This window comes from Calonectris borealis, chromosome Z, assembly GCF_964195595.1.
Source record: "Calonectris borealis chromosome Z, bCalBor7.hap1.2, whole genome shotgun sequence".
In the NCBI taxonomy this organism is placed as follows: domain Eukaryota; kingdom Metazoa; phylum Chordata; class Aves; order Procellariiformes; family Procellariidae; genus Calonectris; species Calonectris borealis.
The window spans coordinates 11,645,175-11,789,353 of record NC_134352.1 but is presented as its reverse complement, the minus strand read 5'-3'; the positions used below and the strand labels follow the sequence as shown (position 1 = coordinate 11,789,353).

Below are 144,179 nucleotides of genomic sequence, written 5' to 3'. Positions count from 1 at the left end.
GCTGAGCCCATCAGCCATGCTGGTGGTGCCTCTGTGAAAACATATTTAAGAAAAGGTAAAAAATGCAGCAGGGCAGCTGTGAAAGGAGTGAGAAAAACATGAGAGAAACAGCCCTGAAGGTCAGAGAAGAAGGAGGGCGAGGAGGTGCTCCAGACTCCAAAGCAGAGATTCCCCTGCAGCCCCCAGAAAAGACCATGGTGAGGCAGGCTGTCCCCCTGCAGCCCATGGAAGACCACAGTGGAGCAGATATCCACACTGCAGCCTGTGGAAGACCCCACATTGGACCAGGTGGAGATGCCCTGAAGGAAGCTACAGCCCACGGAGACCTCACACAGGAGCAGGCTCCTGGCAGGAGCTGCAGCCTGTGTTTAGAAGCCCATGCAGGAGCAGGTTTTCGGACAGGACCTGTGACCCTGGGGGGGTCCCATGCTGGAGCAGTCTGTTCCTGAAGGACTCCACCCTGTAGAAAGGACCCATGCTAGAGCAGAGGAACAATGTAAGGAGGAAGGAGCAGCAGAGACAGAGTGTTATGGACTGACCACAACCCCCATTCCCCATCCCCCTGCACTGCTGCGGAAGAGGAGGTAGAAGAGTCAGGAATGAAGGAGTGAAGTTGAACCTGAGAAGAAGGGAGGGGAAGATGGGTTTAGTTTTGTCTTTGTTTCTCATCATCCTACTCAATTTTTAATTGGCAATAAATGAAATTAAATGTCCCTGAGTGTATTTGGCTTGCGACAGTAATCGTTAAGTGATCTCCCTGTCCTTATCTCAACCCACGAGCTTTCCCATCTTATTTTCTTCTCCATCATGTGAAGGAGGGGAAGTGACAGAGCAGCTTGGTGGGTATCTGGCAGGCAACCAGCCAAGGTCAAACCCACCACTCCTGGAGGCACTAATACAGGAGAGGCAGAAGGCAACTTCCTGGTTCAGCCCTGAGAGCTACTCCTATGCACACAGAGAAGGCCCAAACCTGGAGAACAAGACCCTGCCTGAGCCCTGTGCCTTGCACATACATGCAGCAGGACATCTAGGGTGAGCTGAACTGGGTGAATGTTGCCTAAAGCAAGGAGGTCAGGAGGAGCTGCTCTATTGCCAAGGCTACAGACAAGATGGATGTCTTCAAGTATGTAGTGATAAGGCAGCAGAGGAAAACAAGCTCCTTGAGAGTTGCACAGCAATAGGATGCAAGGTAGAGGACACAGACTGCAACAATGGAAATACAAAGAAGAAATTTGGAAAAAAAAGGTTTCCCATGGGAATACTCAAATGTTAGAAGAGGTAGCTTGGGGAATATTCAAAACTGAACAAATCCTGAGCAATCCGATCAAAGTTGTTCCTGCTTTCAGTGAAGGCTGGAGTACTCCTGACAGCATGAACATCCAATGGTCTGTACTGGTAAGACACTCAAACCCAAAAGATAAATGTTCTGTTTGCAAAGTACACAGTCCACGCATTTAAATTCATTTAAAAAAAAAAAAAAGTCTTATTGCTTTACTCAGATTTTGACATAGCTTACTTTTACATTACTGGAAGTCCTGTTGACGATCTATATAGAAATCGCTGACTACTTTTCAGCAGAGATCAGCTTAAACTAAATAGATTAAAATTATGGTAGAATTCAGTCTGAACAATTTCTTACGAACTAAACAATTTTTCCTTTGTCTAAGAAGAGCAATCCTCACAAAATGCATTTTGTGGCTTTTGGTTTCGGCTCCTTTTTTGTTGTTTGTTTTAAACAAAACTTTGAAATACTCTGTGGATATATTTTACATACTACAAGAATACAGGATGGCTTTATGAAATTACAACTTCCAAACAGTCTTCTGAGAAACTTTAAAAGTTTTGTACTAGCAATATTCTATCTTCTTTGACTTAAAAGTGCATACACATTTGAAGGTTTCACACATTTCCCAGACATCTTTTAATATACACAGATCACATCGGGTGTTTTTGTTCTCAAGGGGAAAAAAGTAGTTAAAACAAATTCACAATTTTAAGAAGTGTTCCATGGAAACTGTGCTACATTTTTTCTTCTGTGAAATCAAACCAAGAGGATCTGTTGACAAGTCTCTTTGGCAGTCTTAGTATCAATGGTTGTCTCTCTGGACACTCTAGGAAGGAAATCCTGGGGGAAGGCAGTTGACTGGAAGGCGCTGCTGGTGCTTCTTGAACATAGCTGGTTACAGTTTCTCTGTGAGGGGTGTTAGTACTGGTATCCGCTATGATAAGACTCTGATCAGCTGCTGTTTCTCGAAGTCCGACATCAGCATTTCTAATGTCACCATCTAAGTCTCCCCTTCTGGTAGGAATATTGTACTTTTTGGCTGCTCTTCCAGTTTCCTCACCAACTCTGTAAACATCTTCACATCCTGTCCTTCCCAGAAAAGAAGATGGAGACTCATTTTCCCTCTCATTTATCTGAGTTGTGCCTGTCCAAGTAATACTGCTGTCACATTCTGTACTTTCTGGCTCCTTGCTACTATCACTATCAATTGTAATCACCACTGGAGAAGAATGTGCTGAGTTACTCATGTGATGTTTCCGGTGTTTCTTCTTATGCTTTTTCTTCTTCTTTTTAAGATGCCTTGTTGTGTCTGTTGCTTTTCCTTCATAGACTATCTCCACACTTGGACTCCTCATCTTTTTTTTCTTTTTCTTACGCTTTGTCTCGCTGCTTGCTCGATTGTCTGAAAGACTATCTTCATTTTTGTAGCAGTCGCTGAATTTTGAGGAATTTTTCTTGGGGTCATTTTCTCTTTCTAGACTTGTGCTCTCCATGAATGCGTTCTCCAAGTGGCGAGTTTTGTACTTCCTTTTTCCACCAGGCTTTTCACTTTTCATTCTGTCAGTTCCTCCAGAAGGGGTCCTTGACCTGTTGCTTGATCGACTCCTTGACCTGCATCTTTCATAACAGTAATAGTGTCTCTCATGCACTCCCCTCTGGCTATGCGGATCTGTCCTTTCAACAAATGATCGCATCCTGTATTCTGGACTAGCAGATGGCCTTGAGTAGAGAGCATTAGACTGAGTCCTCCTCCTGCTGGAGGATTCATAGCCATCTCCGAACACCTTTCGACTACAGTAAGCATAACTCCACTGGTATCTACTTTGATAATTGTCTCTTACATAATAACGATCACTGTCTCTACTTCTTGATCTCCTTTTGCTGTGGCCTTTGCTACGTGATCGTGATCTGCTTACTTCTCTGGATGGAGTGCTCTCACGACTTAGAGAGCCCCTCTGGCTTTTTAGAGAGCCTCTGGTGTCATGAGCCCTGGACCTCCTGCTGCTTCTTTTGCTTCTATGTTTGCTACTATCTCTGCTTCTCGATCGTCTCCTTTTAAGTTGGCTTTTGCTACGATGCTCCCTCCTAGACCGATGGCCATGACTGCCTCCACTGTTCCGTGAACAGGATTGTGGGCTCCTGGACTTTCCCTTTCTAGACAATCTGTGATTCCAAGGGGAGCATACTGTGTCACTCCCTAGAAAGGGACTCCAGCTCAAGTCCTGTGGAGACAGATCTTTTACCTTACATTTGTTCACCTCATCATCTTTTGACTCTGTCTTCTCAACTGCAGGAGATAAGCAGCTTCTACAACTACCTATATCCTCCTTGTATGTGGGGGAATGTGGCGAGAAACTCCTGCTTGGTTCACTATCACTCCAGCTGCGACATTGGATTGGCTGCTGTTTCTTCACATCTTCCCTTTTCTCTTCCCTGATGGACTCCTCAGAGTCTGAGGACAGCTCAACCACTTCTGGTGTCCTCTCAGCTAATGGCTTAACATACCCAACAATAACACAATTGTCTGAGGAAGAGTCACTGTCATTTGAGTCAGCATTAGCCTGTAACTGAGTTTGCAGTTTGGATCTTCGACTCTTTGTAGCAGAGTCCTCATCAGAACTTTCTGATGTCTCCAGAGAAGAAGCTATGGTTGCACGAACCTCTTCTGAAATGGAATAGGAAGGCCCCGGAGTTTCATCATCCCAGGGGGCCTGACCAAGACCAGTCACAGACAAACTGTTATCTGCCCCTTGAGAATATGCCATATCTGGAGATATTGTAATAATTGATGAGTCTGAGTGGCTTCCTTCATCATATGATGGCGCAGGACAGTCATAATTGGCGTGTTGATCATATGCTTCTAAGTTAAAAGGACAACGGGCAAAACTGATGAATTCATGTAAGAAGTGTTCAGTCCGATTCAGCAAAAATGGCTTTAAATCGTCAGCAAAGGCTTGACTTTCCAGATCATACCTAGTCACATTACTCATGATAATGTGCTGTACAATATTAACCAAAGATCCATGGGCACCAAAGAGGACTGTAAGTTCTCGCTTCAACCAAGGAACCAATCTGTGAAGACAAGCAGGGTTGCGGCGAAAAAACTCTGCTGAAATGTCACGATAGCGGCCACCATCCTGAATACTACGAATACGCACACCAGTACGGTACAGAGCTCTGCGGAAGTTGATCATGTCCTCCTCCTGAATCTGCCGCAGAGATCTGCCCTCTGCGCTAGCCTGCCTCCTTGAGGCCAGCCTCCTTATCATCTGCTGAATCTCTCCGTCTCTCTGCCGCACTGGTTCCCTCGACAACCCTTCAAACAATATCCCGTTATCCGGAGGGGACAGCGTCCTTCGAGAAGGGGAACTGCCTTGCCTGCGGCGTTCCCCTGTTAAGGTGGTACGGTAACGAAATCTCTGGCCATCAGGGCTGGCAAAAGAGCTATTTTCTGAAGGGCTGAGTATGTACTCCTTAAAGTCATCTTCAGCACGAATTGTATGGAAAATGGAAAAAAAGGGTTGCTTGCAGAGGGGGCATTCTGCTTTGTTTTTTGACCACTCCTGGACACAGCGGAAACAGAACCTATGCAAGCAGCGATCTAGATACGCAACATTGTCAAATCTATCCAAGCAGATGGGGCATTTGGAGTCAGGAGACGCATCTGTTGGCAGCTTGCTGGTGCTAGCTTTTGGCGAAAAGTTGCTATCTTCTGAAAACTGCTTATCTGCTGAAGTCATGTTCTACAAAAAAAAGAGACAAAAGATCATTGCTATCTCAGAGAGGCAAAAATGTTAAAGTCTAGGCACAGAAACGCATAACAGTCGCCTTTAAGGTTGCAAAACCAAGCATTAGCATTGAAAGAATACCAAAAAAAGAGGCAGCACAACCTGACTACTTTGGTTGGCTTCTCTTCACAGTGAGATCTGGCTCTTCAGTGTTGCAAGTTTTAAACAGAGCTTGAATCATGCTGGCATATGTGAAGGTAACAGGCAAGTCTCTGTCTTCCTTGCCACTCATAAATAACTGCTTTGACGTGGTCAGTAAGTTTATGATTAACGCGGTATTCTCCAAAACATGCTTCCAAAAGAGACCAGCATTTACATTTGAAAAATATGAGGACAGTTAGTTGTTCTTTAAGAAAAAAAGTCAAAACAAGCAATTGCACTCAAACTAAACTAGCAGTATCCAAGTTCTGCTGCACCTCTCCTGTTCCTGCACTCTCTGCCCATGTTTTGCTGGGCACTTATGCTGGACCACACACAGACAACCTTCAGGGATGTGTTCCAGCCTAAATTAGTCTTTGTTTTTATGACTGAAGCAGAAACAGCCAGGTGCCATTCCTACACCCATCCTCAGGAACACGCTGCCTCCGTATCCAGTCAGGCTGTCAAGCATGGTTAGCAATAAATCCATCTATTTTAAAGTTATTTTGGGTATCAGCATTATCTTAAGGCATTACAATTCTGTGGAAATAAGTTACCGTGCTACTTCAAAACTCATTAGCCCACCTTTTGCAGCTAGCCCAGGAGCAGGTCGTAACCGCCTGCGGGACACCGGGCATGAAGCGAGACAGGCACACGGACACGCACGCACGGGGGGGACGCACAGACGCAGTCCGCACAGGCAGGCGCTTGTGTCACAAGCGCACACGCACGGCGGGAAGGGCATCGCGCCCCCCCGGTGCGACACCACCCGCCCGCTGCGGGACGCCTCCCCGCCCAGCCCCCTCCCCCGCGCCTCCCGCCCCCCTCGCCTCGCGCCGCCGGCCCGGCAGCCACCGCCAGCCCACCGGGAGGGCCCGGCGCCGCTCCGGGCCCCACGCCCGCACTCACCGCTGCCAGGCCCTCGCTCCCCGTGCGGGCTGGGGCCGCGGCCGCCTTCAGCCGGTGGCGCGTCCGGCAGCCGGGAGCCTCCCGCCGCTCCTCCCCCGGCGGGCGGCGGCGGCGGCGGGCGCCCTCCGCCAGGCGCCGTAACGGTTCCGCCATCGGCGGCGGCGGCGGAAGCAGCGTTGCCACGGGAACGGTTGCCCCCCGCCACCAGCGGGGCAGCGCCAGGCCGCCGCGCTGCCTGCCGGGAGCGAAACGCGGGCGCCGTTGTCAGGCGTCACTTCCGCTCCCGCGGCGACATCTTGCCGGCGGGCGGAGGCGCTGCTGGGCGGAGGCCGAGGAGGGGGCTGGGCCGGCATGGCTCCGTCGGGGCGGCGGGACCCGCGCCCGCTCTGCCGCCTGGTGCGTGCTGGGGCTGGGTGCGCGGCCTGGGGGTCGGGGGGGCAGGCCCGGAGCGGCGGGGGGGCAGGCCCAGGTGTGCCGCCTGGGGCGGGGGGGGTAGGCCCGAGGCCGCCCGGCCTGGAGGGCCGATTTGCCGCCCGGGGGCGGGGCGGAGCAGGGCTGGGTGTACCTCTTGGTGGAGGCAGCGGACACCGGGAGCTGGGGGATAACGGGGGGGTCCCGGTGCTGCCGCCACCAACGCGCAATGCACTTTGTCCCGCAGGCGCTGGCTGCCGTGGTGCTGCTTTCCTGGGGCTTCGTCCTCTACGGGGCACGGGTGACCGCGCAGCGGCAGCTGGAGAGCGGCCTCCTGGCCCAGGGGCTGCCCTAGGCAATGGCAGAGCCCGTGGGACACCACCGGGAGCTTGGCGTTATGTCGAGGGTATGGAGGAATCCATCGGAAGGCTGGAGCAGCCCTGTGGTCGGTTGGGCAAATAAACCATAAATAGCTCTTAGAAAAGGGAAGGTAAATAAAGCATAAACAGTTACTAGGAAAAAGAAAAAGATCTCTCCTTACTGATTTGCACTAGCACATATGTGCGAGAGACACACATACCCATATGAGCAACAAAAAGATGCTGACATGGCCAGCTCTACAGGCTGCCATTGACAAGGCGCTGCCTTCCACAGCAGCTGCATGTAGTATTACCAGGACTTGCATAAAACATGAGTACAGCCAACCGTGTCCCTTTTCTCCCCTACAGCCAGTAAGGATTGAAGTTCACTAGTGAGAGTACACATGGGTTCACAGATCCCCCAAGCACCAGCATAGCTCTTCTGTCCATCTGATAGCCCTGCCCCATATCCTGAGCCCTCTCACTCACTCATGTACCAGCTGGTCCAGCTTCCTGCTCACAAGCGAACACGCATGCACTCATACGCCTATCCCACAGATGCTCCACAGCTGCAGATCTCCCCAGATACCAGCATGGGCCTATGCCTGATACCGTGCCTGGACCTAAGGCCTCCCTACTTGCCAGCTAGCCCAGCTTGAAGTTCATTAAGGAGTTGCATCCCCACCCCCAACACTTTTCCCTGGTATTTGGGGGAGATGCAACCGCTTTGGCTCACCACAAGCAGCACCAGGCACATGGGCTGTGACCTGCAGTTCCACTTCGTGTGCTGGGGCCATGACTCACTTGCTTTACTCACCCCAGTTCCCCCAGTAGCTGCAGCTGGGGCACACATACCAGTCCCATTCCAGCGGCTGGAGCTGAGACCCCCATTGGCACCAAGACCCTTACCCACTCACATCGCTGGCACGACAGGGGGGATCCATATCCAGAATGGTCCTACTCAGTTGACTTCCTAAATGCTGTGTGAATGCCATCAGCTCTTAGGGGAGGTGGGATCCGCTTGGAGAGTCGCTGGAACTCCCCGAATCACCGACATGGGAAGATGGAAGGTGCCTCAGGCTCTTCACAAGGGGATTTGCATTTATGAGCTGAAAAGAAGCAATTCTGGAAGTTAAATGGATCTGTTTCGGGGTGCTGGTTTTCTACACAGCTGGGAAGAGCAGCTGTGGCTCCTGTCCCACAGCCTGCACAGACTGGCAGCACCTCATCCCACCCACGGACCTCCTGAAGCCAGGGAAAAGCCTTCCCCTGGGGAGGCCTGGCCCTGCTTCTGGGCCGTTGGGTCCCCTGGGGTCCCTTGGTCAGCAGCAGGGGTTTTCCCCACCGGCAGCTTTGTGGGAGTGAGAGCATGGAGGGTCCTTGGTCTCGTGTCCTCCTGAGCAGCAGCCACAGCACCAGTAGTGCCCAAGCTGTTGACAGTGGGACCCACAGTCCCTGGGAGGGGGACAACCCCCAGCCCTCGCCCTGGCTTGCCCTGGCACCAGAGGTGATGCCCTCTCGGGCATGGCAGCAACAGCTCCTCTGGGAAGGAGGTCAGCAAGAGGTTCAGGCTATTCGATTCCTGGGGTTTTTTAGCATCTGCCATGTTAGCTGCATCGCCCCGCGAATACATGAAAGTTGTCATAGACCCCGGCAATGTCCTTACAAAGGTCTGTGTGCTGACAGAGAGGCGCTCCACCTCTCCACTGACTTTTTCTCTGAGCCAAAGCCGAGTGGCCGGATCCTTCTTCACTGTCCACGCAGTAAGAGCTCAGCTTTCTCCTCACCGTGGTGGTCAAGCAGTCGCCAGGCGCAGCTACCTTCTCCTTCCTCCGGGCAGCTGGGCGCTTCCAGCAGCAATGCGCCAAGAGCAGGAGTGACAGGCGCGGGGCTGGCCGGCCGTGTTAGAAACACCCTCTGACCACCAGCCTGCCCCAGGCTGCGGTCTCTCACTGTTAGCTTCTCCGTCTCCGTTTCAGGTGCCACCACTGGCATGCACTTGTGGCTGCAGGTGGGCACGTATGGGTCACTGCAGGGTTTCGGGTTGCTCCACTCTGCCGCAAACCTTCTAAGTGCCATTTTGCAGCCACCGCGACGGAAGTCGCCCATTCTGGCTTTGTTCCTTCTGGGTAGCGAGTGTTCGTGATCACACAGAGCTGGCTTACCTGCGAGCTGCCACGAGATGGCAAAATACTCCCCAGCGTGGCTCCCAAGCCTGCTTGCCAGGACCGTAGGCGGGAGCTCTGCAGGGCTGCAGGGAAGCAGCGGCACCGGCTGAACTTCTTTCCCCTCGGGTTAGCTGCTGCTCGGCGTGTTCAGGGGTGCCTCTCCACCACCCTCCGGAGGACCAAGACCTGCCCGTTGTCTCTGGTCCCTGGAAGTCCAAAGCAGAGCCTATGAATGCTCACAACAGAGATGAAATGCCCAAAAATGTCCCTGCTGCTGACTAGGACCTTGCACAGTGACAGCAAGGAGGCAGAAAGAGAACTTGCTCTTTTTATGGCATGGTCCTTGGCTAACTGAGAAAACCGTGTCACGTTTCTGCAGATATTAAGAGAAGTAAGACTCTCAAGAACTTTTTATTCTCTGCCCTGCCCTGACCATTCTCCATCTTGTCTCTCCTGTGCTGCTATCACAGCACCATGCCTCAGTCAGCGTCAAGGGTCTAAGAAACATCCTCAGCTCCACATCCTGACGTTTGCCTGAAGCTATGTTAGGATGATGGCAGCAGCAAGAAGCAACTTTTTTCTCCCAGGTAACATGGGAGTGGGATCAAAGCCCCCATAGAGGTTGGGGAATACCTCCTTCAAGTCCAATGGGGAGGACACAGCTTGCAGTTTCTGCCTCTGCAGCTCACCTGTCTGCTTGCCTCTTTCAGGAAAGCAAGAATTAAAATCATGTGCATCCCAAGGATTTGAAATGCCACCTCAGCAAGAAAAGTCTCTGTGTTGTGCCAGTAAAATCATCATAAAACATACGCTGGAGAGCGCCAGGTAACCAGAGAAATCCCAGAAACTTGCAAGTTTAGATTCAGCTCAGTTCCCCACATTGGAGTAAATCTTCACTCTGATTCTTCTGCCCAGATGTTATGCATTTTCTTGAAGACAAGGCCATAAGGATTGTCCAGGATGAAGCTCCTGAGACATGGATTGAAAGTAATTTAAGGAGATCTCTAGTAGATTACTAGTCATTAGAAATAAGAGAATATAAGTTCAGCGTATCATCAATAGCAGTATTAAAAATTTACTTCCTATGCAGTTTTGATGCCAGTTGTCTCATTTCTTAATACACTGAGCTACATCTCTCTGAAGACGCTGTCTCTGAAGCTGCTTACTTACAGTGTTACCACCTATACCCCTTCCCTTTCAAAGTCTCTGCTCAGCTTGTGCTCATGTGCTTGCTCATGAAAGTCAAGAAGCACACGCAAACCCCCTCAAACCTCCCTTGCTTCTGGGATGTTGCGAGAAAGGCTTGGACCCAGTGCTCAACATCCATCATCCTCCCGTCGCCCACAAAGATGCAGTGCAGAGCAGAAAGCATGCGTTTCCTGTCACATTCAAAATGGTACAGCAAATAACTACGTTTAGGCAGCATTAACCATTCAGATGAGATCACCAGAGATGGCCATTTTGCCAATGCTATCATCCCCAAAGGATTCATAATGCTGATGAAATCCCTCTTAGATCTTTCTTTTCTTTTTAATCTTTTTAAATAAAGCATAGCTTATTTATCAGAGCAAGGCTGGTTTATTAGTCTTGAAGTGTTTTGTTTGTTTGTTTAGGTTTCAGAGAGTTGTTTGGAAAAATTGTGACCAGTGTGCTTTTGATGCGCATAGCTAAGAGGACTTTTGTTTAATGAAATGATTAATTGATTCAGCCAGGTATGCAGCCACATTAACAGCTGCTTCAACAGATACAAAAGATGCTCCTTCAGATACGACCTTGCCTGACTAATATGAGGCAGTACCCATGGATACATGTTAATTATAAGGTTGATAAGAATATGTAACGATAGCTAATGTTGTTATTTAACGAAGGCTATTGAAAACAGTCAAAACCAGAAACAAAATCATTAGCCAGGCAACTGTGGGCTAAATTCGGCTTTAATTCACTTTAACATACTGATGATAATCAATTTCTCCCAAATTATCACCAGCAAGAAAGCTGGAACACAATTGCTTCATTCCTGCATTACACGCTCTTTGAAAATGGAGGAATTACGCAAGTTCAAACTAGAGTTTAATAGAGCCCTCTGCCTGCTTAATAATAATTATATGCCTTCATTATCCTCTCTATTATTTATGCAATACCACTGGTAACCTAAAAGCTGTATAAATACAGATTTTGGTAAATACACATAAGTTCATGGTAAATTGCGACCTAACAATCTTTTAAAATCCCAATGGTGACCAGACATAAAATGCGTATAAACCTAAAGACAATACTTCAGACTACAAGTAGCTCCCAGGTCACCGCAGACCAAGAAGCAAAAGCTACAAATTTTGTTTTGAAAGAGGAAAAAAGATGTATGCATGGTATGAGACACAGAAGGATAAGGGTAAGGGAGAGACGCAGGAAAGCAGAAGACAACACTGAGCCAAAAGCAAGGTGACATGTCAGAGGACATGTCCACGGACATTACCAGTGTTTTGTGATTAGAAACACTGCGCAGACCTAGGACCAGTTTGTCTGAGTTGTGGTGCTGCCAAAAATCCCCTAAGAGTTTGGACAGAAAGGTTTCAGTTCCCTATCTGCAAATACAGGCTGGGAGCTTTCTTGCTGCATTGCCACTTAAGGTCTCCTCTACTGCTTGCTACAGCCATCTGCCATCACTCATCCCGTGCTGCGACCACTTCAAATGTTTCTGTGGAAAGGACCACATGGATCTGAACGAAGTCAATGCTACAGGACCTTGACTTGCCATCGGAGGCTCGACAAAGCTGTGTAACACATGAAAGCAAGCAACTAAAGCGAAGCAAAACCATGCAAAACCTTTGCAGAAGCTAGACGGCAGTGTTGGCACATGCTCTAAGGCACAGGCAAGCTACTGCTCGTATTTTGCACAGTGGGCTCTAATTGTGGGTCTTCCATTCACAGGAATCGGTTTTGCACCTCCTTTTTTGCGAATAAATTTTTATTGTGAATAAAAAATGGTTTAGTATCTCTGAAACTTCAGCCTCAAGACAAACAACCACAAAAGAGATACTCAGACTTCACAGGGGAAAGCAACAGCCAAAAAGACTGAAGCAGAATTCCCAAAACAGAAAGAACGTCCGTTTTCTATAATAGTAAAAAGGCGGTTCCCCCCCCCAAATTCATGTTTCTGCATGTCAGTAGATCGTACAATTTAACAGTAACACACCACCAAATAAGCTTGTCACTAAAAGGAAGCTGCAGTGTTTGCAATGGCTATTTACATTCAAATGAGATAAAAAGAGAGGTGGAGGGCTCTGTCACAGATACTGGAAGAGACGAATGGTTAAAAAGATAAAGACCCTCAAAGACCGTTATGTTGTCCCAGGCAGCCTTTAATTAATTTTATTGTGGTTCAGTGAGTCTGGTTTGCTTTTAACTGTTCACTTGGCAAGTTGTTGCTGCAGCAATTTCTAATAATAATAATGTCACAATAATCTTTTAACCAGGTACAGCTTTGTGACTATATAGGATTGCTCTGAAAGTGATTTCTGGACTTGGTAAGATGGAAAAACATATGCACGAAGTTCCTTTAGTTCTTTCCTCCGTGGCACACATCACACTGAAGAACAGGAGGACAACAGTCACTCCGAGGAAAAGCAGAAGGAATTCTCTTCCACTCAGATGAAGATTATTTTGAAATGATAACAGCAGCTGAGAGCACAACATTGCCAGCAGATAGGGACAGCGTTTACTTCCTTCACACTTTGGGTGTTACTGATTACAGTCAATATGACAATATATTTTTACTCAACATTTTGGTAGAGTTATTTTCCTAGTCCTCTATTCCAAATAATATTTTGACTCTCTCCCTGTGCTGATTCAAGTAGCAAAGTAAACAAAATTACTAAAATAAGGAAGTGATGAACTGTTTTTGAGACTAAAGATATATTGTTTTTTATCATGAACCAAAAGCTCAGTGCCAGCAATAGAGACCAAAAGGAAAAAAAGATCTAAATCCAAACTATTGAAATAATTTGCTAGCTATGCAGCTTGATAACCGTACCTTATCTTTTTTCATCAGCTGCAGTCACTCCTGCAGCTCCTGCTGTCACTCCACATTTCTACAAAGGCTCTCAAGCACAGGATAACACACTCTGTCTTCTCTATTGTCAATTTTCAGATGTAACTGTGGGTGGACAAATACATTTCACAGCAGGTAGAATGCCTAATGCAAGAAGGAGAAATTTGTAGTGCAGGAAAAGGGGAAGGAATTGAAAAGGAGACTTCCTCTGGGAGATTAAATCCCAGATTCATACAAACAACTCACCATGACTTGGGGCAAATAATCCTGTCAAAGTCAATGAAAGCATGCAATTTAAAAAATCGTGCTCTGTGTAAACATCTGCAGTAGGCTTCAGATCAGTGGCAGACATGAAGCTTGCTATGACCTTGATAGTTGTTCCTCGTGACTTCAAGGGGACTATTCACATACAAAAGTGCATGCTGAACTTCCAAAATTGGAATGTAAAGCCAATTAATTCAGTCTAGCTACAAACAAGCTCCAGACTAAAATCCTCGCGGGGCTGCTATTTATTAATCAGTATTTGTGTACCACTTTGTGGTACCTTCTAATCGGGTATCTTAAATTTGCATACCATATCCTGTTTGCAGGATCAGACCGTAGGGATGAGATTTACCCAAGTACTGTATGTCTCCAAGAAGGGCTAGTACTCTTAACCGCACGTAGCAGTGGGCCCGGAGGTTCTGACGGCGTGCAAAGTTCAGCTGCTCTCAGCTTGCAGCAAAACCGATTCAAACTGGATTTTTACAGTATTTGTATTCCAAAGGCTTGTGGAGCACATATATTGTGTGAAATTGCAGCTGAATGCATTTGTCCATTATCGTCCCATCACTGATTAAAAGAAGGAGGTCCATGACTTCAAATCACCCACCCCTGCCTTAGTAATCCTGAGCTCTGTTCTCCATAATCTGTTTGGGTATTTCACTTTGACAGAACTAAACCAAGCAGTGTTAACATTTCAGTCCTTGTTTCCACTTCTATGCTGACAGATGGCACCTATTAGGAGTTATGTACCAATTCCAAAGGTAGTCAATTAAACTACTGTGCTTTGCATCAGACATGCAGCATCCAGCCACTGCCTACAGATTTTATTGACTGCAGCCAGGAGGGTTTTGCCTCAGTAAAGAACCAAGGGATTTGGTCTAGTGATAAAGGTGTCAGCTTAATAATAAACTCCTCCTCAAATAACTGCAGTTCGTTAGGCCTTGATCCAAAGCGCGGCGCAGGTGATGGCTTCAAGGAGGTCTGTCAGCACTCTTGTGGGGGGGGCACGTGTAATCATAACGCTGGGATAGCCAAGTTTTTGTGAGAGTGTAAAAGATAGCATACGTCCCGTGGAGTTTGCAGTCCTACGTAGAACTGCTGCAAAAAGATCAAGTGAAGGGAAATACAGTCGTGCCCGTTTCTCCGAGTAAGAGCTGAGGAGAGAAGAGCTGGTAAGAAAGTTGCCTGTGCTCACAAGCTGAGAGCCAGCAACCGACCGCAGTCCTCCTAAGGCCCCCGTGCCAGAGCATCTCTCCAGGCCAGATAGGGTTTTAAAGAGCCTTTAAAAAACAGCTAACGTATACTTTTTACTAAAGCCTTCTGAAACTCTAGTAAAACAGCCACAGCTGTGATGGGAATGGTGGGCTACAAATGGACAACAGTGGAGGAATGTAGCGATTAACAGAAAAAAACCCTGTAGTGTCACAGTGGACTGCCCCAGATTGAAACTCTGATGTTTAAAAACCTGAGGCAATAGTTATTTGATGGCTACCACTGCAATAAACTGGAAGAGCAAAGAAATAAATTTGTTCCCTTGAAATCTGCAGTCACCTGCCTCCTTCAGCAGAAGAACGCTTTGCATTACATGTGTCCAGGAGACAACTGCTCACGCCATCCAGCCCACAGGAGTGGGCCCAGCAGAAGTGGAGCAGGATCCGCTTATCACGGCTTACATAGGTTTTGCTCCTGAACCAGCAGTCTGTAGCGGAGGAGTCGTCCTGCTGTCCCAAGACCAGCCTGACCATTTCCTCAAACCAACTGACAAATTTTTCCTTTTCATCAAGAACTTCTGCAGATTTTTTTTACCAGCTCACCTGCACTTCACAGAGAAAGGAGCAAATTTAATCTTTTGCAAATAATTGTTCTGCATTCCATTTAAGTAGCCCGTGAATCCTAGGTGGTTATTACAGCCACTGACATTTCTGTCAGTCCCTCTGCCCTTGGTGAGTCTTTTCCTCGAACATTTCCCTTGCCTTTCATTCTGAGCCTGGAGTATGCTGGAGAGCAAGACAGACAGAGGGACAATCCTGGTCTGAGGGGTGGGATAGCAGGGGAGACAACTCCACCCGGCAGGCAATGGCAAACTGCCTTCCCCAGGACGAAGCAGGTCGGCAGAGAGGGGTGTTCTTCCATCCCCTGCAGGCTGCCCAGCATGAGTGACTGCGCGGGGACATCAGCCGCTCACAGATGATTGATTTGCATCTTTCCCCGCAGAGGTTGTTTCCTTCTGAATGGTCCATTAATTCTTCCTTCCAGGGGGAAAAAAAAAAAAGAAAAAAAAAGGAAAAAAAAAACTGCACAGGGAATTTTTTTTCTGGGTAAAAAGAAAGGTTTTACAACAAATGTTAGCACAGAGTTAAGAATTCAGAAACAACTATTTCATTACTTTTCCAGATAAAACAGGGTCTATTAATATGTGTTAGCACAAAGTCTATGTACAAATATGTAATTTAATATGCTTTATAAAGTGGTCATATCTGAGATCACTAACTCTTCATTTGAATGGATAATAAATACAATTCTCAATTTTGCCAAATAGTAAAAGCTCATAAAAACACAATTCCTTAATGCAGATCTCAGTAGGCTTTGATATAAACTCCTGGTTGTGTTTTCTGTGCAGGATTCACCCACAGTTAGTCTGTGAATAAGTATATTGCTTGCTCTGTCATTTTTTCTTTAGATAAATTCAGATTAGGAAGAAAGATACATAACTACATCTCAAAACTACTTCGCTCATACTGCAATCTGTCATTGGCCAACACATCTCTCTCAGCCACATTAATGTTGATAATAAATACTGTCCCCTTCTGGGAAAAGAGTACCCAATACTCATTTGAAGAATGCATATTCTAATCTGGGAAGCAATTTTAGAAATAGCTTAGTAGGATTCCTCTATTATTGCTTAATAAACAGATGTTCTTTTATTGCTTCTTTTGAGTTAAACATAGCTCACCTTTTTTTTTTTTTGCTGTTGAAGTCAGATAATGAAACTGTAAGTGACGCTTTAGAAACCTGTATAAAACTTCAGTGCTGAATTAAATGGACAATGTCAAGTGCTAAATAAAAGTGAGTTACAATTAATTTTAGAAGAGAGCAAGCTATGCCTGCAGCCCGCTGATAATTTATGTTTTCACAATCACATTTTTCATTAAAAAAAATGCTTCTTTCCCTACTAGTGTTGTGTGAAAGGCCCAAATGAAGAAAGAGTAAGACTGATGTTATGCATATGAGTGTAGAGAACTGTCAGCATTAAATCAGCACGTCTTCCCGTCCCTGCCAGGGGACAAAGTGCACCAGTAGAGACTTCTGAAACCACTTACCCCTGAGAAAATGAGGCCACCTCCACAGCTGAAGTTTGACTCTTTCCTGACGTGATCAGCTCAGCACACATAAAGTCATGCCTTTAAAAAGAATTAGAAAAAAAAATGGTTCCCTACTTTGCTGCATTTATAGTAAGTTTAAGCACATCTTGCCACAAATTTAAATTTAAAAACTCAAAGTCAGGTTTTTGCTAACTTCACACAATGTTCCTTTGAAAATAGTAAAGTAAAAATTTTGAAGTGCAAGTGAGAAGGACAGAGGCCACAAACTCTTACTCCACAGTGTAGCAGCAGAGTTAGAGATATTTAGCCTCACTCTTAACAGAGGTGATGATGTCTTTCACTGCTATTAGAAGTCTTGAATGAAGCATTCAAGCAGCCCACAGAACTAACACGGCAATTAAAAGCAATGAGATAGCAACTATTTTATACTTCATGTTTACAAATCTTTAACCATTTAAAGACCTCATTCTCCTCTCACACCTGCATGGATAAGTTGAATTACTCTGGTATGGAACTGGTTAGGCAAACAGATGAGAACGCATCATGTCTCATAACATAAGCCATCCAAGAGTTAGGTATCTAGCTTAAATTAAGCAGCTAGGTGTCCCACCACATCCCAGGCCATCTAATTTTTACTGGATGATCTGGTGTCTTGTTTTTCACCCATGGGCCAGCCTTAGCTGGCTTATGGCAGGCAGCCCAATGAATTATTGCTTTCTTCTCTACTTTCTTCGGAGTGCTCTAAAAATGTGAATCAGGCATAAATCATCAGTGCATTTATGCCTGCATGAGAGTACAGACACCAAGGGCAAGAGCTGTAAGGGGATTTTGCTACATGAGAGCAATGCTAACTCCAAAATCCATCAGTGATTTCAGCTTAAGCAGTGGTGGGAAAATATGTGTTGTGTTGGTGGGAAAATATGTGTTCCCACTGTCTGAGTTTGGGACATCATCTGTACTTTTTCTCCCTGAAACTGCCCAGCATTGCATGTAGAGAAGCTGCAAGGCAAGAGGGTTATATTGTGACAGGCAAATATCATGGACTTCTCACACAGGCTTCGTGCAGAGGTTTTATGTCGTCTGAGACAAAAGCTTTTACCAAAAAAGTGATCTGAATTAATGAATTTTTCAGAAGGAACATAAGGCAGAGAGATGCCACTGGGATGGGGCAACCTCAAAGCCAGAAATAGAAAGTGAGGTTCTCCAGAGCATCTCATCTGTTTACTGTTCTTCATCTTTCCATGGTTTCCAAGATGTGTGAAACTGATCTAATTAACCATAAACAATGGCCTTTATTAAACAGAATATGTGAAGAGGAAGAGACCAACATAGAACATAACCTGTGCATAGTGTGAGAGTACAGACATTTTTCCTGTTCATATCTAATGCCTTTTGTTTTTGAGAAGAACATTTAACATATCAGCAACTTAGCTCTGCAGTTTGCCTTCTTGACTTGCTTCTGGTGCCTCACTTTAAGAGTTATGCATCAGTCAGTGTACTTCATATCCTCCTATTGACCTTGAAAAAAGGCAACCAGCAACAAAGCTGTCTAAATGCTGCAAAATTGTCAGGTGAGCTTCATTGTTCAAAGACAAACTCATCAATTATTTCCTAATGAGAACAAAGGTCACAAAGAATCAAGAAGGTATTTGTTAGCACTAACCAAGCCCAACATATTCCAACATGCTTCAGTACCTACACAGGCATATTTTATAAAATATGTTCAGTTTCCTGAAGAGAGTCTGAACTGACAGTGCAAAAATCAACCCCCTTGCTTTTTTTTACTTTTTCACCAGGGTCTGCTGATGCTATAGTAGGACTGTAAGTTGAACAAAAAGGCATGTCCTTAGCTTCTTGGTCTCATCCCACACCGCTGCTTCCCAACACTGACTGCGGATCCCTCCACTCCCAAATCCTCCTGTGCACACGAGAGGTGCCATGTTTGGCTTTTCCCCTGTGAGGACAGAGCTAGCATAAGACGGAAATATCAGGAGTGCTTATCCGGGGTGAGTTGCATTTGCCACTAACCATCCACAAGGGACAGCTGGCATGTGAATTGTGTATCTCTAAATAAAACTTGTGAGGACACAGGAGTGAGGAGATGGGCAAACTCCATGTGAGGTGGGTTTTTCTGCTCTGTTTTTTCACCCAGAGGAGACCAACACTGTAACAAACTCTGATTTTGTTTGTCTCTGAAGACTGGGCAGCATCCCCTAACACCCTCATGAATTAGAGAAAGAATGAATAGATTAGTACTTAAGCAGCAGGTAGAACCACATCTCCGCCTAAGAAAAGAAGCTTTCCAATGGCTTAGCATTGCTTGCTGAGCTGATCTTTTAGGCTGCACCACCTGCCAGACCAGGCAACCTGACTTCTAACAATGAGATCCAGTCATGTAGAGAAGAGATTAATTCACATCAGTTATAATATGTATTGAAGGAACTCATTAAATCAGCCAGGTTGTGCCATCCAGCACACCTGATGGGTTTAATCTAATGTCTCAGCCTGGCCCTGGGGTTATCAGTGGGCAGCTGTAACTACAAGTGATTGAAAAGACATTTTCCCGGGGAAGTTTCTGTTTCCTGGAACTCAGGCATCACTGATTATTTTCCCTGTGTTGCCCATTCCAATCTTCCCAATCTTCTTATCTCCAGGGCCTATGCAGGTTTTTAGTAACTTGAAATCAAGGTATGAAACCAGCAATATTCTGATTACAGGCAAGCTCTGAAGGCAACGCGTGGGCTTATAATGGCACCACGTTAGCACTGTATTGATCTGCAAATCCAGTAGTACCTCTGCAAAGGTAGGAGCTGATTCATCTAAGAGGTCAAATTTTGTTTCCTTATTCTTGCAAAGCCTTGAAGTGTGTTACACTTGGAAGACGTAAGGGGTTTCAGGAATGCCAAAGTAATGGCATGCATTTTTGCGGAAATTACAGACTTCTTTAAACATGCTTCTTCTAAAAGAAAATTGAGCCGCCAGGTACACATCTCTCAGCTAACAGAAAGCACCTAGCACCCACATTTTAAGATTACCATTTGGCTAGTTGGGTCATCCCTGCTGAGAAGCACCTTGGAAGATGAGTCACATCCTGACCTGTGAAAGAGGGGGTGAGTTTACTCCTCGAGATAAGGAGGCTTTCCAGGTAGCGAACGCCACGTGTGAATCTCCCATCTCTCTTCCTCGCGCTCGGCCAAGAGTGCCCACAGGGTCCCAACTTGCAGGAGAAATTAGAGGGGCTTATTTTTTTTGCTTTCCTTCGGTTTCCTTTCAGCCTCGAGGACTGCACTTGAACCACCATCTCATTTTGACGTGAGCTGTAGGCAGCTGTCAGATGGCAACATTGCTCACTAATATGTGAATGGGAATTGAGTCAGCAACTTGGAAAGTAAAGGTTTAGCTTCCGTAAGTGCTCCTTTAAGCTGCCCAGTCCCTAGAATCTAGTGAGCTATTTTACCTTTAAAAATAATCATGTTCTGGGGGGAAAAGGATAAAATTAAATGGATTTAAAAATAGAATTATTCTTTAACTTTAAAAATTATTATTCTCTATCAAAACCACACAGATTCAGTCTCCGGGACATGAAAGCACATACACAGTCTAAACCAGCATCATAATCGAAAAGACAAGATGTGTACAGCATGCAGTCACTTACAGAAGGGATTGAATGTTTGCAAAATTATACGCTGGCCTTGAGGAGTTCTCTGGGAAACAACTGGAAGGGAAGATACAGACAAATACCTTTCAGCATGATAGTGTCTGCAGAGTTTTATTTCTGGACATGGAGTAATATTTAATATTCCCTGGCACAGGCCCTCCTATGCAAAGCCTTCAGGTTTGAGATCAGTTGCCTTCTACCAGCAAGCTGTACATCCTCCCATCATTCCTCATGCTGCAGGGATGCAGAACAGTGCCCGCATCAGCAGCCCGCTGCCTTAAACACATTCAACACCTGATCGCAAAGAAGCAAGAGGAACTGGAAAGGTCAAGTGGAAATCACCGAACAGAGCGAGCCATACAGCAGACACCAAGTAAAGCAGGCAATGAGTTCTCAAGCCCTGGAAAAACTGGGTCAAAAGGGTCTGAAACAGAAGCTGTTAAGCAGAGTGAGAAACCAAGGTGGTTATTTCAAAGCTGCTCCGTGAGGCAATATTGCTCTGTGGCCATGATGTGCTTTGCTTTTGGTTGTGCTCTGCTCAAGACTAAAGGCAGTTTTGAATTGCAAGACAGCAGGGGTTGTATAAAGTAGACACAAGCCACATCGGGAGCAGCAGCCATATACAAAAGCAGAAAGTGAGGAGGAAAAAGCAAGAGCCACTGTCCTGATAAGGGGAAGAAATTAAATCACATGCTTTCAAAAATAGGCAAGGACAGCAGTGAAAACCTTCCACGCTCACTAATAGGTAAAACCACGCATACAGAACTTCTCACTTTCCAAGAATTTCATTTCAGATTGTCCTTTTAGGTCGCAACATCTCAGCTTCCAGCCTACCCACACAACGACTGTGCCTAATGCCTCAAAAGGAGAGGAATAAAAGCAGCAATGACTCCATCCTCCTCAGAGAAGGATGCTAGCAGGACGGTACTTAGAAGGCTCCTTGCAGTACCCTTTGGAAGGGCATCTCAAAACTTACAAGGCATCACTTTGTGTGATCCTGGGTAGCGTCAGGTGCTTGAATGCAACATGTTCAGAGTGCACGTTTGCCTAAGTGCAAGAAACACAGGGCCTTGGAATACGAACTGCATGGCAGGCGTGAACACCGCTGAGACACCCATGCTTTCCCTGGCGGGGTGAAGTCAGGAAAAGCATCCCATCCCTGGGACTGCAGGAACTGGAGTAAGATCCTGAGGCAAGAGCAGAACCCTGCACTGAAGAATTTACCTGGAAATTTGTACAGAAATACGAAAGGCACAATGATTTTACCAGAAGCCTTAGCCAGAGTCATCCTAAAATTATGTATGTCCTTATGTCTTGGTTATCTCATGGTGAAAAATCCCAACCAACAACTGTGAAATAACACCTGTAAACAGAGACTGAAGTGACACCCTACTGTAACAGCAGCTCCTTATAAAGAGGATGCTCCAGGTCCAGCAGAGACCACAAGAGAGAGAATAACAAAGGTGTGTGGTCACTCGCACCCTGTCGTCCTTCCACAACAGCTGAGCCCTGTGCACAGCAAGACTTTTGCGGCTCCCTCCCTGCTCCTTGAATGCACTGGAAATTCTGGTGTGTGTCACCTCATTACGTTGCAACTGGAGAAAGAAAAAAAGAAGTCCTTTTCTCACCTATCTGTGAATGGTTAGGTCATGACAGAAATCAATCGCAATAAATTATAAGGTCCCACTCCAACTGCAGCTCTCTAACAGCATAGAGTATTTCCAGGTAAGCAGCAGAGATCTGCCATCTGCCCAATTAATTCTTTTTTTTTTTTTTTTTTTTTTAAAGGAAATATACTTTAGACATCTAAACAGACAATTTGGAACAACACGGTTGTGGAAGCCAGAATGCTCTGCAACCGTGGCGAGTTCTCAGTGTCAGGCTGATGCTGCAAGGCATGAACTGCATTTATTATATACGTTTAAGTTATGTAAGCGATTTTCACTGGCGAATATATTAAACACCCAAATCTGGTTCTATGATGTCTTATGTTCCTCTGCTTCAGAGTTCGATCACCCAAGTGAAAAACTGCTATAAAAAAATGAGTTTTTCAGTCACACCAGTACAATTCACATGCTTTGAGCTTTAGACGTTTGAGAAGCTAAAGCGGCCTTTCAAGGTGAAACTTAGGAACTTAGGAAGGTTTCAAAGTTTGATTTTTATTTCACTTCAAATTTTAATTTTAGAATTCCTGGAGTTTGGAAAGTTAGGTGTCCAGCTGGATCCCACAGTGTCAGACTTTTTTTTAATTCTCAGGCAAAATAACTTATTTTGACATTCACAACAATGCAGGTTACAAAGAGCTTCGAAGCCCCATGTGCTTCCCATTGGAAGTGCTGGACCTTCAGTGCCTACAATGGACGTGATCAAAGTGGCTGCCAGCACAATGGCTGGTAAATGCTGAGAAGGTTTGCAATCAGCCTGCAAGGTAAAACAAACTACATCCCGCCACCCCAAATTTATATGCCAAAGTACTACATAAAAGGGTATCATTATCATTGAGCAGAAAGGCAACCACATGAAATAAATATTTGCTTATCCAGTCATTAAATAAGGAAAATAAAACCTAGTTGAGGGAAACAAAAATGGAGAGTCCTTTTTTTCCTTATGATACAAACTACTATCAGACTCTCGCTTAAAAAAGCCATGTGAACAAGACAAACTTACAATAGGAGGGGAGCACAAGCACGCTTGTGTTGTACCACATCGAATTCATAGTGTCATAAGGCAGGTGATCTCACTTCTTGAAGCACTTGTGAAAGCAAAAGGAGAAAAAATAGATGAGGGTGGGGGAAAAAGGGAATTTGAAATACAGAAACAGAACAAAACCCCATACTCTTTACATTTCCCGGGATCCTCATTTGCATATGCATATCTGAAAACACAGGTTTCCTCCTACCCTTTTTAGACGCAGTATTGTTACAAATTTGTAACAGGGCCACAGCCTGAACAGACACAACCTGGAGTCCAAGCCATCTCTGAAGCACAGGCAGGATAAGACTTGGGCAAGGAGACAGCAGCCGAGATCAGAACGCAGCAGCAGGTCAGACCTCCTCAGCTTGGTCCTGTAGTTCAGAGAGGGTAAAAATAGAAAGTGGCATGTTTTTAAGCAAGCATCAGCCTTCTGTAGTGCTGCAGGTTAATGATACTCTGTTAACGCCATATGGCTCTGTGTCACGCAGATGCGAAGGAGAAAGGAGAAGAGGACAGGGAGATGAAGAAAACCGAGACAACAGAGTGGGAAAGCTGAGGAAGAGGACGAGGGGAGCTGCATCTCCACGGGACTCTTGTGACTATTGCACAGAGGCAGGAGGTCATCCTGAAAATGGCAATTTAATGTCCCCACACCCTTGGCCCAGGGGAAAGACTGGGTCCAGTGTCTGCTCCCCACAGGGATTCCCTATCTGGCACAAGGTAAAGAGCAAATTAAGCTCTGGCTGAAGCAGCCTGTAACCCAAAACTAAGCCCTCAGCAGCTCCTCTGGGCACCAGCCACCTTCTGGGGCCTGAGAGCTGCCAGCCCCTGGCATCAACCCCAAGCACCGGCGTACTGCAGCATCAGCTCCTGACACCCCTTCTCCTTTGCAGAGGAAGACCCCGGCTGCTACCCCTTTAATGAGATGCACACCCGTACGGAGGCACTAGGTGAGACCTCAGCTCAGGTAAGCACCCCCTCTAAAAAGGTTTGAGGTTATGTGCAAAACTTTGTCATCATTTATGCAGGCATCTAACAGCGAGGACAGCTAGTGTGCTGGTTTTTACTGGGATGGAGTTAATTTTCTCCATAGTAGCTGCTATGGGGCTGTGTTTTGGATTTGTGCTGAAAACAGTGTTGATAACACAGGGATGTTTTCATTACTGCTGAGCAGTGCTTACACACAGTCAAGGCCTTTTCTGCTCCTCACCCCACCCCACCAGCGAGGAGGCTGGGGGTGCACAAGGAGTTGGGAGGGGACACAGCCGGGACAGCTGACCCCAGCTGACCAAAGGGATATCCCACACCATATGACATCATGCTCAGCATATAAAGCTGGGGAAGAAGAAGGAAAGGAGGACGTTCGGAGTGATGGCATTTGTCTTCCCAAGTAACCGTTATGCGTGATGGAGCCCTGCTTTCCTGGGGATGGCTGAACGCCTGCCTGCCGATGGGAAGTAGGGAATGATTCCTTGTTCTGCTCTGCTTGTGTGTGTGGCTTTTGCTTTACCCGTTAAACTGTCTTTATCTCGACCCACGAGTTTTCTCACTTTTAGCCTTCCGATTCTCCCCCCATCCCACCAGGGAGGAGTGGGTGAGCAGCTGTGTGGGGCTCAGTTGCCGGCTGGGGTTAAACCACAACAGTGTGTCATAGAGAGACACCCAGTAAAAGTCTCAGGATGCTGAGGGGTCACCGGGTTACCCCCACAGGGACAGACTTCCATGAGGCTCTGGGAGTCTGCATGGACAGAAATCAAACCTATGGATCAGGTGGGGAAGAAAGAGGAGTCGGGGAGCAGCGAGGGTCAGCTTCCCTGCAAAGTGGGGTGAGCCCGGAGCAGGGTGCAATAGCAGGGCAGGCGCAAGCAGGGACCTCACTAGCAGGCACCGGGATGCAGAGTGGCAAGTGTGGGTCAGGGTTGGGGTCAGAGGCAGGGGTCAGGGTTAGAATCAGGATCAAGGAGGTATGAGACTGGGCAGAGATGTCTCTGCCTGCAGCTGCAATGCAGTGCGGTGGCGGGCCAGCAGTAGAGCTCAGCTTCAAAGCATCTCACCAGGGAAAGGAGGGGCAGGTCTTTGCTTCCAGCTTCCTTCACAACCACTGCTATCAGCAAAGGACCTGGCCAGGACCTGACCATGGGTGCAGCCAGCCAAACTTCAGCTTGGCCAACTTGCCTCCTGGCAGGGAAATGTGCTCCTGGCCCTAGAAGTGCTGGTCTCACACCTCTTGGGTGCTGAGGCAAAGCTCTCCAAGAGCAAACAGACCACATTCCTAGTGCCAAGAAATCAGAAATGTTTTGACTTTGCAACATCATGGTACCCAAGCACCATGCAGGTGTGTTTATGAAGACAGGCAGATGAAGAAAAAGTTGGTATGATTCCACTTTTATGCGTGAGGAACTCTGGAGAGAGTTAATTTGCCCAGTTACCCATGTGAAATGGAACCTGTTTTCCTAATGGCTTCAACTAGGTCTCCACCCTTGGATCAGTTGCTCCACGTCACGCCTTGGAAGTCAGTGGGCTTGGAGGAAGCAAAGTCTCAGCACCGACAGCCTTTCCCCAGGAAGGATGTGTGCTGAATGTGTCCACCTCCAGACTGAGCTCGGATGAAGCAGGAGCTGGCTGACGCTGGCAGCACATGCAGGAAAGGCAGGCTCTCCCGTGGCCGGGCACACGCCACCTCCGTGGCTGCAGCCCATGCCCAGCACTTCGTGCGGTGGCCAGAGGATGTCGGTGTCACCATCAGAAGAGGGGTCCGGTAGGATGACGGCTACCCCTGCCAGCCATGCAGGAAGGAAGCTGTAAACCGGCACCGAGGCCCCGACGGACATCAGAGACAGACCGACGCAGGACACCCTGCACTGAACCATCTTCCCCAGAGCTGTTCCGCCTGCCGAAGCCAGCCTGACCCAGAAGCTGCCAGCTGAAATCCTATCCCTCGAGCAATGCAAGAGGTGAACTGAGTCCCTCGTGGGCTGAAAGATAAATGCATCCACAGGCGCAGAGAAGACAGAAGTGTGGATTATCCTGGCCTACTGCAGCTCCACAAAACAAACTGTCCCCACTGATTCTTGCAGACCTGGGTGCAGATGCTGGGGGTTGACACACACAGCTGGAAATCCTACAGCACGTCCAAAAGGATCCCTGAAGCACAGCTCATGGTAGAGCAACTTTCCTCCTCTGATCCCTCTCATACTTCTCATCCCCCCTCTGATCCCTCTCATACTTCTCATGCCCTCTCTCTGATCCTTCTTTATTTTCTTGAGACCCTCTCTCGTTGCAGCCCTGCTGCGGTGAGCTGCTGCCCAGCGCCCACAGGTCCCACCAGGCAGCCGGTGCAGCCTGGGGGTTACCTTTGGGCAGCACATTGCTTTCCAGCTGTTCAAAGTACAAAAGCAAGAGGCCGTGCCTTCCAACCCTGATGCTGAAACAGCCTCGCTACCACAGTGGTTATGACAGGGGCAAGGTTTCCAAAGCTGGACAAGGCCTGGAAAGCTCTGAGCCCCTGATGGGACAGCTGGCTCCGGTCTGCCAACAAGGGTCAGGCATGAGCAGCTGACTTTACAAACCATGGGAGTCACACCCGGTCATTAGAGTTGGGAACCAGTGGGCACCAAAGCAGCGCGTTCCTGCTGCAACAATCACACCGAGACCTGGCCAAAAAAGCAGAGGTAAAAACGCTTTCAAAAGAAAAAGCAGAAGAGGCACTACTGCAGCTGTAGGCTTCTCATCTCCACTAACTCTCTGGGTTTTTAAAACCCTCTTTCACTGGAGGTGGACAACAGCTAACACATCGGTGTCACGGGTCTGTTAAGCAACCCGGACGTAACTAATTACTTCAGTAGCGGGTGCCCTCTCAGCTATTCAGAACAACATGTGCCATGTAAGTGAAGCCTCCCAGCGCGCCCGGCACCTCTGGCAACATGCCACCCTTTGCTCTGAGACCTTCCCCACCATGGTGGTTCAAGATCCAGAAGCGAATATAACCAGCAGGACTTCTTGCCTCTCCCCATCTTCTCTTCTGAATGAGAAAGCCAGTGAAGAAGGACAAGCAAGACTATCAGGACTAGGAAGACCGTGATAAAACTATGTGTAACCAATGTGCCTTTTCTTGGAGGACTGTGAGCACTGAAATCATTTGGGTACACTACAGCAGAGTGATGTAAGGGAATCAGTTCACGCACCACTGAGATGTATTCGTCGTTGGGGGGAAGTACAACAGCTGTTTAGCCATGTACAGTAGCAGCATGTAACAATTTTATGCTAAGAATGCCTGAATTAATTGGACCTTTGGGGGAATTGAGGAATGCAGAGTGTAATTACTTGAGCTGGAATTTATCCAGCCTGAAAAAAACAGCTTATTCCTGGAAAAAAATTATTATGGGAACTTCCATAATGAAACCCATTCTCCAAAAGCACCCAGAATGCTGGGTTGACATTTCCTGTTAAAAGCTACCCAGTGCTGCAAAGAAATAGGCCAAATTCACTTTTCAAAGACAAGATAATTTCAAGGGATTAATCTCATGCGGGCAGGTCTGATCAGTGGAAGATGCAAATCAAAATACACCAATTGACTTTATCAGAAGAACAAAGCTGCTTATACTGATTTATAAATGCTGCACGTTAGGCTAAGGTATGTTTATTAGTTTGATTACAACATGAGACAGTTATTTAAAATAAAATAAATAAGCATTAATTTTTTCATTCTTTTGGCTACCCTGAAGGCACCTGTCATGTTGTGGATGCACAGAAGCCTATTGAGAAGTGACCTAGAGCTAATCTCAGACCTTGAGCTACTGAGCAGGCCCACATCTCAATCACTCAGCAAATTTTGCACCAGACATGGTTGGTTTCTTATTTAAATTGAGTCAATTAAAGAAATATTAAGGTAATGGATGAAGTTAAGCCACTATTAGGCTGAAAGAAGAATATTGTACAAAAATTTAACTAGTACAAATCAGGTAAGTGAAGCAAGCTGAATTGATCATGCTTTTCGGTTTAGACAAAGAGCAGTATGCCCAAACTCAGTCTTTAGACTTTCTTTTCAGTAGCAGGGTCTCTGCAGATGACTCACCTGAAGCACGTGGTGTTTCTGTTATCTAGCTGTCTATGCAAACCCATGTAAATCATGAGCTATCTGAGCTCCGCATACTGTTTGGCAGCCTGGCACGTGCAAACAAGACTGGCTGATGCTGATCCTCCTAGCAGAAGCCACCTGGGATCTGATGCAGCTTGTGTGGTGCTGACCTACCAGCCCTGGGTTCTTGTCGCCTTGTTCGGAAGTGAATTCAATTGCAAAGAGCAATTTAGGGCATGCCCTCACTGGAGGACGCTCTGCTGTTAGGGAACAAGAGGCCATCTTCCAGGACACAGCGTCCCACATCTAAGACGAGTGAGACATTTTTATTATTAGAAAGCTACGATATACCTTTGCAAGCTTCCACCAGGCCTTTTTACACTTGCTCCGTCGAACTGAAACCCTGATATTATTCATACTGGTCTTTTTGTGATGTGCTTTTCACAAGCACAAACCTGACAATTACAAGCTTTATTAAAAAACAAAGCAAAATTTGCAAAGAGATTACTAAAATTTTTCTTGCTCATTCACACACGTTCGTATACAGACTGGGGTGAGCATGGGGCAATCTTTCAGAGACCACATACCTGTGGATAGCTGGAACTCATGGAAACTTCCGTCTTACATCAATGAATTACAGTTTTGTTTGGTTAATGAAAGTTTGGTGTCCCATTCGTCACTTCAGATCTTGGATGTACATTTAAGAATTTGATCCAGTTAATGTGTGCTTAAGCTTTGATCCAGTAAAAATCTCCCTGGGACATATGGATTGACAAAGCTGATGACACTGTCCCAAAATTGGCTCTGTAGTGACAGTGGGCAGCTGTTACACAACTCAACGCTGAAAGCTGATCTCGTTTCATCTGCAGGCAGCCAGGGAATTGCCTGCCCTCCAAACATTTCAGCAGAAAGAAAGAGGGATCGCAGCCAAAGGAAATGAGAAGGTGATAGGCATATAAAGAGGAATAAGCTCAAATGCCACAGAAGGTGATGGAATGAGTCTAAACACAGGCACAGCTTTGCTCTCATAAGAGGCTTAGTGCTTTCTTCCCAAAGCTAACTTTCACACAAGGGACCATCTCGCCTCACTCTAAAGAAGAAATGAAGTGTTTAAAGGCATTTCAGGAATACCAGAACAAATTCAGTGCTAACATGAAGGGGGAAAGAGCTACCATCAGCAAAACATTTGCTCTGCTAGCGCAGTCATACTGCTGAATTTCATTCCTTTTCCCTAAGTACATTTGAGACATATTCCAGAAATATAAATCTCGGGGGAAGACAGAGAAATCATCTCGACACCCCTTCCTCTACCAAGTCTGCTAGGAAAGAATAAAAAGAAGTCCAAAGCCGGTTCTGCAGCACCAGCGCTTGCATGGACTAGAAATGCACAGCCACGATCATGGAGGTAACCCTAGCTCTAGTGTGAGCCCAGACTGAGGGCTAAATATATGATGATGAGAGAAATTGCCACAGCACGCTCCTTTGACACATGCTACACCAGCTACTGCCTCAGATAATTGCCAGTTGTGAGAACAGGCGTCATCCAAAGAGGAAGCGTGATACATGCCTCTTCCCCCCACCCAAAGAGGAAGGGAAAGGATTTAATTTCTCCCAAAGCTAATGGTCTTGTGCCCACAAACCAGGCAGAGACAGATCCTGGTCTCCTGGGGTTATTAGCAAAATGTCCATTAAATTCAATGGGATCAGGACAGGGCCTTTGATCACAGTGGATGCATCTGTCAAATAAACGTTGCTGCGAATTTTTTTATCCAGTCTTTGTCCCGCTGCCTGATTACATGTGCTGCAGCTAGCACCTGCGTAGGAACTGTGGAAAAGACCCTGCCAGCGACACAGCGTCTGAATGAATGCTAAAACACCATTAGAAACTTGCTTTGTTGAAGACAGCGACCCTGCAACAAGCCATGGGATAACAGGGCAGCGGGGCAGAATAGGGTGGCATTCAGGACAGGGATTTACAATAGGAACCAGTACCCTTAGTAGAGAAATAGGATCATATTCTCAGTTCAAGCCCAAGGACTACATGCCTCATGGCCTGTTTCCAATGTGTTTAGCAGAAGACTGCACTCTCCGAGACAGCCTTGCTCCTGAAGGGAGCCGGGAGTACGGAACAAACGGAATGCAACTGTCTGGGACCCGGAGGCAAGACAGTACCTAGCAATCAAAGATGCATATTTGGGGAGAGTCTGAAAATGGCAAAGCTGCATAACTAGGTACAATGCACTGTTCAGTGTTTCTGCTGGGGCTGAGAAGCCTGCACAGAAAAATATGTAGCACAGTGGGTTGTGGTCACTTGGAGTTTAGACCTAGCTCACGCACAAGACCTTGCCTAGACACATGGTCCCATGAAGATTTTCTGCTCTGGAAAATCAGCAGCAGACATCAGGTCAGCTTCAGAGGCCAGACACTCTCAGGCACTGCAACATGCCCATGTACCCCATCTGTTAGCCCACCAAAGCACAAAGGACGTGTGAGTTTACATCCTGGGGGGGTCCTACACACACAGCATCCTTAGAAATCACCCCATATTCTTGGAAACAGCTATTTAAAGTTGAAAAAAGAAAACCAACCAGCTGATGGTTTTGAAAGGAGTGACAACTGCAGCTCCGCCAGTTGCACCCAGCAGTTGACATGAGTGCCCCTGGTAGACAAATTTACTATTCTGGCAGGCTGAGCTCAGCCGAGGAGGAGCATGCCAGGTAGGAGGTAGCACAGCAGCACCAGTGACCTCAGGAGGCCACAATGAAATGCTCAGAGGATCGGCCAGAATATTGCATCAATGCGGCACAGGCCACTTATATAAAGCTACTCCTCAGAAAAAAGGTCTAGAAGCCCCCCGCTTAATAGGGTCCTCAGAGGCTTTTGGCAGAGACCGCAGCGACAGCTCCTTGCCAGGGAGAAATTGAAGCTGGTAGCGCTGAGCCAGTTTACACCTGCGAGGAGTCTGGCCTCGTGAGTTGAGAGCACATTTTGTCACACAGCGATGGCAGAAGCATCTGCTGGGGAGAAGTGCGCAGCGTGCATTTCAGAAGCAATTGTGTTCAACCCTTGCAGCCTCCCGGCTGTCAGCACTCAGCTTCAACAGAGCTGCTGGGCGCTGCAGCTACCCTATGCTCCGCGATGCCTTCAGACTTGGGAAGTGGGTCACCAGCATCCCAGCATCCAGCCACAGAGGAAATCATCAACAGCCTTAAGGATTAGGAAGGGGAGGGGGGAAGGCAGATAGCTACAGCAAATGAAGTCACGTTTGATATTCGCTGTAGCTGCTTGCATCCAAAAAGGGTCAGAGAGGACTGGGAAGGAAAAGCTTACATACCGGCAGCCTGCAACAGGGGATAAAAATCGTAATGCGTGTGGCCTTGTGGAGCCTCCACTGCACAGCTCTGTTGCCATGAAACAGGGGAAATGTTCCCATTTCTGCTCATGTAGAATTGCTGGGGGTGGGGGGGAGTGAGGCAGTGAGTTGATAATCCTACTAATGTTCTGAGCTTTCACTGCCTGTGAGTTAACCTAGACAAGAATCTAGGGATTCTAGTTTGGGACAGCGTTTTAGGAAGAAAAGCATGAAAACGCTCCTCTTCATCAACAAGCAAAGATGATCTGTACACCTCTGAGCAGGTGGCTCTGAACAGATGACTTGTAGTGAGGCTTCCCTAGCTTTAGCAATTTCTCCAGCGAAATTGTTCTGTATGCAAAATCCACAACCCAATTTCAACCAAATGTGGAAGAAAAATTAATGTCTGAGGCTTTAACCTAAGTTTCTACTGGTGTTTGAAAACAGGGAACTGGCTAGTATCCCCACAGAGGAAAACGAAAAGATATTAGATGCTCAAACATCCATTTCAAAGAGACCTTCCCAATTAATTCTAGTGCTGACAGAAGTACCTGATCTCAGTCACCTGGAGAACTGCACCCTGCTGAAAACCACACAGAGAATTTTGTTGCTGCTGCGGTGCAGCCCTATTCCCCCAGCAAGACCTTCCAGCTCATGTTCTTCGCTCTCCTCTCCTGTCCAAAGCCCCAATTCCCTTCCCAAGCTGCGTGATCCCTTGCTACATAAGGTCCAATCTGCTGTCTTTGCTGTCATCCACTCACTCTTGATTTGGGGTCAGACTTAAATATTTCACCCTCACAACTATACTTTGTAAACATGAGGCACTGCAGAGTAATGGAAGGTAATGGACAGTAATGGAAGGCAAAATCCTCCTGCACATGTTTTCCCATTAGGACAGATCCTGGAGCAGAGATAACCAGGTTGCTTCTGGGTTCACTGTCGACCCCTGTCCCCACTCTGGTCCAGGCTACATCCGAGACTCCTGCAGCATCCTAAAGACAAACTGTGTTTGTGCAGTTGTTAAGGAGGGTCAAGCTTAACATTTGAAAGCTAATGTGGAAAGGAAGGACACTCCTGCCTGCCATTTGAGGGACGAGGGCCCTCTTGTGATTCTTTTAGGTTTTGTGGGGGATCCTGCAAAACCCCTGGAGTTCCACATGCACCAGTGCTTCCCATGGTCACAGATGCAGGAATCATAGGGATAGCATGAGGTTTGGTTCCTCAACCCCCACTGAGATGCCAAAACAGACGATGCTGATAACTCAGCACTCACGGTGCTCGGTCTGCAAGCACCCCAAATGACTCTGCTGGACAACTCATGTACGAGACTGCTGGGACATTAATCTGTTCCGAAGAACCAGCAGTTACAAGGTCACTTTCAGTTTTCAAAGCCTCTAGACTTGGGCTAAGGTAACATCTGAGAACAAATGACATGACACACAAAATCAGAAGGAAGCAAGTGTTTTGCCTTGATAAAATTAGAGCACTCTTCAGCAAAATTGTCTGGGCTTTTGGTGGCTAGGAACTCAAAATGTCTGTTCAATTTCCTGCTATTTGCCCCATAAATTGATCTAATGAGTCACCCGTAAAATAAATCATTAGAAAAGCCTTTGTTAATTTGTACCAAAGTAAATGGTTATCTAAAATAGACACCACAGGGAGGTTCTTAATTAGTCTGTTGTCAGCTGGGACTGGAAATGCTTGTGGCAGCATGAGGCTAATTAATTACTCGTCTTGCCAATTGCAGCTTCCTGTCAAAGCACAAGGTACTTCTCAGCACGCACCGATGGCTGGTTGCTCCTTTTCAGAGACCATGAGAGCAGCAGACGAGGGTCCCGGACTGAGGGGGTGTCCAAGCCAAGCGTCAGTGCCGGGGACGAGCCGTCTGTCTAGACGAGGAGTCTTTGCTGCCCACATCCCGCCGCTTCAACTGCAGGTTGCTTCCTGAATGGAAAATGAAAACGAGTCTTGGGAGGTGGGCATCTGGGATTGACTGGAAGCCCAAGGATGTGCTTACCTAAAGGTCCTTACTCTGGGTCAGAGCTGCGCCCGTCTGCTTGCGGCGTGGCAGTCGGGGAAGTGGGGAGCACACCAGCTCCTCCTTTAGCAGTGCCTTCACCCGCAGGTCTTGGGGCCAGACCTCTGATAGCTGTCCTGTTCTAACAGGGCTTCGGAGAGTGGGGATGTGAAAGCCCACCCGAAGAGACAGTGCTCACACGTGCAGTACATTGGGGACCCAAAATGCCACCAGAGTCTGCAGAAAAGGCCTTTCTGCGCTTTGCAGGAAGCAGAAAAAAGCCTGTTATAAAACTTCTGCTACCGCGCCTTCCCTACCACCACGCCAGTGAAAGATGTATTCTTTGGCGGAAGTGAATTAAAAAATTTTGCACATATGTATTGCACAATACCTCACAGCAGCCTGCAGACCGAGAAAGGAGCCTGCCATGTGGCCCACGCACCTTCTTTGTAAGCTGAAGATCTCTCGATGGAGGACATATGGCACCTCACGCGTGATGCTGCAGGTAGAGATGGGGCCTCACCAGTGGGTGGCTTGTGATGGGCTGGTAAGGGCCAGCAATAGTAAACGCACTGGGTAAATATTCACTGGAGCCCTCCAAACCCCGCGGCAAGGCTAAGCCCCTCTGTGAGGGACAGTAAGCAACATCCCTGGCCGAAGGGAGCTGCCCCGGGTGGCCCGGGCTGCCTCCGCGCCAGGCAGAGTGCAGGGGAGGCGAGGGTGGGCAGGGGGCCAGGTCTGGCCGCTTTGAGCCTGTGCTCAGAGGCTTGGTTTGCACCAACCCCTCACTCCCAGAGGCTGGCTGGAGACCTTCCTGTGCTCTGCTCCTCCTCCGCAACATATGGAGCTGTTTTTAGAGCATCCTTCCCTGTTTCTTCAGAGACATAGGTCTGTTCTACAGAAAAGGAGTGAATTAGCCATGTATTTACACCCACGCTTGCAATCAGGAGCCATTTGATATCCGCTGATATTAGCATCCAAGGTTTTTACCAGCTCTAAGTGTTGCAATCAGTCCAAGCAATAAAAACTTTTACACCCCCCGCTGCACTGAATGCCTTTGAAACGTAAGAACAGCCTATTACACTGAAAGGTGTGTAACACTGGCAAAGTCCTCCCTCCTCGCCATCCTTCACCCTTGGTGGTTACACATCTCCTCATCTAGAAAACACTGTAATGTATTTTATGCCTGAAGGAGGCTGTGTGCTCCCAGCACAATGAACACATAACCCTACCTTTAAATACTGCTGCCTGGCACAGGGCAGTACCGTAACTGGCTCATGGTCGTCATCACCTCACCATCTGTGATGTCCTAGTTAGTTAATGGATACTGTGGGTGCAGCTTCAGGAAAAGGCAGTGAGTCCATAGAAAGGAAATATTAAAATCTGTGAAGCTGCCCCCAGAACTGCCCAATTAGTCGGTAGGGCACTAAGGTCAATCAGGTACACATTTAGTGACTATTGAGCCAACAAGGGCTCTTATGAGTGGTACCTGTACAAGTCAGCCCGGTGGCACGCAAGGGCCATGGTGATGCGCAGGCATTTTCCTTTGGACAACTCCTGGTTTTTCCCCACTCCACCACAGACACCTTACAGCTACTACTCCTTCCCAGCCCTTCGGTGCACTATCCATGGAGGAAAACGGCAACATCTTCCTAACAACCATTTCCTCCCCTCCCTCCCCCAAAACTCCTCAAGAAGGGGAATTGCACAGCGCGCACACGCTGTTGGTTTGATCCCCGGCTGCCCCGACTGCCAGCTCTGGGCATCGCTCACCAGGACAGCGGAGCTGACTGATACCTGTCTCGCAGCACATCACTCTCCCCTGGGACTTCAGAAAAGGCCTGAAAGCTCTTCACGGTGGCCACCGCCAGCAGCTAGCTGGGCTGAGGCGAGACGTGTCCTCTGAGCAGCCTCCGTGGCCCCGCAGCTGCTGGAGGGCATGGCCGGAGGAAACCCCTCTGAGACACTTGGCTGGCGGGGCTGCGGCGGGTGGAGCGGTGGCTGAAGCGGCAGGTGAAGTGGCAGCCATCCCCCAAAGGCAGCGGGAAGGGGAGCTGCCAGGGAAGTGCCCGAGAGCTGTGGAGCCACGGTGGGACTGTAGCAAGCAGCTCCGGTGCCTCCAGCCACGTGATGGCAGGTCCCAGTGGAGCAGACGGGGGAGGGAAACCGTCAGCATTTGACGGGGATCAGACAGGCTGCCTCCTGAAAAAAACAGCTTTCACGTTATTCAGGGGCACAGCTGCCCTGTGCCTTGTGTCACGCTGTACTCCTCCCCCCAGACAGCTCCTGATGCACCAAGCAGAGAGCTGCTTGCACCCCGTTCTCCAGCAAAACATGCCTTGCCCTTCTCCATCCAGTGCCCCTGCACACAGTGACAAGGGGCTGCTCAGCCCATGCGCACACACGCGCACACACTCATCTGTCATTTTCTCTGCCATTGCAGAATCACGGAGTGGAACATGTTGCAAGGGACCTCTGGAGGTCATCTGGTCCAACCCCCCTGCTCAAGCAGGGTCACCTACAGCAGGTTGCCCAGGACCATGTTCAGACACCTTTTGAATATCTCTAAGGATGGAGACTACACCACGTCTCTGGGCAACCTGTGCCAATGCTTGGTCACCCTCACAGTGAAAAAGTGTTTCCTGAAGTTCAGAGGGAACCTCCTGTGTTTCAGTTTGTGCCCATTGCCTCTGGTCCTGTCACTGGGCACCACTGGAAAGAGCCTTGCTCTGTCCTCTTTGCACCCTCCGTGCAGGTATTTATATACATTAATGAGATCGCCCTGAGCCTTCAGCTCTTCAGGCTGAACAGTCCCAGCTCTCTCAGCCTCTCCTCATGGGAGAGGTGCTCCAGGCCCTGAATCATCTTAATGACCCTTCAATGGACTCTCTCCAGTATGTCCATTCTCGGCTGTACTGAGGAGTCCAGCACTGGACATAGGTATGGCCTCACCAGCTATAAGCAGACAGGAAGGATGACCTCCCTCAGCCAGCTGGCAACACTCCTCCTAATGCAGTCCAGGATACCATTCGCCTTCTTTGCCATAAGGGCACACTGCTGGCTTATGTTCAACTTGGTGTCCATCAGGACCCTCAGGTCCTATTCTGCCAAGCTACTCTCCAGCTGGACAGCCCCCAGCATATATATTAGAGTCTGGGGTTATTCTGTCCCAGGTGCAGGGCTTCGCACTTCCCCCTGTTGAATTTCATCAGGTTCCTGTCAGCCCATTTCTCCAGCCTGTCCAGGTCCCTCTGGATGGCAACATGACTCTCCGTTATCAGCCACTCCTCCCAGTTTTGTGTCATCTGCAAAATTCTTGAGGGTGTGCTCTGCCTTATCATCCAGATCATTAATGAAGATGCTGAAGGACCCGATATTGACCCCTGGGGTACACTGCTAGTCACTGATGCCCAACTAGATGTGTTTGGGTCTGCCCATTCAGCCAGTTTTCAATCCTGTCTGCTCATACATCAACAGCTTGCCTATGAGGATCTTATAGGAGACAGTGTCAAAGGCCTTACTGAAGTCCAGGCAGACAATATCCACTGCTCTCCCCTCACCTACCAGGCCAGTCATTTCATTGTAGAAGGTCATCAGGTTGGTCAAGCATGACTTCCCCTTCGTGCATCCATGCTGACTGCTGATTATTTTCTTGTCATTCATATGTCTGGAAATGGTTTCCAGGATTAGCTGCTATATCTTGGCAAAGATGCAGATGTGGCACAAAGTAATCAGAGGGCAGGCAATCACAACAAAGATTTCACTGTTTTTTTCACATCCACAGCATGGGATGATGTTTTAAAAAGAGATATTTGCATTGTTTAAATGAGCTATAGACTAGGGATTTGATGATATCCATCTCCTTTTTCAATTGCTTCAAGTTTAGTTGGCTTGGGAAGTTCTTCCAGAGCCTCCAAGGAACATGAATTGCTGGTATCCTTTTGATCAGTTCCCTTAGTTTTTTACTAATTTTTCCTAAACAGAAAAGTATCAGCAAGCTTCCCAGAAAGAATTAGTCATTTCAAGTGCCCTAATATGCGGTCATTTCTACATGATTATGCTTTAAACTGTTTTAAAGGTGTTTCAGCACATCCAACATCATTAGCTTCTTCTGTAGAGTTAGGTCAAGACAACCTGATATGGGTTATTTTCCCTCCCTCTCTTTACACAGACAAGAGACTCCAATTAGAGACCCCTTTTAAGAAGTGTGGGCTTCAGTTTGCTGTTTCTTTGGGACAAAGCAAGATACCTATTGCTCACCATTATGCATAACTCAGAGTACTTGTGGGTGACTCCCCTGAGATTATTGCATCTTTTGTCTGAGTACTTCTAGATAGAAGAAATAAAGTATATTTAATCAGAAGTATCCTAAAGGGAAAAAGCACACCAGGCAGAATAATGCAGATAGACAAAGTTCCCGTTGAATTATATGGGGAGGGTTTTGCTCCAATGGTGCAAATTTACTATCTGATGCTGTGACTCATACAACGGCCTACACCTGTTCAACAGCAACCCTGCTGAAGTCCCTGAGGTCACCTCAAGACTGATGCATGACTCATTACCAGGGTTTCTGAATCCTGCTTCTGATGTGATAGCTCAGTGGCAAAGCACAAGCCCTTCAGGCATCTGCTACTTCCCTTTTGCCACTTGCTTCTTGATAGGACTCTCTCATCAGCATCACATTTGACCTACGGCCAATCAGCCAGAAAGCAGCAGTGAAGCACAAATGATTGCCTGTAAAGATCAAGACCGTTAGTGAACAGCCAGTGTCCAAAAATCCTCCCTCAGGTGAACTTCTTGTGCTTGAGGACATGAAGAGACAGAGAACTGCCTGGGGCTTTGAGAGCAGTTAGGAGGGATGGAAGAGCCACAGGGTCTGGCTAGACAGACCCACTAAAAAATATAAATGAGGTAATTTTTTATGTGGAGCTGGGTGAACAACAAGTTTTTTCAAATGGGGGGAAAAAAAAATCCGTAAATTGAGGCTTATGAGGATCACAGTACACATTTGCCTAGCACAACAAAATTAGCAAGTATTTTCTTTTGTGGATGTGGCCAAGAAAACACAACGTTAAAGAAGACTTGGAGATGGATGTGGCATTCAGCACCACCTTCAGCAAGGAGTACTTGCCATAGATAGCAAACTGGAAGGAGTTTGTGAAGCAGCTCTTGAGCAGGTTTGAAGTGCCAGTGGCCTCAGCAGAATGACTGTAGTCCACTCAAGCTAATGGGGTGGCTCGAATGTGTGCGCAAGAGCATTGCTGTAAAAGCTTGAAACTTGAGCACCCCAACCCACACAGAACTTGTCAGCAAAACAAGTCCTGTGTTTCATATCCAAATTATAGGTAGGACTCAACATGATCCCACACTCTGAAGCAGTATCAAGTTGTGTCAAGTTTTAGCATTGCCATAGAGCTTGGAAGGTGGAAAGGAGAGACTAATTTTACCTGTGATGTTACTAATGGCTGAGATGTAATAGATACACCAGCTGTCAGTTGTAACGTATTAATTCGAAACTCCACCTCCCAGATCTGTCTCTTTTTAGGATGCTAAAAAATATGCCACACACACTTTTCCATAGGTTTTACAGTACCGCCTAGTCAGAGAAAGGCTTTGCTTTTACACAAAGCCACTGACTGCAGTGGGCAATCAGATCTGCAAAACAAAAGATTCAGAGAAGGGTTTAAGAAAGAAGTGCCAGGAAAATTTATCTAAGTGTCACTCGGCTGGTACCCTTTTCACCACGCCCATCTCGGTCCATTCTTTTCTGATCTGTACCATCAAGCCTACATAAAAACAGAAATGATGTAGCATGTGTAAAGCTGTTTGTCTAGATAGCTCTTTTGGTTGCACCATGGTAATTAAGAAATAGCCTGCCACTGTTTCAAGTTGAAACAGTAACAACCCAGATTGGCTGATTCTTGATATTTTAGAATCAGTACAACTGGCCAGCAAATGCAGGCTAGAGGACATTCGCATCGTTGAGGTGGCAAGTGCTAAAAGTAGTGGAGATAGATAAAAAAGAAGATGGGGTCATCCCTATCTGAGGAATCCAACCCTTTTGGAAGGACGAGTTATTCCTATATAGATGCACTGGGCTCAGACCACTGCACAAGACCAGGGCTGCCAAAGACTTTCAGATCTTTGACATGTTGAAATTCCCACCTTCCTAGCTAATGTTCAACAGTGTTTTACTCATTTGGGGCCATTCAGATTGATACATTTTACATTTGATGGATCAAGATGATAAAGAAGGGGGTTGAGCATTTTTGGGCACCCGTGATATTTCACACGACTAACGCTACAATAGTCACTGCACTTTGAATTAGCTCTTTATTTTAAATTTTTATTATCAATTTGAAGTCAGCTCTAATTTGCAGTTTTCTAGCTTCCACACCACGGCCATAAGGAGCTGGGGTAGGTGACACCTCTGTAGCGGTTTTCAACCTGAGTAATGCTTACATATTTTACCAACAGCGGCCACTACATTCAGTTATGAATTTCAAACAGCGAGAGGATGCCATACACTACCTGATTATCAGTTACACTAAGTGTTATGTGGGACAGGAAAAGGGTTTTGTATCTAACTGACTATACAAGGGAAATGCATGGTGAGCAAGCTGAAATTAGTGTCCCAGTTCAGAACACACCAGCTTACCATTTAATATCCCTATTTACGCATGACACATGACCCGTGTCCATATCTGCACTCTGCCTGCCCTGGTAAGGGATGTCCGTTCACAGCCTAGATCTTCCCAAAAGTCTCTTTCAGAGATTAATCCAATTAGATCAGTCCTAAAAGAATTGACAAAATCACAGTGTAGAACAAGAACACATTTTTTTCCCTAAATTCAGGTCCAATTTTTATTTGAGTGAACAGTCTAAGTTATGGGTAATAGCAATAGAAGATCGTTAATCACCATCATCAGCTGTTCAATTAATACTTTGGATTTTCAGTCATTGCACTAGCTAACCCAAACCTTTTGTGTAAAGGTCTACAACGGAAACATGCTCAAAGGAGTAATTTTTTTTCTGTAGTTATGAATAGGATAGAAAATTCAACCATTTGCATTGTTGCTCAATTGTGTAAGTGGATACTTGCTGATCTCTTGATTTCTAGCTTGGAAAGACAATTTTAACAATTGTAGCATATTTTCCAGGAATGGAGTGGTTGGTTTCCCTTTTCTATCCCCCCAGGAAGCATACAATCTTCACACTGTTAGTCTTGGAAACCACTGACAAAGGGACAAATTGGAGGCATTGAGTTCCACCTTTGTCCTGACATTTTCTGTAAGTATTTTTGTGCCCACTAACAGCTTTCTGTTCTGAAGTAGATGTTCTCTCTTCCATCTCAGTAACCCCGTCGCTTAAATTTGAAGGGCCATTTTTATTCTTGTTAGATCTTTTGACATGTACTGCAGTTCTTACAGTATTTTTTCCCCTCCACTGATGCCACTAATGATATTTACATTTCTGTTTCATCTACTGATGCAGTTTTCCTTTCTCTGAAGGACTGTTGATGAACACAGCTACCGCTAATTGCTATTCCAAAGCAACATAGTTTGTTTTTCAGCAAAAGACCAATTTCCAACCCAACAGGAAATCTTAAGACTATTCAAATGTATGAGGTGAAGGAAGGTCAGGGAGCAGGAATGGTGAGTTTCACGGCATTATTTACCAACATAACCCTGCTCATAACATAACCTTTCCAACATGTTAGTATGTGGGACTGACTGGTTGAAAGTTAATCATTTCCCTTCATCCAGAATTTAGCAGAGGGGTAAAAAAGGCATTATTCATTCTAATGTGAGGACATAAAAGCTGTGTATCTGAATAACAGCAGATGGAAACAAGCAACAAATTCTCACTCCAGAGAATACAAGCCGAGAAGCTACAGTTGTTGCCCACCCTGCTAAATCCCGCACAGTGACAAAAGTAGAAGTTAATTTGTGCTGAATTATAACTGGAAGGTTTTGGTTCTTAAGTCTTTCAGTCAAGATGGAGGGTATTCCTAACAGAGTCCAAATTATTCCTGCTTCAGCCCACTCAGCAACAGGAGAGAGGCTCAATGTGGATTTTACTGGACAACATTCTGGAGGACAAGTTCAAACGATGATCATGGTGCATCACAAACTTCTAATCTCAAAATCCGGCCATTGCCACCGACTCAAACACCTCTTCCCAGTGTGTGTACTTCTGCTCCCACACTCTGCCTTCAAACTAAGACAGCAAACTAAGTGATAGCAAAAGTTATCACTTGACACCCCATTTATGAAGCAAGTGTCCTATAAGGCAGGAGTTGTGCCCATTAATGAGAGGATATTCTCGAGCTTGCCCTCTGCAAGGCAACTTGGAAACCTACAAAATAAGAGGTGCTTTGTTCATGTTGCACTTTAGGGAGGATGAATAAAATCCAGGCCTTTTCATGGCTGAAAGATGAGGGGTGCTTGGGTGTTTTCTAAAATGGCTTCTCTGGGCTTTCCAAACTTTTAGTATGAGGAAAAGGAATCATGTTAATGGGAAAACTTACAGAAACCACAGTTTCATGATTTAGTTCAGAATGTCCTTTTTTATTCTCTTAATTCTCTTGGACACTTTCTAGTATCACTCCTTTTTATCTCCCAGTATCTCTGCCCCAGGTGAAAGCATTTACTCCTTTATGTCACTGGCACATTAAACGTTGCAGCAACCTGCCCGAAAATGCTGCTGCTCATAAGGCTCCTCCTGCCTTTCCACATTCCCACACATGTCAGATCCACTTCTACACTCATTCAGATGATGGGGCTTACTTCGAATTACCATCACCAGTGTGCATCAAAACACAGAGACTGGACATCACCATCACAGCCGATTTACGGCGGGCTTTAGACATCAAGGGAAACCCTGCAAGATGCATCCCAACTGCTAGATTCATTCTTGGGGGCTTGGGGAGGGGATAACACCGGGAGAGGCCTTACGTCTAAGGTTTCCCCCGGGATGAAATGCAGCGGCAGCACAGCATCCCCGAAAGCCTTGTTCTCCGCCTGCACCTAACTGGGGAAAGCAGAGTTTGGGGCAGGACCGCTCTCTGCCCGGAGGAGGACGCGCTCCGCAAATCCCGGCCCCGCACGGGCAGGGGCTTTGAGGGCGGGGGGCACCGTGCAGAAGGAAGGGGGGGCCGGTGCACCCCGGGGAAGGAGGCCCGGCGGGGGGGCCGGCGGGGGCTTCCCAGACCCGGTCCCCTCCGCCGGGGAGGGGAAGCCTGCCCGGGGTGGCGGCAGCTGCCAGCGGAGCCGTGGTGGCCATCAGGTGGGGGGAACCACCCCGAGCCCCCTCGGCCCGCCCTCGTAAAAGCTCCCCCACTACCGACCCCCGCAGCCCCCCGCGCCGCGGCACCCGTGGGCGGTACACGTACTCACGGCTGCTGCGGGGCTCCAGCGGGGCTGGGCGAGGAAGAGGAGGAAGGGCAGGTGTCCCTTGCGGCCGCTTGCTCCCCGTCCGCCGGCTGCTAGAAACCGCCTGGGTCTCTCTTCCCGCCCCCCCGCCCCATTTTTGCAGGGTTTTAGCCCCCCACCCCCCTGCCCACGGCCGTGCCCACGCGTGCCCGCCGTCACGCGTGGGAGGGCGCGGCGGGGCTGCCGGCGGGGGGGGCCGCTCCCGCCTTAGCGTTGCGGTCGGCGGAGCGCGGCTCAGAGCGGCTCGGGGGAGGGAGGAGGCAGGACGGCTCCCGCCCGCCGGCCCGGCCCGGCCCCTGCCCCGGCCCCGTCCCGCCCTCCGGCTGCGGCCCCGCCGAGGGGAAGCCGAGCGGTGCCGGCCGTCGGGGGCCTCCGCGCTTCGCCGTCCGGGAAACTTGAGGCACTTGCCGGGGAGCATCCACCCCCTGCCCCGAAGGGCCGCTTCGGTGAAGGAAAGCGGTCCCTTGCACACCAGCAGGATGGTGCGGACCATGAGACCCGACGACATCAACCCCCGGACGGGGCTGGTGGTGGCTCTGGTCAGCGTCTTCCTGGTGTTCGGCTTCATGTTCACCGTGTCCGGCATCAAGGGAGAGACCCTGGGGGACATCCCGCTGCTGGCCATCGGGCCGGCCATCTGCCTGCCGGGCATTGCCGCCATCGCCCTCACCAGAAAGACTGACGGCTGCACCAAATGGCCCAAGAACAAGTGTCCGTGCTGCAAGCAAGTCAAGGACCGGGATGTCATGGAGCTGCTGAGGACCCCCTCGGACCTGGAGTCTGGCAAGGGCAGTTGCGACGAGCTGGCCGAGAAAGCATACCAGAAGGACAGGAGAGTGCTGCGGGGCGAGGACTCCGTGTCCATCTGCACCACCACCACCACCACCACCATGGGAGAGTGCAAGAGCCTCATCAGAAAGGTGGAGCAGGAGGAGATGCTGAGATACCTGGAGACCTGTTACCCAGAGATGCCGGGGAATGTGTTCGTGGGAGATGGCTCCACGTACAGTGCCTTGGAGAAGAGCTCTTCTCCCACCAGGGACAGTGCTCCTTGCCCTGACATTGAAGACAACATTTTTGTTGCTCCTAAAGACAGTATCATTGTCTGCTCTTACAAGGAGAACAGCCCTTATGACAGATACTGTTGTTACATAAACCCTACTGGAGTCAACTCAGACCAGGAGACCATAGTGTGAAAGATGCATACTTTATATAAATGTATGTATACAAAAACTACAACTTCAACTTCTTGATAGGGGATAATATAGCTGACTGCACTGCATGGGACAATCCTGATACTATTACAATTTAACCTGGTATGTGACTGATACTCAAACCTTTTGTGCCTGAAATACTCTTTCTGTAAGTAAACAAGCATGTTTAAAGGTTAAAGAATTCAATTCTTCATTTTGGAAAAAAAAAATCACATTTTAATTTTATTTTCTCCTTTTCCCTCCCTTTCGTTTTCCTGCTGCCTATTGAACCCAAGCCCGTAGACACACTGGCAGGAGGGCAGCAGTGGCTCTCATCTGAGATCAAGAGCTGAATCAAAACTCTGGAGCTGTCTGTAGGAAAGAATGCGGTGCTCTATGGCTGAATGGGTCTTAGCAGCAGTGTCACTTTGTTTTGGGAGGGCTTGAGAGATGTCAGCATGCACTCCAATAGCTGGCTGATGTTAGGGAGTGTAGAAGGGATTTGTCTCTCTTTCTTCTTCTTCCTGGCAGGATTTTATTTTCCTCTGCTTCAAGGAATTGATGTGCTGACCCTGCGAGCTTCTGAAAGTCTCCCAGGAGCCAGATAGGCTAAGGGGAGTTTTCAAAGACTAATCCATCATCAATAGCATGCAAGGTACAGGTTTTAGCTTCATTCCCAACTGGTATTGAGTTGACTGGAATGTTTCTAACACTTTTGGATTTTATAGGCGTACTTGACAAGGAGATTACAACATGATCATGACACAGTTCTTGCAGAGACTAGGAGCAGTTGTCAGTGGACTCAGGTCTTAAAAATATATTTCAGTACCTCTAAAGTCGCTTAGGGAATAGACTTCTGTGGGTTGTGTTCAGAGCTGGATCTGACTCTTCCGAAAATGTCATTTTCGTGTGCCTTTTCTAAAATGCCAGATGTTTCTCTACGGGTGATGAATGGTTACAGTCCACTCAGTCCACTCAAAGCCATGCTTTGCTGGGGGGAGGGAACAGAGGACCTGGATGACAGATGTTTTTGTTCACAGCTTATGGATACATAGCAAGAGAAATATGAAGTGAGCAATGAGGATTAACCGTTCAAAATCTGAGCCTGCAGCATACATACAGAAATGCAAATCCTGGCTATTCTGTCCAACAGTAAATTGCATGTTCCATGCTGTGTATAAAAATCTTATCTGGCCTCTGTATAGGTAACAGAGGTGTGGTGTAATACAATGTGCATGCTAAGCAGCTACTCTAAGGGTTAAGCTCTAAGGGTAATGGTAACTAAAGCATAGAGTAATTTGCTCTCACAAAGTCCCGGTTCCTGTAACTAAACTCTCACAACTCCAAAAGGTTCCTCTGTGATGGAAGTCTTAATAACTGTTCTTACTTAGCTGTTTTTTGTCAACCGTAAGTTGTACCACACAAATGTATTGAAATACCAGGGCAGGAAAGAAGAAAAACGGCCTTTCTTTTGTAGCAGCCTGAGATGCTGTGTAGAAAGTGGCAAAGAATTTTCCACTGAAACGAGCCATTCCTCACTGCCCATGGAATTGTTTGGAAAGCGAACGGAAACTTTATGCATCCACTAGTTTACTTGTTTGGAAATTTATGTCAAATCGTTACAGACAACCAGTATCTGAAGAGATTTCCAGAAGGAGGAAATACAATTTTTTACATAACATAGTTTGGTTTCTTTCAGACCAAACAAGATCTTAACGCTTTGGCCAGGCTTTGGTGGGGCACCAGGATGCTATTAGCATAAATTAAAAAAATACTAGCTGGTCTGAGTCAAGTAAAGCCTCTCAATAGGTGGTTATAGGCAGCTTTGCTGCTCTGGCGTGCAGCAACAGTACTGTGGGAATAAATAAACACTTATGCTCTGTACAGCCCAAGTTTTCTCCACTAAGCAAACGAATTCCACAGAAACAGACCCTCTCCCTGACATGCTCAACTCCCACTTCCACATGAAAGCACTCTGTTGTTGTCAGGCAGATTATCTCCTGCAGGCTTAGTCACTGCAGGACCTTATTCTGCAATGTACAGAGCAGCTTTTTGATGGCACTGGGAAGTCTTATTTCATGACCTCTGAAGCCAACAGCTAAAATACTGCTGATGAACATGATGAGGAATAGGGTCTTTTATGGCTTTCTGTTCTCAAGAGAAGCAGGTGAGGGTCTCGGTATGTGCCCATGGGTGCTCAGCATCCCTGAAGATCAGACCCACCCACCAGAAAACAGGCTGCCAGGTAGCTGCATTCTGCCTTTGCCAGGGTTATGAGCAATCGCTTGCCTTGCGTAACAGAGCAAAGCATCAGCCCCCTGGGAACCTAGATTTGTACAGTTCTGCAAATATGTATAAGAAGAGGTCAAGTTTTTCCATTTTGTCTAGGATTAGATGTTCTCTGTCAAAAGTTATATGGGGTTTTACAAGGCAAGACAGCAAACTCTAGTGACAAATGGAATGGTAAATATATAACTTGAGATACAGCCACGCAGATCTGAGTCATGTGCTTTATTCCATTCTTAGTGTAAAAACAAGAGAATGTTTGTATTAAAGCAAAGTTTAATGGGAGTGAAAATTTTCCACAATATAGAAAGAGATATAAAAAATACATGCTTAAAACGTGATATTTACAGGCAATGTCCTTCCTCCGTTCATTTAGCTGAGGTAAGGTTTAATAACAAAATACAAGTTTAAGCAATATTTCTAGGCTAATCCACCATAATATACTGAAGTTTTTTATTGAACATGTGGGAATTTGAAGTTAAAGAAATATGTTAGTACTGCCTCTGAAATCTCTTTCTCTATGATTTTTCCTTTCTTTTCTGCTAGTTAAGCAGAGAAGGAGATGGAAATGGATTAATTTCGCCATTTTAAAAATAAGACTTGTCCATTTAAAAATGAAAGGTTTTTGTGGTTTTTTTTTAAATAAAGTGAGCTTTTTTCATACACTATAGTTTTGCCAGTAGAAATCTACTGTTTATTTGATCAAAGAAGGCATGACAGCAGCTTCAAGCTTTTTATGCAGATACCATGCCAAGGCCAGAGAATTACTGGGGCTTTATTTTCGTTCAGCTCATGTGGTCTCTTCTAATGGCCACTAGAACTTGTAGGACCAGTGCTGATTTTGGAACAAGCAGGAGTAATCACATTGCTTTTCAGAGGTAGCATCTAGTCCTGGGTCTGAATTTGACTTCAGGATACCTCAGTTTGAGGTGTGATTCCAAGCCATGACCCAGAGATGAGAGCTTCTTTCTGTCCTTGCTACCTTTAAAACACCACTTCTCTCCTCAGTGCTATCTTCCAAACAATGCATGCAGTTGCGGTGCAGCTCTGTGGAGCTCTGTTTGTGGATTTAACGCCTGGTCTCATTGAAGTCAATTGCCACACAGTGCTTGGTCCTACAGCATGGGTGGCAGGGCATACATTAGCATTTGAAGAAAACCGTTGATTTGGACATTCAGAGAAGGTTCCTAAGATGTATAAAATTTATTTTTAGAATAGCATTTGTCATAGGGCTACAGTGGAGATTACCTTCTTTTAAGAAACAATGTGATATATAGATCAACTGTACACAGGGCAATTTTGTGTTGCTTTCTTTAAATTTTTATTGTCAAAAATAGCATTTTACAGTTACACAAACTGATCATTGCAAAGCCTTCAACAGAAAATTGGAAGTTTTAATCAGTGTGCCGTTTGTCCTCCTGGAGCAGTAAGCAATAGCTGCTCCTTTCTGCCTGGAGCCGAACGAGTGGGAGGTGAGCGTGCTCAGGGTGTGTGTCCCTCGGGATTGTATTCTTGATCTACGTTCTGTGGAAATGTGATGCTCTTCCACAGGCAGTTCCCCCCCATCCAATCCAATCTCTCCACAGTCCTGGCTCCAGTAACTATTTATTATGTTGTAATTAGCAAAGTAATCGTCACTATGACCCCTCTCAGCATTTCTCCTGGTACGTACCAGACTGTTTGCAGAGTGAGCTCCTGCTCTTGACTGGGATGGTAGAATCTGACCCTGCATCATCCATCCCATGTAAGCGGTTATGTTGAGACATCCAACTAAATTGTCAGTTCTTGCAGCACAGGCCTGGGATTTTGCATCTCTGTGTAATACCTTTCACACCGAAGGTGCTGTAGAGGTGGATTAGAGATGGGCGACTGTCAGGCCTCAAAGGCACTTCCAGCCTGATTTTCATGAGCATTTAGGGACTGATCTGTTTATATGCAGAGCACGATCTGCACTCAGAAACTTGAATCTCAACACATTGCCAGTAAAGCCATATTGCTAGAGAATGCAGCTCTGTTATGGGAGATTTTCTGAGTCTGGAAAGGTTTCTGTGTGAGTTTCTAATATCAATCGTATTAAAACTTGTAGCAGAGTTTCCTAATACGTAGACGAGAGGAGTTTGCTTGACACATTCTTAACACACAGCATGGGGCATCAGCTGCAAAGCAGCTCATGCTGAGACCATTTCTACTCTGCAGCCAGTCTGAACATGCAATCCCTACTAGGACGACGGTCGGCAGTTTTGTTACTTCCCTGGTACTATGGGAGCATATTTTATGTCTGGTCTTTAGAAACAACACAGAGAGCGGATCTAGAATTCACTTTTAATGCTCTCTGGCAAACTTTTATCGGTAAGCATTACCTTTAATTTATCACTCCTTTCAGTGGAGGAATTTCAGACCCTGTACCAGGTAAGGAGATCCAGCTATCATTGGGTTTTAAATCACGGTTTATTTTCTGTTCAGAACAGTTGCATGGATTAGCCCTGACTATCCTATTGTCAGATGCATGCAGAAGTGTTTATGCTTAATGTTTTTACTTACAAACACTGCATCATGCACAGGTGTATATACATTACACATTTGTTTCCAACAGCAGGTCACAGAATGTACAAGCATAGCAATATATTAATTTGAGCTCGGCTCAGAGGACCCCTTTGTCTTTCTGACACCTCACCCAAATTTTCTGCCTCAAGCCTAATATTGCAATTTAAAATTCCTTCTGTCCTTTAGCAGAAGAGAATTTTTCTAAGAAGAACTCCGTTGTGGCTCTTTAAGGGCACACAGTTCTTCCAATGGGATACACAGAGTTTAAATGTCCCGGGATGGTGTTTCGTTATAACCTCTGTGAAATCCTGGCTCCGTTACCGATCGCAAACTGAAATTTTCCAGTGCTTTGCATTCAGCATTTCCCCAAACCATTCATAAAAGCCTTGAACCCTTGGTCAATTCTGACAGATTCAGTACTAGTATTTTTTCAACCTGCAGTCTCATTACTTAGGGAAGGGAAAGGCAAGAAATACTTGGAAAATCTGGCTCCGTACTTTGTTCTAGTGAGGCAAGAACAGAAGAACAGGTATTATTGATGAAAGCAAAAGAGACCAAAAACTTCACAGACAGTATTTCATTACTTTGTTAGATTAACTGTATTTTGGTCACATAGGCAATATGTTTAGTGCATTCTTCCACATGTGTAGCTTCTCTTTGGTAGCTTACCATGAACAGGCTCCCCAGGTAGGGACTGAGAGTGTTTTTCTGCCTGGAGGCAGGATCCAAGAGCTACAGAAAAAAATTGGTATGTAGTAGGGATCTGATGCCAGAATCTGTAGAATTTGCTGCAGTGGAAAGGTGAGGTAAAAATACAGAAGATGGGGTAGCTTGGTCCCCTGTCTGAACCAGAGGACTGTGGTTAGTGTACTATGGGACACTAAATGACAGCATGTAGACTCATGCATGCTCATCGGAAGGTTTCAGTCATTAGGGTTCCCACACAAACAAATTCTACAAAACCCACTCTCTCACATTTCAGACTGGTTGTTCTATATCTCTGCATCAGAAAGTGCATTTTAGCAAATTTTAAATTAGGAGGAGAGGGAATTTTCCTCTATTTTCTTTGGAGAGAACATTGGATGGCAAATGATTTTATCTTTGAATTCCAATTTAGAGTGTAATAATGTATAATCCAATGTTTTATACTGACTGATATGAAATAGGGGAAAATTCAGACAGGAATTAGGAGGTCAGAGTACTCATTAGCTGAAAAGCATATGGTAGCCACCTGGAGAATAATCAGAATAATCTTGCATAGCCTTGTCTTTTTACTGGTCTGAAAGGACTAGCCCCAGAAAGACACTCTTAAAAAACCAACGACTCGTACTATTGAGGTCAATTCAGATGGAAGGGCTATTAATAACTTTTGGGGGTGTGAGTGGAGTGGGAGAGAGAAATGTTCTACATGCTGGGGAACCTTATACCAATCTCTTCTTCAGACATAGATCTTCAAGAGACCCTGCATCCTCTGACTGCAGTCAGACTCATACTATGCCCTTGCACTGTTTGCAAAGAACACCTGATTTCGTTCCACTTTTCTTTAAACAAATTCATTTTTCTGGTTTGACTAATTAGCTGTAGGAAGAAGCAGATAACTTTTCTGTCTACAGAAAAAGAACCATGGAGCTGGAGACCCTCTGCAATATCAATAACAAGATAAATAAAAGATGTTTGCTACCTAATCTAGGGGATAAAGACTAACTTTTCGGTGGCAAAACACAGTCTTTTTCCAATGCCAATGGTTTGAATAAAATCTAGGAAGTTTTACATCTGGAAATACATTAACTGTTTTTTTACTTGTTGGGATTTTTTTAAATATTGTGGTTATTCAATCTACTCCTCAACATTCAAACTGAAACAATATAGTGAAGGTTTATCGATCTAATTAAAGACTTTCATAAGTCAGTTTTTGCATTGTGTGATTTATTTAATGTACCTGCCTGCACCCTCACCTGTATGTAGATGGAGCTGCAGTAAACAATAATCAAAATGCACAATCTTTCCATAAAATCACCACATCATGAATACAGTATTAGTATCCTCTGCATTATTTTGCATGACCATAGACAATGGATGGCCACTGAGTGAAGAACTGAAGTGATTATAAAGTACATATCACCTTCAGTTCTTCAGCTCTATTATTACAATTGCTTTCCCATTTTCTGGTAGGGATATAATCTCCTGGGAAAGGAGGAACTCATCACATATTTATCTGTATAGAGTGCCATTTTAGAAAAGAATACTTGCTAGATTAGCTAACTCCGCATCTGGGATGTGAATCTCTGTAGATTTAAAGCATCTCACCATGAGCACCATGCTGGTTATCATACTTCATACTTCAGCTTTACCAGCTGGTAAATGCTTTCCTGCATTGCCAAGGTCATCAGGGCTTTACTCAGCAGCTACAGCGTTAGCCACAAGCTTCCTTGCTACTTTTCCTGGGCAGTGAGAGATACCAGGAGCTATAACAGAACTCTCTGGAGAACTGAATTTGCAGAAACATCAGTCACAAGTGCCGCCCCACACAAGGATATAGATTTAAAGTGATGAAATGGGAGAGCGTTTTGGTTTGCAGGTGCTATAAAGACCACCTGCCCTTGTACATGAAGTTCTGTGGAGAGCACCACTCTGTGTTCCCTTGGTGGGTTCAAAAACTGAGATGCTTGCAGAGTTCAAACCTGAGGCAACAATTGTCAACAATTTTGTGTCCTTATACTGAGTATTGATTTGCACTAACCTCTCTATATACAGTTTTTATTATTTATAGCCAGACATGTTTTACATACATATGAATATATAATTCTCTATACATTATATATATTCTATATAGATATTCTTTTCTGTATGTGCCTGTATTCTTATGTATATGCGCGTATGCCTGTGTGGCCACACCAACACAGAAAAAAGTGATCTCTGCAGCTATGCCATCCCCAGGAGGTAAAAGTAAGGCACGTCTCACAGGCTTTATGCTGCAACCACCTTTGCCGAGTTTGCTGTGTCATACAATTTCTAATGATTGCTGCGTTGCATCTAACTTTTAGTAAAAATCTGTGTAACCAAATAGAGCTCATGTTCCTGAAATTTGCCTATTGCTTTGGTAGTTGATGATGAAATATGGCTATAGCCATTGACTACACCTGTCAAAATGTCTGAGATAAATCTTAAATACTTGCCAGTTGACTGAGGATACTTCCATTTGCGTCTATAACATTCATTACCCTGTACTTCTATCTTCTGGAGGAGGAACAGTCGTATCATCACAGTCATCAGACAAACTGACATTAGTAAGGACTACTGCTTGAAGTCCCAGGAGAGACACCACAGATTTAACGGTCCTTAGAAAATAATCTAGTTTTCATTCTGGAGATGCTCTGTTCGAGGAGAGGATCAAGAGATAACAACAAAACAGAAAGGTAGGCTGACACTGGTGTTCTTCAAACTGTAACTGTATTTTGTAGATAATCACCAGACTCTAAGCCTCTTGAAGTCAGCAAGACTCTTTCTACTATCTTCAGCAGAATTTGAGTACTACCCAAGGACATGTCAGTGGTGAAGGCTGTCAATCCAACCAGCTTGCTAATGGTCACTCATCACTCATTTCTATTTAGAAGACTTTAAACTCAGAAGACACTCATTTTAAAGCTTTTAATTCTAAAAACAACACTAAAATAAAGCAGAAGAGTTAAAGCTGAAGTACTGCTACAGATGAACAAAGAACATGCTTTCACATTCACATTTGATAAAAGACCTTTCTAATAAAAATGTAAAAAATGCTAACTCATTAAAAGAATAACATAAACTATATTTTGCAGCATGCAATACATCATGCAGCACTATAATAGAGCAGAGAGTTTCACAATGTCTAGGTAGCATTTGGATAAAGGAAATGGTTGTATTAAAGGACATCTCTGGATTCTGGATAACTGAAAGGTTTATTTTGCTAAAATTATGAATAGGGTAACTGTACTGTACCATGTACTAATATGAAATTTAAAAAGAGAGAAAGGAATCTTTTAAGTTTAGAAAAAAATGTGAAACCAATTACAATTTTTAATTTTTAAAAATTTGGCTGGACTTTATGTTGGGATCTCATGTGACAAGATCAGCTATGTGTATGTCCCTTGCTGAGATTCTGATCCCATTCAAGTGGCAGTATTCCTACTGAGACAGAATTTCACTCACAATGTTATATATTATTCTGTGGATTTCAAATAAGTCTTCCATAATTCAGAAGGATTTAGCCTTCTACCTCTATTGGGCATCTCTGAAAAATCTAACGTTACCACTGCATTTACTTCCCACAGAAGCTGAAGAAGGACTGTAGTGTGACTCTCCTATTACTATCACACAGCACATATTCAGAATTAAAACTATGCTAGCTACATGGGAACATGGACAACTAGTCAGCTGCTTGTTTAAGCTACATAAATTTATACCAGAAAAATTGCATCTACATGTGTGTTTTTGTACTTGTACCTAGAATTGGGGACAGACTGGAGGGTAAAGGAGAAGAATAAGGAGGAGTAAATGGTGCTATGTCACTCGTAGTCCTTCCTTTTCACCTCCTCCCAGTTAACTTTGGCCAGTCCAGTTCACATTATGGTGGAACTGCTGTGACTCTTGGTATCCTTCCTTCCTCTATTTCACGTATCTAATTCTGTTAGACTGTTAATCAGTGCAACTGGACTGGCTAAACTCCTTGAAATAGATTAGCCCTGAAAGGTAATTTATTACCATAAACAAAACCTTAAAAAGCATAAACAGGGTCTACCGTACATATATTTTGTCTTTAAAGAAAGTCAACACCAGCAATGCTTACAGAACCATGCTCATCAACAGATTACTCCCCTCGTAGTGACGGGTCTCTCTTTACAGGAAATGCTTGCTCAGGAATGACTGAACTGTGTCCTAAATTGCACGGTGACTCAGAGGGCTGAGCCTGATTTCGCAGTCAGACAGCTAGCGCGCAGTAGTAGGTTCACCGACATTTTAGTCAAAGCAACTCCATAATACAAGCTAGTGTTAAGAGCAGTTTTTCAGAGAAATCCCAGAGCAGCCAAAGACAAGAGCAGCTGTAATGGACCCTCTTCTGTTTAAGAAGAGCATGCAATGTCTTTCCCAAGGTGTTCAGAGCTCTGTAACAAGATGGCAGGTATCACTAAGTGTCGACTCTATGGAAATATGCTGGACTTTCTTCTTAATTCTTCTTTCTATGCTCCAGGCAATGAAGACGAAACGGAAGCAGGAGCACAAATTCTCATTTTGATTTGTATCCAGTATGATTGCACTGCTTCATCCTCCTCTTTCAATGGGTCTTGCTTTCTAACACAACACGCATTTCATTCTTCCCTTTCACACCCACAAGGTTTATCATACCACTAAATAGCAACACTACACTGTCTCCTTCTTTCCTGTGGGAGCAGCTTACAGGTTGGAATGTCCAGCCAGTTGGTTTTGAAGTGATGGAGGCTGCTGGCAGGGGATTACCCTGCAAAACCAAATCAACAAATAACACTGGGAGCTACCTTCAGCCCTATTAGCTAGTGGGCCAGTCTTATGTATCATTCCTCAAGAGGAGTTTTTGCTGATTTGTATTTTTTCTGCCACTGGTGGGAGAGATACCTGTGAATAAAGTCTGAGCTAATACATCCACAAGGCCAAATGGCGTACTATCTCCTTTCTTACTTTCTAATTCAGCAGGATGACCTAACAGACTGAAAGCAGGATGGATGCTGGAGTTAGTGAGTGGCTAGTAAGCAGGACTTGAGAGAGTATCACTGGGAGGGACACCTGGTATCAAACTAAACGAAGCTCTGTTGGGGTCTTGAAGAGTCACAGAAGTGCTGGTGACTGCCTTCTGGGTGGCAGAGGCTTTCTTACCTTCAAGCCAGTATGTTACCATGTCCCCTTTCCCCTAAGAAAGAAAATGAGTCATGGGATTATAACACTACCCATCATTTGTGTAATAATCTTCTTATTATGACTCAAAGCAAGTCCCAAAAACAGACTGATGTGCCTGTCAGCCATTTTACATAGAGGAAAATTGAGGCATAAAACTCTTCCTTAAAAGATAGTGGCAGCACTATGGATTAAAACAATTCTTTGAAGTCCAAAACTGGGACCAGAAGTATGTTAGTCCTTTTATGGCACTGTTATGGTGATTTATGATGTCTCTGAATGACCTTTTTTGATTTCAAGCCATTACGACAAAGTGACATGCCTCCCAGTACTTCCAAGTTTGGCTAAAAGTCCTTCATCTCTTATCAGGGTTGTCCCATGAACAAGCCCATGGAATTGGTCCTGGTTTAAAACTGGAGCCTCCTCTCTTCATGGACAGGAAATAGGCTAACCCAAGGCTCTGAGACATAGAGGACCGCATGAGTTAAAATTCAGGGACTCCAGAGTACTTTCACACTCTCCTCTCTGAAAAGCTGAGTATAAATGTTGCATACGCACCTTGACTTGTAAATTCCCACGGCATACTAACACATACTCTCCAATCTGCTCCAACAGCTGGTATGCACTTGAACTGCACTGTATTTTAAGAGCTGAAAAGAGAGACAATTGTCATATTATAGTAACAATTTAAACATCTAAGACAGACCTGTCCCCCTCTGTGTGCCAAAGACTTCAAGACTCATTAATGAGCTCCCCCTTGCTTTTTCCATGTCTTTGCTGTCATTCCTCTGTTATTTGAAATGGTCGCACACAAGCTCCAGTATCCTGGCCTCTTTGTGAGGGCATCTCAGGACAAATATGTGGCTGTCAACAAATATTACTCTTCACATCCTGCATCTAATATTATTTGTCTACTCTTCATAGCTGCCTGGCTGGAGTTACTGACGAGCACCCTTTTCATTTTGCAAAGAAAACCACACATAGTTCTACCTCCTGGTCAATAAGAGCCAGCACTTTCTTTGCACATACAGTTTTCAGCGAAGCCTAAACATTAAAGAAACTGCTATCCTTGCTCTGCCTCCAAGCCTGTAAATGAAAACAGGGGGAAGAGACTACATTACCATAATTCCACTATTTGTTTTTTTAACAATGTGATTTTTCCTTAGTTGAGGATTTATCTTCATGTAAATCCTGGCTGTCTTGCCTTTTGCAAATGATGAAGGCAGGACCAAGGAGGAGGACAGACAGAACAAATTCTGAATACTCCCACTTTTGCCAGAAAGCAAAATTTTGCCAAAATTTGGAAAATTGCCAAAAAAATGCTGTGGTGTTTTTTTTTCGCTTTTAACAATCTGCGACACAGAGTAAATCATTATGCTTCTTTGTTTGAAAAAGACCCCAGATGATAGTAGGACTGGCTAAGATTGTTTTATTGACTTTTCTTATATCAGAAAATAATGGTTTTGTAATATCCACTTGTTTGTTTGTTTGTTTAAATGTTTTTTACTGAAAGTCTCAGAACACTCCCTGTAGACCAGGAAGTCTGAAATATATGTTTCAACATATCCAGATACATATCTCTAAAATATTCTTTCTGGTAGATGCATGATATTTTAACTGCTCATCCTGCTTGGAACAAGACACTAGCACTCAGATTCCAGCTGATAGCAATTTTAATTTACATTGCTAGTAATTAATCTATTTTAAAGTGATCATTTTAGGGTTCAAACACATTAACGTAATTTGAGATCCTCAGATGTAGGTGGCCAGAGAAAGAGGGACATAAAAGAAAGGCTTAAAACATAAGAAGCTCTGTCTTTATACCTAAGTTTACAGTGTTGATGAGCCATGTGAGAAATAGACTGACACAGAGAACAAAAGATGAAATACGAAGAATGATGGAAGCAGATTTTGAAGGCATTAGTTTTAAAGCAGTTCAGATGCGATGATACAAGGAGCCTGGAAAGAGGAGGAGAAGGAAAGGAGTTATCTGGGAGACTGACAGAAGGAAAATGAAGTTATATGTGTTCCACTCAGGCTAGTATTTGCTTTGGAAAAATGTTTATAATGGTGAGAAGGAACGGATCCTCGTTGATTCTCAAATCCCCATGCTAAACCTTCAAAGCCATCATGTAGGACCACTTCTCTGCCTTTCTGCCTTGTTTATAGTTGATCATGTTAGATGTTGCAAGGATCACTTTTTATCATAAAATTAAACTTGAAAATACCTTGGATTTTGCCTGATTCAAATCCATTTACAAAGCATTGCAATGTGGGCCATAAAACTATTCAGCTTCATTTCATGAATGAAAGAAACAAAAACAAGCCATCAAGGTTGTTTGACTTTGAATTACTCCCTCACCTTTTTTTTTCCCCCCCCAGTTCTTGTAGATCAGGCTAAAATATTTCAGAAGTTCAAATGCTCATACTGGCTAAAGATAAAGCTTGCTAACTAAACATGGAGCTCTGTTATCTCCTGGGAAGACGTGAAAGTGAGGATATCTCCATGATTCAAGCTGTAGACATTTCTGTCTAATGTATTTGCTGGAGGACACATACATAATCTTCGATACTGGTTAAAGACAGACACAGCTCCCATGGTGTCCTACCATCTCTTGTGTTCTCCTTTAGAGGAAGTTATTAGCGAAAAAGAGGAATTATGAAAATATTTTTACTATAAATTCAGCTGGGTGCCAGGAAGGAAGGAATAGAAACAGTGAACATATCCATTTACCTTACCCTTTTTTTATTGTAAAGAACTTCAAAACCATGAAAATCCCTCTCTAAGACTTGGGGAATGAGAGGATCTTGTTACAAGGTTGTAGAGAATATCACTGGCATAATTTGCCCATAGGCAGATTGGACACAGAAATCAACACCCTCCTTAAAGGATGTGCAGTCATTTAAACGGGACAGGACTCAAAGCTCAGTGTAACATTTTTTCAGAACTCATTAAGGAATGGTCAAAACCACATCTGCAGTTTGTTCCTTGTTACCTTCACTGGTAGATTCCATCCTGGAAGCTGTGTTCACAGTATCTCCAAATAAACAATACCGTGGCATTTTGGTCCCAACAACTCCAGCTACAACTGCCCCTGTTAAAGAAAAAAAAACAAGATATTTTGTGTTTTGAAATCACGCAATCAGTCATACAGCCTCCTGGCTGCTTCCTACATTACCTTATATCTCATTCATTAACAAGATAAAGGCTGAGTGTCAGTATTGTCTTATATGGGTTATACATCTGACTTACAGATGGCTTCTAGAGCCATGGAGGGAATTGCAAAAGGGCCTCAAAGGAGAACGGTGGGGGAAGTGATGATGGGATGGAGGTGGTGTGCATGAATTAAGGCACCTGCAGAATCATGTTTCAATGTGACAACAGAATATTTTGAGGGGCAGTGAGATAGGAATGCCGGCAATAGGAGTTGTGCGCACAACGCTCACTAGTCACATGGAAAAGCAGGAAGAGGAAGTAACCTGCTCCTGCTGAAGGCAGAAAATGAGCATTTTGATTCCTTCATGTCAGCCCCAGGGGATTTAAAATATAGAAGATAGATCTCTTGCTGAGACAATGTAAGCCCCTTAATTTGTAGATGCTGGGCTGCCCAGCTGTCTATCGAGAAAGAGCTGCAATCAAACATTAGCTTAGATCAGGGAGCTGGGAGTCTGAAAGTGAAGAGTCAAGAAGATCAAAAAGTTAAGAAGCAACTCACTGTTTTGAGAAGAGAACAGCTGAAAAGGACAAGTAACGGACACAGAATGGCAGTACTTACTCATATCAGCAAAAGCACTGGGGTCATGTGGTGTTTCCAATGTTGTATTCTGCATTATGTTCCCAATATTCCAGGTATCCAATAATTTATTCTGTTGGGATGACCTCTATGAGGTGTTCCATCCCATGTCAAGAAATTAACTTCATTTTTAATGGAGAAGAAATGCCACTACAGAAACATTTGTTAAACCAGAGGAGGACTTTTTTACAGCCCTCTCAACATACCTGAATGGATTCCTGCTCTTATCTTTAGGAGGGTGTTGGGCTTGTGTGGGATCTTAAAAGTCTTGCAGACGTCCAGAAGGTCTAAAGCCATGCTTGCGATCTCACCGGCATGAAGGATGCCATTCTCTTCAGGTACTCCTGACACCACCATATCTTAACACAACAATGCAACTGTGTTAACCTTTGGCATTACACAGAGATTTACCAAAGGATGCTGCCTAAGTTAGAAAAAACTAAAGTCCCATTCCTTCATATCCTGTGGCACAGCTGTGCCTGCTGAGCAGAGACAGCCAGAAACAAATGAAAGGTAGGGCAACAGCTCATTAATTACCCTAGCTCTGAAAAATGTTGGATTTCCTTCTTAATTTTCCATAGGATTTATTCCCTCCTACCCATTCTTCCTCTCTCCTTCCATTAAGGATGCTTGAAGTGGGACAGGTAGTGGGAAAGTGGCTGTTCAATACCTTTTGTCTTTGGGCAGACAATTTTGTCTTTGAGCAGACCTTTTGTCTTTGGGCAGAGAAAATGCTTCCCACTAGGCATTGTCCTATGCTTCCTGCGCTGACTCTTACTGTGTAGAAGAGACAGGTCTCTTCGAGATCCCTCAGGTACATTTGTTCAGGAATTTTATGCTCCACAATATGCTCAACCATGCCACAGAAAAAAAAGAGTGGTGTTTTTTTTTTCCACATCTCTTATAGGATTTCCTGTCTGTCTCATCCAAAAATCCTGCTGGATTCTGCTAGGTTTCTGATGGAACTCAGTTTTAATGGTAGTCAATCCCCAGCAGATTCCCATGGTAGCAAATAGCCATTTTCCTAAAAATCCAAAAAGAAGAGGCAACAAAGTCCCTACAGAGTATTAGGAGAGCAAAGGTTGTCAAGGTCTTTGCAAAAAAAGACAGGGATAATAAAGCTTATGGAATGGCATCTATGCTCCCATGTAGAAGGTAAATTTTCCAGTTGTGTTCCTGTGAAACAGAACTGGGATTAAGCTGTTGCCAAGGTTTAAAGTCAGACCTTACAGGTGATAGGAACCAAATAAACAGCAGCGGTAGTTTACTCAACTCATTGGTCCATCCACAACATTCATCAATTGTAGAAATGATGAAAGGTACGCAGGAAAATGTTCCTAAAATCTGCTAGGGCTCTGCTAGTACTTCTCCCTTAATTGTTTTGTGTGGTCTTCCCAGTGGTAATAAGGTTTCCAAATCTCCTTCATCTGTTCTTCCTTGTCATCAAATCAGTCTCTACCCTGATGAAATACCCATGTCCCATCATTGTCCACAGCTCAGGGAACTTACAGGCATCTCCTATTGTCTCCACCTTGTAGACATCATAGTTATCTATGATTTCATCAAAAGTGGTATAAAGCTTGTTCAAGAGGTCTACCACTTGGTAAGGTGTGCTGCTGCTGGACAGCTGAGTGAAGCCAACAATGTCACTGTTAAAACACAACAAAAAGAACATACTTATCCACTGTCTTAACCATTGCAGATTGGTAATCCTAAGTACACAGCAATAATTTCTCAGTGGAACTACCTCAACCTTCTCTTTTTCAGTATTTCTTTCGCTAAGGATCTTACAGAATAGTTTTGTCTTCAAACATTTACTTAAACTGAAAACAGACTCCTTCCATTTAAAGGCACAGACTGACCTAAGTCTTTTTGGTTACCAATGCAGTAAACCACTTTTTACAGCTAGACTTTAATCTGCAACAGATTAAGTTGTCTTCAATTTTGGGTTATGTACAAATGAAAAAAGGGAACTTAATATCTGTCCATTTATGACAAGTGAAGACATGCAATTTATATGTTGCTTCACACACACATAACAAGTCAAAGACTGTAAATCCATGTGGACTCTAAGGATAGACGAGTTTCCTTTACACAGCTCAATGCTGGAACATTGACTTATGTCTATCTTATGAAATATACATGCATTGTGCGTAACACCATAACACACTCTGTGTTAGAGCTCCACAGTAATCTCATTTTTTATTTAAATAATTATAATGAAAAAATGGAGAGGTGTGAGAATTTTGAAAGACACTCATTTGCAGAGTCAAATGTTGCCACCTGGTATGATACATGGCAGTTTAGATAGAAATTCTGTACTCGGTTAGGACTTCACCTCCACTAGGAGCCTAGAAGTTTCTTCAGTAGGAGTCAGTTTCTAGTCATATCTTTCATTTCGTTTACCTGAAAAAGATGGTGGCACTTAAGTAACTTTGAGCTTGTGCATGTTTTCCCTGCCTGAGATCATCTGCTACTTGCTTCGGCAACATACCTGTTGTAGAAAGTAAAGCATTGTTACTCTTTTGCCGTGGATAAAAGTACACAATAAACAGAACATGTTTGTTTAACGGTATAAAAGCAATGTTCGTGAGTATGAAATATTCTGAAGGTGAAAGAACTCTTTAGCATCAAAATCTGCTCTGCTGTAATGTGAGAATTCACAGTAAATCTCACTAATAACAGGTCCGGATTTTTCAGCTTACCCATAGTTTTTAGTTCAAACAAACCGATATCTATACATTCCAAGTCAGAGTAAGATTAGATTCTAATAGTGTGACTTGGGATATTACTAACTCCTTCTTTGTCAACTCTTTGCTAGTGTTTTCTTCCTGTGTTAGGTTTGTTTACTATCTCTTCTCTGATTTTTTTATCTTCTTTATTTCTCCTTGCACTTTATTTCTCCTATCTTGCACTTTCACAGCCTTTTCCTTTTTCTTTTCTATGTGGTATACCTGTTCCTTCATCCTTTTTTTCTTGTGGAATTCCAGAAGATACGCTGCCATCAAAAGTAACCTCAGTCCAAAAGCAATTCCCCAATATTTATAACTATACAGAAGGACTGCCAAGCAAGACGGAAGTGAGAGCACTGTGGATTCTGGAGTCATAGCTCTCAGACGAGTGCACTGATTTTAGGGGGAAAATATGAATAGTAGCTAAATATCTTTCCAGCTTTGCAAAGAACAAGTATATTAATTCATTGCCAACTAAATGTTATCTATTAAATGACCACCTATCAAAGAGTTTCTGTTTGTAATTAGACAGTTAAAATCAAATTATTATTGAGAAGCATATCCGGTATTTTTGTTATATAACTTACTATACAACAGACGATCAGTCTTCTGTTTTTCATGCATTAAATCCTGTGTTCTCTCAGAAACCAGTATCTCCAAATGTTTGCTATATTTCTCCATCTAAGTAACATAGAGAATTGCATTAAATAATCCTTTTACTGAAACGGATTCATAGTTGGATAGGATTTAAGCATTTGAATGATTCTGCTTTGAAAACATTCAAATAAGCAAAGGCTCAGGTCTGAGAGAGCTGATTTTTTCTTACAAAATCCAAAGATCAGATTTCTCCCTAGGTAAATTTATGATTCTAAATTTGAGATTGTTGCTTACACTTAAGAGGGCAGAAGCCAATTCTAGACTTTTCAAAGTCTGTGTAAACATTAGGGGTCAAATCCAATGCAGAGACCAAGCTGCAGACGTGGATTAAAATATGTTACCAAAACTGAAGGTATCTAAATCTCAATCTTTTATTAAAAGCTCACAATGCTGTTTTGTAAACTGTCCTGCTATGCTATGCTTTTTGCATCCTTGCTCTATGTGAGGCAACAGGCTGTGGAGGCAGGAGTCTCTTTTCTCTGCTGATGGGCCTAAGATACTCTTGCTCAAAATGCATCTGTAAATATGTTATTTGTGGCAGGCAGGGATTCTATACCTGCAGTACTGTAAAACCACCACCGAGCCACTGGAAAAGGGGAATATAGTTTCCTGCGAGTGCTTTAAAAACCAAAAAACATTTGACTGAAGAAACAAAAGTGTTCAGCCCCAAAGAAGTTGAGAAAGTTAAGAAAAACTGACAGAAATGGAATGAGAAGGAAAGCTGGGTCTCAAGTGGAACGGCAGCTACGATCAGTCCACCAGAGATGAATGAAGGACTGTGGATTTTCTCATCAAACAGGGGGTGTGAGAACAAAAAACAAACCTGAAGGATAGAGGTGAAAGTTATTGCAAGTAAGCAGATTGACTTGGATTGGATTAAAAAACTAAATTTACCAGAGTCATCATCATGTCAACAGGGTTAACTTTATTAGGATTCATCTTGTGTAACATTTTCTTGACTTGTTCAAATGTAGGCCTTTGGGCTGGATTATTTTTTCTGCACCTTCTGATTAACTGCAGCAGGGAAAGAGAGTGAGAGAAGCAAACAACCTTTTGTCATTCCAAGCACAGGCAGTGTTTCAAATTAATACTACAATTTTCTCAGTGCAAACTGTCCATGTGAAGCCCTATCTGCAGGTGGTGAAAAGTGGCAGGGCTATACTGAGGTCTCTGGAGTTCTGCAGATACATGCTGAAAGAAGGATGTTAGTTCATGAAAATGCTGCTGGGGGAAATCATGAATTAGATGCTCACGTTCCTTCTGCCAAACACTGCTTAAGCTCTTGTCTTGTGCTTTAAGACAGTGTTACACTGTTGGAGTCACATACTGTTTTCAGAGGACTTGTCCGTACACAAAGTTCACAAGAGATTAAAAACTCAACTACTTCTTAAGAATGTTAACTCCTGACTGAAATCTAGTGCTGCTTATGAGAAGTTTGTTACATTTAGGTTGCTGCAAACCACCAAAGGTGAATTATATAGCTCTCAAGCTGAAACAAGGATGCCACAATCTTGTTCTGATTTAATTGAACCGGGAGGGGGTGTACCCTGTTTTATTAGGCAGTTTGAGGCTACTGAATACATGCACCTTTTGCATGAGAATCAAATGAAACTCATATTTTGCCTGAGACACGTACTTCACTATTTGAAAGTCCTTTGCCAGTAAGCTAAATAGATGTTACTAATATAAAACACGTATGGAATGCAACTCTGTATAATAAAATGAAAATACACAAAAATCAATAATTGAATATTAAAAACATAATTTATTACACTGACAATTTGTGGGGACAACTGAAACTTTCAATTTGTCAGAATGATGCCTGGTTTTTTATTAAGGATATTAATATTAAGCCTTGTGCCTTGTTTGAGATGTACTTCTTGACTTCTGGGTTGTTTACATTCATCAAAGGTAATATTGCCATAAAACTTCTGTGACATGTCTTAAATTCACTTCAATAAAGAATTTTTGTACACAATAGTGTATCTTACTCACGTCTATGTAATCTGTGGGACATGGGCAAGAATTCTCAGCCTTTCCAGAAATTAATTCTGCCAAAGGTGGGCACCAAGAATATTCAGCTGAATGCACATCATCTTTCTAGAGAAAAAGGGATTAAACAACGTTGAAACACCGTTTCATACTGCTCATTCAAAATATATTACTATGATTATCATTACTTTTATGATGTCTTCCCTATCACTTCCAGATCAGCTTTTTTACATGAGAGTGCAAGGAAAAAAAAAAAAAAGGCTATAACCCAGTCTAAACTGGGTGGCCTTGTCTAAAAGCTTTTTCATGGCTGAAAGACTTTAATCTCAGTGTTTATATGAGGTAAACAAATTTTGAAACAAATGAATACCTGGCAAGATATTGAGAAACTTTTGAGAAACCACAAGGCCTACATTGGTCTACTAACACAAACTGTCAGAAGTGGAATAATGGCAGTTTCAGGTCTTCGTTGTCAGAATTCTTGTTAAGCAAATTATTGCAGACAGAACATAGTTACATATCCGGAACATCTGGTTTCAATTTCAAGGTGCATTTTTTGTGTTTGCCATTTAGCACTGATCACAAGACGACAAAGACGACAAAGACGACATTTTCCTTATGGAGAGCAGCTCATTTGCTCCTCTAGCATGTTCTTAGCACTGCAAAACTTCACTGAAAGGGCCTGTACACGGCAGGAAAGGGAAGGAACAACAGGAGAGAAAGGAAGGTATTATGACATACCTTCCCCCTCCGCCTCCCTGCCATTAAGCCTCACAGAGCTAACCAAAAGGCAATTTTGGAGCTCCATTATTTTTGTCATACACTCTTCTTCAAAGTCCTGGAGGGAAGACTGGTAGATGCAAGAGGAAGCCCTGATTGCATGTTCCATTGGAACTGAACTTGCACCACAAAATCAAGAGAAAAATGCATGCTCAAAAAAAAATGAATCAAAGGTGCAGTTACTCAGAGTTTGGTTTGTATCTTCAGCAGAAACAGAATCAAAGTTGTCATGCAAAATTCAAAGTTATCTTTACTTACTGGCATAGGGTCACTTCTTGTGGCAATTTCTAGTAAAATGATGGCATAACTGCAGAATAAAAGCAAACCAAAATCTTAATGAAATTACAGTTAATGGAGTCAGTGATTTCCATGATTCTTATTTGATTTCTTATTCTTCCCCATTTTACAACTGAAAGCCCAGTATCCCAAAAGGGAGGATGGCAACAGTGCTGCTATCTGTACTATTCTGTGTTTTCAGAGATCTGTCACTGATCATTTCATAGCAGTCTCCTCTCACAGTTATCAGTCTCAGAGATGAAGCATTTGAGTTTGATGGACAGCAAAGCAATTTTTTCTGGAAGAATTAATGGAATCCAGAGGGGATATGGGCAAGCATTTACATGATACCTACCAATTAAATATATAGGACAGGTTTGTGCTGTAATAAAGGGGCAGGAGTAGGTTCACCAGGATCATTAGCTGGAGGAGTGACTTCTTTTCAGCACAGATCACTGTTCTGGAAAATCTCCATAGAGTCAATGATGAGACAGTGTGTCCAGAGTAGATCTTTTACAGTAAGCATTTTTGCTGGTTGTTTCTGAATTATATTTTCATCATCATCATCTTCCTCAGATGAACCAAGGTCAAGCACATTCATCAAGGGTGAAGAATGGAAAAAATGGGTTAACAACTGGGTGTTCAGTCTCCTTATTTAACTCACGAGAGATCTTTCAGAACAGTGATCTCTAAGATGCCAGCACCTCCTCTAGCCAACAATCCTGATAAAGATACTCTTGCCTTTTTATGTATTGAAACTGTGTAATAATTAACTCCCTTTATGCATCTCTACTTAATAACATTTATTTTTATTGGTTTGCAATCTGTTGTATTGCTAATGGTTGCTCTATTCTGTAAGGCATTCTAGCTGTATAATGGGGTATGTCTATCTATCTTTCAGTCCGCTCAGTGGACCACCACTGGCAAATAAAATAATGCATATAAACCATGTTGCATAATGTAGAAATTAATCCGATGAGATTTTTATGTTAATTTTGGGGTGATTTGGGAATAGAAAGGAATACCAATCCTGGTAAGACAGCAAAGCTGAAACAGATTTTCAAGGAGAGCATTTAGATGATGGTAACTCTGATAAAGCAGTATTGATTTCATTCAGCTTCAGCAGCACTGCTCAAAACAAGTCCTAACATAGGGGATAGTAAAATTCACATAACGATTACAAATCAAGAGGAGCCAATCTAGGAGAAACTGTGACTGGAAACAGCCTCTTCAGCTCAAACAGGAGCTACTTTCATGCTCCTGTTCTCATTTCCATTTTACCTTTCCCATCTAACCAACACATACCCTAGAGAACTTTAAAAGTAAGTGATTCATCTGTAAGAGCACACAAAATTACAAGTCCCGCTTCTACAGTTCCTACTCATTTTTTATTTGGGCCATACCTTCAGGAATATTAATGGAATTTTTGCATAGATAAAAACAGGATTTCAAGACTGGAACACTACTCCCTGGCCAGTGAGCCCACACATATGTATCAGGAAGGCTTAGCACCAGCTCATATCATCAAACACAAACTGTGTTAAAATGCAGGTTCTGAAGAATAGCTCAGTTAAAAAGACAACCCTTTTAATGCTACAGGGTGCATCTCTATTTTTCTTCCCTGACTGCACATTGCTTTTCTCCCTTTTCTGATTTCATCTCTTACTGTTTTTTCTTTTTTACCAAGAAAGGATTAACTGCAATACAACAAAAGAAGACTTGGATTTTGCAGACACGGGGACTGACAGCAAGATAGATTCAGCAAGCATTCACTGAAACTGTGAAAAGTTCATTGTAATCATCTATGATATCAGCAAATCAGCTTTTAGCACTATTTTAAGGGGAGTCCTTGGCAAGAAACGGCTTCAGGAGGCCAGGTTGCCTGCAAAGTCAAGTAATGATATCTAACCTGAACAGGGGCAAAATGTGAACCAGACAAGTACCAAGGAAACATTTTCTGGAATGCATTTTGGCTGTGGGGCAATGATAAACTGCAATGCATAAGACAATCCTAAAACTGCTGCTTAGTTGGAGCACTTTCTAAGACCAGTCCGTGTTGAAAAAGTAAGGACCGACATAGGATAAATGACAATAGCCAGAAATATCAACACAGTGACAAACTGCCTTTAGTTGAGCTATTTTGAAGCAAATTCTAAGGGCATGTTTAAGCCTTTAGATATAAATACTATTGAGACCTCAAATTCTTGCTTACATAATCTGATAGAATGTGTTCTAGCACATTGTATATGCATCCTTATGTCTTTACAGGGGTATAATGTTCATTAATCCAGTAAATCTTATATATAAAATCGTGTCTTCAGTCCGTATAATTTTTAATGAATCCTAACTGAAAAAAGGGGAAGACTTAAATAACATTCTCTATTTCTGCAACTAATTTTTCAATAAAAGCCCCATAACAGTCACTTAAGGCAGTAAGCATTGTGGCCTAGTGCAGGGCAGAGTAAAACTCAGACCTTTTGGTAAAAGGCAATAATAGCTACTCTTTGGTAAATGTTGTTAATTAATAAACAGTGCTAATAACCATGCCTTCTTCTGCTCAACTGTGTTGCACTGTCAGCATTTCAATCTCTAATTGAATTCCAGTTCTTTACATTCTGCTAGCTACCAAAGTCACCAGGAAATAGAAGACTTCTGCTGAGCTAGGAATGTGGCAAGACAAAGTAAGAGAAAAGGGCCACAAAACATCTTGTAGTACCATTCTGCATTTTCCCCTTTTTTCAAATGCTTTCAGCAAACTACTGGAAATAAGCAGACAGAAGAAGTATCATTGTTACAAAATAGAATATGCCAAGAACACACTGATTTTCCTCTTTAATACAGAAAATTCATGCAAGAACCAAGAAATATAGGTAATTAAAAAAAAAAATTAATGACTTCTTCATTGGATTATTATTCTCAGAAAATTCAATTGTAATCCCGCTTATGTGAAAAGTGGTTGGATAGAAGCTATCCATCACTGGCAAGGCTTAACCTGATAGCCAAATAAGCCATTGCAAAGTGATCTCCTGTAAAGGCTTTCAAAAGGAAAGGGATGGTGTTATTCACTAGTGCATCCATTTCCTTTTCCTACCCCTATTTTTCCTCTGCAAATCAAATATTGTCACTGTGTGTATGCAGCAAAATAACGTATTGACACTAATTATAGAATTATGGGATGCATATATGCATTATGACATCCTGGAAAATTTATGCTATTAACTTTTAAGATATTGCCATTATTGAAAACAATCTACTTTTACATAAGAAACAGCAACAAAAAATGATTACTCCATAACCGCAGATCTTTATACCTTTTTATCTACCAGTCCAGAGTAACTCCTTATAAATCATTAGATGAACTCTGCATTTATATCATGTCAGTGAATTCACTATTTGGTTTTCTACCTTGAAAGAGGAGATCCTGTGATATCTATGCTGTTCTGTATGCCAGGATCAATCCTTTTTAAAATACAATCAAACATATACCTGAGGTGACCACAGAATTACACTGAGCCTAATTGTGATTAAAAAATACTCAACTTGAGATGAGATTACTAAGTACAAGAAACAGGAAAAGTTAACTACCTGTAGACGTCTATCATAGAATTGGGTTCAAAGTCTGAAAAGGAATGGATTTCAGGAGCTGTGTAAATCTGTATCAAATTCTGCTGGTATGAGCTTGACCCCTCAGTAGAATCTTCTTTTCTGTATGTCTGCAAACCATAATCTAACATGGGAGAAAAGAGGAAGCAAACTACTCAGTGAGTACTTCTCTGAAACATGTGCATTAGTAGACAGTAACATAACTAGTCTAAAGGAATTAATTTTCTCTATTTGAAATACACAATTTAGTCTAAAAATAGTGTGTGTCTGGTGGTCTTGTCCCTCTAACCCAATTGCAAATATAGGACCTGGAAACCAAGTATTTGGGTGAGACTGCATGACAGCAGGGAAGTTGAACTACGTGGCCCCTTCCAATCAGAATTATTTTATGATTCCATAAAATTAAATTCAGAGAATAGGCTCACTTCAGTGCAAGAGTTAGCATGCAAATGCAGGTTTCTGTCTACTCATCCCCTGATCCTTATCTGTGGTGGCAGGTTGCTAGAGTAATTACAAGTTAGACAGACTAGAACTACTGAAAATCAGATGGTGGGCTTTACTTGCACACCACTAGCTTCGGAACAAAAACAGCATAAATGTGAAACATCTTTGCAGCTATACTTTTAGCCTAGCATAGAAGAGATTCTCAGCATGTGACTCAGGATAGGAGAGGAGAAAAAACCAACTGATTTCAGTTTTCTCTCTGATATAAATAGCACTCTGCCGAGTGTATGGGAAGGCAGGATGGAGATGCCTGGTTTTGTCTGGAGTGACCTCTAATTAAGATGGTCCTAGAGCTTCATTCTTTATGTTGGAGGTCAGTCGAGTTTTTCAAATAGCTCCTACATTGGTTATTTGTGAGGTTCGTTCAACATTATCGCATCCAGATAAACCATGAATATTTGAAGTCTCTACAGTTAACTGTTGAAGTGCTACCAGTTAACTTGTGAACAATTTCACAGAGATCTCATTTAAATCAGAGGAGCTGTGCTAATGTGATACAATTGATGTAATCCAACTATCTCCATTTTTTATGCTCTTCTCCAGAACAGGCTCTAAGCAAAGCAGGCAGTCCTGAATGCAGCAGGATACTAAACGAGTTGAAGAAGCAGGCATGGCCCTGTGTAGGAGCCTTAGTCATAGGATGAACCATTGAAAGACAAATCTGTTGCTGCTGTTTTTAAGATGGCTGCAGGTTATAGAGTGTGATAACTACTTTGGGGAGGAAGTAGAAGAGACGATCATTGCCTTCATTCCCTTTGGCAGCTGCAAACTAAACTAGACTCTCCAGTGGTTTTTCTGTCCCCACAGGCTGTCCTCCTGTACCAGGAGCTGTAGCTCTGTCTGTGGGAGAATACAATTCGGTTTCGAGTACAGGACTGAAAAGCTCTGAGTTGAGTCTGCTTTTCTGCATGAAACTAGCTTGTGTTTACCAATCAGTCAGCATTATTCCATGTCTTTACAGCACTGTCCATGCCTCAGGTTTTCTCTCTGTATCAAAACTGAGAATGAGACAGAGTTTATGCTCAGACTGATATTGATAGACTCCATCATTGCTGGGATCTGATATGTGCATCAGTGACACATGTTAAATGACTGGGCATGATAACGTAACATGAAACTTGCTTCAGCGTGGGGCACTTCTAGTGAAGGCTGGTGTAGTCAGCATTTCCACATGAAATGTCAACATGGAGGTGCTTGGGAGGAGGGTTGAGTTTGAAATCTATATGCACTAGTGGGTTAGCTGGACAGTTTTGAAATTTTGTTTCTTATCTTCTCTTTACCTGCAATTTTACACACCCATCGGTCATCTATCACACAGTTACTAGACTTCAACCGTCCATGATACATTTTGTGGTGGTGAAGATAGGCCATTCCTTGCGCAATATCGGTAGCAAAAGAAAACCTGAAAGGCAAAAATCAATGAGCTAGTATTTCCACTAAACCTTCACTCAAGAGTGGTCCAAAGCCTACTGAAGTTGACAGAAAGCCTCCCTATGGCTGCAATTGCTTTCAATTTGTGTCCCCGTGCTCATTTTTCCAGAACACTTAAGGTGGGCTGCTGAAAGCCCTTAGCTCCCACTCAGTTGTCTGAGTCCACAGGCCTTTAGCTTCTTTTAAGACAGCTGAGTTTTTTCTAGAAATTCCCAGTACCTTTCCATCCTTGAGAGTGCTTTCAAATGTTTACAAGAGAAACAATTTTTTATTAACTTTCTCACTTTATTTGGAGGGTTTCCTCCCTTACAATCTTTTTCTTTGCTGAAGGCAAACATAAGGCAGAAGTAGAAAGAGTGTGCCAAGAAGATTATTCTCAAAAAGCAATGTCATTGCCTTTGTGGATGTTTCATTGACAATGCGAGCTTATTTTCTGTATTGGTAAATATAATAAAGCATTTGTAGCTATGTTAATCATTTCACCAATATGTCTTCATGAACAGACATGCAGTGACTTTTAATTAAATGGGGATGCCCAAGAAATTTGGGAACAAAATGAAGTTATATGGGAAAAAAGGAACAGGAAAAAAAACAGTTTTGCAGTATAACTAGAGGTGGGTTGAAAAGTCATTGGCTTAGCATGACCAGCACTAAATATATGATTGCTCAAAAATCCAGAAGACAAGTTGGGCTGGATATTTGAATTCACTTTCTTTCTTTCTTCTTCATACTTTCCATAACACAGTGCAGGCCTATCTATCCAAGGATTGTATCTAAAATTAACATCTTGTCCTAAACAGCACATAGCACAGTTTGTGTCATTTAGCTTTTCAAAAGTTTTTTTCTACCTGAAGCCCCAATTCAAAGGAATGTCTTCATTGAGCAGAACATCACTCAGGCTGCCTTTGGGGCAGTACTCTGTCACGATGGCAACGTTCGGCACTTCTATACAGCCTCCAATGAATTTGCAGAGATTGGGATGGTCAAGTTCCCTGTGAAAATCAACAGAAATCACAGCATACCAGCAATTTTCATGGATATCCCTCCTGCTTTTTGTGGGGTAACTGGAAAACCAAGTGCCTTATCTCTCCATGTAGAGAGAAAATTAAAACAGGCATTAGGAGATTTTGATCTGGTATCAAAGAAAAGTTTGAAAGGAAGAGGAATACAAATTTACAGTCACATTTGAGCAGATTGTAACCCCTAAAGAACCAGTGTAAAAATGGAACAACATACATTTCTCAGGTTTCACTTCTTACCTCACTTGCTTTACTTCTTTACGTATGGATTTGGACAGTGTGAATGCCTTCTTCAATATTTTCTTTATGGCCACTGTTCTACCATCGCTGAAACAGAATGAAATGCTGTTCACAGGATTTGAGGCCGACTTCATAAGCCAGCCAGACTACAAAAATGGACTGGATATTTTTTCTACAGTGGGCAGCTTCATAGTTCTAGAGATGAAGTACAGAATTTAAGCATATCCATATGTGAGTGTAAATCTGAATCTGAGTACATGACAGGTGACAGGGCCCTGTTTCTATGATAAGGGAAACATTAGTAATTATATTCAAGCATCCTTGATCTGTGGATGACATTTGGAATGTGAGAGTGTTAAGAGTTGAGGCAGCTGGATCATGGAGTAGCAGCAAAGGAAATGTCAGAGCTAGTGAAACACATACAGCAACATCCCTGCTATCCGTTGCTTCTGTCTACTGTTTTGGAGATCAACCACTGATATTTAACATCCTTTTGTTCTCATGGGATGAAGCATTCTCAGTGATGAAGAAGCTGGGTTTGATAGACAGCAAAGCAATTTACCTTGGAAGAATAAAGGAATCCAGTGGAGGTACGTGCAGGAATTTAAGCGATACCCACCATATAAATACAGAGTACGGGGTCTGTGGTGTAGCAGGTGTAGGCGCTTTGCCAATGAGACTGAATGCCCCATTCTTACATCTTTCACCCTTGATGAATGTGTTTGACCTTGATTCATCTGAGGAAGATGATGATGATGAAAATGTCATCATTCAGAAAGAAGCAGCAAAAATGCTCATTGTAAAAGATCTATGCTGGACACTGTGTCTCATCAAAGAAGTGGCTGTGGTTTTCCAGAACTGAAAAGGCAGCTGCTCCCCCAGCTGATGATCCTAAGTAAGCTCCTCTATCCTGTAAAGCACAGATCCTGCCCTGTGTATTCAAATGGTAGGTATTACTTCCGTCTTTGCACGTGTTCCGCCCTTAGCCCCTAATTATTTTTTTTTTACAGGAAAAATTGCTTTCTGGATAGCAGGATATGGCTATACTGTTTGTCTGTATAGTTATGTTATGTGCATCTTTATAATGTGATCCAGAGGTGAAATGCTCTGTATCTTCAGTCACGTCAGCTGGTTTAAGGACAACATTTTTAATGTGCTACTGTATAGGATGCCACTCTTTAGTGCAAATAACCTAGCTGTGCTCTGCCTGCTTTTTAGAAGGGCTGCATAAAAGCCTTGGTTCCAAATATATTTGAACAGTAAGGGCCATTCATTAACAGATGCAAGACACATTATGCAGCCACAGCCCTTTAACAAGTCCCCAGGAGAAAAGGAGAAATGACAACCAAAGCAGAAGCCTGGCATATAAGATATTCCACAGCCAGTATGTGGTACAGAAGTCAGATGATGATATTAACTTACTAGATTAGGCCTAACAAGAGAAATGCAAGCTTTTGCACTACCTATCAGCAGTAAAGAAGAAAGAACCAGAAAGCAAGGTGAAACTATAGTATATTAGGTACTGCAGTAAATGAGTAATATACTGACTTACTATCTCCCAGTCTGGGTGAAGTACTGTGTCCTGGACATGTGAGCAGCCGCTGTGCAGGAGCTCAGAGCAGTGACACAGCTGGCACTGGAGTCACTGGGTGCTGGGGGAGCACTCATCATGCTTCCTGTTGCTGTCCGTACTATGCGATCTAAATGGGATGTGGGATGAGAAAAGGTACCTGAAGATGCATATTATTCCACAGGTAGAGACTCCAGAGGCAGACAAATATAGGGAATTCTCCAAATCTTTTCATCTTGGCTGGTCTTGTTAACAAAGCCAGAAAGCCATTGCTTGGAATGTGACTGGTGCATAAAAATGTAAAAAAGTTCCAGAGGTGATTCATTGTCAGAGATCTTTCCCACTAATCCTCAGGATTTGATGCAAGTTTAGTTTCTCTGCTCTTGGGATGATTAGCTCTTGCTGCTATTTAGATGCTGAGGACAGAACCCAGGGAAGCAGAGCAAGCCCTGTGCCATATTTTAACACATCTATTTGAAGCTCCTAGAAGACTGTAAAGTACAGAGATGTGGGAAGTGATTCTGACACCAGAGGGAAGTCAGAGAAGAGCAACAATACAGTCAGATGAAAAAAAATCAGTGATTTCAACATATGTTTTTTAATCTCTGTTGACCAGCTCAAGGTAACAAAACGGATTTCAAGACAAATTTCATGAATTACGTATCATTTCACCATCTGCAATTAAAACCCAGATTTTGCCAATTAGTCTCAGCATTGCTGAAACTTCGCAAGTCTCCCTGGTATCAGTATCCAAAAAAGTGTTGCTGAGGAACTTCAGCATCTCACATTGCATCAGGACTGCCATGTTCCCACACCATAGTATTGTCCATATGCAGTTCAAAATTATGTTGACATTTGGAGTCTTTCTACAGCATTCCACCCAGAAATATATTAGAGGTCCCTAAGATAGCTTTGAGAATAAGAGTGTATATATATATTTTTTTTAATAATATATATATATGGTGCAATGCACCAAAAAAGGAGTTATCTTGGAAAAAAAAAAGCTAATTTTTCACAATACAGGCTACATACCCTGGCTACAGCACTGCTGATGTGTTTCCATTTACATAACTCTACATTTCAGGCTACTATGGGTATCTCTGGACAGCTCTCTCCAGAGGAGACATAGTGTCTATTTCCAAGTCTCATCATATTATCAGTCCTCTGATTACTCTTCAGTTGTTAATTATGACTCCTAAGTCTTAAACAGTATTGTTGCTTCACAGGCTTCTCTCCAAGAAAACTGTATCCTTCATCTTGGATTTTTCAAATTAATTTTTAATGTGTTATTTTTTGATCATGCTTCCTATTTCCTTCAGTCTCTTTTTACTGTTTCTCTTCCTGTGTGATGCTTATGACCCCTTCTAATTCACTATCAGCTGAAAATTTGCTCATATTCCTCTTTGTTATATTGAAAGACACTTTTCCTTGAGTGTTCCATTTCTGTTTTCACAAATCTGGATTGAAATTCAGTCTGGTTTATGTATTCAAATTAATTTCTAAGCCAACATCTGTTCTTTACAGTAATGAGGATATCATATCAAAACTACACAGAAATTAATGTTCAAGTTCAAGGCTGAAAGTATGTCTACTATATATTAACACAAGAATCTCTTGACACTTCTACTAGCAACACAATGACATAACACAGATAAAGTGGACATCTTTCCAGCAATTCCTCACAGAGACAGAAAGTGAGAGAGTGTACATCAGCACAGAGCTATCAACTTCAGCAGATTTCTACAGATTTACCCTTTCTAAGGGTCTAGGCATTGTTTTCCTTCTGAATGGTAAAACAATGAACAGCAAAGTAAATAATCTATACCTATTTTAAGTGCAGCGTAGTAAAGCATATAATAACATCTGATTTTATTCTTAACATGCTTAATTAGAACCAATTAAATAATATTTTATATCCAGAAAGTAAAATGAAAAAAAACTCTGGCCACAATGAATTACTTTTTTGCAGCAAGTCTGTCACTGAGAGAAATTAAGATCTCATTATATCCCTCATTATATTCGTGCAAATCCAGGGCAATTTAGTGAGACCAATTATACAGAATGATACATCGACTGAAGCAACTGTAATTTATTTTGTCCAAGTCCAGAGGTTATCTGTTTATTTTGGGATAGGCCTGGGTTTTTTTAATTGACAAAACACCATAAAAAGAAGGAAACTATTTAAAATAACTTTGACATCTAAAATTTCAATAAACAAAAATATCAGTGATCAGCTCGCGGAGGTTACAGGGATGAAAATTTGCATATGTCTTTCACAAAGTGGTTCACCTTTTGTTAAGACCCTTAAAACATGATGATGTACTCATGATTGAGATTATTTATCAAAATTAAGGAAACAGATCATAGTATCAAATGACAAGTTACTAACCTTGTTTGATGCAGGTGAAGTCTATAATCCAGCTTTCATCCCAAAACATCTTTTGTTTCTGATATTGAAACCACTACAAAAATAAATAAAATTCATTCCTGATGTAGCCCTACTGACTGAAGGAATTGAACCAGAGATTATTTTTTTCAAATATGAAAGTTTAAACAAATCTGATGTTTAAGCATCCAACATATGTTTTATGAGTAACATTAGAACCAAGAGTATTAATAACAGGCTTAGAAGAAAACAGCATCTAATAAATATCTTAAGAACTGTACATTCTATATTCGAGAATGTAATTGCATGTCATATTTTGCATTGGCTACAAACTCTCCATTATTGTCAATACTTCTTATGCACTACATTTACATCTGAGCCTGGACATCAGATGAGTGGTTTATATCACCTCATGTCATGGAAATGTCCTATGCTATCTAAGTGCATGACAAGAACACGCTACATCACAACCCCAAGATAAGGAGCAGTACATCTTATATCCTGTAACAGAATTAGCCTCCGATCCACAAATGAGGTCATATTATGTCAAATACTCTAGCATAAAGAATATTAGGTAGGGATTCTGTGGCTACTTTGTAAAGAAGGCATTGATCTAATAGCTGATTTTCTGTAGAGCTGACATGCAAAACTAACATAGAAAGTGTAAACACATGCTTTCAAAAGAGGAGCAGCAAATTAAATTATACAGCTGTTATAGCTGTTGGCAGTCAATGCCAAAATGTCAAACCAAAGCAGCATTTTACCATCATTATACCATTTTCTATAGTGTGGAATTTAATATTAGGAATTATACATTCATTGAAACAGGTAACAAAAGCCCAGATAATATGCAAGAAATATGGTGTGGAGATTGTGTCGATATTTTGGTAGAAATTTACAAAAAACATAGAGCTCACTGAATCAAAATTAAGTCATCCCTTTTATTTCAAAAGGTTTCTGAGAAAAGACATCTACATTTTATCTTGCAAAGGTATGACTGAACAAAGACATATTAGCTAGAAGTGATCACTAGTCTTGCTACAGATACTGATATCAAAGGAATCCTCTCCTCTACTTGAATCATTAAAGAAGGCATTACATGATATTAATTACTGAATTGGATAAAAGGATCTTTCCTATCTTGTTTACTTATCACCTAAACAAAACATAAAAAAAAGATGCTACTGCAGAAGTTAGCAGGAATGAGTATACAGAAATGTAAGAAGAAAAAAATAAACCTCAAAACCTACAGAAAAATAGCAGAAATAATAGGTAAAATTTGCTACAAGACCTTTAGATAAACCTATGCAAGGCCAAGAAACTTCACTGCCCTTTCTAAAATGCCAGTTGTTTAAAACTGTCTGAACTTCTCATCTGTCCAATTACACACTTCTATCAGATTGTATGGTTTTACAGGACAGTTACTATAAACACATTGTCACAACTGCCCTGTGAATTATGAATGCTCAAATAGTTTTCAACAGTGCTTCCATTCCTAACTCACAGAAGTACACAGAAAGGCACAGAATAGAGATAACTGTGATCGAGGCCACCTGCAGTATCTTACCTGGTGGGCCGTCAGCTTTCTCCTGTTCATTCTGTCTCAGCGCACTTACCTACCTCAGATACTCACTGCAACTGCAGTACGAGATGGAAAGAGGAGGAATCCCTGAGGACAGGGGAGCCTATTGATTTACAGGATTTATAGGGCAAACCCCAAATAAATTATCTGTTACGTACATAGTCAATATAATGACTCTACAACTGCCATATTCACCTGCTAAATCCTTGTTAAGAAATTCAGAAATGTATTTTTTTTCAAGATGCAGACACATAAGGAATGTAAATCCTCTTTCTCAGAAGCACTGTGAAGTAATAAGCTATAATAGCATGCTGTCTCCACTTTATACAGGCATTTTCATTCAAAGGTATCCAAAACTACTTCTCCCATTCATACACTCCTCTATCCTCACTCCTTATTGTTTTTCCTTCATGAGACTGTTAAAATAACTGATAACTATTATGCAAAATGAATCACTTTGAACTGAACCAAACTGATTCAGTTACACTAAGAAAATGAGCCTATTAAAAAAAAAAAAACAAAACAGAAAAAAAAGTAAGATCCTCTTCTCAACATTTCTTTTGAGAATATCCCAAGTTGAATGTTTCCCACCGTAAGTTGTATTCGGACTCTGAGATTTAATGGCCTCTGGTGGAGCTAATCCCTTTATGAATTTACCTAACTTGGTTTTGAATTCATTTATACTTCTGGCCTCCATAGGGTTTTGAAGCAGTTAATTTCATAACAGAGTTTTATTCTCAGTGAAAAATACTCTTACGTTACTGGCACCTCCTAGTTCCCATGCTGTGAAAAACCTCTTCTTCCTTCACCATTATATATCCATCCCTCTGTTCTATTTCTCTTCAGTCTTCTCTCTTAGAGGATGAAAATTACCAGCCCAATGAGCCTCCCCTCACAAAGAAGCCAAAAAGGTTGTTTCCCTTCCTTCTGCTTTCTTCCAGAGCACACATGTTCTGGATGAAGAAAATCTATCCCTCTACTAAAAGAGAGCTCCACGCTAACTAACCAAATCGTGGAAGTAAGAGAAAGGAAGCAGAAGAGGAGAGAAAGGATACTTACCATGACTGTCAAAATGAAGCCAGCGCAGACTAAACATATTGGTAAGGCAATTGCTATCCTAGCATCAGCAGACAGTGGGCATTCCCCACAATCTGCCGGACAGATAGAGCAGTCTTCTTCTTCCTCACAAAAGCCATCTCCACAGACTAATTAGAAAAGGAAACACGTATCAGAATATTTTAAGTCAGTTTCATCCATCCACGAGGTTGTATTCAGATTTAAACACATGGTTCTTGAGCTGGGAAAACTCAGAGTATTGTAAAGAATAAATTTTGAAGAATAAATTTTGCTATCCAGAGATAGCACCCCAGCAGCTGAAAGAATAATCTGAATTTTTAAAGGATTTCTTTGATCAGATTAAATTGTTAATGACATCAGAGCCTTTGACATGTTTTGTGTATAAATCACTTCATCACTACTCTCTTTCTCATTGTCCATCTGTTTTTTCTGAGACTTAAAGTTCCTCAAGGCAGACATTGTCTTTTGTATTCTTTGTACTTAATCCCGCTCTTGAGATCCCCAGAAGCTGGTGACCCTTCCTCAGCAGCAGCAGAAGATACTTGGTACTGCAGAATGAAACAATGCAACCCATACTTCAAGGATTTCTTTTTCTCCAAGGTCTTATGAAAATTATCAGCAGTATCAGATGTGATTTAAAACAAATGCCCTAAAGGACAAAACTCCTTCTCCCAAGTCCTGAATGGTGTTTCAATTTTACCTCTGTGACTAAACTAATATCATGCTGTACTTCAGCCTTCTGAGACGATTCTGTCACTGTGTAATATATTTTTTTAAAAAAACCTCAGCAAAACAAAATCCACTGCTCAGTAATAATTCTGCCTCAGTCCATTTGATTCCAGTGTAATACCAGGATAATCACAGAAGTCACTTTCTGCCTCAGGAGTAGAGCTGCATTTTTTAAATTTCTTTTCTGATAAATTGTAAGTTTCCTGGAAAACTCAGCTGCAACTGTCTTGAAATGAATAGCAAATTTAATAGCTAAATACTTCCATCCACATTGGAGTTGCTTTGGTTTTTTTTTTTAGTAACATTGGGAAATATATTCTCAAACTTCCAGAAGAGTAGCTAACAGAGTACTGTGATCACATTCCTATTTTACCCAATATTTTTCTTCAGGTTGTGTGTTTAATTTATTAAATAGAGTCCACTTTTTTAATTTTCCATAGCTAAAAAAATTGTTATAGTTATTCCTGCTTCCTTGCATACAGCTATATGAAAGTGAATGAAAGACTGATGCCTTTGGGAGCAATTGAATTTTAATGTGAATACGGGAACCAAGATGGATTTCTACCTTTCCAATATGCCTAACGCTAGTCTGCTCCCCTTCAGATGAAGAGTGTCCAGATCCTGACAACATACTAGCTGGAAGAACATTTTCACATCCCCATCAACTGCAGACAAGCCTTGTAGTACCTGAAGCCTTTGGTCGTGGTATTTGACTTTACCTATTTGACAAGAGTGGCTTCCTACTGTTCTAGATTCATACACAGGTTAGAAGCTCAAATACTTTTTCTGATGTTCAGTGTTATGTGAAGAAGAATTTTAGGAAGACTTTTGTGTATTTTCAATGGTAAGGGTGGGTAGGAGTCCCTTTTGCTCTTGGTAATATGCATGAATGATAAAAGCATTGCGATTTGCACTCAATAAGCAATTCCATCACATCTTCATTTTATATCATACCTACTGCAGGAAGGACTGTGGTTTTTGCTTCCAGAGCAACTTGCATTCTCCCAACTCTGATGTGTGCGATGAGAGAAGTCACACCCACGTGAACTAAAACAACCTGCCAAACAAGTGAACAAAGCAGCAAGCATCAAAACTTCACTTACATACAGTAGGCTATTTTAACAACCATTGTCCAATTGTGGTGTCTTGCAAAAGAATGCGTGCATTTTTTCAGAATCGGGAAGGAGAGGTGTCCTTGATTGGGGAGACAAACAGGAGCAGGAGAGACAACTCTTGTGGGAATGGCAGGTCTGATTCCCCTCCTGGTCTGTATTCTTTTCACCAAGCAGGGCTGTCAGCCTATGCATTCTGCCGTGCTTGCTTCCCTGTTACTTCTGCTGGGCAGAAGACTCCTAATGACCATATTAACATGCAATACAGTCCAGTCAGTAGGACAATATATGGTTAGTGTAGGCCTTAAATGGACAGATTAGGCTATTCTCTTCCCTCCCATCCCCATTACTTCTACTAACTACCTAAGGAGTAGTAGTGTGAAAAGCTGTTGCTTCCAAGTCAAGTCAGTTGAGAATTGATATTACTCAGCCATATGCATCACTTACACACATAACACTGCAAATAAATGAGATGGGGAACATGTACATGAACTGCACTAAACTACTAGCAAGTAAGCTCTGAAAAGAGCAAACCAGGTAAAATCCTGTATGCAATAAATATACCTTACCTTGGCAGTCCAGTTTCTTTGGCTCATTTTGCCAGCTGTAGACAAAGTGTGAGTAAATATCTGGCCATCATCTGGGATCCACGGACCACATATTCCTCCTCTACCCTTTATCAGACATATTGGTTATGTCAGTAAACCATGACACAATGAAAATCCTAGCTCCTCCTCTTTTACTTTCTTAAAATGACTTGTGTTCTCTAACAGCAAATAAAGTGATATTTTATAACCAAGTCTATTAAAATGCCAAAGCACAGGCAATACTGTTCTGTGATAAAAGATAAAATAAGAGAGAAGCAATTGTGCCTATACTGAGTTAATATCTCCCAAATACTGTTATTTTTTAAAATACAGGAGCCAAAATGTGGTCCCAAATTTTAACTGCAGTAATTCTATGAAGCTAATACACTTTTTCAGGATTTGCTGTATTACAACCGGAAACAGAATCATATCCCACTTTTTATATTTTTCTAAAGGGGTTTTATTGCACTTTCACTTTCGATATGGCAGCTTTTTTTTTTCTTTAATGAGGAAGGAAGGCATCTCTTCTGTGCTTGTTTTTGCAGAGCATTTCTCAGTAAAGCTGTTAAAATGCAAAACTCCCAGCAATTGCAACCATAAAGGATTATTTTGGCTGTCTGAAGATCTCGCATTTTTTTGTTTTTTCAAAAGGATTAAGTCTGCCTCCTAACTCCAGATATTTCTTCAGGCATTTCTTTCAATGCACAGTAAGACATAGACCCAATCAAAAAGAAATGGAGTACATTTTAACCAAGACAAAATGTTTTGACAGTCATGACACTGCAAAAAAAACCCCCAACAAAACCTTCTCTCGAATAATGGAAAAAGCTTGCTTTGAAGTGTGTGCTCAATCTTATGCAATGATACTCATGGCCTTCTTGCTATATGACAGCCAACCTGCTTAGACTCCTTCTAAGTAGGAACTGAAACATTTACAGTATCACAAGGAAGCCAGATGATGCATGTTGGCTACATGCTTTCACCTTTTCCACACCTTAATTCCAAGCAGAACTAATTGTGAAAATATGAAATAATGGAGAGATCACCACAGCAGTGGGATCTCTAAGTCCTTTACTACAGTTCTAGACAAAAGTTTTGATGTGATGGTTCCAGCAGGGATTCCTCTTTTAAACCACAGTCCTGGTATCAGCTAAGACCCCCAGGGAGTCATTAATAAAACAGCTCCTTAAGAAGGGACTGCCAAGAAGTAAGCTAGAGCTCTTGTGGAGACGTTAAGCCTTCACACCGAAGGGTACATGAAATAGCCGCAAGACATGTAGACTAGATTTTCTATTACACCATCTTTGATCACAAAAAACATGTCAGATTGCCAGAAAGGAGATCAACTAGAAAGACTGGGCAACTGCATCAACGTTATTAGGCAGGGTAAGGCTTACCTCACAGATTAAAAAAAGAAAAAAAGTGTCCCAAACTGTATTGTTAGAGTCAGAACTTTAAATACTCATTCCAAGAGGGATAGGCTCTTATAATGAGCCAAGCAGACAAGTTAAGAATGGATCCTACTTACATTGCAGGAACAAATTTTGTAATCCTGTATTTGAATTCCTTTTTTTTCTCTAATCTAATACAGAAAAATCATTCCATCTCAGGATATGTGTGTGCAGGCCTCAGTTCTACAAGTCACATCCAGTGATACTCACCCCACTCAACTTCAGTAATTCAAGCAAATAATTCAGGGTCCCTCTATAAGCTGCAGAGATAGTAACACCTCCAACTGACAATTTGCCCTGCTTACTTTAGAATGAATTCATCTGTCTTTCTTTCTTTATGGACTGTACAGAGATCTGAGTCAATTAATCTCAAAGAGATGAAACTCTTTGAGGGCCCCACTACGCATAATGAGAAATTCTGAATACTGCCTTGTGCAAACATCCAGCCATTTACTTTGCAGCCTCAGCATCCAGTGCAAAAAAATTCTAAAACTAACAGACATCCCCACAGTGGTTTTAGTGAACTATATATTTGGTCTAATTCTAATCACAGAAAGACTTCATAAACTTGAACCTGGTTATCACAATGAAGTCTCATCCAGTAGGAAGAACAGAGTACATGATGCTGCACCATCATACTAACCATGAAGGCCAAAGGACAGGAATGGATGTTGGCGTGGTAGACACAACAGTTCTCCCCGTTTGCATCTTTCCAGCTGGCAGGGCATTCATGCTCCTCACAGAACTCCTTCGCAGCAGTAGCATTGCTAGCCAAGAAGCAGAGAGAGAGAGAAACTTTTATATTCATTCCTCATTCCCCAAAACTGCAACAAGAACATGAGAGCCTATTCTTTATCCTGCACAGAAAATTTAGCAGCAAGAATATATGCAGTGAAATAAACACTGTTACACCATTTCTTTCTCTTTTGTTTTGCTTCTGGTTGAAACATTCCTAGAGCAATGAAGATTGCTGTCAATTGGACCACTGTCTACTGCCATGCAGTAGGGACTTCTGGCAGATACTATGCTGCAAGCAGGTACCAACCTCCACTTCTCTCCCCAGACTGACTTCATGACCAGATGGGATTACCTGGCATCGCTACATGTGGCACAGAAGAAGATACCATTACTCTACTTCCATTATCAGAAGTACGTGTCCCTGGCTACTTTTATTCTCAGCGTTTTCAATTCATCTATGCATGTGATTCATACATATCATTCAGCTCCAGTTTTTGCTCCATAACCCAAACAGCCAAGGAAAATAACTATATTGGACAATAATATCAGATACAATTCCCAAACCAAAACTTTAGAGCAAAAAGTGGACTTTATGAATAGACTGTTCTGCAAAACAAGGTGGGCCTTTTGAAAGTTCATCCCTGAAAGACGGATGTAGTTATCTGGAAATGTGTGATGCAACACTTTTTTCTACTGTTTCCTCAGTTACACTTTCAGTTGGTTATCACCCTAATAACTTTGGCTTTAAAATAAAATCATTTTCTGCAAACATAATTTACTTAGTAGATATAGCCAGACTTAGTTGTACAGTTTAGTTTAAATGTTATGCACTTGCAATGGATCTCTATAAAGCAATGCCAGAACACCAGGATTTATTTTTCAGTTTGTTTTTAATGGAAGAAGAACTAGCCAGTAATGAGTAGATTTAAGACAGAAGACTGTATTATAAGAAATTGTCCTGGTTTCGGCTGGGATAGAGTTAAATTTCTTCCTAGTGCTGTGTTTTGGATTTAGTATGAGAAGAATGTTGATAACACACTGATGTTTTCAGTTGTTGCTAAGTACCCTGCTAGTCAAGGACATTCAGCTCAAGAAAACAAAACAAAACAAAATAAGCGTTGCAAGGGAGCACAGCCAGGACAGCCAGCCCAGCTGACCAACAGGGTATTCCATGCCATGTGACGTCATGCTCAGTATATGAAGGGTAGGCGTGTTCCAGGAAGTAGCGATCACTACTTGGTTATCGGTCAGCGCAGGTGGTGAGCAATTGCATTGTGCATCACTCATTTTGTATATTCTATCATTATCATTATTATTTTTCCTTTTTCTGTTCTATTAAACTGTCTTTATCTCAACCCACGAGGTTTCCTCACTCTTACCCTTCTGATTCTCTCCCCGTCCCGCTGGGGGGGGGGGGGGGGGGAGTGGGCGCGCGGCTGCGTGGTATTTGGCTGCCTGCCAGGTTAAACCACGACAGAAATAAACACAGACATAGGGGATCAGGTTGACATAGATTGTATTCATGGCCAGATTTGCAAAGGCATAGACATACTTGAAACCTCAGATAAGCAACTTTGTCAATCCGCAAGGTATCTAAACAGATAAAATATTAAAATCTATATTGGCCTTTGAGCCAATATAGATTTTAACTCCAATGGGAGTTAAAAAAAATACTTAAGCAAGTTGGTGTCTAATTCCATCACATATTTGTCTTTATGGCTGCTTTTTAAAATTTATCTTGTATTCTGTATTTTTTATTCAATATCTTCATCATGGCTTCACCCAATTATGCTGACGCCCATACGTTGACATGCCAGCCTCAGCCATATTTGGGTCAGCCACTGTAAGCTTAAGAGTCAACCAGATAGTCTTCTAGCTAAAATGAGATGTAAATTTGATCCCTTTGAAAAACTGCAGCATAGATTTCTCTTTTTAAATATTTGTCATCTGTCTCTATGTGCAAGATACATATAAGTACACAAAGAACAGAATTTTCCAAATTCCTTACTGATTTAAAGGATTGGGTCTCCCTGGAAAGACTAGAAAAACAGATTCATTTCCAAGCAGTGAATAAACCTGCTTTATGGTTGAGTTCTTGGAACTATTACTAGCCATAAATTTCAGAAAATGTGATAAATTTTGCAAAACTGTGTAATCATACTACACAGATGATCAAAAGAAAATATCAACTTTTTGCCATTGCAAATGGATTATAGGTCATCTGAAAAAAAAAATCTCTGGATAACAGCTTTTACAATCTGAACTTTGCAATGTGAACATTCAGACTGGCAGAGAAAAATGTGAAGTTTTCCATAAACATCTCTTACACTAACCAAGTATAGCACAGAAAGTCGAGAAATACAGCTGCAGCCTCTGTCCCAGACATTGCTGTATATGGATGGAGAACTGCTATGTACGGACAAAAGTGTAAAATCAGGGTGTATTAGCCTTTTAGTGATCTGGAGTTGCACACATAAACATTCTGTATTTAATCTCTGTTGGCTACAGTTACGAACACAGTCTCTGAGCTGATATATAAGCGTTTGGACTGATTTCAATCCCACAGAAATCAAAAGAAATTCATCATTGAATTCAGTGGATTCAGGGTTGGGCCAAGCTCTTTTTCATATCCATGTTGTGCACTTGAAACACACTTATGATTAAAATTAGTATAAGACGCAGTTAGTTTGGGACTTGTGCTTAAACTTCAGTTGTAAATTCCTTGTGTAGAGAGGCAAGAAGTGATGTTCAGAGTTGCACTGAGACAGTAATGCAAATCAGGATGACGTGCCCTATCCTTGACCACGTGGGCAAACATGCCATGATGGCTGCTCTGAGAGCAAAGCCATTGCAGAGGGGAAAATATCAGGGCAAACAGAGCTATAAGAGACTCAAGAGATGCAAGGAATTAGCGAGGAGCCCCAGATTATGTGTTCCAATTATGTTACTGAAAATGTACACACAAAATCCCCATATACTCATGACCGTGAAAGCATTTTTATAGGAGGAAATACCTGTGAGAAAGGATTCCATTTTGCACTGCATATTGATAAAAGTTGTCTGAAGCAAAGACTGAATAGGTCACGTTGAAGAATTCCCCACTCACAGCCTTTTCTGGAGGCCTTTGCACCCATGCCATCTCCAGGCCTAGAAACAACACAATCATGGGCCAACATATTTACTATACTTTTCTACTTTACAGATGCATACAAAAGTAAAACTTCCTCTGTAGTGATTTTCCTTTATTGTTCCTATTGCTTTTTATGAGCCCAAAACAGTCATCCATTTTAGTGGCTGTATAGGTAAACAGAAATGCACGTTAATTGAACAATTCTGACAGTCACTTAGAAAAGATCAAGCAATTGGAGAAATATGACAAAAAATCTGGTCATCTTATCTAAAGTAACTCTGCTCCCACAATAATGCAGTGTTGCTTGTCCTGATATATTTGCTTTCCTCTTTGATCAGGCAATAAACATTGCTCTTCATTCTTGGCTGCTTTCCCTGAGGCACACCTCATTGTGGACAGACAACTCTAGCACACATGAAATTTAGTCAAAACCCTTAACCTCATGAGACATAAATTATATATGCTAATAATTATATATTTAAGAAAGCATTATCATTTTATAAAACCATATCACATCTAGAACAGAGGACAGGGGAAGGAGTGCTACTCAGACACCTGCCATTTTCCATTTCCACACTCTTACTGGGAAAGATGATTTATCCCAGTCATCTCTCTTGTCCCTGGAACACCTTATTACATTCTCTGAGCCTGGGAATGAAGTGAGGTAAGAGGTGGGAGAAGTTTTTAATCCATATTCTTAAACAACACTATCAAAATCTTCCCACTCCATTCACCTACCTCTTTCCGTATTGTTGGATGAAGGTTTTAATTCACACCAACCACATCAAATTACTTACATCACACAAGTGTGTAGCTCTCACTTTGTCAGGAAGTTTTAGATCTCCTTCTTCAGAGAGAAGGTAAACCTGGCCTTCAACGGATCCTTACTTTTTTGTTGTTGTTGTTCAGTTATAAACTCTTTTATTACCCTGGAGTTGTTTTTACAAGTGTATTCTTCACTTGCACTGTCAGTGAAGCTGCTATTTTTTCCCCTAAGCGTAATTCCCTTTCCGATATAAAGAAGCAAATTGTAAAATAACCTCTTGATTTCACATCTCCCTTGAAAAGTAAACACTCATTATAAATGCTAACACTATGAGAGAAACCACAACACAAAGATTTTTAAAAAACCACTAGTGTAATTTGCACTAAGAGGTAAGAGAGAGCTGAGCTTCAGAGAATGTGTGAGAATGAAGGCAAAAGGTCAGCATAAATTTCAGTTAAATTACTTTCTACTTCCCTTTAAAGGTTTCACAAAGATAAACAAAACTCTTCTTTCAATGATAGATACTCCGACATCTAAATGCTTTGGAAATCTTGTGTTAAATCCACAGCAATGAGGTTATAGTATATGCCTCTTGCTTTGCTTTTAGCAATGCCCAGAAAATGACAAGAACGACAGAGAAAGGCAGGATAGAGCTTGGAGTTCACTCTGGTTGTAAAGGGTATATGTTAATTAAGCAACCTACTCATATTAGTTTCCCTAGTACTCAGTTTACACTTCAATTATTAATAAGAATAGCTTTAAACAAGTCATCTGTTCTGATAAATAGTTGTTTCAATAAAGCAATTGAATTAAAGCAATAGTGAATTCACACAGGGATAAAAGTCTTAGTTGACAATCATCTAGATAGTCTTTGAATGTCACTGTTCCAATGGAACTCTTTAGAAAATGTTTAACTGTAATATTGAGGTCAGAGTGTGACCCAGCAGTATATTTCCTGGAGTTTTTTATCAGTATTGGTTTCCCAGGTGTTCTTGTTTTTTCTAAAAACCCTATTGAAACACATTGTCTCTAGTCTTGTCTTTTACAGCATGAACAAAAGTGTTCCTTTACATCAGTTATTTATCAGTTACAGAGTCACAAAATCACAGAATAGTTGAAATTGGAAGGCACCTCTAGAAATCATTTGGTCCAACCCTGTGTTGCTCAAGGCAGGATTGCATAAAGCAGGTTGCTCTGAATTTTGTCTAGTTAAGTTTTGAAAATCTCCAAGGATGGAGGAACCACAACCTTTCTGGGTACCCTGTTCTACTGTTTGATCACCCTTACAGTATAAAAGATTTTTCTTATATTTAAATTGAATTTTCCATATTTCAGTTGCTCCTTAATTATTTTTCAATCTCAATCAATTTCCAACATAAAAAAATATTCTATTTTTTATTGTCTCATCATGTAAATTCATTTTTGAAACTGAATGGAATAAGTGGTTAAAGATCTCAGATTTTTTTTTAAGTACTCATGGAACACAGTTTTGAGCAAGGTGGAAAAGCGTGATGTGTAGAATCAGTGATTTTGCTTACTGGCTGGAGGGATTAAACACAGTCCGCTTTTGAACTGACACTACAAAATTTCAGCAATGACAACAGAATTTGCTGCAATGCTGAGCTGCTTGCCTGCTTTGTTTGGATTAAGTTGCCTTTGGTTTTCTAATGAGAAATAAAATATTTTCAGTATCTTTCTGGGGGAAGGGATTCAGCTGTTGCTATTACTTTTTCTTCTGGAACCAATGAATATTGGACAAATAATTGCTCTAAAGTATCTTTTCGTTGTTTTCTTTCACTTACTTTTCTTTCACTTACTTCTCTAGAAAGAGATGTTGTCACTGATTCAGATGGTTTCCACCACACATAATGTTCGTCATGAGTTAGGTATTATTCTGAATACTTCAGTTTGGGATTTTCAACCATTCCCCAAGCAAGAGATGATGTTTCTTGAGCAGCTTTAGGACTCACTCACCTCCACAGTCCAGCATGTTATACTCATCTGGTTTTTCCAGGGGCCAACAGTCATACTCTTTGTTATCTAAATCATGCCACCCCTCCACTAATATCACCTGCCAGGAAAAAAGCATATGAATAGACTCTAAAAAAGACAGTATGGGAACAGGGGAAGGATGAGTTCCATCTCCAAAGTTTGTATTTCTTCTAAAGAAATCAAACCAAATGCAGAAACATAGCCTGGCATATTTCACTCTCTTCAAGTTCTGGAGAAAAAATGTCAGCTTCCTAGGGGTATATAAACTTGATCAGTATATTATTTTGAACTATCCAGAAATTAGCCATGAAACAATGAGGGCACTTAACTAATCCTTCTCTTACAGAAGGTTTTCTCTACAAAGAGCAGGTGGTTCTAGGACCATATGCAGAGAGACATTTGATTTAAAGAGTTTTTTTCTTTGCTTTTAAAATGGACCCGCCCTGCTCCAAACTGCTCAGTTTCTTTTAATCTTTTACACTTAAACTCTTTGAATGAGTCACTTTTTGTTATACCTTTAACAACACAATACAACTGTTAATTATATAAATGTTAAAATATATAATTATCGATAATATTAAGATTGCATAAGCCTATTACAGGTAGAATACAGCATCATAATAGCATACAGATTGGATTGCAACAGTAGCAGAATATACATTATACCTGTATATATATTATACATTATAATAGATATATTAATCATGTATTAAAATATACACTCTAGGGTACATATGAACAGAATAGAATATGTTATGATAATGCACCCTGGTCTTATTCCACTTCTAGTAAAAAATAATAGTTTCTATTCATATAATCTGCTATTATTTTTCTATATATTATTGGAGGATAATCATCTATTGGATTATCTATTGGATAATCATCTATTGGATTATACAATTACTTATAACAGTATTCATGGAATAAGATAGAATTATACAACTGATTTTGCCAATATACTCTTCTATTACTCTTCTTTTCAACATTAGTAAAATAACATTCAACAATTGCCTGGTATAAATAGCTGTCGCACTGCAATAAGCCATATACAGTTGTTTCCGTATGCACAGACCACAGGAATAAGTTCTGGTAAGCGGATCTATGTAGTTTACCTACCAATAAACTGAGGAGGCTTCGGAGCCCTAAGGCTGGTGTTTTGACAGCTCTCATGCTCCCTAACATGCACGCAGCTCACCGAGTGCCAGGGCTGCTTCTGATGTTGCTGTTGCTACTGAATTAGATGCCCTTGCCTAAGAAGGGGGGTTGCTAGGCAAGTCGATCCTGGCAACTCCAGCTGCTGCAGCTGTTCTGCCTCCTCCTTCCCTCTTCTCCCCTACTCCACTTCTCGGTGGAAACACCCCTCTGCACCTCTGCTGAACCTCTCTGAAAAATCATCACTTGTCTTAGCGGCAGCCCCACTCTCAGACCATTGAAGTTTGTGCCCCTGTCAGCTCAAAGCTGGAAAAGCAATGGGAGGATTTTATTTCACTGCCTTGTCAAACTTGGGCAGCATCTGACCCATTACGCAGATGGATCGATTCTGTGGAAATAAACACAGAGACATAGAAGGGCTTGTGCAAGGAGAGATATATAAACTCCAAGGCAAGAAAAGGTCACCTATGTAAGATAAACAGTAAGACTAGAGGTTGGACTAGGTGATCTCCTGAGGTTTCTTCCAACCTGAATTGCATTAGACCCTACGACTTCAATTTCTCAGTCCCTGGAGGTGTAGGACAACTTCTACCTGAGAAGATACCTGCTACATACACAGGTGAAACAGACCTCTGCCTAGCCATGCTGGTACAATACAGACATAAATGTGTCTATGACTATTTCTGTTTGCTGAAGTAACTGCCAACACAGAACTTCAGTTGTGATTCAGCTCTCCTGAATATTTCCCTGTGTTTCCTCTGGAATTCTGGCTCTCAGCCCAAACTGACATTAACAATATTAGTCAAAATGCTTGGACTTCACTATTTATTGCATCAAAACTGCATGAAAAAAATGCTATGTGTGCCCAGTTCATCTTGAAAGGATCAATTAAAAAATCTGTTTGGATTCACTCATAAAAGAGATATTTCTATAAACTAATACAAACATTTTAGGTTGGATTTTTATGTTTGTAGTGAGATCCTAAACCTCATTTGTATTGTATTTTCCTGTGCTTCATTATGACCATTTCACCCAAATCATAGGTTTCAATATATGGAAGCCTTTAGAGTATTTCAGTTTGGCTACATGGTAGAAAGAGAAGAGAAAAAAAATGCCTTTTATTGGCTAGAATTATCTGCTTAAAAGAATTCTACATGTATTAACAACTTGGAGAGGTTTTACTGGTGATTTGTTTTAGGATGTCTTGTGCTTAATGAGGAATTTGCTGGCAGGGAAGGGAAGCTAAGGATTACAACTTGTTAGACCCTACAGCAGCCAAAAGATTACCAGACTGATCGTATTTTCTTTAATAGGACTGCCAAATATTCACATGACATTAATATGATGATTCAAGGACTGTAAAGATCATACATTACTTTTATAGCTACTTGTCTATCACCAAGTTCAAAATTCCTGGAGAGTGGCCATGTACAAGAAGCTGGTCTGGGAATCCTGAATTAAAGATGGATGGATTGGAATGGCTGATGATTATCTGATTTAACAATCTATCCCAGCTATTTGAGAAGCACGTTACCACCTCTGCATTTAAGTACTGGAAACTTTAAAAAGAAAACCAGTGAGGACTATTTTGCAATATAAATATATGAGCCTTGGTAAAAAGAAAGGACTGACAGCTTAGTAAGTAATACATTCTTTAGGTCTATCTACAACTCTTTATATATAAAGGAAATCAGAAACAGATTTTAATAAAGTGAGATGGTCATCTCAAACCTAATCATCTTTGCTTTATATTTGCTCCTTTTTCTGTTTGTAAGTTATATGCAGTCACATAATTTGCATTAACATCTTAATATTGCATCATACTACGAATGAGTTTATTAACACAGTCAAACTCAGTCTAGCATAGATTAACTGAATTCTGCCTACTGCCATTTGACTGTCTCAGTGCAATAACACAGTTCTTCGCCTTCTTGTCTTAGAAGGATCTCTTAATCTGAAAAAAATAGGTAATTTCTACTGATCGAAATGAAGTTTGTCAAATAACTTTATGTTTACAGATTTATCTCTGTTGTGTTGGCTGTGTCAGATGGTTCCTTAAGCTACATCATTTCCATTTCATTCATTAACTCAATAATAACTTCTACTACCAAACAGAGGGAAAATAAAGATATTTCAAAGTTTTATGAGCAATATCACTGTAGACATTGGTAAAAACATGCACTTTCATTAATGTTTGATAATAATCTTATAACTAAAATATAAATATGCAATATTTGTAGAAAATAATAACAATAGTTAAAATATTGATTAATAAAACTTGCTTCTTATGTGCTTTCAAGTATTTTAGGAAAGCAATTTCCAGCAACAAACCGAAACAAAAATTACTGTGATGAAAGCTTCAAAAATCCTTGAAAATATTTATTTATTCTGGCATTCAAATTTTCCAGATGGTTCTTGTCTTGATAACAAGCTCAAGGTCAAATAGAGATGTTTAAACTCCTTCATTTTTAATTAGATTCAATTTTCTAGCAAGACACTTATTTTCAACAAAAAACAATCTCAAAAGATCACTACCAGGGCTCATTTGAAATTGCAAAATGATGGAACTGTGTTGTCATTTGTGAAATCAGTAGTTAAAACTTAAGTTCTTGAAAAATAAAACTCCACTATACAGAGTATGCTCTTCCTCCATGTGGGTTGGCATCCTGCTCAATGCTGCACCGCTCCGGGCTCCTAGCATCTAAAGGGATGTAAGATTATCTATGGTATTCTCATTTTATAGTGTTAGCTCTAATACAAAGCATTTTAAATGACACAGAGTCTGAGTGTCTTTCTTACTGGGATCATAACAGACCAGCAAACCTTCATATAGTCACCGTGTTTGCAGAAGTGGTGAGCAGGCATGGCCAGGCCACTCTGACACTTCCCTCTAGTGGTTTCATTGCAGAACAACGGCAGACAAATTCCCCCTGTGCGCAGTTTGGTTTAAGGATAGCCTCCTCTTGATGCACAAGCTGCCACAAATGGGATACTTAGCAGCAGTGTAGCAGAGAACCTGCCTGATCTCAGGTTCTCACCTGGGAGTTTGGTGACAGCAGCTGGTGGCCTTCTACACCTCCCCTTCCCAACAGCAGAGTGATGCACTGGACAGCCGCAAGAAATTCCCAGGGCTCTGGCATATGGCCACGTTACCACAGCACAGAAAGCGATGACGCCGCCACTGGGCCGCCCTAACCATTTGTTTACGCATTTTTGGCCTGCAGAAAGTGTTTTGCCGTCCTACGTAATGCAGCCCCCAGACAAAGGGTGTTGATCTTGTCTTGTAATTCCACATTGACGCAAACAAGTATACAAGTCAAAAGAGGCCTTCAGGTGTGGGCTTCTTGTGTGCTCTCCCTGTGGTGCTGGTCCTCCAAGCTTTCTGCTGCTTATGAGATGAACTGGACAATTGGATCCAAAGTCTGATCTGGTTACAACTGCTCTTTTTTAGTATTATTATTATGCTGCATTAGTTTTAACTGGGTCAGTGTTTTTTCCCCCCACCCCTTGTCTTTTCTCATCTGTTCTGGGTGCAAACTCACCCTTATTCAAGTGACATACACATGTGTTCATCTGGTTCAGTGAAACTCAGACCTCGGTTGAGCCTGAATTAGCAAGATTAAAAAACAACATCGGATTTTCTCCAGAATTCTTGGTAATTTAATTGAAAGATAAATCTTGTCCTAAGTTTTGTAGTAGATCAGTAGCTTCAGAAGTACTGAGTGCCCTCCAAGTGCTGGGGGAGTGCTGAACAGGCAACAGGTGTGGGTCTGGTGAAATGCTGGAGAGTAGAAAGCAGGCTCCTGAGCCTTGCATAAAGCACACACACCATCCCTTAACTTCGTAGTCTCTCTCCATTTCTCTCACACACTATCCCAAATATTGGAAGTTTGAGAGAATTCCAAAGAAAGAGGCCTTGGGCTAAAGGAATGGTAATCATAAAATAAAAAAGAAGCAATGACATATTTGTTACTAAAGATCTGAAAGATTAATGTTAGATGATTAATCTCTGACAACAGTTTAACTCAATTGCAGCAAAAGAAGCAAACAGTTGCATAGTTTACACAAAAGAATAGAGCTGGGAGGCAGTATGAAAGCATGACAGATCAGAGAAAGAGTTTTGTAAAAAGGTAATTAGCGACATTGAAAACTACAGCTAAGAAACTGCTTCTTCTGAGTATCACATACAATGTTATACATACCTCACAAACTCACAGAAACCTCAAAAATGCAAATGGTATTCATTGGTAAGGTGGCAGGTAGTCTTCACTGGACTCTCAGTTGCTGGGAATGCTGAACAGATTTATGCTTTTATAGATACATTCCTCAGGTCCACTCTAGTTCTTGGGACGTCACAGGAAGGCTTGTTCCTTTGCTGCACTTTGGGGTTGGTCTGCAGCACTAAACAAGCTTAAATATTTAATTCATTTCAAAAATGTTAGAAAATATATCAAAACTTGAAACAAAAAGTATCATATATACTCCCTGCAGGTTGTATGAAGACTGTCATCTGGGATATGTCACAAACTTGAAAAAGAAATATTTCTCTTTAAGCATATGTACTATTCTCTGTTTAGAGGATTGACCAGTACATGAGCTGTTGTGGAAGGAAAGCAACATTCCAGGATTTTCATCATGTAAAGCAATCTGTAGTTTTTCTTCTTCTAAAGAGAAGGTGGAAAGAGTGATGACATCTGGAAAGATGAAAACATTCTTCAAGGAAAATACTCGCAGCTAGAAAACTAACAGGTAACAGTGATTCTCTCTCTAGCTGAAAATGCTGTTGGTCTTAATAATTTGATATAACATATGACTGAAAACCTCTAAAGAGACTGGATAAGAAAAAATGAACTCTCAGTTCTCAGAGAAGCCAACAGGAACTTTGCTTTCAAAGTGATCCAGGTTAGTTTAGAAATCCTAACCTAAGTGCATAACTTAAAAGAGCTTTCTGCATCAAGGGATTTGCTTGAATAAATCATTGGGTTTCTGTTACTATAATGCAGCATGTCAATGCTGTAGTTGTTCAAAGGGCATTCAGCAAGTCTGAGAATGTGAGAATGAATTTCAATTTGATAGGATGACTGCCCGAGAGGCTTAGTAAGAGTTGGTCCCAGTTCGGCACAGAATAATTTGAGTTTTCTGTTTGGAAGGAAACTGAGCAGAACATCACTGATGTTCTCAAATGCCTCCCATCTTTCAGTCCTCCCACACAGGCAAAAAAGTTATAGATGTCTGCAGTGCTTAAGAACAGCAAACTTGGCTGCTCTTAAGATCTATTGTGGAGGATCCTGGGTGTCAGTGACAGAGGGCAGCTGAGGGACATTTCTGCTCTTGCCTGCATCATGCTCCTAAGATCCACTGGTCATACCACTGGTTGTAGCAGCATTCAGCTGAAATCTGCATTTTGCCTTAATGGGTTTTTCCTCTCCTCCTCACTTCTCACTGCATGACTCATTTCTGTTTTCAGAACTCTTGAATGATTTTCTGCCCGTATTTTTATGCACATTAGCACTGCACATTTATTGGCATTGCAGACACCCTTTCTCCCCCAAAAAAGACACCCTCATAAGCCACAATTGCTTCCACATTTCTAGGGTCTCATGCAATCAGGAATTCCTAAGAGACACTGACAGGTCACTGAGACAGGGGGTCTCTTGGCTTTTTGTAACTGAAGGATCATTTATCCTTTTGGATCATCTCTTTGGACCAGCCCCAAAATGAAACAGAGGTCCAGACTATTTCCTTTCCTCAAGTCATGATCATTTCTGCATATGTCAGGCTAGACAGATGTTTGCCTAATCTATTTTTAATGGCCTTCAGTAGTGGAGCCTCTATCCCTTCCTTTGTGGTGTAGTCCAGTGCTTCACTACCCTTCCTTGTTAGAAAGTTTTCTCTACGGTCCCACCTGCTTCTATCTTGCTATAATTTCAGCTCAGTACTTATCCCAGCTACACAGAGAACAGTTAGCATGTTCTGTATACTTTTTACATGCTTGAAGTCGTTACCATTCTGGCTTCTGCCAGTTACTACGTATCAAGATGCCTTACACAAAGGTATTCTCACATTTCTTCACAGGGAAAAAGGATTATCCTAGTTTCAGCAACATAATATGTGAATAAAGAGTGATTAAAGAAAATGCATAAGCAGAACAGATATTTCAACAGTAGGAATTAACACTTTCTCCTTGGATCTTTGGATGCAAACAAGTGATCCCAAATGCAGCCCAGGATCATAATCACGAGACCACTCTCATACTTTAATTAAAATGTCACATTTACAGGAAGAAGTAAAAAACAGTCTTTGTTTGACATCCCAGTCTTTCTGCTGATGGAGGCTTTGTCTCAATGAGTTTTTTAAATCTGTGCCTCAAGTGGAGCGAACTTGGTAAATGTCCAGTTTGGCATAATGTCGTTTTGTAGACTGTTTTGTGACTGACTAGTTGTCAGAACTAGTCTAGAGGGAGAAGGTGAGGATTTTCAGACGCTACTGAACCTGAAAAGATTTCTCTGCCATTCAGGATTCTCTGGTTCTTTGGGTACATTACTTTCTCTGCCTGCCTTCTGTCAGAAAACACCGGGGAGCCAGTAACTTCTTTTCTTGCCACGTTTAGCACCCAAACAGAGATCAATCTACCATTTGTAGCTTTGACACAAGGAACAGTGGCTCAAACACTGATAGAGAAGATGGAAAAGAAAACTGTTTTGAATTTGAAACCCAAATAGCTGATATGACTTACCTGTTGGGATAAAATAAGGTATCCTTTTGTATAGCCACGCGCAACTATCATCTGCTTTAGGGCTCAGCCTCACTTTGACCAAGGCACATGTCTTTACTTCTTCCAGTGATATGCTAGTCCCAGAATGGAGAACTCGAGAACATACTGCAAGGAAACACGTAGGCATAGTAAGTCAGTATTTATAAAAAGGATTTTTATTTTCCATTCTTTCACTTCTGTATTGCCTAGGGCTACTAGCTAATTAGCATTTTCACCTGTCTTTTGATATCTCTCTCCCTTCAGAAAGCATGCTCCAGAGTGCTATTCTTAATGGTTTCTAGTGCAGTCTGGTTAACAAGAAGCATGGGGTGTCAGTATGATTCTGCCATGATTTTCTGGGGTTTCTATAGTATTTTTAAATGAACAGTATTATCACTGATTTAGTTTGATTTTCAGGCACACTCCTACTTCAAAATATTTGCTTCAGACTGGCTGTGGTTTTAGAGATTTTTATGAAATTTGTATAGGCACTTCAGTTTCTTAACAGTGATAGCTTTTTATTAATGCTTGACTCCTACCAATTGTTGCATTGGTTCATAATATAACTCTTTCCCTAGTCATAAAAAAGACTAGGCATGTCCTCTCCTCATGCCTCCATTAATAGGAGTTCACTTTTAACTTGCATGTATTTTGATCTCTGTACCTCAGTGGAAAGAAAAAACCCACCTTATTAGTGCCTTCTTTATAGCCCCATGGAAGCTGGATAAGCAGCTCCATACTTGATGGGAAAGTCTAGAGATGCAAGTAATTAATTTGGAAGAATGATACACAAAATCCTTAGCCCTCCAAGCATGAAGCAGGACAAATCTCCGACCATTGTCAGACAACAGGGGATTAAAGAGCCAGGCTACCTGCAGAAAGGGTAGGGAAACTAGATATGCTGTATAGGCAAAACCAGGAAAGAAATTGCTTTTCTCCCAATTCCTGGAGAAAGTGCTGCTTCCCAGGGATCATAAGGCTTATTCATTTTTCTTTTTGCGAATAAACACCTGGGCTATGAGGGCGGATTTCTACGGACTCTGAAATAAGACTGATGTTAGTTATTCTGCATTTAAGGAGAGAAGGGGTGCATGAGAACCTGAATGTCCAGGGAACTGATGTGTTTCTGTGCTGGTGAGAAAGGGATGCCATTTTAAATGGTGGCTTGTGACGAACTCATTAGCACACTGGAGTGACTCACAAGGACTATTATAGAATATCTTAGGGGTTTTTTTTCCCTTTACATTTAAGCAGAAGGATGCTTTTAATCTCTGGCTTGGCTATTTCTGATACTAGCTAGGGCATGTTTCAAGGCATTCTCCATGCTTCATGCAGGGCTTATGAAAAGACTATTTTTACCACATGACTATTAGCAAGTCTATCCTGTCCTCCTGCCTCCCTCAGGGTCAAATTCTCCCCTGAAAGTGTGCTCTGATTATGTAAGAGATATAAATTGAAATTCCATTGGGGAGCTGTGGCTAGCATAAAGCTGAAGAGAAGATTTCTTGTGTGGCTTTGGTTAAACACAAGTGGATCATTCTCTTAAATAACTCAGTGGTTATTTTTGTTCCCTCTGATGTACCACCAGTGATTCGATAAATACCCAGCACATAAGTTTGGTTCTTAAACCAACTTACACCTTGTTCTGCTTCAAAAAAGCCCCACAAATCTAACTGAGTTAGTGAGCTTTTGTGAAACAGCTACATCTCTGTGTATTATGACTAGGATATATTTAAAATCTGATTTTTCTGGTCCCACAAAGAGGATTCTCTTCTCTCTTAAAAGGAGCCTGAGATCACTTTCACTTCCAACCATGCAATGAACATGAACTATCATTAGCAGCACCATATCACTGCATTAGTCAATGTTCACAGCATGTAGTCAGTGGGCCAGACTCTGACCTTCTCAAGAAGCAACACTTCTCACTCCATTCTTGTGTGCTTGGGAGGCACTTTTTTTTTTTAAAAAAAAAGAAGTCATGGTATGTAAGAGAATCATATCATATACTCACACAATATATGAAGTATTGCAATGTATTGTAACTGTGCACAGAAACCTGGGTTAACCAGCTTTAGTAAGTCTGCCAAAGTAAAAGTTTTAGGATAGAGATGTTAAACCTTGAGAAGAAGAAAGAGGGAAAGAAAATTTATTTCAGAGTTGCCTGGACTTACATGACAAATAGGACGATGTGGAGTCCTACAGGCTATATGCATTCTAAAAGAATTTGAATAGCCAAAATGTTTGTGGTTGAAGGAGCAAGGAGCAGAGCAAGGAGTACCCAGGACAGCAAGAAAAGGAAAGAGTAGCAGGCAGGATCAAAGACAAGAGTTGTGAGGACAAAGGTGCCTGGCATCACACAGTGAGGAAGTGCTTGTACCTCTGTGTTGAACAAATGTGTTTCACTGGATTTCTGAGCTGAAAGTGACCTTGATGGGATGCAGACATACTCCAACTGCTCTGTTATGCTGTCCCCTTTTTACTGACTGGAAACCCTGGTTGGTACATGAAACTAGCTGAGAGGCAACAGATTTGCTGAATGCTGGCCACTGGCACAGCAGAGACTGCAAGATGGCCCTGTGATTTCATAAGTACTGGGAGATGGCAATGAGAATTTGTGCAGAATGACACTTGACAGGCAAGCAAGGAAGTAGGCAGACGTGCAGGGTTTACTGGCCCTCCCTGACGAAGAGTGTCAATACCAGTTTGGTCTGATTCAGTTGAGAGGGACAAAAAGACCTTAAGGGAAGAATGACTCCCAGTTGCTAGGGAGGAATGGGGAAGTGCTATTCAGAATTGTGAGATACGTATTTACTCTTCATTAGATGTATGAAATGAACAATGACTAGAGCCAAGCACGTCTGGACTTACTTTGTGATGCCATTGAGGACATCTTCTCCATCTCATGTGAGAACTGTCATCGATATTTGTTACTGCTTTCTGTAGTGAATGCAGAGTCTCCTTTTTTCTTTAGGGTGTGCTGAAAGAATTGGCTTGTCTGAGATCTAACTTGGATTTAGCCAGGGTAAATGTTACAATTCTTAACATATTCTTTTTTTCGTGGTGTTTTCATTAGCTGAGATGTTGCTCTTCTATTAATACTTACATTTAGTTAGTTCAAGAATACACTTATTTAACTCTTTTAGTCCTAGGACAGCAGGAATCACAAATATAATTCTGCATATGTGACATTCATTTACTGTTACTGGAGAATCTCAGTTCTGCCTCAGTGGTGAATCGTGTCTCACTTGTTAGAGGTAACAATACTGACGGTTAGAGCCATACAAAGAAACAACTCCAAGAAAGTGAATTCTTTAGAAACAAGGTTTTTATTCTGGCTTTGCCATAGTGTTAAATGAAAGGAAATAGATACAAGGAACAAATTTGTATTACAGCAGTAGATATTTAAGATGCGGATAAATCAGAATGGAGGAACTTCCAACTAAGTTTTCGTACCTTTCTATTGGGTTCACATGCCTTGAGTTAGTGTTGGCTGCAGAACTGTAACCTGAGTTTCTCCCTCTCTAGACTGCATTAGGCATTCAGCAACCAAAAAATATTTCAAGCAATTTCCTTCAGAATTGTTCCCCACTCCATGAGCCAATCAGTTTTGTCAAAGCTGTCCCAGAATGCATTATTGTGCCAATATAATTACTTCAGGACTTTCTACCTTCTTTTTTTATTAGCATTTGGACTTTATTACTCTGCTAAACTATGGGGAAAATATAGCCTATCTATCTCAATTGCCAGGATTAACTCAATTTTCTTTTCAGCATTTTTTTTCACCTTCATTTAAAATTTGGTAAAAAAATACTTGTAAAATTCATTTGCCAGTATTTTTCTATCTCTAGCGTAAATGCTTTTTCTTTGGAGGATGTCATATATTTTTAAAAGACCTCAGTTTTCAGTTTAGGTCTTATAAATTTCACTTACATCTTGTTTTTTAACTGTTTCATTTAAAGCTGGGGGGGGGGGGGGGAAGAGAGAGAGAGAGATTTTTTACCTGCTTAAAAGATTGTCAGCAGCACTTACTCTAAGAGCTATTTTCTGCAGAAAAGAGGAAAATGAGTTCTAGGAGATGGGGAGTAGTGGAAGGGACATAGTTGTCTGACTTTCTCTTAAATGGAAAGTGAATTTACAGAGAACCTAGGAAGTGCTGGAGTACCTCAAAAACTGAGGGCATTGTCAGTAACTAGAAGAGGCAGGAAGGTGGTGACCCTATATTATCTGCTTTGAAGCTCCTAGGACATCAGAGTGAAAACAAACAAACAGACAAAACCCTTTGTCCCACAGGAAAAAAACAAACCCAGGCTCATCACATTTAATTACAGAAAACAACAGTACTTGGAAGAGTTAATAATTTAGCTGCTATTGAAACTGTGTTATGGCATGTTCCGCCTCTCTATACACACAGTTGAGTGACAGCAGTACAGTTTTACTGAATCCCTCCTGAGACAATGCCAAGGAGGCAGTTTACAGCACTCATTCAGACATTTAACATAAACTTACTTATGATGGTTGCTTAAAATAGGACTCTTAAATGCCTCATAATTAATGGATCCTGATTTACCTCAAGCAGGAGAACTACTGTCGTGATTTAACCCCAGTTCACAACTAAGCACCACGCAGCCACTCACTCACCTTCCCCGCCGGTGGGATGGGGGAAAGAATCGGAAGGGCAGAAGTTAGAAAACTCATGGGTTGAGATAAGAACAGTTTAATACTTGAAACAAAATAATAATAGTAATAAGAATAATAAGAATAAAAATTGTAATGAAGAAGAAAACAATGAGAGAGAGAGAGAAACAGAACCAGGAAAAAAAAACAAGTGATGCAACCGCTCACCACTCACCGACCAATGCCCAGCCAGTCCCTGAGCAACGATTGCACCCCCCAGCCAATTCGTCCAGCTTTATATACTGAGCATGACGTCATATGGTATGGAATACTGTGCTGGCCAGTTGGGTCAGCTGTCCTGGCTATGCCCCCTCCCAGCTTCTTGCGCACCTGGCAGAGCAGGGGAAGCTGAAAAGTCCTTGACTGGTAAACACTGCTTAGCAACAACTAAAACATCAGTGTGTTATCGACATTATTCTCATACTAACTCCGAAACACAGCACTGTATCAGCTACTGGGAAGAAAATCAACCCTCTCCCAGCCGAAACCAGGACACTTACTCAATGCTCCTGCAGAGCAAGGTATTTTTTATCTGTGTATGCACGCTTGACTTTTTCTTTCTAACTAAACGATCCAGGTATTTTGATCCCTAGCGCTGCCATTTCAAAAGCTCGAGTCTTAAAAATTTCATATCCTACTCTCAGTTAAGGGGTCTGTCAGAGTTTATAACTAAGGGAAGTCTTTAATGGTGGACAGACCAAAACTCCCTAGAGGAAAGAAAAGAGGTGGGGAATGGCACGTCAGTGCCATTATTACAGGCTGTTACCACTGACTCAGGTGATTGAAACTAAAATGCTCCAAGGATGCCATTGCCAGTGAAAACCTAAAGGAGATTGATATCCTCATATGAACAGATTTTGAATGGTCTGGTGGGCTATTCCATGACTTCATCTAGCTCAAAAATATAGATGGCATTGTGCTAATATAACATTATGGGTCAGCAGACATGAGGAACAGTTCCAACTCTGCCGTAGACCTGCTCTGTGTTAGTGTAATTTGTTGAACTTTGCTCATCTTCAGCTTTCCTATTTTTGAAACAAGGCTGCAAGTAACTGACTAAATAACAACTTAGAGATTAGAAAAAATGCTTTACAAAGGTGATTGCTGCTGAGATGTACTAGCTTCTCAGTTCTAAACTAAGGTGAAATATGGTATATAACTATAACATGTATTTGCACACTGAAATTTTTAAAATTTATATGAAAACTTTAGTGTTGAACAGAAGTCCTGCAGAAAAATGTTCAGGTAAGAGATGCTCATGAATTTTAAAGAATAGCTATGTATTTGACTCTTGATTGCCTCTCCAGAAACTATTTGTAACAATACATTATGAATTAGTAACGCCATAGAGCAAGAGTAAGAATAAACAGGACTCCTTACAGGTGTGTGTATGTGTGTTTACAGACAGTGGTTGCAAGCTGACACTAAAAAAAATTCAGTATCCAGTATAACCTCTTGGCCTTGTTCCTAAAAATGAGCTCAAATGCCAGAGATTCTGAACAATTTTCAACTTCTAGTATCCCAATATTGTTTTTAATTTAGGTGTTCCTGCTTCCAACTAGGCTATGATTAACATAGATACTAAGTGTTTGTTCTCATTTATTTTCACTCCTTCTTAGAAGCCAATTTTTAGTGCCTGGGAAACACACCTTTTTTTCCCCACAAGGAGTCAAGCTGCAGCCCTAGATATTTTCCAAGAGCCCCGTTCCAAAACCTACTTTCTTCAGGACGTTGTATGATCTGAGTAATTTCCTATCAGTTCTGGTTCTTTCTTTTTAAGAAGAAATGATACATTGTGAGCAGTGCTGAATTAAGAAAAAACTTTTTTCTTTGCATTTTATAGGGTTATACCTGTAACCTTTTTCAACCTTCTAATAATGGGTCTATTGTCACCGTCTCCTTTAAAGATACAAAACAGCAAGGCCCCAGTTATCTATTTTGGAAGAAAGTAGAAGTTCCCTCATAAACAATTGACAACATCAGTTCAGAGCAACTGATTCTGCCTTTCAAATTCTTGGTTGGTGTGACTGCTTCGATAATCCCTTCTATTTTAAATCAGGTGGCTCCAGATCATAAGTGTTAACTTAGCAGTGCACAAGGTAAGAGTTTGTCCTTCAAACAGAATCCTTTCCACTTTATAAGGCAATATCACTACATTAAGCTGTACCTGCTAACCACTGCTCAGCCACTGTAGTACCTGGATGATATCTGTGTCCATCCTAAGATGTTTATTAATGTTCTGCATGTCTATACATGAGGTAACATTTTCAGAACGTCTTCTAGAAAACTGGCTGTGTGATATGATTCAAAATAATCTAACATGTATTAAAGGACAATGCTTAATAAAATTTGCCCTTTTTTAGGGTCTGTGCTAAGAGATGGGAAGCTAAGGCATGGAAATGTTCAGTGCTAGAGATCACAGTGCAGGCCAAGGATACATGGTGAGTGCTATAGTTCAGTCTTCGGTGAGCAAGCCACTTGCTTGTGCTGAAACAGACTGGAATTCTGCATGGCTTGAGCACGTGAAAACTAGAAGACTTGGAAATTTAGTCTTTTGGTCTAGTCAACAGAAGTCCACTGGCATTCTTGGCATTCCCTGGTTTTCTATCTATTAAAGCTTCACTTTCCGTCTTGCCATTTTATTTTTCAATAGTAACTAGCACAATGGGGACTCACATACAAAAGGTATATGGTATCCTGAATCAAGGAGACTTTCAGCTCTCACTGATATGTTTAAAATTTGAATACCTTATTCTAGTCCCTTGATGTTTTGATTTACTCATTGGGAAGAGTAGAAGGAATTAAAATTTATACATGGGGTAGTAAGAGCAACTATCAGCTAAGCCATTGCAGACTGTCAGATAAAAATTATTTCATTAAAAAATTTAAACCTGGAGTCATGAAGTAAATTTTATGCAGTTCTATTGGACATGTGTAAAAGTGGATATAGAAGCAGATGCATTGGGTTTTTTTACATGCAACCAGAACATGCCACTAAGAAATAAACACCATCTTATGTAGGAACTGTGAAATATAAAATATTGAAGAAGCAAGACTAAGCATAAAGAACATATTCTGGTGACACCAAATATCTCAGAATTCCACACAACCATTAAAACAGGAGAAACAATACCATCGTATCAAAAACACAAATACAAATGTAGTTCTTTCCAATAAATACAACTTTTGTGAACTATCATGAGAACAATCTAATGAATTACACACACCAGCTTTACAGTGCATCAAAAATGCAATTTGTGTAATTCACTGCTTCTTTAATCAATGTGATGCCTATGAGATTGGCAGTAGCAACACCTTGAAGTACTTGTGATGAAAATGTTATCCCATTCATACAATGTCCATAGATTCTTAAGAACACTGAGCTTCTTAGAGATGTGGTAGCATGTTGAATTAAATGACTAGGAAGGAAATGCATATTACATAGTCTTTTTGTATTTTAGTTACAATGCTGGCTTGAAGGAAATATCACGCGCCAACAAAATTAGGAGATGTGTCAACACCAAAAATTAGATATTAAAGAATGAAGAAGGCAAATGATTTGTCTAAACAACAAAACAAAGCCAAACAAATCAGACCGATTTCCGAAAAAATGCTGCAGAAAGTTCCTGGCAAACTTGTTACCTGCAAACTAGTTCAAAGCTTCTTATTTCCTTACTTCTTAGAGGACAAATTACAGCAAAGAAAGATATTCAAAAACATGTAAGACATTGAACTAGTAAGTTGACACCTGTCAGACTTTCCAGGGAATGACTAAGGACCGCATTTGAAAATCTAGAAACACCTGTCAAGAATTTACCAGTCATGCAGCAATCAATTGGTTTCCAGGACTGGTTTCTTGGTTTCCTTGGCAGCATTTTTTGCTGACAGAATAATAGCTAAAATACTCAACTGTAAACAATGGAAGCTACATCTGATACGAGAGCCATAACTTGAAGTTACTGCTCCCTGTTACCGGAAGTAAATGGTAGTTGTAACAATCTGTAATGGCCATCTGCTGGTTACAAACTAAAATCCACTGTTTGTCATAAAACATTTAATTTAAAGTCATCTATGATCATAGGTGATGTTTCTTTGTTCAGCTATTGGATTTAGTTCAGTACAAATTAATACGCAATTACTTGAAATAACAATGAGACTGTATTTATTACTGATTAAGTCAGTTTTGCTTTTAATGGAGAAATGTCAGCATCACCAACAAGCATACCTGAAGCTACAGGTCTGCAGAGGGGAGCTCCAGCAGAAAGGCTGAGATGTGATCAGTATGGTTCCTTTCCTTCCCCGAGCTACAGCATTTCTTCAGGTTGAAAATGAGAGTGGCTTGTGGAAAAGGTTTCCATTAAGCTAGGGAGCTAGGATCTCAACTTTGCAACCTCCTGCAAAAAAGAGAGAGCGTACCAGTCTGCCAGCATTTTTCAAACAGTTTGTTTTGCCAGACTCGAAAATTATTTCACCTCCAGTTTTAACAAGCTGTCCCCTGATCAAGGTACAGGATCTTGCCCAGATTCCCAGGGCTTGCTCTTGGCCTTCATGTTTCTCATGCTGACAGCATGGTGGCAGCCAGAGGAGAAGACAATGTAGGCAGTGGAAGCACCAGCACCTGGGGCAGTCCTTGAGGATGCAGAAGCCTCCAGGCAGCACCAGGGCTGTGAGACCCCAATCCCTGCGGGGCTCCCAGGGATTTTATGCTTCCCACTGGCCATGCCCAGGTCCTTGGGCCTGGCCGTCCGGGGCCTCTGCTGGGCCAGCCCCGCGCTGTAGACCCTGCTGCTGTTCCCAGTGACAGCCCCTGGCAGAGCTTCTGAGCTCCCGGCCGAGCAGGCAGTCGGGAAACTGTGGGGTGCAGTGCTGCCAAAGGGAACCCAGCAGCTGTGGCGTACTCCTTTTGCCAAAAATGCCAAATCCCATGGATTTGTAAGAATCATGCTGCGCGTAGGCGAAATCGTGGTGTGCAACGTGCAAAAGTTAAAAAAAAAAAAAAAAAAAAAGGCGCCCGTATTTTCGTATTTACTACTGCTTCGGAATTTGCTGCGGCAGCACGGCTTGGTAAAGCACCCCTTTCCCGTATTCACCAGCAGATGGCAGGTTTGCATAACATATTGGCCGCCCGGGGCTTGCTGAGGCCCGAGGGAAGATGGCGGCCTGTGCTGACCGGGGAAGATGGCGGCGGGCAGCCTGAGGGGAGGCTCAGGCAGACAGGGTGTGCGGCGCGGGCTGCCTCTGCCTCCAGCCCGCGGGACGGCTGGCGATGGCGGGCAGCCCCGGTCGGGGGAGAGCTGCCCGCAGCAGTGCGGGGGAGGGAGTAGCGTGGGGCCTGAGGCTGGGCACCGGGTGGCCCCTCGGCAGTTTGCCCCGCCGGGTGGTGTGGGGCAGCCGCGGGCTGGCCTGCCTATTGTCCGCAAAGTGACTGCTGCAGGCTCTCCAGAACGGGCTCTTCCCCTTCGCCTTCCTGATGGCCTCCTCGCCTTTCTGGGGAGTTTCAGCTGTCGGACAGCCTTGCCTGCAGCTGTCTTCCATCCAGCCCTCTTCCACCCTTCTCTGTGTGGTCCCGACAGCTGCTCCTGCCTCTTCCCTGCCTACCACGTACAGCAGAGAAGTGCTAATTGCCTCAGTTTATAAAGGAGTGGATGAGCTGCAGAGAAGAAAAAAGAATAACAAAGCAAACCCAGGCATTGTGGATGTTCAGTGCTCACCAGCGTCTGCTTCTCTTGAAGACTGGTGCTCAGTGGCATGCCCAAGGTTGCTGGTTCTGCGCTCGCTGTGGAAGCTGCCAGACCATCCCCACCAGCCAAAGCTGCTCAAGGTCTGAGTAGGGGATCAAGGCTAGCTGCCGAAACCCTGGACCTCTGACTTGATTCTTCAGTGGGTTTGGTGCTTTGCAACACAATTCGCAGAATAAGAAGTCAGTCTGAGCTCAGATTAGGTAGCTCCGTAGGCTATGTGGCCGTATCTGATAGAAAAGTGACAAACACATCTTCATTTTCTTTGTTTGCTCTCTCTGTTGAAAGACAAGCTGATAAAGCTTAAATGAGCCAAATTTGGTTGGTTATTATCATGCAGTAAAATTTCCTCATACAAAAAAATGTATACTGTGTGGTGTGGTCTAACTTGCAAGAGCTTTCTCAGAAAAAAACAAAGGCTATAGGTTCAGAAGTTCTCTTTTTCCTTGAATTTCTGGAGCGTCAGCAGCTGTGGCAGTTCCAGTAGACTAAACCAAATAGGAAGAAATACTAAATTGGGAACATGCACTTCATGGGAGACAAATATAGGTCCAGTACCAAACATAAAGTAACTTATCCCATATGGCGTTGCTGAACTGAAGTAACACGACATGACAAAAACATCAGTGTCTTCTCTCCAGTTCCTTTATAAACACATTTTTTTACTAGCACAACCATTAGAGAGTCCTTTGGCTCTCTATTTTCTGGCCTTTTTCCAGAGAAATGTCCCAAAGAAGAGGAAGAATTACTCGGTAAAGCAAGGATTTCAACGACAATTCTTAAACCTCCCTGGTTGTGCCATGCTTCGGTGTCCCACAGCTGTTCCATGGATGAGCCAGACTGCTCTGGGGACAGGGTTTCCTTAAACTAGGGCTGGTGTTCCTGTGTTGGTGTTGTGAGAGCAAATTGCTAAGCTGGGTTTCACGTGCAAAAAAACTTACCACCCTGAAGTGGCGTGAATATGTTGCTCTGGGAAAGTCAGCAAAATGCTACTAAAATGAATGGTCTATAATTAGCAGATCTGTCTGACACTTTACTAGTAGTCAGTAACAGTGATTGCTTAGGATTGTTAAAAGGAAACGCCATCTAACTGTCTTTAGGTGCTTCTACTCGCTCTCATTTCTGTTCAGAGTGACTTCAACGTTCTCGAGGCAGGGCTGTAGGCTGTGGTACAGGGTGAAGAAGATCAGTGTATATGGTAAATTGGGGTTTCACAACTGTACGGAACTACTGGGAGTCTGCAGTAAATGATGGCTGCATGGCCCCTGCTGATTGTGTGATACAAGTAAAACTCACGGAAAGCAACTGCATGAAGGTCCTGGGCGTCAACATGAAACTGCAGAGCTTTTTAGCAACTGGAGAATACATAACTAGACCTAAGTTTAATACTCTGTTCTGAATGTGCATCTTCACATTGACATATTCTGTGTTTTCAATACTATATAGATAATATACTTTACTTCTTCAACTCATAGGAATCTCTAAATTACATGCTGATTATATTGTGCACTGAGAAGTGTGGATTAATGGTTAGAGAAGTGCTAAGAAAACAGTCTTTTCCTTATTTGCTGGTAGCTGGTATAAAGTCCCTATACATCTTTTCGAGAAGCAGAAGATTATCAAAGAAGGAAAGAGACCAGCTATGGAAACACAGCTGCCATATTGACATTTCTGTTAGCAATCTGCATGACAAATGGTTTCTGACTTTACAGTCCTTTAGCGTTGTTTGAATTTTATTGCAACACAGTTTCGTTTGTTACATAACTTCAGAGATGTGACTAATATGAGTAATGATAGGTACAGAAGCGTGTAGTGCTCCTTGTATTGCACTTCCAAGATTAAAAGTATTAATCCCAGGAGACCAAAGTTAAGAAATTTTCTATGCCAGGTTAAAGCAAAGATTTCATTGTCTTTCTTATAACCTGTTTTCTCTTATGCCAAACTCTGATCACTGGAGATGTGAGAAGAATGTAAAATGCTGCATAGGATTATGCATACATTACTAGGCTCCTCCTTGAAAGTCAGCTAATATGTCTGGAGTATAGAGAGCCCACTGTCTGCCTGGCTAGTGAAAAGAGAAGGAAACTCTGTTGAGAAATAGATCATTTCTGTATCTTAATACATGCTGTTGGGATAAGGTGAAACAGTTCTAAGTGTGACTAAATTTTGTACAAAGATCTCATTCCATCATTTGGTAGAATTAAGTATGTGACCATAGCTTCCTATGACGTCATTTGTAAACGTGTGAATTTCAGCTATATTTAGTTTGTGATTTCTCACTTTCAAAAATGTGAAAATCGGTACTGGACAAAATATTCCAGAAATCTTTCAGTGGAATGCTTCTAAATGCCTTTGTTAGATATTGACCCACAACTGCACTCCAGAATGGAATTACAGCATTTGTTGGTCACCTGTCCTTGTGCCCTATTTAAGGGTAAAAGGTATTCCAATTTTCTTGACTCTAGGCCTGTGTGGGTCAAGTTAACTGTGTCAGTTCATTTCATATGAGCCGGTAAGTAGCTGTTAGATGATGGCAGCTTTCAGTTCCTGCTGAGCTAGGCTGGATGCAGCCTGTCACCTTAGAAATCACAGGGCAAAAGTAACTCCATTTAAAATGCTGCTTTGAATCTGTTAAAAAAACTTTTTCAGAAAGTTAAGGTTTCATTCCAGTTGCTCTGTTAATTATGTCTAGAAAATGTCTGCACTCCTTACATGCATTAGACATGCATGTGTCCATGCAGATGTATATTTCAACAGTTGTTTGATTTATACATCCAAGTGTAGTCAAAAAAAAAAAACAACCAAACTTGGTGGTCAATATAATGAGTTTCTTGGGTGTGAGCAGCTTGATAATTTTGCCACACTAAACGGTAGGTTAGGGTTGATACTATGAGTTTCTGCAGGCAGAACTGTTACAGACATCAAAGGGAAGTCATACATGGTAATGTGTTTTATATATATGCATAAAAATCTATATGTACATCCTCTTTTCTTCTGCAGTAGGTCCATTGCTTGCTGTTCCTTTTCCTGCCCTTTACCAGGAAGGGCAGGAGAAAAGAAATGTCTTGAACTGATAGGCATGTGGAACATGCTGTGAGTCATGTGCATTTGAAGGGTACCTGAAGCAGCAGACTTGAGTAAATGAGCAAAGGTTCTTGACTTTCTCTTGAGTGCTGAGTTGAGCACTTCGGGAAGAAATAAATATACTCAGTTCTGGTGAGCCTTGCACTGAATAGCAGCTACTAGAAAGTCATTCTACAGATTTGTGGTGTATTTTGAAAGAGGGACTAGAGTGTTCAGTGGTGTTCTTCACAGATGTGTGAATATTATAAAACTAATTTAGTAAGTTATTGGAATAGTGCTTAACTAATTTCTGTGTCTTGCTCATCATCTGAATTCTGTTTCTTTACAGGATGTGGCAGCCTTGGAAACTCTCAGATTTTGATTTTGAATTTTAAAATGCAGTCAGTTTTTTTTATTTCATCATGTTACTACGTTTGACTGAACCACGTAACTTTAATTCAAATCTATGGCATGGCCAAGATAACTTGACGTTGCAGGTCTCATCAAATTGCCAGCATATTGTCTTTCCTGTTGAGTTGCATTGACGAGCACAGGAGTGACCCTGAGGATAGATTTGTTTTCCTCCTCTGTGCCCATGGCTTGCAGGAAACATGGACTGCAAAGTATCTGGGCTCCAAGAGGCAGTCGGGGTGAAGAAACACAGCTAGAAAGATGAGAAAGTCCAGGAGGTGGGTTGGGATCCACACAACGTTTGTGCTAGACCACTTGCTGCATCAGCCATCCCTGCCCTCAGATCTGGCCACTGTTCAATTCAGAAAAGAGAGGAGCTCCTCGTTTCTGGCGAGTTGTGTGATGCCCTCTCTCTGCACCTGACTTAGCGCCGCGCAGCTATGCCCCATTGGGAAGCTGCCTTGAGAAAGTATCAGCCCTCTAAGCTGTTCCCTTGAGTTTCCCATCTGCATCTGATGGGCTGTCACTTTCCTGGAGAGCAGAGAGCACTGACTGCCTACATTGTGACCCTATCTAACCAAGGCAGTACTTGCATTCAGTATGTTAAATTGTTTTCAAGAAAAAGGGACTGGATTTCAGAAGGATTCAGATTGGAGTTAGGGCACAGAGAGGACGAAAGACAGGTTGAAGCAAGGCTGTGGCCACTGAGAGTCCTGGCACAGAGTCATCACTGTCATGTCACCGACTCCAGTTCCCTGCTGTCATAACAGTTTCTGTGAAAGCAGGTTTCCTTCCATGATTTTTTTTTCAGCATGTAAAGCTTTCTTCTCCAGCTCAGTTTGTCTGCTGCATCACTTGTTGCTGATAGCACATTCAGAACTTATTTCACAGTGAGCTCCTGAAACTGCCATGGTTTTCTAAACAGCAGCCTGCTGAATTGTGGCCTTACAAGCTTCAGTAACAAAGCCAAGTTTCAAATAGTGGACAAGAATGGCCTGCCTTGATCATAAAACGAGCAACAGAAGCAACCTATGCATTACAAAATTAGCATTATTTCTGGAAATCTGTATTAAAGAAGTCACCATCCTTAAAAAATAGGCATGAGAAATTTGTACAATATTGGCTGAAAAATACAAGGTCTCAGATTTGCTTGCTTGAATTTACAATCTTAAGGGAAAACAAACAAACAAACAAACAAACAACCTTTACTGAGTTCTTACTGAAGGATTACCTAAGTCCCGAAGTAGATCCGTCAGGCCTAAAAGGATACATCACGGGATTTAATTTTAATATAGGTTTTTATTTGCTTTTATTAGTAAGAGTCTAGACAACATAAGGCAAAGCTATGCTTTTCTGTAACAACAGTCAGAGTTAAGGGAATGGCAAGGAAAAAAAAAAGGAATACAAACAAAACCTTGTTTTGCTGTTAGCAACAATTGTGTGCCCTCCTCATGAATTTAAGGTACAATATCTGGACCTATATAGCACAAAGTTTTGCCACAAGAGCAGGACTGATTCTTTCTGTATTGGTAATTGCTGTGACTATAACTGGAAATACATATTAAAGTTAAGAGATTTCTCAGAAAAAAACTTAAACTGCATGAATAACTGAGACTTCAGAGCTCGTGGCATCTGTTTAATCGCTTGCTTTATGTAGAAGTGTAAATGATCCAGTGAGATTACAGGTTGTCTGTTAAATTCAGGTGTGCAACAGCTTTTCATTCTATTAATCCTTTCAAGTTTACTTCAGGTACTGGCATTTTAGCTATTAATGGCCACCTCCTGAGGGAACAGTAAGACGTGTGTTCCCTTGAATACACTGGGTTCTTGAATCCTTGTGTTGACCCACATCTTCCTAACAAAAAAATCCCTTTCAAGCTTTTACAAGAAATATACAAGTATAGAAGACAAAGCTGTAGTTGAATGTTTGCATCTAAGAAACAAAATCCTACATTTATAATTATCACATCCACTCAAGCCACTAAGCACGTCCTGTTAAAATCTAGTTTTCTAGATTTGTGTTTCTTTGCCCTTCTAAGCTAAGGAATTTTTCTTTGCCTGTCAGTTACGTCACTTTGAATTCATTGCAAAACTCATCTGGAGGAAGTAAGGAGGGATAGTGAACCCGCGCCACCATAAGAAGGTATGAAAACTGCATAGGTGCCTGCTCAGTCAAGCAATGAGATAATGGTCCTCGAGCTTTCTCTGCAGGACACTGGAGGCCTTAGTAAAGGCCAGGGTGAGCATGAGCTGAGGCTCCTTCTCACCTGTGAAGACTGAAATGCAGCATTTAGTGAGGGATATGCTACGGTGTCGTATTCACTTGTCACCCAGAACTGCACCCAGTCTGACTTTGGGAATTGGAAAGCTTTCTAGCAGTGCTCTTCCCTTATCCAAGTGAAGTTACCATCGTTCTTCCAGTGCCACTGTTTCAGCCCTGTCTCCCTACAAAAGTGAAAACAGCACATCAGTTAAACCATTTCATTAAGCACCTGCTGAAACTAGTACAATTAGGTTTTCCTGGGCATAAAATGAGTGAGAGATAGAAGCTAAACTAGCATCTGAGTTAAAGAGTGTATTGGGATATTATGATCAGAATGGACCCTTGGGTACTTAGCTTAAAACTATAAGGTTTAAACTGCCTGGGCTAACAAAGACACTGGAGACCACTTACATGAAAACATTCCTATTCAGACTTTCCAAGACTGTGTTTTGACAAGCTGTGCCAAAAGAATGTGTTGTAAACATGAAGCCATCTGGTCTCATGTTTGAATGATATTTAATACAGTGGAATTTATAATCCTGAAAACTGGTCAAATGTGGAAAAAAAAAATATTACTTTACTCCATTGTTTTTCTAGTTAAATAAAAAACTCATCTCTGTCTGAAAGAGGCGTGACTGCCTGAGCAAAAGAAAGGAAGAGGTAAAACACACATTGATGAATTGAGCCTTATAATCTCCTGCCCAGTGGCAACTGTGTTATCTGCTGTAAGGGAGGTCTGAGTCTAAGCCATTTTCCTGCAATGCACCTGGGGATTATTGTATTCTTTCTTTTCTTATGGAAATAAATTGCAACACTGTATGTGACTTAGCTGAGTTAAATGCGAGCCAGTGTGCAAGTGCTTCTTAAAAAACTCTGAGTAGATAGATAGAGGGGGATGTTTTAAGCTCTAGCAAGTCTCATCTTGTAAACTGTGCTCTCCCATCATTTTCTAACTCAACAGAACCATCCAGTTTTCCACTGTTTTGCCAAGCAGAATAAAGTGATAATTACATCTGTCTTTTCTCTGTTTTGGTTTAAGGCCGGGTATTTTAGGGTTTGCCAACTGTTGTAAAGACAGGAATATCAGTGAAGTTTACAGTGTTTCTTTTTGTGAGTTGTGTAATTTTATTTGCATTGCTGCTTCAGTAAAGATTCCAGTTGAGCAAAGTATGTCTTTACATTTGTGAATAAGCTTAAAGGCATTGAGGGATTAGAATTTTAAGCCAATATGTTGTTGGGAGGTTTACTTTGAAATAGACATCTAAAAAGCCAGAATATGGGGACGAAGTTCTTGAAAATAAAACAAAAGAAATACATAACAGAAGCCCATTATGCTGGTAACGGTCTGCAGAAGCTTTTACAATCGTGATGTTGATAGGTGGAGCCTGGCTCAGGTCTGTAGCAACCAAAGGATGATGCTGTGGCTGGGTGGAGAAGTCCTTATCACAAAACCCACGAATCTGCCACTTCAGTTGCCCACTATACCCCAGAGGGCAAAAGCGTAACCTTGAATGAACTGCTTTCCCACAGCCCTAGGTCGGAGTGGCAGCACGGACAACAGAGGAAGTTCAGTCTTCTGTGGAGCATGTGTGTGCCTGCCCAAGACCGTTCAACCTATATTCAGAGTGGACCAAAGGAAAGCTCTTTTCAGAGTTACAGTTGCTAGCATATTTCTCCAAGAGCCTTCTCCTGTGCCCAATCCATACATTATTCTACTGATTCCTGGATTTCCCCTGCAAAGCCATGTGGTTTGGCCAGCTGTGTTCCCTGCTTAACATTGCAACTCTTTGCTGTTGTTTAAGTCCTGCATAAACAAGTCTGTGCCTGTTCCTTTCTCTCCCCCACACTCCTGTTAGTCCCCTCACAAGATGTATTTTCCTTGTCCTTTTGACTGCTCCTTTATCTGAGGGGAGGTAGGCTTTGGATTGCTTCTTGCAATGCAAAGGAGGTATGGCATGTCAAGCGCTTTCTTGACTCTTCCCTTGAGTCTCTATAAGTGCAGGTTTTTCAGGTGACATCTACAGGCTCAGTGGGCTTCAAAGAAGTGGAAAAAATCTTGGATTTTTGTCACCAAGTCCACAAAAGGGGTGAATGTGTGTCTTTCTCGTGCAGTCTTCTTTAAACAGCTCCCAGGTACAGCTGTGCAGGTAGTGGTCTCTGAGCCCTTGGATTTCTTTTGAGAAAAGTGGAGAATGGCTCCCCTCTTTATTTTCTGTGGTTTGCCCTTGCTACTTAGATCTCTTTTTCAGTTTATTTCACTGCTTAATTGGTTTTCTGTGACTCTGCAGGTGTTGGTTGCGTAAGTCAACCACTGCAGATTAAGAAAAATTGTTTTGCCACAACAGTATGTGTTCTGTGACAAATAATGGATTAAAAGCATTTTTCCTATTGTCACTTATACTCCAGAGCTTTCCGTAGAATATTAATAGAACATATGCATAGTCCTAAGATAATCGACTCCTCTTAGCATAGCACCAAGGAAAAAGTTTAGGGGACTGTGTTTTCTTGTGTTGAATGCTTTCTTAGGTAAACAATAAAATGGGGCATGGCATAAGTGTGAGTTCAAGATAGGACTACCAGAACAACGAATCCTCTAACTTGGAGAGAGATTACTGCAGAAAACCTGGTATGGGAACCTGGACTCAGAGGGGACGGAAGGTCTCTGCTCTGCCTAGCTCTTGGTAGAGCATAAACGCTATTGAACTGAAATGCTCCTGCATCTTCTTATTTCTTGCTGCAACAAATGACCCGATTGAGTGCCAAAACTGAATCAAGAAGAGTTGAAACAAAACTTTCTGCATACTTGTTTAGGAATAAATCACAGTCTTTACTCTGGTCTTAGTTGACAAAGTATGGGACATGTCTCAAGGATCTGTTTCAAAAGGAAATGCTTCTTTACAGAAAAAAAAAAAAACAAACAAACAAAACGAAAACCAAACCAAACCAAAACAAAACAAATCACAAAAAACCCAAGCATGACCTCTTTTAAAAACCACTGGGTGCCAGTATTGTCTTATTATGGCGGTATCATTTCACTGCATTTCTCTTCTACAGGAATTGCTGCTGTTTGCCCTTAGCAATGACACAAGTCATTCCAAATAGTGGTTTGTCCCTTGCATGTGAAAAGATGTGTAATACTGAGCAGGGAGTCCCTTTATGTTTGCTTTACCTGCACATCTGGGGGTCTCCTTTTTAACCCCACTGTTCCTATGATGTCTTCTTAATAACTAGCATCCAAAAGGACCGCTAATAAATGCTAATGCCTCAGGCACTGCTTTCCCATGCCGCACACCCTGCGAGCAGTGCTCCCGCCCGGCGGTGGGGTTCCTGCAGCCAGGTAGAGCGGGATGGTCAGGGTGGCCTCCTGCCCCCTCAGCAGCTGGTTTCCAAGGCAAAGTGCCTAGCTGGCTGCACCCAGGCTGCTATGAGGTACTTGAGAGACAGCCTTACATTACTTGCCGTTGCCTGCTGTTTGTTTTCTTCCTCATCTACACAGCTTTCTGATTCAATGCTTGTACTATATAATGTTACAAAACCTTCTTACGGTTAAACATTGATGTGTGGTTTTTTAAGCACATGTGATAGAGTGAGTGTGAAATGGTACCACAGCTGAAGTTCCTGTAACATGAAGTTGATACCATCTCTTTGGCTCTGGCTTGAGAATGATGTTTAAATGTTGCAGGGTTTGTATTCAGTGTTGTATTTTTCCAAATGCTGTCAATCTTGCCAGGAAAGAGCTCTGCTAGTCTATTAACATAGGGAGTGGATTCAGTGAGATGGCTCTGTTGTCTCACAGTTTAGCTGGTCTATGTCTCATTCTTTTGGATGCTGTTTCATTGAATTCTTGCCTAACTATATTGTTGATGTTGAGCATAATGAAGTTTTGATGAAAACAGTTGAGCTACGTAATCAAAGAAGTCCTATTGGAACTGCATAACTGCATTTATAGTTGGTAATTAATTTAATTAGTGGCAATGTATTTAAGGGATCAATGACAGTTATTTTGCTTATAGACAGCAAGGAGTAACTAATGTACTTGCTGACTCCAGGAATGTGAGAAGGTTATTTATTAATATTCAAAAGCTCAAACCAATCTGTGTCTAGACCTAACGAAACTTTCCCTTCTTGCCAAAACTCCAAGGTGCCAGATCTTTTCTGCAGGACACTTTAGTATGTAGGCTGTAAATATATCTAGAACACCCTAACAACATGGTGTTTAATTAAGACAGGTATTCCTCTGGGGCATTATGCAATGCAATGCAACACACAATATGGAGCTTAATTTTGCAAGAAAATTTTGTTTAGAACCACAGCTTTTCTGACTGTAAGTGTAAATAATGAATTTATCCCCCTCTTCTGCTGAATTCCTCTGTTTCACAAATACTTGCAGTCTCATTCTTATGTAGAAATTTTAGGTCATAAACTTTCCACTGTGATCATTTGTTATTTGGTATGCAGTTATAATCTTATTTCTGGATAAAATTTAAGAAGACAATTCCCATGGTGAATTAAGTCATGCCATTATAGAAGAAAGTTCCTGTATTTAGAAGGAAGTTAGTGAACAGTGAGCAGAGAGACAAATGCATGGTGTAACTCAAGCACACTTAAGGATGCAATTGAGTAATAGTGTGCACTGTTACTGTAAAGGAATTAATGAAGAAATCTATTGGGTTTTTTAATTTGTGGACAGCCTATTTATTCATTACTATATTGTGATTTTTTCTTCCCCCTGAAATTCTTTATTCAAATGTGTCTGCTATCATGGCTGTGTTAGAGACATTTTCCCTCTCGTCCACACTGGTAGCCTCCTGCACACAGCTGAAAGGACAGAAAGTGTGTTCATGGGGATTCCTGCAGGGAAGGTGAACCACAGACTTTTGAGTGTTTGTACCGCATCATTTCTGTCTCCCTCAGCCTCTCTCGGGTGTAATGTCCTGTTGACTCACATTCATGATAATTCAGTTTCCAGTGTTGTAGCAGCCTTGCTGCCCTCGTCTTGGAAGTCAGATTTGAAGCCGTCTCGCCGCTTGCCTGCGATCTGCTGCTAGCGGCATGTCATGTGGGAGTCTCGTCTTCCCTCGCCGCTCATAGCAGTATGCTTTAATCTCCTCCCTAGCAGCAGGCTTACGTGCCAAACGTATCTTCAGTGGTGGCTCCCTGCCCAGGGCCCCATATGGCAGAACACTTGCTTTCCAAGCTGTTGCCCAGAGCACCTGCAGGAATAGCACAGCTTCTTTAAGTGATGGTGAGGGGGCCTGGAAACGTGGCCGCATGCTTGGGATGGTCAGACTTGCTGGCTGCGATGCTCTCGCCAAGGCACCGGCGCTTCCTGTAGAAACGTGCCAGCTGCCTCCCGCTCCAGTGCGCCGCGGCCATGGCACGGGCTGGGGCGTTATGCCAGAGGCGTGACGGATAACCCACCCAGCTGCTGCTGCCCCACGCTGGGTGGGACGAAGAGGGGAGTCTCTGGGTTCATTTTCAGCCCGTGTCACAGAGCTGCCGGGGAAGAGGCAGCAGTGTCGAGTTGTTAGAGAACAGTGATCCCTAATTCCCCAGTCATGGGCTCATGCTGAAGTGTATCCAAAGAACATTTAAAATTGAACTTACGGGTGACATTGAGAGCAAGAGAGTAACACTGGCTCAGCAAAGACCTGAAGACCAGTTTAGGAGATGGTCTTAAAGAGCCCAATCTCCTATCCACAGGAACTGATGGGAATCTTTAGCTCTAGCGGCAGTGGTTGTTGTCCAAATGTAAATGCATGAGCAGTTGTGAAACAGGGTCAGTGAGATAGGAAACAAAGATTAAGACTTTTTTTTTTCCTCCTGCATAAATGGAAGAATAGCAGCCCAAAAGTATATTTGTACAAGTCTTAACCATACTAAAATTCCATTGGAGACTATGCAAATGTTACTCTTTGCATTCTGACCAGAGAACTCCCCGAAGTCTGAAATAGAAATCCTGTGACCATCAGACGAGAAGATAGCAGTGACATGAGTGGCAAACAGAGGAAGGAAATCCATTCTAATTTCTACAGAAATTCAGTGTTCTGTTTCCAAGCTGGTGAAGTTGGTAATGGGAACAAATTAGGTAAAGAATGTGATATGGTTAAAAGCAAGCACTGATGCAAATGTTGACCCTTTAAATACTGTTTTTACTGATGACCTAAACTATTTTTTTCACCTGGAAGACACATTCATTCTGGTTAGTGCAAAGGCCATGCAATTCAGTTTTTAGTAGCATTTTATTTGTTAATTTGCTTTACAGAAGTGTGTCAACTGAAAGAAGAAAAGAACTATTCTTTCTATTACCTCCTATGGCAAGAGTGCTCAACTTTTATGCTAGCCTTTTCTGTTGGATAAAGTCCCTAACGGGCAATCTCTCTTTCCACTTCTCTTACCTCTGTCCCTGATATTTGTTGCAAATATGAATTCTGCTGTTACACTTCCACAGGCTTGCTGACCTTTCTGAGAGTAGAGGCACTTCTATAGCTATACCTAGACCTACCATGACAGCAGATCAATGCAATATATGCTCATACATAGTGCTTGGAGCTCTGATGATCTTCTATTTTCACTCTGTTTAATAGCTTGTTGCTCTGGGGTGGGTGATATTGGATCAAAGTGTCATGAAAGAATTTGGTTGCTGAAGCAGCAGGACTTGCGCTTGAGCCTGTGTTGATCAGAAGAGCAGCTTGCTGGAGAGCAGCTTCCGGACTGGTTCCACTGAAAAATGCTGGTAGTGGGTGAAGGTGTTGTGGCCCCTGTACTGCACAGCCAGTAATTTGCACCGAGAACCTAGGAGAGGAAGCTAGTTAGACCGTGAAAATGAGCAAGACTTAGATGAAAAATGAAAGCCTATATGCTTGTAAGTCTCTTTGCCCAGATCTACATCTGAGTGCTGTCAGGAGCTGCAGAGCATACTTGGTGCATTGAAGACATGTATGGAAGAGAGGGAAGCAGATGACATTTAAAAGCTTTGTTGCCCATAACTTTCCTGAACTTGGGCAGGGCCTGCCAGCCTGGGACATGCGCACATGCCAAAGAGCAGCATCTCTAAAACTGGAAACCAGCACCACTTCTGCATAGGGCATGGTCGTTTTGTGGAGCTTGTTGCTCTTGTTGCTGAGTCCACTGAAGATCAGAGGCTGAAAATTGTAATTGCCTCTTGCATGTATATGGGTAGTAGACCTTTTTTAAATGGTTAGTAGAGCTTTTAAAAGAGTAGTAAGGCTTTTTTAAAAATGTTAATAGCTAAAGGAGAACCAGAGATAACATTGGTCCGTTGCTTGACGAGATCAGTCACCTCGCAAATATGGACGTAGACAAAGTGGAGACATTTAGTACCTTCTTCGCCTCTGCCTTCAACACCGATGGTGGGCCCTGGGACTTCCGGAGCCCTGTGTTGGAAGACTGTGACTGGGGGGATGATAAACTCCCAGGAGACCCTGAACTTGTTCGAGACTTGCTGCTCCAGCTGGACGCACATAAATCTATGGGGCTGGATGGGATTCATCACAGGGTACTGAAAGAGCTGGCCAATGTCATCACGGGACCTCCCTACATTATTTTTCAATGGTCTTGGGAGTCCAGAGAGGTCCCAGTGGACTGGAAGCTGGCAAATGTTGTCCCAATTTTCAAGAAGGGCAAGAAGGAAGACCCTGGTAATTACAGGCCTGTCAGTCTCACTTCAGTGCCTGGTAAAATTATGGAGAAGGTTATTCCTGGAGTTACTGAAAAACACCTGAGAGACAACACAGTCATTGGTCATAGCCAGCACGGGTTCACAAAGCGAAGGTCCTGCTTAACCAACTTAATTTCTTTTTATGACAAGGTCACCCATCTAGTTGACTAAGGAAGCTAGTAGATTTGGTGGTTTTGGATTTTAGCAAAGCTTTTGATACTGTCTCTCACAGTATCCTTCTGGATAAGATGTCCAGCACACAGCTAGACAAGTCCATAATACATTGGGTGAGCAATTGGCTGACAGGTTGGGCTCAAAGAGTTACAGTAAATGGGGTTACATCAGGATGGTGGCCAGTCAGCAGTGGGGTTCCCCAGGGCCAGTGCTTTTCAATGTTTTTATAAATTACCTGGATGCAGGAATTGAATGTACATTAAGTAAGTTTGCCAACAATACTAAACTGGAAGGAGCTGTGGACTCCCTTGAGGGTAGAGAGGCCTTACAGAGAGATCTGGATAGACTGGAGAGCTGGGCAATCAGCAACCATATGAAATTTAACAAGAGCAAGTGCGGGATTCTCCACCTGGAGGGGGTAATCCTGGTTATACATACAAATTGGGGGATGAGAGGCTGGAGAGCAGCCCCGCGGAAAGAGAGCTGGGGGTCTGGGTTGACGGCAAGTTGAATATGAGTCAACAGTGTGCCCTGGCAGCCAAAAGGGCCACCCAGGTCCTGGGGTACATCAAGCACAGCATAGCTAGCTGGTCAAGGAAGGTGATCGTCCCACTCTACACTGCACTGGTGCGGCCCCACCTCAAGTCCTATGTGCAGTTTGGGGCGCCTCAATATAAGAAGGACGTTAAACTATTAGAGTGTGTCCAGAGGAGGGCGACCAAGATGGTGAAGGGCCTCCAGGGCAAGACTTACGAGGAGCAGCTGAGGTCACTTGATTTATTCAGCTTGGAGCAGAGCAGGCATCGCAGTCTACAACTTTGTTAAGGTGGGCAGTGGAGGGGGAGGTGCTGATCTCCTCTCTCTGGTGACCAGCAATAGGACACGAGGAAAGGGAATGAAGATGCATCAGGGGAAGTTCAGATTGGACATTAGGAAAAGGTTCCTCACTGAGGGGTTGGCCAGTCACTGGAACAGGCTCCCCAGGGAAGTGGTCTCAGCACCAAGCCTATCAGAGTTCAAGGAGCATCTGGATGATGCTCTTAGTCATATGTTTTAGTTTTAGGCAGTCCTGCGAGGAGCAGGGAGTTGGACTCGATGATCCTTATGGGTCCCTTCCAACTTGAGATATTCTGTGATTCTGTAATTCTATGATACTAGGTGCATGATGACAAGGATTAAAAATTCATCTCCTGGATCTGCACAGCAGTGTATGCTGTGGTTGACTTCTGCCTTGCCCTCTGCAGTTTGACCCTTAGACCAAGCTCGTAGGTTGGTCTTCAGAAGGAAACCAACAGTGCTTTCTGCTGTCTCTTTAGAAAAGGAATTATTTTCCAAGGCTTAAGATCTGCTTTGTGCCACTTTAATTCTTCTCATCAGATATGGAGGGACTACTGTGAGACACATGCCATATGTTGTAGGTATGTGTTTACGTACATGTTCCTCTCTGTGTCTGCTGGAATCTGTGTTAAACAGTGGCTTTGGTTCTTTGGGCCTCTGACTTCAACACTGCAAGTATTTTACACTGAACTGTCTTAATTAACTTATTAATCCCAAAATTACTCAAAACTGAGCTGCTTGCTCTTTCAGATGTGAAAAGAGTGTCTTGAAAGGATTTTCCTTTTGTCTCATAAAACTCACGAACTGTTAGATTGTAGAATCGGTTTTCTTAGCTAAAACTTATTTTTGCTTAAGGCTGCTTCGTTTTCTGAAGACGTCTACTCCCATTGACACAGCTGATATAGCCAGTATGGGTTATTCTGTTGGTAATCCACAGGCTCTGGGAATGTCTCAGAGTTACAAGAACTTTCATTTCTTTTCTTGTCTGCAATTTATGGTTTATAATTTCCTGTTTTCCTAGTATTTCCAAACTATATGCTTGAAGTTTGCCTTCAAATGATAAAAAAGTAAGAAATTCAGACTTAGAGAGAAACTTGCAGTTAATTTGCTTTCTGGCACCTAAAGGCCGAAGAGCAACAGGACTTCATTGGGAGACCATATGAGAGCACTCTTGGCTTGCCTTGTTACCTCTTTCTCAGCAATGCCTGCATTTGCAGAGGATCAAAACACTAAAAATATTCATAGCTTACAGCATATTGGGGCCAATATATTGGGAAGGAAATTGTTCCATCCTTACACCCATGGCACAATTCATGTGACTTGAGCATTAGTTAAGTTTCATCTGTGTTCTTCCCTGGTGGACCACAGATTTAGAAGACTGCTCTAATTGACAGCTTGGTGCAATTCTCTGAGATAAACTCCAAGTTTAAACTTTGCTCGGGGAACAAGGAGGTATTAGGAAGCCCAGTTCGGGATATTGGAGAAGACAGAAGAGCTAGACCTGTTGCAAGAGGGAAGTGTCTTTGTCCTCAGCCATAGCACAACAACAGTTTGAGAACAGGATAAAAGGAGAAAATACAAAGTACTATCCAAGTTAAAAATCAGAAATCCATCTGCCCCATCTTTTTCCTTTGAATAACTCTGCTGTGACCTTGAGAAGGAAGTTAACTTTTATAGAATGGAGGTCTTAGTGCTATGGTAAGCTTTCTTGCTGAAAGACCCTAATACTATTCCTTTAGCCAAACCTAATCATTCTGTCCTCAACAGACTCTAACAACTGCAACTGGAGCTGTGGAAGATATGTTAAGGGAGTTTCTCTTGGCTCCCACTGATCGTGCTATTGAGACCAGGTTATTAAGAGAGGAAAGGAAGATGCTTTGAATACCAAGGCTATAGCAGCTAGACATCTGTGTGTATGGAGACTACTTAGGCCTAGATGCCAAGAGTGAGAGAGATTGTTGGAAAATAATAGTAGGAGAGAGGCCAAATGAATATTCTAAGCTTTGGAGTGGAGATACTAGGACCAGAGATTGGACTTTGCATTGAAAATGTCTTTGCAAGATGACACAAAATAAGATTTGAAGGGTGGAGGACATCGTCTTGGCAGGAGAAGAAACTGAAACTGACTCAAGGAGAAAGGGTAAATCTGGATAGGTGAGTGTGGAAGCGAGGACTCAGTAGAGACAGCACAGCATGTTGTGCAAACTGCTGAGTCTTGCTCTGATATTGCGCTCAGGGGTATGCATTACAAGGCATCTAACACTTTCTCATTTCCTAGTCCTCTGGAGAACAGGATCTTGCCAGAAGTAGTGATTTGTAGGAGTCCAAGTCCCGCTTTCTTCCTCCTGCTTCTCTCCATATATGCTCTCTCACAAGGTTCCTTGTGATGACCTGGGTTTGGGTGGATGACACCACTAGGGTATCTTTTACTAGATGAGAAATTACTTCTTTTTGCTCCTCTTTCCTTAAGGCATGAAAAGTAAACCAGTCGCCAGTTTATCCTGGAGTCATGAAGCCCTTCCCACCTCTTATACTATGGGACATATGCATCCTATTTTGCATGAACTGCTAGCACTTTATATCTTGGGCAATTGTATGAAAACCTGGTCTCTTTTTAGGGAAAATAGAGTTCAGAGAACAAGGAGTAAAGAATTTTCTTACAGCTGATGGCCTAGAATGACATGTGTCATTGTCAAACATACACTTATTAAGCAGAAATCATTCTGCTTAATAAGTTTTGTGTTGAATGGGAGTCAAATACCATGCAGTGTGCTTGTTACTTGTGCTGATGGTTATTGAGAGAAATACTTCCAACGAACACCATGCAAGATAATTTCGAAAGCATATACAACAAAGGCTTGTTTTATATGAGGTGAGATTGAGATAATTATCCCATTTGATTTTATTAAAACTTACTGTCTGGATACTTACTCTGCTGCCACAGTGCTTGTCAGCTGATTTTCTTTTATCCTGTGCATTATGTCCATGATTAAATATATGATAAAGTCCCCTGTAGGTGAGTCTTCCCATAACAAGTTATTTTTGGTTCTCACTTCTTGACCTTTGTGATTTTCTTACCTGCTTTTAGCCTTCCTGCTTTCTTTGCGAGGCAAAGCCACATTGTTTAACTCACGTGCATGTGACAATGCAGGGTTTCTCCTGTCTCAGCTGGGGAGTGACAGAGCACAAGGTGAAAAAGGCATTTTTCCACTGTTTTGTTGTCTGCTTAGTTTTTCTGTCTTGCACTGTGCAGTGAGACTGAGAGAAAATACTCTTTGTGACACAAAGGGACATTCCAAGTGTGAAAAAAGCAGGCAGGCTTATAAATGGACAATAAGCAGTGATGCCATTTTCAACTAAAGGATCAGAGGTAGCAAGGAACTCACGGTAACCTGCATTGAACTAATAATTTTCAGTCCGTTCACCAATCCATGTGGTCGTGGTTCAGCCAACTGTTTAAGAAGTTGCTTAATTTTAAGTTTCTGCAGAATTACTCAGATTCTTATGCTTAAAATTAGTTTTTTCTCCCTCAGGGCACCTTAATTTGGAAGTTTCACTGGAAGAGCTAAGTGATATTTCTCATTTTCCTACAGGTGCAAATTTTTGGCTGACAAAAAACTGCTTTGTCTTTCCTTCCCCCATTGTTTCACGTTTGGGAACAGGGATGAAGAGTTGCACATGAAGGAGGTGAATGGGTACTAGGACTGGACCCAGTTCCTTAGAGATTATCAGGGGAGGGATCTATAAATTAGTACACTTATTCAATGGAAAAAAATAATAATCTGACATTCTTTAAGCTGCTGTCTGTGAAACAGTAGTATAGGCCTGGTCTGTCCATGTCTTCTTGTAGGTATGTAGCCCCTTAGCTGTTTCTCTGCATGAGGCAGATGGATCAGCACCACCCTGCCTTTAAAGATAACAGAGGAGAGGGAGGCTTCATACTGTGTCCTGTGGGTGCTATCAGTGAAGGGCTGAAAACACTGGCTCTTCAAATTCTTTATCAAATGTACTAATGGCTCACATATGCCCTGTTGCAGCCTCCAGTCACAAGTGACCTAAAAAGTCTTGAAAATATTTCTTTAGATAATGGTGGTTGGAATGATCCTGTGCTGCTGAAAAGTCATGAGATAAGACTTTAACCTGCAGGATCTTGATTTCTAGCAGGTGCAGCATTACACAGTAGGGTGCTGTTAGGCTGCAGAAAACCCTGTTGCCATCTCTGTTGTGTTAGTGTTCTTGAAAAGGATGAAGCAGAAGAAGGGCTGTTTCAAGTGTACAGGAGAGTTTAGAGCACTTCCTGTTGAATTCGGACACGATGTTCCAGCTTTGCTCCTGAGGGGTTGTGAACCTCTCTCTTCATATTGATGTCAACAGAGTGCCAACGAGCGGGGCTGCTGGAGCCAGCAGCACAGCATGTGAATGCTTGCATGCTGTCTGGCCGGGAGAGGACCCTTCACCTGTATTAGGACCCTTCACCTATGTTAGAAATTAAATCCTTAAAGATGTGGTGTGGTTTCGATGCTGTAGGTATTGGAATATTTAGCCAGGTTAGCAGTCCCGAGAAAGGGAAGTCTACAGGGAAGACAAGTCTTTGTAATTTGTATCAGCATCATCCTGAAGTTAAAAGCTCCCAAATCTGTCATTTGATTCCTCAGCAAGATACTTTTCCTGGAATTTGAACGTGTGAGACAGTGGTGACTGACTGACTCACAAGGCTGAAGTCAAATCAGTTGAAAAATTTCCTCTTCGTAAAAGACTTCAATGGAAACTGTATTTAACTGAAACTGCTTATTCTGTGGTTTAGGGACGGCAGTGAGGAATTTGTAACAGGTGATTAATCTGAATTTAGAATGAACTTTAATATAATTTTCTAGGAAAAGAATTTGATTTTAAGCTAACTTTCTCTAAATGCAAATTAATATTGCATGTCCTATGAGGAGCAGCTAAGGACTCTGGATTTGTCTAGAAAAGGAGGCTGAGGGGTGACCTCATTGCTCTCTACAGCTTCATGAGGAGGGAAAGGGGAGAGGGAAGTGCTGATCTCTTCTCCCTGGTACCCAGTGACAAGACATGTGGGAATGGTTCAAAGCTGCACCAGGGGAGGTTTAGACTTGATATTAGGAAGCATTTCTTTACCGAAAGGGTGGTCAAACACTGGAACAGGCTTCCTAGAGTGGTGGTCGATGTCCCATGCCTGTCAATGTTTAAGAGGCATTCGGACAATGCCCTTAACATTTTGTCAGCCCTGAAATGGTCAGGCAGTTGGACTAGATGATCGTTGTATGTCCCTTCCAACTGTAACTATTCTATTCTATTCTATTCTATTCTATTCTATTCTATTCTATTCTAGTATTTTGCTAAAAATAATGTAATTGCTTTTTTTGATATCTATCACTTGTGTTTTGATATGGCTGTGAACTTCAGCGTTTCTCATCCCTTGAGGCTGATAGCAAATTTCCTATTGATTCACTGTAGAATAATAACAGTTGTACTGCGGTTAATGCACTGCAGTAAAAGATTCTCAAAATTGAATTCTCAAAAGAGAATTTTTTTATGGCATTACCTCCCCTGCAGTAAGTTCTTCCTGACCATTGTATTTAGCAATTGTCCTATTTCCAGAAGCTGGCACTGCCAAAGTTCTCTGCATTTTACTTAATTTTTACATATTTACTATTAGAATTCTGAATATTCTCCCTAGTGTAAATATTTTAATACTTTTTGAAAATTAGCCTTGCAAAACTTCAAATTGATCCTTTTGGAGTTCCCAGTGGCTGCTCGCTTAACATTGTTTTGGCTGTTGTGGAAGTTAATAAGTGAGTTTTCCAAGTCTACTCTGGCTAATGGAATACAGTGATTTTTGCATTGAACTTTTCCCTACCACTCAGACAAAGATACTCTTTGAGCAAAATGCTTGAAAATACCAGCAAACACTGCTGTGCTTGTCGTCCAAACAATGAGATCTTATGCAATTTTAAACAGGATGGATTTTTTCCCTTCTGTGGAAGGAAACATCGATTTTGCTGCTTACAGAAAATTAATTTTCAGTTAAGGGTTAAACATGGAGAACATATTACTGAATCTTGGCCCTAATAAAACTGGTAAAACTCTCATTGGCTTTGCATGACCAGGGTTTTCTTCTCAGCAAGGTTATTCTGAGAGATTGCACAAGCGAGAAAGACTGTCCTCTCACCTGATGGAGTCATTCTTAATCAGAGCCAGCTGAAGACTTTTCAGCCTTGGGAACAAAGCTTTGCTAGCCAAAGATGAGAAACAGGACTACTTTTTGCCTCAGGGAGAAAACAGAAGGATGAGAAAAGTCAGGACATAAACAGGAAGCAGGGCAGATGTCTGGAGAGTAAGGCATACTACTTTTTTAGGTTTTAGGGATTGCGACAGATGCCAGAAAGCAAAAATCATCCCTTAGCTCAGGTCTCTGATATCAGCAAATCAGACAGTAGAGCCATGGCCTCTTTGAATTTTCCAGCAGTCTTAAGCTGAACCTTGCTGTGCCTATGTTTAAAACTAGCATTGATGGGACCAGTTCAGCAGATGATGAAAGTAAAACACTCTTTTGAAGTCAGTACTGCTACCATGGCTTACCCTAGATGAATATCTGGCTCCATGTGTATGGGTTTGGGCCCAATATATTTTATGTTATTACATGACATATAACGTTATCCTTGAAAGTTAAGATTACCTGAATAGATGACAGCTCTGGCTCTCCTCCGGTAGAGCTGGCTCCATTAAAATCCAAATGAAAACCTGTTGTTTGGCTTTGCTGCAGAATTGAGAGTGCTTGTAAAAGCTAGGCATTTATCCTGTGGCATGAAGAATAACTCTTTGTTGGTACCTGAAGTAAAAGGTTATAAACCAATGCTCAACCTGTGATGCACAAAGAAAAATAACTTTTGTCAACAATAGAAATAGACTTAAGGCAATACTATGGTTGCAAAAGAGAAACACAGGTGGCTTGTATGATTTAATCCTTACTGTTAAAGTCAGAAGTGTTTTCCTGTTGATACCATTAGGTCTCGTAGGTCAGACCTTCACGGAGATGCACAGAAACGAGCAGAATTTTCCAAATGAGCCACAATTGTTACAAGAAGCAGGCATGTCTGGCCTCTTCTAGAAATGTGTCTGAACCACCCACCACAACAAACAGCCAAGATGGCTTAAGCAAGCTTCCAGCCACTGAAGTAAAACTCTTTCAAGTGTGGCTCATAAAATGCCCCATGGCTTAAGTGATAATGCACTTAGAATCTAGATTGGGGGTGATATTTCATGCCTTTACTCACGGTACTTAATTTATTCAACCTGTTGCCAGTACTGAGGCAGATTTAAAAGGTTTTCAGTTTACCTCATAATCTGTTTTCCGCTAACTCATCCAGAAACAAGCCTGAGGTCATGTTATAAAAATAATTTATTTGTTATGAATTTGGGTTTTGCAGAAATTGCGTTCTTCTTTGTGCTTCTCTTCATGGATGTGGCTAGGGAACATTCACAGATGGCTATAGAGAATTGTCCAACACGTTTGCCCATAAATTAGCTGTTTGTAAAGCAAAGCAGAATTTTTAGAAAGGATTGTATCTAAGCCTACGTGACAGGCAGGAGTCTGGGGCTATTCAAAGAAGAGAGAAGAGAGAATTGAAAAGGGGGGAAAGAAGGGGAACAATGTAGGGACAAATGTGAAGTGTCTTTACCTCTTTGTTTGAGAGAGGGATCAATCCCAATACTTCCGTGTTTTCCTGTCCTTTTCTGTCTTTTCACTGTGCCACTGAGAAGACGGTTATGTCGTTACAGAAGGAAATTAATGCTGGAAAACTCTAGAGCAGTTCTTGATGTTTATCTTAATGACTGTGCACAGCTAGGTTCCTTTCTGGATGCTGAATAGCATTCAAAGCAATCTTTGGTAGGAGAAAATGGAAAATGCATATGTGGGGGTTTTTTCTCCTTTAGGAGTACTTTATCAGTGCAAATTATTTTAATACCCTTCATAGTGCTGAGGTAGCAAACATTATTCATTATGAAGAGCACTTGCTTTTCTTCAGCGTGTAAAATATTGATCTGACCTTAAAAATACCAGATTTAGTGTCGGCAAAGGCAAGCATTTTTGCTAAAATGCGGCAACATTCGTATAATGTCTTTGTTCCTTGGTATTAAAATATGACTTTTATTTGGGAGGAATATTGACTTTTTTCTGAAAATGTGTCCTGCTTACTCCGAAAAATAGACTTGTTGCCCTATCTTCCAGGTCTCTACGATAAAATATTTCTAGAAATTCATGTGGCAGCTTCCTAAATGAATCGGAGTTATTTTGAAGATTCAAAGAGAAATGCATTTGTGGTGGCATTGCATAAGAGTGTACTGATTAGCAGTTCTGGCTGCACACTGAGACACCCCTTCTGCTTTGCTCTGAATACCGTTATTTTCCCCCTTTCAAGGGGCCCCTTTTGTCTTAATTTGAAATGGCTATTTGATGAATGATGTGATAGTAAATATTCCTTAGCCATTTAGCCGATTGCTCGTGCACCCTTAAATAAAGCTGATTGGGATGTGGATAGTAGTCTTCAGTACTTGTATAACTGTATCTGCAGTCCTCCAATAGAAAAGAGGAATGGGAATAAATCAACATTGATGAAAAGTGAGGATAACTTACTCACTGTTGAAGATCATATTCTCTTGCTAATCAACTTAATTTCCACTTTCTTTAAAATTGTTTAATTCTATACAAGAGTGCCATAAAGGAAGTTATAATTCAGAAAGCAGAGGAGGATAATACACTGTGACTTGCTTAATGCTGACTTCAAACAACAAAAACAGAAGAACACCATCACCCCACCCCCAAAATACTGAGGACAGTGTAGCCAGTAGCCTATAGGACTGAAGGTACTCAAGTGAAACTTTTATTCAGCAATTGTTCCTGTTATTCCGTTTCACGTTCAAGGACCTACATGCAGCTTTAGGTGAATATTCTGTTGCTGTAATGTTTCCTAGATGAATTATGAGGATCCAAGATTGCACTTTGTAGCGTATCAGACAAAGTACGTCATCTGGGACACCGAAACATCAGCACTGTATAGAATGTCATGGAAGTCTGATCCTCCAAGTAACTTGATCACAAATGAATGTCTATTAAAGACATTAAACTCTCTTTTGCTTTGTTATTTAATCTTACTGCTTTAATATTGTGCTCTTGATTAATCAGTGTTTATTGCCATTCAGGAGGATATTTGCCTCTAGAAATATCACTATAATATTGAGGCAACAGCAATTTTGTTGTGTTTTCATGCTGCAATGTTTAGGAGACACTGTGTACTCTTAAGAACCCAATTTCTCTGTCAGAGCTCAGTTTCCATGTTCCATACCCACATTCTCTGTTTCATCCGAGGGCTGTAGCTATTTAACTATTTCCCTGGACATGGTTGGAGAGGCCTGATATCAAGCGATGGAAAAGCAAATCACTTTTCCACATTATTCACAGAGTGAAGCAATGGTGTTTAAAGTCCTTTTCCCTCATTTCCAAGAACAGGCACAACAGCCTAGACTTGCCTGTGCTGGTGTCCTTCCTATTGTGTGCGAGGATTTTGCTTACACTACTCTCAGTTGCATAGCTGTCCAGTATATCTAGTGCATGTACAGGGCAACATTTTGCAAAACTGATAATTCTGCAGAGCTTTATAACCATTTATTTCTCGAAATCAGCTTTGAGACAAACTTCCCAGAGAAGGATGATACTGAGAAGGGAGTAGGTCAGTTTCTTAAGCAGACAGAGACTCCTCCCAGGTGCTGATTTACAAAAAATAAAAAACAGGGTCCTTATTTCTCTATTTTCTTTGTTTCAAAGAGAAGTCAATTGGTGTGATGTTTTTAGCTTTTTAACCTTTTCAGACAAAATATGACACGGTATTTGCATGGCAATTCTGGGTTGGAAACACCCGGTTTTCATTTGGAAATGACATGAGAAGCTCTGATTTTGTATTTAATTTCAAATGAAATCCGTGTGGCAGTAATGCAGAGCAGCACTGTGCTGAGTCCTGGTTACAATGAGCACCTCTAATTGAATTGACGAAAACACTCCCCTTTCTTCCCTTCCCCTCCAGCTCCTCCAAGTTCAAAGTTTTAATATGAATAAAGAGTTGGCATGAAATGAGGGCAAGAACCCCTTCCAAACAGCATGCTCCAGAGCTCCTGGATAAAGAAACCTTATAGCTTTAGCTGATGCTATGATACAGGTCAAGCAGCAATCAAGTTCACTGCAGAGAAAAAAAGAGGCAAAAAGTGGGGAGAGTGCACTAGAAAGACCAGAAAAGGAAGTGTTGATAAGTTAAAATGAAGGGATCTTCAGCTGCTGGAATAAACCCTGTAGATTGGGTTATTCTAGAGTGTACACCACCCGTTGGGTGTCCCAGGAGGGAACTGTAAAGGCAGGAAGAATCCTCTTGCTTTGTCTTCATTTTGAAGATAGTGCAGGCTCTGAGTATTCTCCTTTCCAACCACATGGAAAGCTGCCTTTTCTCTAGTTGCTACCTTCAGACTGAGTTAGCAAACTTCTTGGGGATTTAGAGTAAAACCAAGCTGTCTCTGATGGCAACTTGCCCATCTAGATGTAGATAAAATCATCTAAATTCTGACCTCTAGTGCCTTTCCACAGTTTCCCTTTACTGCTAAGATGACAGCCACATTGTTCCTGGGAAGGAATAGTAATGCAGCTCACTTTTTGCAAGTGAGGATTCACAGTATACACTCCCAGAAACAACTACAATACACAAAGGTAAATGCAACAACAATGGGGACGTCTTGAAGATGTTGAATGATTTCTGGCCCATGTGAGACATCTGAACTGTGGTATTGTTGCAGTTGCAGAACTCGTTTCTACTGACAAAACCAATGTTGTCATTGTCCTTTCCTTAGAGAAGACTGAAAGACAAACTGAGATAAATTCTGCTGTGTCCAAACTCCCTGGGCAAAAGCATTCCCTGAAACTTTTGACCAATGGGTTGTTAAGTCTCTCAGATACAAAAACGTTAGCTGCATCTTGACTCACCCAGCCCTGTTACAACCACACAAGGTGACCTTCAAGCAAGCTCCACCTTCGGTTCTTTTTTCAGCGTGGGGTTTATGTCCTAAGGTTAGCCACAGCCCTTGTACTGCTGGTTGGCAAAGTCATGCACTGTGCAGATAATGAAAAAATTCTGGTGGGATGGAAAATCAGGAAGTGAAATACTCAGCTGCACCTGATTCCTCTTAATTTCTCATCACTCTCTTGTTGCAATCTGTATGAATGGGGTAGAAATTGGGTGAAAATGTTTCTTCCCAAATCTAACAGACACTACAGAGGCCAGAACAATGGCTCTTTCCTACAGCTCACCTAAGAAGGGCCCCAACCTCTCTCCAATGCTGACTTGTTCTGATGATAGTTTTCTCCCAACTTGTCTGCGTGCTTGGCGTTGCGCTGCCGCAGCATCTGTGTGGCTGTTGGTGTTACAACTGCGTATTCTGGCGTGACTTGCAGAACAGAGACAATCCCATTGTCTGGTCATTTAAAACTGGCTTGGGCACAGCTCTGGAAATGTGCTTATCAGGATGAGCTCTGGGATTGCTGAGATAGCCCAACCGGTCTCTTCCATCTTTCAACTTCTGTGATTAGTAAAAGTCCCTTTGTTTTTAATAATTAACCTCTCACTTTGCTTAATTTGCAGCCATTAGTGGCTTTTAGACAGCTGGTAGAAATACCAAATACTTTTCCTGTGAAGCCTAACTGAAGCAATCAGAAAACAACTGTATATCCGTCCAAACTTCAAGTCTTTTGCAGTTTTGATCAATGAGAAATGAAAGTTCTCCCTTCAGAGATTTTATCTTCCTTTCTAGTTCCCTTCATCTATTCATCTTTGTGGGAGTACGGTGACCACTGCTGTTCAGCACATAAAACAATTTCAGGCAAGGCTGCCCTCTTGTAACCTTCCCTGAGGTTACAGGAGGTGCTTGGAAGGCAAATCAGTCTGGGAGTGAGCTGAAGAGCAAACTGTTGTCCATGTTGCTTTTCTCTGTTCTCATTACATCCTTACCTTCTTGTATCAGGGAATAGACCATTTCCATTAACCACTCCTGACTTTTTGCCATCAAACAAAGCATGAAACTGCAAGATCTTTAGGCTCCATAACTTAAAACCCCCATTTATAGGCTTTACATGATCTGCTTTTGGGGGGCAGGAAATAAGATTCCAGTATTTGACATTTTAGTAGCTGGGTATAGAAATTCCGTCTCTAATTAACCTGTCAGAGGAAAGTGGCTTCAATATTTTAGATGTGATTTGTTTCTGTAATGTAACCAAGCTGTTAAACTTCTTACTGATCACATGGCAGGTGGATGGGTGTCTTGTGAATCTGAGCAAATGTTATCTGCTTAGAAGGCACAAAAAAAGTTGCAAACTCTAGCTCCTAGGTGCATAGGCAAGTGAGAATTTTAATATATAGAAATACCATAAAGCTTTCTGTGCACACATAAACCCTCCCTTTAAGCACTGGGTCTTGGTGTCAGAGGCCTTCTGAGGAAAACCAGATTTCTGAAAGGCAAGAGGTGAGCTACTCTTCAGCAAAACTGTGGTTTTATAGACATTCCCAAAATCACATAATGGGAAGCAGTTTGTTTTTCTGGAAGTAACTTGGTTATTTTCCTTTCGTGCCAAGAAGTTCCAGATATCTGCAATGAGATGATTTTTTCTTTCCCTTAGCCTCCATTTCTGATTGCACATGAAACGATCTCTAAACTTTTTTCAGAGCCGAAATAGATTTATTCCCAATTTTAAGCCCCTTTACTTTGACACCAGACAACCTGATCTGCCCTCCAGCCTAAGGCTGAATACAGCAATGAGTGCTGCGTGGGTGGAGCCACAAAATATTCAGCAGGCTCCCTGCATGTGTACTAGACCACCCACGAGGAGATTACTGCATGAGCAAGGCTTCAAATAGGACTTTGCAGTGCTGCTACACAAAGACATGCAAACATGATCAAGGGCAAAATAGATGACTTGCACCCCATCCAAGACACACAGATGCACACACTGAAACAGTTGCACCGAAACCTCTTCCTCCAAGAGCTTCAGCTATGGATGCAAGTAAATGCTGACATCTGCTTAACAAAGGGTGGCCCACTGGGTGTCCCTGCAGAATGGCCACAAACAACGTGCCTGCAAACACAGGATGCAATGGTGGTCACTTAGGCAGAGACAAGCTGTCAGATTGCAGGCCCCATCCATGTGTACATGTTGATAATTGGCCTTTTATAAAATAGTCCAATTTGGGGGAGTCTTCCTCTTGCCTTGTGTCTTTTGTGAATCTTTTTTTTTAACTAGTGCCTACTCCATGTAGGCAGCTGGGCATGAACTTGACTGCCAAAAGTTTAATCCAATGCTGGTTCTGTGTACAAATTGGGTAATGATCTGTGCTGGTTCTTTTTACCCCTAGCATCATTTGCTTCCTAACCTACCTGAACTGAGTGTCCCCAGTCTGCTCCAGCTCTCTCTTCGTACACGTGTAAGGTTCCCAACAGGTTGATCTAACCAAAAGAGGGGAAAAAGTTGCTAAAACTGAAAAGTATTGTGGCAGTGAGTGCTGACAGATACAGGTTGGGAAACTCTAAACACTATAGAAATGACAGCAGAAGGTAGGTGCTCTCATTTTTAACTTCCCATTTATATTTTAAGCTGTTTTACTAATAAGCCTTACATTGAGGGCATAATGCAAAGTCCATCAAAGTTACCTTCAAGTGCTCTCCAAGTCCTGGAAAAGATGAAGGTGTCAGTAGCATTCATTTGCTAAAGTGAAAGCTAGAGATATGCATGCAGACTGAGTCCTGGCCCTGCCCCATCTCCCTTTAAACTGGCAGTATTGCCATATCAGAGACACTAAGTCTCTGTAGCATCACTTTTGATGGAGCTCTGCTTTCCGTCATTGATCCAGGTGTTTCCCTAATGCATCCAAAGATGCTTCAAGTATTCAATTTCCCATCCTTTTGAAGGATGTTGTCGTGCCATTAATCTAATCTTGGACGTGTTGTGTATACATTTGGTGACTCCACCTGAACCTACAACCTTACAAGTAAATGACAAATCAGCAAAAGAGCAGAGTGGGTTTAGTATTCGAAATAACAGTATAAAGTCCTGTCCATTTGCCTTGGCGACAAGGCAAGTCAGGAGAGATATTTCAGCCTCTGCATGCCAATGGACTTAGTAGAGTCAGTCAAAGAAGGTGTATAAACAACTTAGTATCTAAATGGAACTTCTTGGAAAGCAGAGCGATCTGGGCAAGGCTGGCTGGGCTCCACCAGGGAACACACAATGCAGCCAGTGTATTTTTCCAGGAATGCTGGAAACTATCTCTCAATGCCCTGCTGTTTGCCTGCATCTCTCTTGGTGACCCTGTGCTAACACTTGCAGCGCTGTATGGCCATGAACTTGGCACTGCGATGTGTTTCGGGAGAGATGTTTTAGGAAACCTGGAAGGCATGGAGAAGGAAGAAAGGATATTAAGAGCTGCCTGCTCATTTACCCATATCATGGTGAGGGTGGGAATTTTCACTGTGGGTATAATGAGTTGCATCCTGGTTCCTCCACAATACGGTGTCTTGTTAACATCTTCTGCCCTTTCTTTTTTTTTTAAATTAAGAGTTAGTCTCCACAAAGGCTGGGGGGATCTGGAGCCTTTGAACAGCAGAGGGAGCGACACCACCCCAAGAAGGGCTGAGCACTTCATCACTATTCTTCCCCTGCTCTGAGAATTCATTTGCTAATGACCTGTACAGAAACATGCCCTGCAATAGCTCAGCTTCCCAGGAACCAGTAAGTCATTCTGTCCCCAATCACCTGCTCAGAAAGAGCCCAGATCCTCAGAGATGCCCAGATTCAATGCCACAGGTAATGAAATATAGTTGAGAAGCTATAATTTAAGTCAGATTTATCACTAAGTAGTTAGAGCACAAATTTTGTCGTACACAAAATAGTGCTTTATTCTAGGAAGAGACAGCAAAATACACTTCAGTATGACTTGTTTTCACAAGTCTAGTTGAGGGATGAGGCACTACTCATTACAGTTGCAGGCCCACAAGTTAACATCTTCCTTACTTTCATACATTTTTTTTTTTCTCGTAAGGAAATGTTGGGACAGGCAGATGAGGTGCTCTGGTTTTAGGCCTCTTTCTCCCTCAGGAAGCTGACCCTGAGTAAGCTGTGTATTACCTGAACACCCAGATTCATAGAGGTTTGCATGGAGTCTGGCTCTTGTTGGTCTCGGGATACCAGCAGCAGCTTAGTGTCTTCCCTCTAAAAATGTACACTCCTGTACTTTGTGCTGTGTTTTGAACACTTCTTGGATGCTTTGTAAAAATTGACAATTAACGTGAGTAGGAGAAAGGAATCTGCTTAAGTTCTTGTGAAGATGTTTTCCATTTTGAGCTAATTCCAGTAATTGTTAAACCAGACAGTCCTCATATAGATGGGTTTTAAAGTTAAGTAATATAAACAGTGTGTGATGGGATTTTCTTTTTGGATAGAAGACCCTTCAGAAAACCAAATTATCCTTTGATTCATATCAGACTAATATATACCATTAGTATTGATGTGTAATGCTACACAAGAAAATAATTGAATGAAATTCTCATTTAGTCTCTGGACCAGAGAAGTGCTTACGTATGTGCTTAGTTACCAGTATTATGGTACTTGAAACTTTTCTTTCCAAATGTGTCTTGATAGAAAATCATAGCCTTGGTAAAATGGAAGTCATCGCTATTGTATGAGGAAACCTTCTCTTTGTCTCTTTTTTTTTTTTTTTTTTTTTTAAGGAATACAGATGTCCCCAAGCAACAATATTTTGTTTTAAAAATGCTGTTGTCATGCTTCACTAGTACTGTATTTCTGAACCACACTGTTCCCAGCTAGCTTGCAGTTTCTGTTGCTAACGTCTAGATACGCCTGCACTAAACTCTCTCTCCTGTGACAATAATATGTCACGTAAAGGGATAATAATCTATTAACAAAATTCTGAGTCCACCCTTTTGCTCAGACACTGTACTCTTGCGTGAAGTCTCGGTGTTCAAAGTTAAGCACATTCAAGTAATTTGACCTGGAATTCTGCAGTCTGATGAGCAACTGTCAGCCCCGGAGTGAATTGCTTTGTTTTCTTCAGTGGTTTGGTTTAGACTTTAAATGTTAACCATGACCTGTAGGGATTACAGAATGTTTAACCCCAAAGCAATTAAATACTCCATTTCCTTCTATCTCAAGCAGTGCATACCTACAAAGCCTGTGTAATTCAGCTGAGCATATGGAGACTATCATAAAGTGGAATACTGGATATTTTAGTGATTCTTTTGCTGATACCATGTCCCTGTAGGTAAGCCATGGTAGGCATTATGCTATTGCTCTTTTGATTTTCCATAACTGTGAAGATTTGCCAACTTCTAAACTTCCTAGATGAAGTTCACCCTTGCTGGCCTTGTGCTTCACGTTGCCACCCGAGCAAATCATGCAGTAATCTCACTGCAATGCAGTTCTGATTATTTTTCATCCCCTCCTCAAAACTTTCATGGTAGAGTAAACTTCAAAGGAATATTCCAGTCAGCTGAAAGTGAAGTATAGCTTCTAAATAACATGGGCCAATTTTATTCTTGGTCTAAACACCCAATTTCAGAGGGTGTTTGTCCTTGACAGCAGTTTGTTGCTTCCACAGTTAAGTCCACAAAGTTACATGAGGATACCAAAATATGTTGTAAATTAAAAACTTTGTAATTACAATGGTTAGCATTTCTTGTTGTATAGTTGGCATTGGTTCACAGAAGTTATTCAGACCAGTGGGCCATTCCGTTGCATATCCTGTCCTTGGCACTGGCATCTGCTTTAGGGGAAGTTTAAGAAAACTATGCAGTGTAGCTACAGAATAGTTGAGGACTATGATTGTAGTGTGATACAGTAACATTAATAATTAATAAATTAAATACTAGAATATCATTCTTCCAAATCTTGCATTCTTTTACTGAGGACTTGATTTCTGTGCTCTTCAAGTTTTCTTTAATTTGTATCTACAAATTTTTAAATATGCTGCCAAAGTTCACCAAAAACTGAGCAAATAAGACCAGTTTTCTCCTCTGAACTTAAAACCTCCCAGAAAGTCCATTATGTCCAACCAGTACTATTATTTCCTCATCTGCCATGGTTTTATCTGGAAAAGCTTCCATGAAATTTTCTACCTCTCTGAATTCCTACACAAAAAATGGATGGAAAAATAATTCCTTAAGAACTTAGTAGAAATAGGTGCTCCTTCAAATTAAGTGAAATAAGTGTAAGTGAAGGCTTTTGAAGAGGTTCTTGTTCAGTGTCATACTACCCTATGTAAAACTGCATGGAGTTAATCATAGTTTACAGCTCTTCTGAGGTATTGGTACTTGCTTTTGCTTCCCAATTTACTTTCTTCACTAAATAAATAAAATTTGGTTGTCTGTCTGTGCAGAACTTTTATTTCTTTTCATTTGAATACACCTGGAAAGGAAGATTTTTTGGACAGCTATAAAAAAAGTACCATAGGTTGAAATATGCAAACAAATGACATCACAGTATAAAGAGTCAAAAAAAAAGAAGAAAATAATCTAGTTGTAGGGTCTTAGGAATGCTTTAAAAACTTTGTATTCTATCAGGTGTCGTTGTTGAGGCCTTCATGTTTTCTGTAACTTTCTCCTGTCTGTATTAAGACAACAGCTATTAATAGTGAAATTATTTCTCATGGCAGTTGAGCTTGAGCAGGGCACTTGCTTTCAAAGTTAAACCTCAACTTTTCCTTTTGTACTATGACCCATCCTTTCCACCCCACTCCTCCAGTCCTTGATATAGATGTTTTTGCTGAGATAATTATAATTTATTTGTTAAATCGGTCTTTACTCTTAATAACTCATGCATACTGCCCAGATTTGATATAAATTCAAAACTAGAGGTCAAACCTCTTCCCTATTCCAGTGAGGGAATAGTAATGACTGTGTATCAAAGAAATCTGGAACACAAAAAAGCAGAGATCTGGATATTTTTCTGTAGATGTTTAGAGGACAGTTCTAAGCCAGATGGTTGTGTTTCCCCACCATCTGTCTTTCTCTATTTTTTTTAATGTTTGTTACCAAAAATCTCCTGTACTGATTATAATTATAAACCTATGGGGAGGGAACAAAAAAGAATGGAAAGGGAGCCAGAATGAGTTCTAGGTGTCTGAAACACTTAAAAATATTAAATCACTTTTTGACATGCCTGTATATAAATTTAGAAGTTTGACGTGATAGTCACTTGAAATATTTTGCATCATGTTTACCTTACAAGTGAGAGTACTACAAATTAAACGCTCCTAAACAAAATTCATTCCTCTATAAAGAGAAGTGGGAGGGGACACAAGGAAGAGCCTGAAGAACTGTAGGCATGCTCAGAGTTTCATTTAATGATGAAATCACACTGTTTACCAGCCTGTTGCTGGTCAGAGGCAGAACACTCTTCCATTGGTGTTGCCATACAGGTGATGCAGTGGGCCCTAAATCTAATAGGAGAGCTGTGGAATGGCTGTTGCAGGGTGAAGAGAATCCTATGGGGACCTGGAATCATCAGACGACCTCTCCCTGCAACTAGTGTACGGGTGTGGGGGAAATAAATAGGCTATTGGGTGTATTACTGAGCTATCCCAAGAAAGTGAGACTAGAGAAGTGTTAGGCCACCCTTCTGTACCTCCTTGGCCAAGCCTAGTGAGAGCCCTCTTGACTTTAGTCAAATTCCAGGAGGACAACAATGTCGCATGAAAAGATGGGCTTCCTTCCCCTTATCTCTGGGATTATGTGGAAATAAGTTAGCAAGGAGGAGAAAAGCAAAAATGTCTGAGATTATTCAGCCAAGCTACAAGAGAAAGAGGCCTTCTTCCAAAATTCCAGTTGGGCCTGGGCTCATCACTGGGAGAGCTGGGAAGTAAATCAAGATATGATATCTGTCACCAGACGGACATAGCCAGGCTCTTAATTCTGCATGCACAACAGAAGCTTGGCAATGGTCAGGACATAAAGGACATCTCTGCTGCCTAGAGCTTCACTGGAAGACATTGAACAAGAACTATCTGACAAAATTCTGGGTTTTTTTCCTCTCCTGGAGGCTGGCATGAATTTTCACACTTGTATTCCCAAAAAATTGTCATGGAGTTTATCATCTATTCTGTTTTGCACATGTACCATGTTAGTTATGTTGTAGAGGCATACATTTGTCCACGGCCTGTCACTTAAGTTGTGTCAGCTTTTGCCTTTTCAGGACTGAAAAGTACAGGTTACGCTGAAGCGGTTTCCTTTGTGGAGTGAATGGTTAAAGGCAGAAGTTGCCAGTCCTTGTAGCGCTTGGTAGCCATTATGAAAGACGCATTCTAGGAGGAAGCTATGTAAATTAGTCAAGAGAGGGCTGCAACTGTTTGTCATCTTTAGACCATTTGACTGGTTTTTGCTGCAGTTGCATACTGTGCATGCTGGATCAGAAGTCTGTCAGAGGCACTGCCACAATATGCATGTATGTCTGATGGGACACTGGTGCTTTGTGAGGTTTGCTACTGCTGCTGCCGATAAGAAGTTTCTCAGGCACCTGAATCGTCTGCTTCTGCTTGGCCTTACTCCATTTGTCAGGTTTACTCAGAAAAAAATATTCCTCAAGGTCAAAACAGCAGGGATGGTTGTTTCAGAGGTAAGAGGGGAGCCTTCCACTCCAGTGTGGCCCGCAGATCAGTTTCTAGGCATGTTCACCTTATTAATTCTGTGTTCCTTCAGGATTCCAAGGTTTTGATCCTGCTCCAATACTCTTACGATATCACTGTACTATTTGAGGCTATTGGTTCTGTATTAGCGTCTTCTGTCTATTTTGGGAGAATGTCATTTGTGACTTGTTAGTATGAAGGAAGCATGGGGAACTACTCTTGTGACTCTTTCCAGAAGGAACATCTAGCACACAGTTCCTTGTTGGTTGCATGAAATGAAACTTGTCCAAGCAGGGAAGTCCTTTCACGCCTATATTTCTATACTGCTGACTGTGTCTATCAATAGAAAGGTCCTCCTAATATATGTTCTGAAATTCTTGTGAAACCTATAGAATGGTTTATTTCTCTCCTCACGACTTCTGCAGGCCATTCTGATGAAAACAGAGAGTTTGAGAAGGTGACACATCCTGCAACTGGAGTCTTGTGGGAGAGAGAAACAACTTCACAAAGGTGTCAATTCTGTTCCAGAGGCCTATAAAATACTCAGTGAGCATGAATTCAGGTTATTCTGTAGGCTGGAACAACAAGTGTTCGGGTGATTTCTTTTCTCCCCTTTGAAATCCAATTAATTGGGTTTCATAATTGTACAACAGAATAATTATTCGTCATGCTAGTTGTGAAGCTCAATTAGGATTATAACTGAGGTGCTGTAGTATTCCAGCACTGAGTCAGAAAGAAAAAAAACAAATTTGGGTGAGGGGAAGGGCTTTCTTTGAAATAAGGGAAGCTCATTAAACCCCTGTGCTCTTTAACTGCAAATTTGTTATTGTATATGACCAGCCTCCCAGCAAGGTCCAGTGGGTAATGTTCCTTCAATCCATCAGGTTTACATCTCCTCCTGTGAAAATATAGCTGGGCAGTAGTCTGCTCCTGGTGACCTTCGGATACCCTTCCTGTGTGACAATGATGTGGTAGGGCCCAGCACAAGTGAGCTATTGTCCTTGCTTGCTGGATGAGTCCTTCCCATCAGAGCATGGCGCGGTGCTTTGCCGACTGCCAAGACTCCCCTTCCCCCCACACCTCCTTTCCCACTGTTTAAAAATAAAAAGCACCAGGATTCAATATTTTCATAACTTTTGGGACCTCTTGCTTGGAGAGGAAGGGGGAGGGAGGGGGGATGCAGAGCAGCCACAGCAAGCGGGCTCGTGCCTCTCGATTCGTCCCTTGGAGCTTCTTTCACTTCTTGCACTACCGTGCAAGCTTTTTGCTGGTAGGAAAAGTGTCTCCTCTGCTCCGCATGGCAGACATGAAAGCAACTGGGGTCAGGGTGAGTAGGCGAGGTTGCCAGAAGACTGTTGGGGTCACAGACTGTCTGGGATGCAAGCAGCAAGTCTGGTGCTCACTTTTTTATGTTTCTGTGTTCAAAGACCGAAAACCCAGGGGATGCCAAACTTCCTGGTCCTTTGAACTTGCAGATCGGTGGGGATACTGGGCGAAATCTTAGCTGCTCTCTAATTTTAATGGAATCAGAGTTTTCATTTGTTAGGAGTGAGTAAAACTAAGGAAATAGTTCTGGTTTTGTGACTATTAAAAGAGCATTCATTGCTTGACTTAGCATACTTCCTAAATTTGTAAGAGTATGACAGCAGAACCTTTACTCTTACCCCTAGGCCAGGTAGCTCACATGAGCCTGCAATGATCTATACCCATAGCTAACAAATGGTATGCACCTGAGATGTTTTTCATGTCACAGTGGATTGCCATTTCTTTCCTAAAGGTTCATTTCAATTTCCACACTGTACACTTACTGCTTCTCTTCTCCAGATACTTTACAAAATCAAGTAAATATTCTCTTTGCAACACCATAGCAAAGATATGTTCTACCTGATTTCCCACCATGCATGTAAAGATACAGCATATTTAGAATAACTAGTGCTATTAGAAAAAGAAACAGGACAAGTATATGGTGTACAATTTGAAAACCCATGTATTTGAACAAATATTAATAGATTTTTTCAGGCTACCAAAAAATTACTGTTGTGACCTGTAATTAGTTCCTCTAAGTAACAGTTTATCTTTCTCTGAAATGTTGAAATGGTTTAAGAAATACATCACCGAAGTATGCTACTTTATGTAATATATATCAAAATGACACTCATTTTTTAATTGGTTTTGTTCTTGTCAAATGGTTGAAAACAGCTTCAAGTTCTTCAGAGAAAAAGTTGTCACTCTGTTTTGTTCAGAGCTGATATATCAGATGACTGTGTGACTGAGATCTGGGATTCCTTCATTTCTGTCGAAATATAAATAGGTATTTTCTAAAAGCCCTGTGTATTTCTGTGGAAACACTTGTGCCACTGGAGTTACAGGGTGGTTACTTAATCTGGCTATCATACTGAACTTATCGTGAACCATACCACAGCTTTCATGCAGTCCCATCCAAAGGATAAATGCCCAGTATTTTGTCATCATGGAAAAGAACAGATCAAGGTTTTGCTAAAATTGCCTTGAGATTAAAGAAACGCTGTAGAAAGTGATTTATACCAGTATAATTTGAGAGCAGGTTTGGAGCTGTTGATGTTTTTCATTCATTCATTCCACAGTAACTGCTTGCTATAAGTAAACAAATAAATAACATAATGAATCATAAGGGAACCTTGAGGTTATGAACGGAACTCTGAGATTATGAACCT

General features: G+C 42.2%; 3 protein-coding genes and 1 long non-coding RNA gene across 4 annotated transcripts; 2 read left to right on the top strand and 2 right to left on the bottom strand.

Moving 5' to 3' along the window:
- Window positions 1-1,424: 1,424 nt before the first annotated feature.
- TOPORS (TOP1 binding arginine/serine rich protein, E3 ubiquitin ligase) lies at window positions 1,425-6,296 on the bottom strand. The gene is made up of 2 exons (XM_075137712.1): window positions 6,121-6,296; window positions 1,425-5,028 (listed from the first exon to the last, which is right to left on the bottom strand). Exons 1-2 carry the CDS (start codon window positions 6,271-6,273, stop codon window positions 2,020-2,022), a joined length of 3,162 nt encoding a protein of 1,053 aa, XP_074993813.1. The 5' UTR covers window positions 6,274-6,296; the 3' UTR covers window positions 1,425-2,019.
- Window positions 6,282-7,059, top strand: LOC142075794 (uncharacterized). Its single transcript, XR_012671029.1, has 2 exons — window positions 6,282-6,516; window positions 6,779-7,059. It is a non-coding gene; the product is annotated as an uncharacterized LOC142075794 (long non-coding RNA).
- A 36,345-nt stretch (window positions 7,060-43,404) lies between these two features.
- On the top strand, window positions 43,405-44,121 carry TMEM215 (transmembrane protein 215). The gene has a single exon (XM_075138257.1). The coding sequence runs from the start codon at window positions 43,405-43,407 to the stop codon at window positions 44,119-44,121; it is 717 nt and encodes a 238-aa protein (XP_074994358.1).
- A 10,579-nt stretch (window positions 44,122-54,700) lies between these two features.
- Window positions 54,701-90,167, bottom strand: LOC142075515 (atrial natriuretic peptide receptor 1-like). Its single transcript, XM_075136916.1, has 23 exons — window positions 90,114-90,167; window positions 88,980-89,076; window positions 86,124-86,256; window positions 83,015-83,138; window positions 80,903-81,007; window positions 80,176-80,278; window positions 78,475-78,620; window positions 75,837-75,909; window positions 73,430-73,577; window positions 71,878-71,964; window positions 71,467-71,610; window positions 70,468-70,589; window positions 68,666-68,807; window positions 65,063-65,111; window positions 64,028-64,132; window positions 62,927-63,046; window positions 61,963-62,056; window positions 61,050-61,137; window positions 60,153-60,292; window positions 58,850-59,002; window positions 57,846-57,944; window positions 55,408-55,499; window positions 54,701-54,865 (listed from the first exon to the last, which is right to left on the bottom strand). The coding sequence occupies exons 1-23, from the start codon at window positions 90,165-90,167 to the stop codon at window positions 54,701-54,703; spliced, it is 2,583 nt and encodes an 860-aa protein (XP_074993017.1).
- Between the last annotated feature and the right edge of the window lie 54,012 nt (window positions 90,168-144,179).

What these genes read in the sequence shown, in the direction of transcription:
- TOPORS (XM_075137712.1), bottom strand. Translation starts at nt 6,273, where the DNA reads ATGGCGGAACCGTTACGGCGCCTGGCGGAGGGCGCCCGCCGCCGCCGC. An exon ending in GGAGCGAGGGCCTGGCAGCG is followed by an intron (nt 5,029 to 6,120) that starts GTGAGTGCGGGC and finishes TTTTTTTTGTAG; the next exon opens with AACATGACTTCAGCAGATAA.
- TMEM215 (XM_075138257.1), top strand. Translation starts at nt 43,405, where the DNA reads ATGGTGCGGACCATGAGACCCGACGACATCAACCCCCGGACGGGGCTG.
- LOC142075515 (XM_075136916.1), bottom strand. Translation starts at nt 90,167, where the DNA reads ATGAGAGCTGTCAAAACACCAGCCTTAGGGCTCCGAAGCCTCCTCAGT. An exon ending in ATGGGTGTGTAAAATTGCAG is followed by an intron (nt 68,808 to 70,467) that starts GTAAAGAGAAGA and finishes CTCCCATGTTAG; the next exon opens with ATTATGGTTTGCAGACATAC. An exon ending in GACTGATCGTCTGTTGTATA is followed by an intron (nt 61,138 to 61,962) that starts GTAAGTTATATA and finishes TTTCTACAACAG; the next exon opens with GTATGTTGCCGAAGCAAGTA.